This window comes from Esox lucius, chromosome 10 (assembly GCF_011004845.1).
Source record: "Esox lucius isolate fEsoLuc1 chromosome 10, fEsoLuc1.pri, whole genome shotgun sequence".
In the NCBI taxonomy this organism is placed as follows: Eukaryota; Metazoa; Chordata; class Actinopteri; order Esociformes; family Esocidae; genus Esox; species Esox lucius.
Genome location: NC_047578.1, coordinates 23244095 through 23388273, shown reverse-complemented (window position 1 = coordinate 23388273; position 144179 = coordinate 23244095). Strand labels below are relative to the sequence as shown.

At 41.7% G+C, this 144179-nt stretch overlaps 5 protein-coding genes across 20 annotated transcripts in view; 1 reads left to right on the top strand and 4 right to left on the bottom strand.

Moving 5' to 3' along the window:
- sdc2 (syndecan 2) overlaps nucleotides 1–18678 on the bottom strand; it is a 34315-nt gene extending 15637 nt beyond the window's left edge. Inside the window, 1 exon segment of the mRNA NM_001310863.1 lies at nucleotides 18527–18678. Within this exon segment, the coding sequence (NP_001297792.1) occupies nucleotides 18527–18586 (60 nt within the window). The 5' untranslated portion in view covers nucleotides 18587–18678.
- Nucleotides 18679–21325: 2647 nt separating this feature from the next.
- On the bottom strand, nucleotides 21326–29366 carry LOC105012763 (protein phosphatase 1 regulatory subunit 36). 4 transcript variants are annotated; one of them, XM_010873827.4, is made up of 11 exons: nucleotides 29247–29364; nucleotides 28954–29018; nucleotides 28657–28743; nucleotides 28350–28477; nucleotides 27131–27197; nucleotides 26831–26929; nucleotides 26568–26708; nucleotides 26295–26337; nucleotides 24877–25106; nucleotides 23154–23348; nucleotides 21326–21710 (listed from the first exon to the last, which is right to left on the bottom strand). In XM_010873827.4, exons 1-11 carry the CDS (start codon nucleotides 29268–29270, stop codon nucleotides 21455–21457), a joined length of 1335 nt encoding a protein of 444 aa, XP_010872129.2. In that variant the 5' UTR covers nucleotides 29271–29364; the 3' UTR covers nucleotides 21326–21454. The 4 variants fall into 4 exon arrangements, with proteins under 4 accessions (XP_010872129.2, XP_010872130.2, XP_034150513.1 ...); XM_010873828.4 differs by having other exon boundaries at nucleotides 21326–21680; nucleotides 29247–29361; XM_034294622.1 differs by having other exon boundaries at nucleotides 28954–29034; nucleotides 29247–29336.
- A 313-nt stretch (nucleotides 29367–29679) lies between these two features.
- Nucleotides 29680–44796, bottom strand: tpmt (thiopurine S-methyltransferase). Of its 5 annotated transcripts, none has more exons than XM_010873826.3 (9): nucleotides 44785–44796; nucleotides 40203–40396; nucleotides 38127–38219; nucleotides 37893–38025; nucleotides 37496–37548; nucleotides 37307–37381; nucleotides 30290–30375; nucleotides 30160–30204; nucleotides 29680–30034 (listed from the first exon to the last, which is right to left on the bottom strand). In XM_010873826.3, exons 2-9 carry the CDS (start codon nucleotides 40298–40300, stop codon nucleotides 29916–29918), a joined length of 702 nt encoding a protein of 233 aa, XP_010872128.1. In that variant the 5' UTR covers nucleotides 40301–40396; nucleotides 44785–44796; the 3' UTR covers nucleotides 29680–29915.
- Nucleotides 44797–54600: 9804 nt separating this feature from the next.
- On the top strand, nucleotides 54601–128078 carry ext1c (exostoses (multiple) 1c). Of its 9 annotated transcripts, XM_020050461.2 has the most exons (14): nucleotides 54602–54756; nucleotides 55546–55688; nucleotides 66033–66118; nucleotides 67862–69251; nucleotides 115284–115377; nucleotides 117653–117760; nucleotides 119048–119167; nucleotides 119601–119733; nucleotides 121416–121534; nucleotides 121741–121836; nucleotides 122121–122207; nucleotides 122492–122652; nucleotides 123662–123887; nucleotides 127447–128078. In XM_020050461.2, the coding sequence occupies exons 4-14, from the start codon at nucleotides 68305–68307 to the stop codon at nucleotides 127633–127635; spliced, it is 2280 nt and encodes a 759-aa protein (XP_019906020.1). In that variant the 5' UTR covers nucleotides 54602–54756; nucleotides 55546–55688; nucleotides 66033–66118; nucleotides 67862–68304; the 3' UTR covers nucleotides 127636–128078. The 9 variants fall into 9 exon arrangements, with proteins under 9 accessions (XP_019906023.1, XP_019906020.1, XP_012991128.1 ...); XM_013135674.3 differs by lacking the exon at nucleotides 55546–55688; XM_020050463.2 differs by lacking the exon at nucleotides 66033–66118 and having other exon boundaries at nucleotides 67867–69251.
- A 94-nt stretch (nucleotides 128079–128172) lies between these two features.
- zgc:114119 (uncharacterized protein LOC619273 homolog) lies at nucleotides 128173–134835 on the bottom strand. Its single transcript, XM_010864002.4, has 5 exons — nucleotides 134624–134835; nucleotides 133909–134146; nucleotides 133512–133670; nucleotides 129238–129327; nucleotides 128173–128952 (listed from the first exon to the last, which is right to left on the bottom strand). Exons 2-5 carry the CDS (start codon nucleotides 134137–134139, stop codon nucleotides 128857–128859), a joined length of 576 nt encoding a protein of 191 aa, XP_010862304.2. The 5' UTR covers nucleotides 134140–134146; nucleotides 134624–134835; the 3' UTR covers nucleotides 128173–128856.
- Nucleotides 134836–144179: the final 9344 nt, after the last annotated feature.

Genomic DNA, 144179 nt, shown 5'->3' with positions numbered 1-144179 from the left:
TCATTGCGGGGTCTCCCGATTGACTCAGGGGAGTTGATGAGGAGATGTGTCTTCTGAAACACATCTGATGAGTTTCTGGTTCTTATCATGCTGCTCGATCAAACAGGAAGTCTAGACCATAATCTTCGTTCAGCGGACGGAATGCACTCCCCGGCCATCTATTTCCATTGAGCGAGTAAGTAAGCACCCAAGCTGCCAGAAAGAATTACTGGAGCAAGAGTACATTTTGATGTTATCACAACATTTATTAGTAATACTGGCTAGATCAGCAATACATTTTGCTCAAGATGACAATAACAGGTATAGTTCAGTTTGTACTCTTGGCAAACCGATGTTTCAACTCAACTTGAAGTGCCAGCTGGTTTGAGAGGGCTATTTCTATGAGGAATTTCTCACAAAGACATCTTCTACCAAACAAAAACATTGATGTAGTATTGAGTACTACCAGGTCACTTGTTCCTCAATTAGTAGTTGGTTCAATATCCATAGGGAACCAGTATAGAAATGTATGTACTCGGTAATCTCTATGGATAACTGGTGATTGATGAAATACTAAAATTTAAATTACGTTTAATTTCTCAAGGATCAAATAATATTCTAACAAAATAAAATTTTAATAGGATCTGTTATTAAATACATCAATGGATTTCAGAAGAATATGAAACAGTGGGGGTAGAAAGTCTCTTTCTTGTGTGTTTTTTTTTTAGGTGGAATGACCCTGGGGCAACATTTGTTACAGTTTGACTGAAATAAGATCAGTCTCTTGAGTTTTGCAAAAATCTGTCTCTCAAAGGAGAACAGAGAGCTTGACTAATTCCCTCCTCACATACACTGGCTATGAATCTAGCTCAGACGGCATAAATATAACATGAGGCAAGAATCATGATAGAACCTGATAGTTCAGAGACCGACAAAATATGTACTTTTAACTAAATTATTTTGAGCAGGTGCCAAAAAATGTCATGTTTTTCCTTCCAGACGCCCAATAAGACACAACATACTCCAGTTATGACTTCCTCTTTTGCAATATTGCTTCCTGAGAGGAAGAAAATCGATTTCATGGTTTCCAACAAAAACAGACACAATAGTAGCCTGGCTGTGGTACAATAGAAATTGACTTGCTTGTACCCAACCTTCACAATCCTATTTAAAGAGTTCAGCAACACAAATAACATAATCAACATGTACTACAACAGTGTGAATGTAAAGCTGAATATGAACACAAATTGAAACAAGCCCTAAGTCATAATTTTTCCAATGTTGCAATGTCACAACATACAACATGTATGCCAGCTTCGTCGTGGTCTCTGTGTGAACACGAGCGCTCACACATGCGGCAACACGTTATGGCTAATTTACTTAATCTCAGATCATTAAATATTTTAACAGCATACCAATTACAGCCTGACTACGTGACTCATTCATTAAGCCCCCCCGATGAACCTAATGTAATGTTAATGTAAACCTTGAGCCAAAGACCCCCACAGCACCAATAAAAAAAAGAAGAAACAATGTGCTTTCAAGATGTCCGTTTTCTAACTCAGCCTGTAGACCGTGACAGAGTTCTTTCTGCACGAGGCACTCTACGGACTCCCAAGTCTACAGTTCAAAATACAGCCTGCCCTCGGCCTGGGAATTGGGAAATTCCTCATCCCAGTTAAACAGCTTTTGATAGGCACGGGAAACCCTAGATTCTTTGTCAGCTCAGAAACCCAATATGCTGGGAAATGGGCTTCAGCTGCTAGTCATTTTTTTGTGGAGAAACTGCGGGATTTGCTGCAGCACGGCAGGTTGCTTCCCTCCAGTCAAAGTGACAATAAGAGGTTATAGCAAAGGCAGGGCTGAACAGAAACAACCCCAGGCTTGTTTTAAGTACTTAGGCCTATGTAAAACCTGGCCTCATATTCTATAGCCCTAAGATCTCCAGCTCTAACAAAAGAAAAACAATTATAAAAGTATCAGTAAGAATTCCTGCATCCAGTAGCAATGTTCTTACTTGACTATCACATATCAAGTTCACTCTCCACACATATAACACGTGGCCAGTCCAAATGGTGCCCATGTAAACACGAATGGTAGGCCTTTGCCAGGGGGCAGCTATATATTGGGACTAGGTTGCTTGTTTAACAGGGTTGGGGATAGAGAGGAAGGGGCATAGAAAAGTTTCAAAACACAGCAAACCACTGACCCGCTAATTGAGATCGTCTGAAGTGGAAAAGTACCACGCGTTGTTCGCATATTCACAATTTGGCCAGTTATGACATGTCTGAATGTCGTTGGAGACGGCACTGTTCCTTTGTCCTGCCGTTGTACGGTTCTGCTTGGCTGTTGTTTCACACACCCCTGACTAACTCAGCAACCAACCTTTTGTCAGAAAGGAACTACTGGGTTAAGGTCGAACCGTCCTTACTTTCGCATTCCAGTTGGCCTGAAAAGAACACATTTCAGTTCCAGCCTTCTCAAGGCCACAATTCTGAGAAACAAAAAGCAAAGGAAAATAAAAGCAAACTTCTGAGTAAAAATGAGTACAAGGACAATAGAGGGAAGGTTATTGAGAAATGTAATCTACACACGTTATATACACTAAATTACTTCCCTAGTCAGTTAATTATTGGCCTTATTCATCGTAGCTCATATCACTTGAATAGAGTTTAAAGAGAGGGAGAGGGAGAGAGAAAGTAAAAGAAAGAAAAAGGTGAGAGCAAAAGACAGAGAAAACTGACATTTAAAATCATGAGGTGAGTGCAATTACTGCAGCTACCGTGCACGCAAACATAAATTTCCACCGGCGTCATCACTTTCCACTTTAATTAATCGCTGGACCAACCTGGCTCACGAGGTAACCTCTACTCAAGCACCTTTGGCCAGAGGCACATTAAAGCTAACCAAGGCTCTCTCAATGTTCACTCAATCATAGTGAGAAGGAGCAGGCCTGCCAATGGCTCCAGACAATCACGCTGAATAAAATAGCACTTTCCACTATTCACCAAGTCTCAGTGACCATACCGTGACTCATTGATCTTAATATAAAACAGATCAGACTTCTATTCCCATAGTAAATCACCTTGTGGCCACGCGGGGGGACATTTTGTAATTTGCCAACTGGCCTCAGTTGTGGATTCCCCATTTTGGACCTCACCTGCAATGCCTGCAGTAATCTGTTACTTCATTTTCAGTCATAAGTTGGAGAATTTCTTATTTATTTTTTCATAGTGGAAAAAGAAAATGAATACTTCTGCTCCCAGGCTTGCAGGTATTCTTGACTATTCACGAAGAGGCCTGTTACATTTGGGAGGGTATGCAGGCTGGATATTGCAGGAAGCAGGGCCTGGGTTCTGTTCAAAGCGTTCATCTCTTTGGCTTGATATGCAACACTCGAGTCGAGATTGGGCTCTTCCTGAATATGAGGCCAGCTCAGCTGGCCGGTGTGTGGTCCAGATACGGAGTGGCGGCGGTGCGCCGTGCCATTCCTCTGGGTGCTGTCATCGACTGAAAGGCATTCCTGCCTGATGAAAAGCTATGGGAGCAGGAATGCTGAGAGGACCTGCCAAGTCCCCTTCTTGGAGAGAGAACAGGCGGTCACGTTTTCTTCTCCATCTTAATATGAGCCAGAGGGAAGAAGGGAACAGATACTTTTCAGCAAAGATTTGTCTGATTGTTGCATTGTTTGAATAGAGTGTATCATTTCACTATGACATTAACAACGACTGAACAAAATCCTCCAAAGAGTTCTGTTTTATATTCCAAGGACATGTTTCCAAGTTTTTTGCATAAAAACAAGTTACATAACACCTGAACAAATACCTGGGCCACAGGGGAGACGTGCCTGGCAGACCTCTACAGAACACCGCCTAGATGCACAGACCCCCATGCATGCAGAGATGCGCAAACACATGAAGCGGCATGAGTTCTTACACGTACGCAGACACACACGCCCCCCTCCCCAATTACCCTGTGTCCCGTTGCTCTGTAGGGGATGAATGTCCTCTTTCAGGCCACAGCGTGTCCGCCATATACACTGTTCCTCCACAACACAGGTGGTAGCTAGCCACTGTGAATACAGGGTGTGGGGGGGTTGAGGGAGTCATCTCTTGGCTGAGGCCTACAGTATGTATGCACTCAGAAGACCATATGCTGGGACCCATGTTCTGCGCTGCTGACTGCACTTTTTGAAGTGTGGCCATGTGCTTTCATGTAAAGTGATTCATTGGGTAAATGATTCGTATGCATTCATGTCTGCTTGCCCAGTAGCATGGTTGTACAGAATATACCATTTATTTGTATGGCCTCTGCCTCTCCAAAAGGCATACAACATTTTTACATTTTAGATGAATAGAACGTCTACTCAAGACTGACCTATCTTTGTTGTTGGGCTAAATCCACATTGTGCCAATCCAACAATGGCATGCATAGAAAAAGATCAAGGCAGAAAGGCGACCAAAGAAGTCACCGGTCACCACGACTCATGTGCTTCAGCCTAAGCCCGCTATAGTAAACAGCTATGCTAGCTAGCTATACCTCTGATCTATGTCACAGTGTCACAAAGCACTTTTCATTCACACTTCAAACAGTCTACAATCTCCTTCAGTGCATCAGGATAAAGGTCTGGCTTCAATCAGCTTCGCTCAAAGCCTTTGTGTTTGGTTCCCCGGGCCCCTAAAAGAGCCATTGCATCCAGGAAGGGGGGCGTGATGGATTAATTAGCTACTGGTTCAAAGTTTAATTTAATCCAGATTCTAAGCCTTGGCCAAAGTGGTGAAAACAGTTGCTGGGTGCGCCTTTGTCCAGCTTCCACCCAGCCTTTTAACCCTTTTCTTAACGGGAACCTCATGAGTTCTTCAGATTTAGCTCATAAACCCCATGCAGCAAGGAAGGGCTGCGACATAAAAGAGCTTCTTGGAGCGGGAAGGAGTCAAAGGTGACCTGATCACATGTCATAATGTCTTCCTCAGAGCAGAAAAGTGTCTCTTTGGGGGATTTCTTTGTTGCTTGGTGGCTAAGGTGCCATGGAGATTGCATGTGACCTTTGAGGATTTGTTATAGTTTTTATTTGATAACTTATCACACTCTTTATGTAACAACTTTATTTTCCAAAACATTACATTATTTTGACTTTACTGTCATGCCATTGTTATCGCTTCAATTTGCCACATTCACTGTCTCAGTGCAGCAAATGGTACCTTATTAGAAGAGAAAAAAGCTATGTGTAAAGCAACAGTGGATGTGGGGGGGGCACAATTTCACTGCTTCAGTGGCTGATCTGCTTCAAACCTCACGGTGGGTCAACGGAATTCCCATCCAACTCTTCTGCCTTAAGAGGATTTGGGCTCCAGGGGAGTCAGGAAGGCAACCGCACAATGGGGGGGGGGGGGGGGCAGTCAGGAGAGGGTGGGAAGCAAGGGGTAGGGAGAAGAAGAAAAAAAGAGAAATTGGCCCAAAAGAAAATGAAAAAAGAATGAACGGGGGAGAGATAGTGAAAATAGGATTTCCACAGCGATGATGACGAAAAGCGCTTAGGAAACGAGGGTTGGGGGGGGGGGGGGGTTGTGGCTGACTATGATGTTGACTATGAAAAGGAAGAATTAGATAGGGAGTGACACGCACACGGCGCCGGCAGAGGGAGGAGCAGCGGTCGGAGGGGCGGAGTACTCGGGGCGAGAGCGGCAGGTGGTGATCTCTGATCCCATTATCCAGGGCTAATCCAGCAGAGTGCACAAACCAACGCTGGCACAGAAAATAACTAGAGCACCGAACAGGTCCCACAGCAGCCCACAGGGACTGTGATCCAGAAGAAGAAGGTTGGTGGTTCCCTGGTCAGAGACAGCCGCGCCCCAGCGCTAAAACGCTGAACCAGGCGCAGGTCAAGTTTCACTCCGAGGCATGAGGCCTCACCACAAGCAACAGACGTAGGAGTGAGGTAAGATGAAGAAAAGAAATCCAAAGGTGGTACTTGACGTGACAACATGTCAAGAGGCCACATGGACCTGGGAATCTAATTTGAAAAGCCATGAAACGGGACCTGATCGAATCAAGGACCGCAAAACTGGGATACTTCCTGGTGACAGACTATTCAACTTTGAAAGATATCAAAATGGCCACCCATTGATGAAAAACCTCCTCTACTAAGCAGAATGACCAACATCTTGACACAGCTTTGCATAGTGGTTTCCCGAATCGCCAACAAAACAGTCTGTGATTGGTCGAGGACAAGGGTTTTAATAGGCCAATGAACAAAATGTTTATGTACTTATATAGATCGAACAAGTTTTGATCATTCATCAGCTTGAAAACTTGGGTCTACGTAAAATTGCACTGCCTTCAAAATTAAGGACTGAAGAAAGATTTAGTTTTGAGGGATAACTATGAGGGACATCACACAATTCATAGAAAAAGAAAAGACCATGTTCTGTTTCTTTTAGAGATCCATTATGTCATTTGCAAAGTTAAGCATAACAACATTTACCATTAACCAGTTTCGGTTTCCAAAGTAATGAACAAACATCACTGTGGCAATTCATATTTTGCAGTACTGTCAATGAATGTGACACGTTTTACAACTCCCCTAAATATTCCTGATTATATTTGAAAAACCACTATACACTGAGATAACACATGTTTAATAAGATGTAAAGCCACATCCTTCTTCACTTTCTACAATCAATTTCACTGTGTATATAGGATGGAACCATGGCTTTAGAATGTATCAGTGGCCACCAAAATAGAGCTTGTTCGCCAAACAAATACACAACCCCGGCAGGCCGGCTGACTACTCCGTGTGCTTAGGGAAAATACTGCATAGTTGCTTCTTGCTGAGGTTACAATACAACGCAGTGGACAGATACCCTTCACACAATTACTGGGTGGATTATCCGTTTAGGAAGTCATCCGGGGTATAGACACGCATGCAGAAGATTAGCTGTATAGCTGGTATTCAGGGAGCGATTCAAGCCTTGTACACATCAAGAGATCAAACACTGGTCTACAGAGGAAGCCATTTGAGTGTGTGTGACGCTTGACAGGACACCACCGGTCCCCATCCGCTTCAGTTTCTGTGTTTGTTGAAACAAACCGCTCCACAACTGAAGGAAAAGAAAAATTTTCCACGTTATACATATGCACGCCAGCTGCCAGAGTGTAGTACATTCCTAGCTTATCAACGGAAAAAAACATGTAGCCGCAGTTAGCTGACAAACAGGCATAAACAATTGAAAGGTTCCAGCACATTACATTGACGACAACATTTGTAAACCAACTGTAGTAGGCCAACATTAACCAAATATTTTCTGTATTCAATAGTCACCAACAAGAGACACCTGTAGACCTATAAGCTACCTGCTGTATAGAAATATCTAGGCTCATACTAAAGGTTTATTTGGTTTCTTTTGAGCTTTTGTGTTACTGCTAAAAACAGCTCCAGCCCTGAGCTTGCATTTAAGAAAGGATGAGGTTTATTTGGTTTCTTTTGAGCTTTTGTGTTACTGCTAAAAACAGCTCCAGCCCTGAGCTCGCATTTAAGAAAGGATGAGGCAAAAATGCTCATTCATATTCCATTCTCTGTAAATAATTGAGCTGTGGCAACAGAAATAGCACCTGTACCATTGCCACAGCTTGGCAGCTTTCTCAATCTTTAATGATCGTGTGGCAGAAGGAGTACTGTCCCCCTGTGGACCATCTGACTGGAGAAGCCCATTTTATCAAGTATCACTTTTTGGCTGAGAAGCACACAGGCTCAAGCACAAATGCACACAAACACAAGCCCATACAGACACCTGCACAGCTAAGAACTTCCAAAACACACAGGTTTGTCATTTGACAGGAACCAATGACAGACATTGCTGATAAAACCATGCATGTAAAAACAGCCTTATTGTACTGGCCAAATCTCATCGTCACCTTCTGTCTCAGAAAGACCTGGCAAAACCTGCTGGGTCGAAGGAGAAGAAGCACTTTCATTGGTTCCAGGGACACGCTGAACATCTAGCTAGAGTTTTCATTGGTTACGGCACACTTCAAGCGTTCAGCTTTCAATAGGTCTCTGTAGCCAGTATGCAAAACCCTTTGAAAGCTGGAAACCTGAGCAGAAACAGAGTAGACGTACAGTGATTTTAGCTGGAGATTTTAGCTTTTGAAAGCTGGAGAGCAGAGATTGAGGTGGAAAGCACAAAAGTAAAGCCACAATTGTATCCTACGCAGCGGATTCTTTGAAGTATATGTAGCCTAGAGCCAAACAAAACCTGTCAAGATGCCATATGTAGTCGACAAGTCACATATAGAGATGTAAAGCCACACAAAATATACACAATGCTTCAAAAGGTACCATGACTCCAGAATGTTCTGAAAAGGTTCTGAAGACACTGTATGGAATATCTAGACACAGGCATTGGTTGTTATGGTGGGACGTTACTGGTATTTTACTAAGCCCTTGCATGGGTGATATGTTTTGGTAACAACCATGATGTCTGGAGTCAGGGCCGTGTTCCGGCATTCCAGGCAGCCACTGAATCACTTGATTAAACAAATTATCAAAGTCAAGCATCCCTTCTCCGTTACGCTAGACTAACCGCTTTAAGCATGAAAACGCCAAGATTAGAAAAGCAATGACCTTGGCAGAGTCTCTAAAAAACAGGTAGATGTTTTTCATCAGCAATATGACATACACACTATGAACTGTGACAGATTGGGAAAGTGCTTTCCCAATGGGGTCACGGGGGACCAGAATTCGCTCAACTGTGGAACACCGCCCACTCCACAGGCCGCTGACAATTTTTGTTTGTTTGGAGGTGGTCCTTAAAACGTTCCACCTATTAGGACTGTGAAGTCCCCCAGAAAGGACAGCGAGGAAATGAGCGTGTCAGTGACATTTGCATTAAAAATCTAAATGGATTCCATCTGACATGGTTCACTAAAGCCTCCCCCCATGGATGAATAACAGCACCCTCAGTCTCCCGGTAGAGCTACGGGACACTGGGCACGGTTCTCTGGCTGCGCCGGGTATAAACTTGTTATTTAGCACACAGATGGTGTTAACAGAATGCATTAGTCAAGATTAACTGGTCAGAGAATTAATGGGTCTGAGCATGTCAAAGACTAGTGGTTTATGTGTGTTTTGACCTACTGTGATTAAGGAAGTAGGGAATCTCGCTCCATCGTGTGTACACAGGCCTTCCATTTAATCTGTACCACGTTGTCCCACTTCATTGCCACGGTTGGTTTTCTCTTTTGTGGATGACGCACTGTCTGGCTTTGTTTGATTGTGGCCAACGTTTAGGGCTTTGGACAGTGTGTCTGCCACTGCTGCCCAGGAGAATCTGGAACAAAACTTTCAGTCATGACTTTGTGGTGGTTTTTTGGATCTAAAAGTGGAGATACAATAAACCTGCTTCTAAAAACAGCTTGGAATATGGTTTATCAAAGGTTTTTATAAAATACAACTGAACCAAATTGGAATTGAAGGCTATTGTCCTACATGCTATGCTGAGAGTCAAGAGTGTCAAAAATAGCTGTGCCTTGGTAGGCCAATTATTGGTTTGAAAAGTATTTCCATTTGGTAACCTGTTGAACCCAGACTGAGAACTTAAGTACTTCCTGTTTTTGTAAAACAGTTCCTATGACAACCACTACTCTTCGCTAAATATTCATGGGGTGTCCATTAGGGACTTTAAATTCAGTGCCATCGAGTAAAAAACAAAGGCTTAAACACAACCACAGCATTTGAATGAGTGGTGCTATTACCAAACTCTCTGCAACGAATTTCCAGCCATTTCATTACAGGCGTTCCACAAAACCCTCTGGAATCTGTACGATTTCTCATGAAAACAACATTAAATTACAAGATAATAAGGTATAATTTGTGGTCGCTAACACACCCTGCTTAGAGTGGATGATTTACACCCTGCAGCTGATTCAATGTAGCATTGAATCAAGTCAGGGAAAATAATGGAAGCACCAGACATTACAGTACATTTTCCTGCTTGGCGGAGCACAAGTACAGATTTCAGTGAGGTGGATTTTTTTTAGAAACCGATAAAACGTGCTCGTAAATATGAGCGAGCACATGTGTGTGAAGTTTGCCGTGACGTTTTTCCCGGGCAATATTGGGAGCGAGATGGAAAAAACTGACAACATGCCTTCTTATATTCACCCCCACCCGATGGAGCACATCCCCACTCAGATTGTCTATACAGGAGAACAGACTCTATAGGGAGATCCATGACTGTACAATTATTCCTTTTAGTAAATAAAGAATGGCATACCTAGAAGAGGTTTGAGCTAATAAGGAAAAACACGATGCCCACAAAATTTTCACATTTGAAATGATGTACAAAATTGGTTCTTGAACACGTGTGATTCTACATTGAAATTCATAAGTTGTAGTGAATACTATTCAACATTAAAATCACAAGATCACATGTTGGCATTTAATTCAAATAAAAACACATCATTAAATGAAAAAAGTCAGCAAAGGCTTTTTAATTTCTTTTTGATTTTTCAGTAACGGCTGCTACCTTGGGAATAGGTCTTATTTTCTGGTTTTATTTAAGTGAGCTCTAACAATTATAGGAGTCTAGTGTCAATTTACCCATATATTGATGGGGCAAACTCAAATAAACAAGCACACAGTCAATAATTGTCCACATTACCAGGTCCTTAAACAAAACATAATTCTATCGGTGATGCTTGGCGCTACAAGTCCCACTCCTTTTACTCATTGGTATTTACAAGCATTCAAACCCATGTAGGTTATTGAAAGATGACAAAAGTTAATAAGTTAATGAAAGAAGAAAATAAAAGAAAAGAGTCAATATTCAACAAAGAAAAAACTATGTATTTCAGGTACAAAACACCAAACAAGTGTTTTATCTGTAGGTCAAATTAGCCAGCAGCAGCAAGCAATCTAAACCTTCATGAATGTTTTATGCATGTTTAAAACCTGTCCCCAAATTAATATTGTTGATTCACATTTAGTTTGGGTATTAGATCTGCATCTGAGTCTTGTGGAGACAAAACCAACTTGTGCATGATAGTGCACTTGTGCCAGTTTATTCAAGGAAGTTATAAGACCAAAAACAAATATGCCCACACAACCTGCATCACATGCATTTCTGAACTAAATTGAAATGTCCACAACTCTGGTATACTTCAATGGTGATTTCATTCTGACACACAGACAATGTTGCAATCCTAGTTGGATCAAATTTGTCCTCGCATAGGCCTTAATGATATTTTTCAGCCTGATTTATATTTAATTGATGTTCTTATTTTAATGTTTAATAGCTAAAGACCACATAGAGATTTTCGATACAGTTGTGCATACCCTGGCAGAAATTCAGAAATGTTGGCATTTCTTTTGAAAATATGATTGATCATCCATTTATTTTATTCAAGGATTGTGATCATATGAAGCCATTTAATATCACATAGTTGTTTGGCTCCTTTTTAAATCATAATGATAACAGAAATCACCCAAATGGCCCTGAGCAAAAGTTTACATACTCCTGAATGTTTGGCCTTGTTACAGACACACAAGGTGACACAGCTGAAAAGGGCAATTAAAGGTGGATTTCCCACACCTGTTGATTTTTAAACTGCAATTAGTGTCTGTGTATAAATAGTCAATGAGTTTGTTAGCTCTCACGTGGATGCACTGAGCAGGCTAGATACTGACCCATGGGGAGCAGAAAAAAAACTGTCAAAAGACCTGCGTAACAGGGTAATGGAACTTTATAAAGATGGAAAAGAATATAAAAAGATATCCAAATCCTTGCAAATGCCAGTCAGTAATGTTCAATCACTTATTATTAAGAAGTGGAAAATTCAGGGATCTCTTGATACCAAGCCAAGGTCAGGTAGACCAAGAAAGATTTTAGCCAAAATTGCCAGAAGAATAGTTCAGGATACAAAGAAAAATCCACAGGTAATCCCAGGAGAAATATAGGCTGCTCTGGAACAAGACAGTGTGGTTGTTTCAAGGAGCACAATACGACAATACTTAAAAACCAAAATGAGCTGCATGGTCGAGTTGCTAGAAAGAAACCTTTACAGCACCAATGCCACAAAAAAGCCTGGGTACAATATGCCCGAAAACACCTTGACACGCCTCACAACTTCTGGCACACTAATTGGGAGGGCCGTGACCAAAGTAGAACTTTATGGTCACAACCATAAGCGCTATGTTTGGAGAGGGGTCAACAAGGCCTATAGTGAACAGAACACCATCCCCACTGTGAAGCATGATGGTGGCTCACTGATGTTTTGGGGGGGTGTAAGCTCTAAAGGCACAGGGAATCTTGAGAATTTATGGCAAGATGAATGCAGCATGCTATCAGAAAATACTGCCAGACAATTTGCATTCTTTGACAACAACCTTCACCTTTTCCTCCAGTTACAGCAGAAAAAGGTGAAGGTTCTGGATTGGCCATCACAGTTTCTTGACCTTTATATCATCAATATTTTTCTTTGTTGTCATGTTTTGTTTTATGATTGTGCCATTCTTTTATAACCTACGGTTGAATGAGAATCCCTTAAGAAACAAAAGACGTGTTTGCTTTACAAATGGTGCATATATTACCAATTCTCCAAGGGTATGCAAACTTTTAAGCACAACTGTATATACAGATCTGGAAAAAATTAAGAGACCACTGCATCTTTCTCTTTCCTTTACAAAAAAGTTGAAAAGGAAAGTTTTGAGTGAGGAACAGAAGGGTTCAATTTGCAGTGGTCCCTTAATTTTAACCCTTCTGTTCCTCACACAAAACCTTCCTTTCCTACTTTTTTGAAAAGGAAAGATAAAGGTACAGCGGTCTTTAGATTTTTTTCCGGAGCTGTATTTTCTTCATAACACTAAGCTAGAAAATAGCTCTCTCAAACACGTGACCATGAAGATGGATAGCTAAGCAGGACGGCACACACTGTCCACAATACATTGAAAGCTCTCAAATCCGAGTTCACCCTCTATCAATATTTAGGGACAGCTTGAATATACCAAGTCACGTGAGTAAATATTTTATTAAAGCATGTATTAATTGAAAATGTTGCTGTAATAATAGTACCCATTACTTAAATAACATAAAGATAACCCCCAGACACTAATGTACACCGAGATATACTTTTTTTTTTTAAGTAAACAGCCTTAATTTATTTGTGGCAACAGAAACTTTTAGCATAACGTAACAATTAAATGAATTGCATGGCAGTTCAGATAGCTTTTATAACGTCAATGTGATCATGCTATTGCATTAATGATAAGCAATAGCATCCATTCTTGGATCAGGATTTTTGTGTGAGCGAAAGCATTAATTGCATTTGACACAAAAATGCTATGCTGTTTTCAAATGAAAGAAAAATTCCTTGCAATAGTTGAAGCATTTTAGAATTGATTTGTTTGCAACATGTTTCCACATTTTTAAAAGGGGGATATCATTTTGCAGACATGTAGCACTGCAAAAACACCTAACTGTCCCCACTGTCCTAACTAGCCCAAACCAGTGCCATCCCGTTCGGCACAAGCCCTCCCCTCACCCCACCCCCCTCCCACACCCGTTCCCCAGCAGTGACGCACCAGACAGAGGCAGACCCGACTGACGCTCCTCCTTGAAATGATAGCCAGACTGAAGAAATGGTAGTAAAGGAAGCCGGGCTAAACACAGGGTCCTCTCCTCTTTGTCACAACCGCACAGCTCCAGACACAATGCTCTGAAGGAACTTTCCATTTGCTAACCTAATTAAGGGCGAGAAAGTGAGTGCGTGCGAGAGAGAATAAGAATGTGACAGAGACAGATGGGCCACTATAAAAAAAAGCCAAAGCTAATATGAGTTAATGTTATGAGCAACAACAAAAAACAATGACATCCACGTACGGAGGGGCGACAGGTCACTAGTTTTGATATTATTGCTCTGTACTGTCTATGTGCACGTGGAAAGGGCCAAAGTTAAAGTGCTGCGCACGTGCTGAGTCTTCTAATGTGTTCTTCCCATGCCTGGTACGCTGGACTGGCTGCCTTTCATAAACACAGACAAAAACGCCGCCCAAATGGTGGATGTAACTTCAGCTTCTTGAAAGAATCCCTTCCAACCAGTCAGGGGGCTCGTCTCAAACAAACACACACGTCCCGCAGATGTACATGACACAGACAGGAACAGTCACAGAGTGCCAGCAGAGGCAGAACGCAGTGTTGCATCTGTCTCTTTATGTTCTTCTTCTTTTAAAAGAAAAAAGTTATTCCATCCAGCTTTCTGAAAGGGAATAAAAATGCCACCGTTAACCGAACATGCTGCGGTAGCGGCAGGCAGTGTCTTTGCCTTGGGGGGGGTGTGGTCTGGAAGCAGAGCTGCATGGCTGATGACAAAACAAGAGCGCATTGGGAACGGACGCTTTTCTTCAGAGGCCCAGAGGAGCTGAGGCCCGTGAAGTCCATTAAAGATTATATAATGCGTGGCAGATAGGGAGCAAATGAATACACCACCGGAAGAGGCTTGAGGTAGATTCCACACAGACATCTATTCCCATGTGTGGTACATTTCCTTAAAAATACAGCAAACAAACATAGCATCGGTTTCTGGTTGTCTGTATTTGCCTAAAAGGCTGCACCTAGATAAAGAGCAGAACGTTCCAGATAGCACCCCCATCCCAGCGTAAGGAAAGTAAATATTATGTCTACTGCAGACACATTTTATTTATTCATCCTCTCTTCAATTAGAGATGATGCACTTGGATGGAAGAAGGATAAAGCTGTTTTTCTGCTTAGATTGAAAGAACATTTCGAGAACGTCTGGCTCTGAAACTGAAAAGAAAGGCCTGCAGAATGTTGTGAAAAGGGTTCTACAGGATTATCAACAAAGTGGGTTGAAAATTGGATACTGTAGTTAGAAGAATAGGAAATGAAAAGGCCTGGCAATTTGTGGTTCTGTGCCTGCTAGCAAAGGCAAGCGTTTTCATGTTGTTATTGTCTTCTCTAAAGCAGTAGCAAATGACTGCCTCAGGTGAGGCGCTGGCAGGAATGTGGGGTGATCCAGCAGTCAGGTGGCCTGTGCCACCCGGGTACAACATCCCATCAAAAACACGTGGCCAACCAATACCGCGCTGATATGCTACGTAGGGCTACAAACGGACATACCTCCCATAAAACAAATCCACCATGCTTATTTAAGGGCACAAGGACAGCAAGACTATATGACACATCCGTAAGGACACCATAAACATTGTGCCATAGCTAGATATGGATTAATGCAATTGTAGGAATACAATAAATGAAGGTAATCATGCCATCAAGATGTGCTCGGTGTGCTGTAAGCAGAATGATGGAACCAATCCATCATTGTTATATACAAAGCCCCTCAAAGTTCATTGACAGCACTACAGTTCCATTGAGGTTTCCACCACTCATTGTCCCTGAGTATCCAAGGATTCCATGACCACGGCCATTTTGAAAGTATCCCTTTGAGGTCTGTCCGCATCAGACACTGAGACAGAGCAACATTCACATAAATCACCCATATGAAAGGAGGCAAACACCCACGCTGCCCACCGAAACATGACACAAATTACAGGCTCCAACATCTGGTGACATGGTGGACACCCGTACGTATGTAGTTAGGGCCCAACCTCACCCACGTCCGGATTTCAGGAAAACAACCATGGCACAATTAAAAGTAAAAATTCCCCCAAAATGTTTCACAAAGGGGATTTGGCTCAGAACAATATGTATCAACCTTGACTATGTCTGAGTCCAGACAGGCACCCTATTCACTAGGGATGGTGCCATTCATTCTGAATATGGCCCATTAAACTGCATTTCACAGGGCAATAGGATGCAATCCCAATTTACCACCAGCCTATCACCATTTCACGCCGGAGCTGTGATCTGCCGATGAACTCTTATCTAAAGGCTATAATACTGACTGTGCTTGATGCTGTGGTAATTAACACATAGATTTTGCCTGGTGGTTATCAGAGAAATCACTTGATTGCCATGTCAACAGGGATGCTAAAATTGAGAATCAATGTCACATGTCGAGTTTCATTGCGGGGAGATAGAAGTCGCTTACTGCTGCAGGCTACACACTGATAGAGAAACGACAGAGAAGGATAGGGGTTTTTGATAGTTAACAGTACATTTACTTTAGTCCTTTAGCAAACACGCTTGTCCTGAGGGACTTAAAGTTAGTGCATTCCTCTTAAAGGGGTAATCCACTCAAAACCATACACTGCCATGATATATTTATGCCATGTACATGCATGACAATAATATACATTGTGAGATTTTTCTGCATTTCATAGTTAAAATAAATTAACCAATAACCTGTGAAACCTTGGTGGCTAAGTTGTTAGAAAACATTATCAACACAAAAATACAAAGCCAATATCAGATTGTAAAATGGAAAACAAACTGTGATTTCCATTTAGGAGTTAAAAACATCATGTTCAACTTCGTAAAGATTGAGTTGCAGTTCCATTTTTGTATCTGGTTGATGTGTCAACCAATGAACGAAACCCATATCACTCTTTCCAGGTAGACGTTTGACCAATTATGTTTAGGATGTGTTGCTGTGTCACACAGTTGCAAAGCTAATTGTCACAAAAATAAGCTTTGAGGAAAAGCAAATACTATCCATGATGCACCATGCGGCTCATTGACAACGTATTTATAACAAAATCAATGCATATTAATTGGATTCAACTGAGGCTTCACATTTCCCCCAAAGTCCCTTTGTCTGAAAGCAGGAAGACAATCAGGGAATCGCAAAGCGCGTTCCTTCATGGTAGTTGGACATAGGAAGTATATTAATCTGACTGCACTGCGTAGAGGAAATGTAAACAAAATATATATTTTTTCATGACGGATGGAAGTATGCCTATACCATCTACTGGCAAATTTGGCAATTTGGAGTGCAAGTAAGAGTATTATGATGCATTAATACACGATTTTCAGATTTCATAGATGAACCACTTAGAAGTGAAACTCTTAGAAGGTGAAAATCTTTAATGTGCCCACTAATAGAACATAGGCATTGACCAAATAGAAAGGAGTTTCACAAAATGTGTTTCTGGGGGTGGATAACCCATTTAATATTTATAGGTGGGACCGCAGCAATCGTGCAATGACACAGTTTGCGATTGATGAGGTGGACCTGTTGGGCTGTAAATAATAATCAGGATTTAAGGACAGCTTGGGAGGCTCTGTTCACAATGTTCCTATCACAATTCTTTTTGAAACAACACAAATTGCCACCATGTAAAGGACCTCTCAAATGTTTGTGATCTTTGAGGTTCTCCCAAATTCAATGATGGTTGACCTTCTGAGTCAAGCAGGGATGAGGGGTTTTGGTTCTGAAGCTCATCTATAAAAAGCATGCACTCTGGGGGTGTCTGACTCATTAAAACACTGGTGTCTGAATCAACTAATTGGACACTGAGGAATGGAGCCAAGTGACAAGTATGTAACCCATAAAGATAATAGCAGGCACTTGGAAAAAGTATTCAGTTACAGCATGAAAGACACAAAATGCTCAATGATATCTTACTAAGTTCATGCCAGCATTTGAATTTAGAAACAACCTAGCATATTAGTACGTTGGCATTTCTAACAAGAAAAAGATTGGTTTGCTCTCCTATTCAAACGGCTCTGAACCATTTGTTCACTACTCTTCCTCAGTTAGATATCTGTTAGACTCAAACGCACTCATTTAGCCATGGTTTTTTTAAACAACATTACATAATATATTGAGGTTGTCTGGAGTTGTATCGGGAAAAAAACGTAAAATGAGCTGAACAACGTAACATAACTATCATTGGCCACATGTCACTTTTCTGGCTGTTTCGAAATTGCATAGCCAAGTTTACCCAGTCAAAGGGCGTTTGGATAGACAAGCAACAGCCTTTATTGGCATTTCACAACGACAACCTCTGAATTGTCAATTAACGCTCAATGACAAAGCCTCATAAATGGCACACAGTGGAGATTTTTATTACCCCCAAAGGTGCAGCTTTTAAAATATATATAGGTTATAGGCTAAGCAGTGATTTGTGAAACTGATGCTCGTTGACATTGCAACTCATTTACGAAAGGGTTCCTCGTGTTTTTTGATCAGGCTGCCACATTCATATTCATTTGTGTGTATTTTGGCAGTACCTAAATATTTTTTTGTACTTGAGAATTTAAAAGACTGAAATCAAACTAGTCCAACTGCAAAATTACTATTTAGCCTATCTGTGCTAAGTAACGTTGAAATATTTTGCACACGAACCAAATGTACGGGCAAGTTGTTATTACCAGACTAACAAAAACATGATATTCGACATATCAAAGAGTGTTCAAGAAATATCTCTGTCTTAAATCTAAATCGCTATTCTCAAATTATGACATGACAGGCTAAAATGTTTCAAATTGTAGACGAGATTAGGCTTCCGTCACCATCGAGAGTTAGTTACACAGTAACAAACAAGAGTGAGTGGTCCCAGATTCGAAGTTGCTTAGCTTCTCCAGCAACCCTACCAAGCAAACCGATATTGTTCGTTTCTAAAACTTACCCTTTCACCTGAGAGAAAGGCCGTTATGCCGAGGGTCAAAATTATCCAAATGTTCCTCATTATTCCTTTAATAGTGTGTTGATATAGCCAAAATAACCACTCTTCCTCCTCTCCCTTTCCTCTTCTGTTTGCAACTTCCCCACTTCTTCTCCTGCACCCTCGCGTTTCTCTCACTCTAGAGTGGAATCCCACCGGATACGTGTTGCGTTTTGTTATTCCTCCGCGCACTTAAAAAAAGAAAAGAAATAATAATAATAGCCTAATAGTTTGCGTCAAATTGCTGCCGAGGACACTTGGTTGTCTCACAGTTGAACCATGAAATATTTTCGCTAATTCACATATAGAATATTAGAAACTCAAGTTAGATGGCCCTTTATAACGCGCTACGATTTGACCATGTCACGCGTAACACGACACACACACACACACACACACACACACACTGCTTTGATGCATGCAGAGCGAGCGAGTCCGGGGAAAAAAATACAGGTCAGATGTGGGAGAGAACTTGTGCAATGATTGACAGTTACCCCGACCATATGGATGCATCGTTCAAGCCAAGCGCTTTGCCTATCTGTATAGCGTGCATTAGAGATTTGAATTGCCATCATATATGCATTTACATTTATTATAAATCAATACATTTAATAGTTTTGGTATAATGTAATGGCATTAATATGAATATGACATTGTTTTATCTTGCAGAATAGCAGCTACCAGTGGTCAACTACAATAATAATAATTTATCTTAATTTTAGTACCCACCGAAAACTAAACTTTTCAATCAGTGCAAATATCTCGTCAGATCCTATATAGTTTAATAGTTACTAAATATTACTTTACCTAAAAAGGCTGTGCCAGCTGAAAATTGTAATTATGCATTGTTTTTCCTGAGGTCCTCTGTAGCCCAGTAGGTTATTATATTAATTAAAAGGTGTCTTTTTTTGGTTCATTTCCATGCAAAGTCTCCCCCTACTGGGTAGACTGATATTATATGGGACCCACTGTTAGTATGCCTTGCGTAAGAATCAGAAAGTCACATTGCTTATTGAATGTCAATAAATAAGTGTTTGAATCTTTAATTAATTTTATTTTGTTACATTTACATACTGTAAATGGCAAACTGCTTAGTTATCACTTACTAATAACCATGCATTCATACTTTTTATCAGGCTCTACGCTTTTATATTTCTCTACGCATTTCTTGCTCGACAAACACCATCGCACCTTTCCAGACTTCTCTGTCATGTCTTGTGTGATTATGACAAAGGACCTTATAGACATTTCATAGGACCTAACATTGTTTACATTAGTGAAAATGGGTAGTCAATATAGGTAAGACTGTATGACCCTTCCATTCATGAATGTTTGCCTAGCATCTTTCCTGATCACCAGCAGTGCTCTGGCACTGCTATTGGCTGTCTGCCTCAAACAGAAATCCTTTAACATCCCTGTCATTGTTGAATATGGATTGCAATTACAGGCATGGCTAGTTCTTTACAAGAGGTGACATGCTTCAAATGAAAACTGTTTCAGAGAGCCTAGGCATTAGGACCGCAACATTGTAAAGTGCAGGGCCGGGGCTTAATATCCAAAGAATAGAGAAGACTTGAGGTTTTGTGGGGAATTACTGAACTATTTTAGTAGGAACAGTTCAAGTGGTGGGTGTTGTTCTTGAATGCGGTTGTGCTTCCAAGATAGACATCCAACAATATATGTATTGGTTCAGGACAAGAACCAAAGCTAAGGCGAATGGTTAACTACGTCAGCAACTAACTCATTGGCCTACAAACTACCCTTTTTTTCTCAGGAAGTCTCTATAACCTTTGATAACCACATTACCCTCATACACAGATGTATGCCGTTTGAACTCGTTTCAAATGGACGTGTGAAATGAGTCACAAGTAATTAAACAAACAAATCTCAGTTCCACTGTATCTGTGTAACTTGGTGTGACCTCCTGTCATTCCGCCAACTGTGTCAATCTCCTTCCTCACGCTTAGCTCGGAGTCACGGTGTGACCTAGCCACTGGCAGGGATGGTGGAATTAAATCTGCTGGGTTTGCCCTCCTGGTCTGATCCTGTCAGTAGAAAGGAGCCGTGAAGGAATCACCCTCCAGTGGCTCCATACCTCCCTGCCCTCTGTGCCCTATCCCCCGGTCTACCGAAACAAGCTTAGCTCTCGCTTTGGCGTCCCAGATTACCCAGCCAATTAGGGTGAAGGCAAAGCCCCTTCTGCCACCGCGGCTCGTGCTGCTGCTGCATACTAATTAGCTATCTTCTGTAGGAGGCAAGGACACATGACTGTAAGACATGCAAGTCTCACTGGGGGGGGGTCATGGCAGCTGTCTCCTGTCAAAGAGGATATACATGTCACAGTGAAAGATGATGCTGGGATTACACACGGGCATAACGTTTGCTTATATTGACAATTTACGGATGACAGTGATGCATTGAATAATGACCATCCATGTCGTGTCATGAGATTTTTCTGATCATGTTACTCTATTATTATCCATGTTTGAAATAGCATTGCTTTGATGAAACTGAATAGATGTGCAATATATAATATTGATAGATGGATTGCACTGTCTCTTATTGACTACAGAAATTCCTTTTTCTTTATATCTCAGCCAACAGCACCACCTGGGGCCAAATAATGATAGTACCAAAGATTTTGCCAGGTTAGCCAAAATGATAAGTGCAACGATATTTCACATATGCATTTCATGATATTTCAGTCATAATTTCCCTGAGGAAAATGTCTAAAATTGCCGGGGGAAAAAAAATCCAATAAGAAATGTTTACACACTTTTTTAATAAACATAAAGCGGTGGCCGTAGTTCAAGACCACCACTGTGGATATTAGCATGCAGGCATTAACTCGGCCATTTGCCCACTCCCACGCTCCTTCAGTCACTCAGTCTGTCAGGACACTGCCCCTGCGGTGGCCCGTGAGGTGTTCGTGTCGGCACGATTAAGACTACCACGTTGATCCGGTGATGATGCCACAGGTCTCTGAGCCATGTAGGTGGTCTTATCACTCCTAACATGGATGTCTGCGTCTTCTTTGTCGTCGTCATGCTCATCCTCATTTTTGGGCATGAGGGCGGTGCAGCTAAACTGGCTGAAAGGCTTCCCCAGAATCCCAAAGCTAGTCAAAACAGAGTTCAAACACGACAGACTGAGTTGGAAAAAAACAGAATCATAAAGAGCAATGTGAATGTCACCCGGATGTACAACATTTTACATTTACTTTGTAAGCACCATGGTCCACCGAATGAGCTGTACAAGACATGTTGAGCCATTTTAACCTTTGTGTAATGTTAACATTTTGGTTACACTCTTTATGTTAGCGAGTCAAATTGACCCCGGATGTTAAATCACAACCCAATACTCACTATTAATATTTTAGCCCCCAACAAATGTGTTTGACATCCATAACCAACTCATTACTCATATAAATGATTACATTTACTAGTTTCCTTTTATTATATAGTCCATTTAGACAACATTTACTTTACTTTACTTTATTTACTTTCTTATCCCCAAAACAGAAATGGATCTCTATTTGCTATGATGGACAACATAAACCAATACTTTTTAATAATTAAGACAATGTTCTGCTTAATAATATGTGTAGATATTATGATCATAGTGACAACCTCTATGTTTTGGGTCCAAACATCTTACACACATATGGAAAGTTAGGGAATAAGATGGAGCAGGGCTGGTCATCTCTGCAAAATAAGCCATGATGTTCACAGAGGTTAAGTTACTGGGAAGGCTCTCACAACATGTGCTATTTGTCTCTCACATGACGCACTGGTCTTGTGTCACAGTTATTGAACTGAACTACTCTGGAGAATATATGAAATTGCTCAAGTGACATGTTCGCACGGAAAATATCTCTCCTTGACTTTGTTTCCCACAAGCTAGCCGCTGATTAGCTGCTGATTCATTTTTGGACTTGTAGTCTACATAATAACATATGGACAAGGTCCTTATCAAGCCCAATAAGTAATATCACCTTGGGAAAGTTATGAACAATACTTCCTGGATCCTCCCACCACTACACAACAAAGCCTTTCCCACAAGAAAAGTTACAATAATAAAGATAATAATAGCTTGTGTTTGTGAAAGGTGAGGGTGATCAGAATAACCCAAATAGTATTTCAGACATATCAAATTCTTAAAACTGGTCAATTTGACCCTAACATAACTTATGGGCTAAATACGCAACAGTAGTTAAATAGAAAATGTTCCTATTGTGTGTCCAAGGATGTCCAGCAGTCTAAGCTGCCACATGTACTGCAGCAGAGTTGGTCTGAATCCAGCCCACAGCACTTTTAGCAAAAATTCTCCTCTTTCTTCCTCTACATTCCTGTCCAAAAAAGCACAAAATGCCAAAAAGAAAATATATATATAAAAAAAATATTGAAAACTAAATATTTCCTTTAGTTTATTAATAGTCGGTTATAGATATCCTTTGTCCTTCCAATCAACTATCTGATTTAGCAAACATATGACTGTAGCCTGGTTCCAAACCTTTGCACTGTCTTGACAACTCATTTCGTCATTAACACACCAAATGTGGGTGTGCCAATGCACACGCCATTTTCACTACCTGAAAGTGGCCAGCTGGTCTTTGAGTTCTCCCATCAAGGACTCAAGGTCACTCAGTGTTTCCTGGCTCTGCTTCCTGGGTCTGCCACGGCCGAACAGGTGAGGAGCATCCTCACTCGGAAGTGGCAGTAAGGACACCATAAGCGGCGAGCGCTGGGTCATGATCTTACACAGAGCCGGACGCCGCTGGGACTTCCTGGGGTCAAATGTTAAAGGTCATAAAAAGCCAGTGCCCAATTCCAAACTGACTGGCAATATTGTAGTTTTGGAGAACTATATAAAACTTTTTCTAAGAGGATAATGTGGAGCTTTTCTCCACATTTTCTACTTTTCCCTAATTTCTTTTCAAATCAAGAGCTTATGAGTATTGGGTAACCCGTTCAACCACCAGTCCATTTTGTCTTGGGTATTTAACTACGGGGCAATTATACAGATGTTCAAAATCTTACCAGTTACACTATAGTTTCCTTAATCCCGTGGAAACTAAATAAAATGAATAACACAGCACTTCATTCTAATGCCCAATATATTTTTTAAATACCTATACATAGACTTTTAATCATTAATCGAATATGTTGTATATGGAAAACAGCACTGAAAGTATCAACAAGAGGCATTCCCCAGATATTTCAGTTGGTTGTACTTAGCAAGTGCAGTCTTCAAGACCAACTTGTGCTGTTTCAACCTGAACCTGACAGCATAATAGTAGCAGAACTCAAACCGTCAGTTGTCTGTCAGATGTGGGGTGTTGACATAAAACCGCATGTCACTCATATCTGACAAGACATGGATATGGCTTAGTCAATCCTATGGGCTGGAAGGTAGCTAGACATAATTCTATTAGATATGGCTTTCCAGAAATTGCTTTTTGGTTCTTTACAGCTACATAATGTCAGTCAGTTACCTAGATTCATAAAATACATATTGTGGACTGAAAAACACAAACAGACCTGGTTTAAAAAGTCATGGTTAAAAAGATGAAAACAACAAGCACTTACATTTTAGTGAAATAAAATGTATTGCCTAATTAACCTACAGTATACATACACACAATATATAAAGTTAGCTATTGGTGGAAAAAGTTGTCAGTCTTACTACTCGTGTTTTGCAGTCGTTCTCTAATGTCATCCCATACAAGGCTTAATTCACTAGAGTAAGACTTGACAGAAGAGAGACGGTTTGCTGAACAAGTGTACATATTTTCAGTTTGCATCATAGAACCATGAGCATGGCCCAGCGGTGTAGGCTTTGCTGTTGAGCAGATTCTAATTGCCACAGAGGATAAATAGCATGGCTTTGCTCAAAAACTGTGTCTGCAGTCAAGTCATGGACCTAATGCCATGGATTTATGTGCATTTTATGTAATTAAATAATAACAAAGGAGCTGATCACACTGAAAAGCTCTTTCCCAAAACCTCTAGTCCACTAACGTCGGAGAAAACCTATGTTGTCATGAAAATTGTTTTTGCATCGTTATCGTTCTTTCCGGATCTATTTAGACAATCATCTCATTTTGTCAACTGTCACAAATAAATAGGTGTTTATATTTGTCACTATTTTTGTTTATGAAATTAAACAAAAAGACACATACATTACGTACATGCATACAAAGACACGCTAACAGACAAACACACACACACACACACACATATGCGAAAGCACCCAAACCCCGCAAATCGGCCTCTATGTCCATTCCTTGTATCTCTCCCCAACACAATATATACCTTTGCTCTGTTGCGTTGTGGCTCTGTGAGTGCTCTTTAGAATCAGTCTGTCCCTCTTTGGAATAGGTGTCCTGTGCCAGCAGGGTGTCCTCTGTAGCATCGACCCTAGTCCTGAGGGCTGGGTTGAAGGTGTCAGAACGCAAAAGGCGCCCCACCTCCTCCTGGATGCCCCGCAGGTCATTCCTACTGAATGTCACCCATGCTACGTAGCAGAAGAAGCTGTACATACACTGGTGTAGACAGGACACATTTACCAAAGGACTAACAAATGAAAAACTGAGAAAATTTTCAGGTTGATCGACAGTAATAACCCAAACACACTACATCACCACCTCTTGTAAGACAATAATGACTCTGATACACTACATCAACACCTCTGGTTTGACCATAATGACACTGATACACTACATCACCACCTCTGGTTTGACAATAATGACACTGATACACTACATCACCACCTCTGGTTTGACAATAATGACACTGATACACTACATCACCACCTCTTGTTTGAGAATAATGACACTGATACACAACATCACCACCTCTGGTTAGATAATAATGACTTTGATACACTACATCACCACCTCTGGTTAGATAATAATGACTCTGATACACTACATCACCACCTCTGGTTAGATAATAATGACACTGATACACTACATCACCACCTCTGGTTAGATAATAATGACTCTGATACACTACATCACCACCTCTGGTTAGATAATAATAACCCTGATACACTACATCACCACCTCTGGTTAGACAATAATGACACTGATACACTACATCACCACCTCTGGTTAGACAATAATGACACTGATACACTACATCACCACCTCTGGTTTGACAATAATAACCCTGATACACTACATCACCACCTCTGGTTAGATAATAATGACTCTGATACACTACATCACCACCTCTGGTTAGATAATAATAACCCTGATACACTACATCACCACCTCTGGTTAGACAATAATGACACTGATACACTACATCACCACCTCTGGTTAGACAATAATGACACTGATACACTACATCACCACCTCTGGTTTGACAATAATAACCCTGATACACTACATCACCACCTCTGGTTAGACAATAATGACTCTGATACACTACATCACTACCTCTGGTTAGACAATAATGACACTGATACACTACATCACCACCTCTGGTTAGATAATAATGACTCTGATACACTACATCACCACCTCTGGTTAGATAATAATAACCCTGATACACTACATCACCACCTCTGGTTAGACAATAATGACACTGATACACTACATCACCACCTCTGGTTTGACAATAATAACCCGGATACACTACATCACCACCTCTGGTTAGACAGTAGAGACAGGATTCCTCTGAAATAAACAGTAACAAAGGTCCCTGCATCACAGTTTGGTACTAACCTCATACAATTGCCTGTCTTTGTAGGTTGATGACACATGGCTCCTGTAGAAACAAAGCTTCAAGTCTTAAAGTGTACAAAGCGACAGTTCACAGTGGCAGGTGGAATGTGTTTGTATGTGTGAAAAAGCACATGAAGGAAGTTTTGGCAATTCCACAGTGCTATTGCCAACTGCGTTTGATTGATTTCCGATACGGCCACATTATCATGTAAGATTCATTTCACTTTAACTGTAATGTCCTTTGATTAAAAAAAAGTTGGTCAGGTGACGAACCTGCCACGGGCCATGTGGTGTTGCTGGAACCGGCCCGGCCCCAGGACCAGGCTTGAGTAGCAGAGGGCCAGCTGTTTCTGAGCCAGCTCCACCTTGACAAGGGCCTCTGTCATCACCTGCATCTCTGAGGTACTCTGCTCACTGACAAATAAATATTTCACAAAGACAATATCTTATAATGAGCATCTCATTATAAGAGGTAATTCATTTGTCTATATAAAATGTTCATGTTAACACAAAATACAATGTGTAATAATACTGACGCCATAAGGGGAATGGGGTTCTTCTCCAGAGACTTCCTCTCAAAGTAACAGGAAAGGTAAAGGAGGAGGGCAGCTAGGAAGTCATTCAACTCTTTGCTCCTAAACACGCACAAAGAAATGTCTAAGTGCAATCACGGCCAGCAGCCCCAAATCACCCAATCACAGTGAAATGCTTAACCACGGTGCTGAGTTTTAAAATATAAAATATCTTGATGCTGAGATTTGGACAATTTTGCCAGTGAAAGTAACAGACAAAAGCCAATTAGGGAGAAAGAGAGTAGAAAGTGGGTGCCTCCTTACTTCAACACAGGCAAGAAGGATGGTGGAATGGAGAGTTCATTCTCCTGCAGCAAACTGAGTGCCACTTCTGCAACACAGACCGACCATTTACACATATACATACATATATACACTCACCTAAAGGATTATTAGGAACACCATACTAATACTGTGTTTGACCCCCTTTCGCCTTCAGAACTGCCTTAATTCTACGTGGCATTGATTCAACAAGGTGCTGAAAGCATTCTTTAGAAATGTTGGCCCATATTGATAGGATAGGATCTTGCAGTTGATGGAGATTTGTGGGATGCACATCCAGGGCACGAAGCTCCTGTTCCACCACATCCCAAAGATGCTCTTTTGGGTTGAGATCTGGTGACTGCGGGGGCCATTTGAAAACATCCCCCACACCATTACACCACCACCAACACCCTGCACAGTGGTAACAAGGCATGATGGATCCATGTTCTCATTCTGTTTATGCCAAATTCTGACTCTACCATCTGAATGTCTCAACAGAAATCGAGACTCATCAGACCAGGCAACATTCTTCCAGTCTTCAACTGTCCAATTTTGGTGAGCTCATGCAAATTGTAGCCTTTTTTTCCTATTTGTAGAGGAGATGAGTGGTACCCGGTGGGGTCTTCTGCTGTTGTAGCCCATCCGCCTCAAGGTTGTGCGTGTTGTGGCTTCACAAATGCTTTGCTGCATACCTCGGTTGTATCGAGTGGTTATTTCAGTAAAGTTGCTCTTCTATCAGCTTGAATCAGTCGGCCCATTCTCCTCTGACCTCTAGCATCAACAAGGCGTTTTCGCCCACAGGACTGCCGCATACTGGATACTTTTCCCTTTTCACACCATTCTTTGTAAACCCTAGAAATGGTTGTGCGTGAAAATCCCAGTAACTGAGCAGATTGTGAAATACTCAGACCGGCCCGTCTGGCACCAACAACCATGCCACGCTCAAAATTGCTTAAATCACTTTTCTTTCCCATTATGACATTCAGTTTGGAGTTCAGGAGATTGTCTTGACCAGGACCACACCCCTAAATGCATTGAAGCAACTGCCATGTGATTGGTTGATTAGATAATTGCATTAATGAGATATTGAACAGGTGTTCCTAATAATCCTTTAGGTGAGTGTATATGTATGTGTGTGTGTGTGTGTATATTTAACTCACCTGCTACAATGGATTTACAATAAAGTTATCAGTATTGTGTTTGACTGACCAACACCTACGTTTTACGTCTTCAATGGTCACATAGTCCCTTTGAATCGGTTTCGCTGAAGACTTGTAGGTATGTAAAGCAGGACCCACAGTCTTCTTGCTACTTTGTCCCCCCCTCTTGGCCAAAGTCTGCATTTGACTATAAGAATGAGCAAATATTGCTGAAAAAGGCTCCTTTAACAGTAATTTCATTGTGTCAGTTAAGAATGATCATCATGTGTAATATAATGAATGCTAGATTAATATAAATTGTTTTCCAGTAACAAAGAATGAAGAGTCGTGGATAAAAAAATGCCACAAGGTAAGGCAATAAACTACCCCTCAGGACGCTTGCTGGCAAGATCTTGAAAATTAACAGGTTTAGTGTTTATTCTCTTCTCATTGACCTCCACCACTTTATTAAATCTGAAAGTAACAGGGAGAGACATTTCTAAAAATACGTATAATAATGCATAAGTCATATTTGCGTTATCAAACTTTCTAAACTTAAGATATGTAATATATAACAATTTACTGTATACCCAAACAATTTCACTAAAACATTTACACAAAAATATAGGCACTACTACAGACACGCCTTTTGTTATTTGCTGTTAGCTATAAGTTCACCATTACCTGATAAATTCGAGGCTTTGAGTTTCATCATTCCAGTTCCAACGACCAGGAGTAGGTATGCGGATCTGTCATGTGAAACCACTGACATTACAAGGAATAATTTCACATTCACTGGTCAGCATCATTGTTGCACACGAGCACATGATGCATACTTCGTAAAATGTTTCCATCTACTGGAGCTCTTGGCAGCTGCTTTGTTTGTTTTTCGATAACACGTACATCGTACAATTTCTACTTTAACATTTACAGTAGACTCGCAACAACATGCTATCTTACACATTTTACAAACTTACCTTCTCCGTCTGTAGCTTCGGCATGTTTACTATGAAGAGGGTATGTTCATCTTCGTTGCTGATACACTAGATTTGTTGACGTAAATGTGGTCCTAGTATCTAGGCAACAGCCAATTCGTATACTAACTTCACAACACGTGAAGAGAGAGTTAGAAGTCTACAGCACGTATTTCATGACGGCAGAAAGTCGTTGCTATCACATCTATTCCACAGAAAACATATTTCCAGGTACCGAAAAGCAATGACACATCTAATTAGATTTTCCCCATGGATATAGAAAAATAACATTTCATTTTCTCTGCACTTTGTGTCAGTAATATATTAGTAATATGTAGTTGATAAAAAAAAAAGCCATCAATACCCCATAACAATGCAGAAAGAAAACTACGTTTTATACTTTTTTACAAATTTATATTAAAAAAAAAGACAAATGTACAAGAATTCAGACCGTTTATTCAGTACTTAGTAGAAATGCCATTCACAGCAATCAGAGCAATTTAAACCTAAAACTACTATAAACTGAACTGTGTATATAAAAATTAATGTACATCAAACATGATTTAGCTATAGTGAAATGGACTGAACCGGCTGTCTCAGTCCTGTTCACTACACATTAACTATTGATCCCATATATCGTAAGGGAAACAAAATATCTACAAGAGGTATTCCTCAATTTGTCTTTGGAGTGATGAGATGTAGATTTTCTATGAAGAAGTCCAGGCCCCAGGCTTTCTGCCTGTCTGTTAGGGCATCAATAGAATGCAGCAACTCTATATCACAGCTTTTACCTAGAAAAGAAACAATCTAATTACAAATCCAACCCCCATCTCACTTCTATCCTCTGTTAACACCTAAGTATACATCACCTCCAACATAATCATACAGAGTATTTCAAATCTCTAACAGGACTCACCAAACAGATTTTGGACGTGCTCATCAGGCACAAAAAAAGGAGGACCTAAAGAAATACATTGTTAGGTTCAACAGTCTTGTAAAATAGTGTATAGTATCTTTGACCAAAATATGAGCTCAGCAATTATTACCTTTGTATAATTCTGGATTGTACAGCAATGTGTCCAAGAGGTAACGACAGTCCTTGTCCATTAATGACGTGATCAGAGCAACATACCTGTGAAGAGATAGGGAGACACAGAGGGACACAGACAGACAGACACGCACGCACACACACACACAGAGAGAAAGACAGAGACACACAGAGAGAGAGAGAGAATGAATTGAATGAACTGAGAGACAAAGCATGCAGGGCTTCTACGCCATTAAAAAACTAATTCATTTTGAAATACCTATCACAATTCGGCAACAAGTTATTTAATTCCTATTCGAACCAATTGCCCTCTATGGCAGTGAGGTGTGGGGTCCACTTACGAAACTAGATTTAAGTAATTGGGACAAACACCCCATTGAAATCTTGCATGCAGAGATTCCCCTACATGGTCATGGGTCTTAGTTCACAGATCTGTTCTACTAACACACAGAAGCCTCAGGATAAGAACATACAAGCAATCAGAACTAACCCAATTACAAAACAGTTAAAACAAAACTACATTACCCATTGGGAAACACTAACACAAAGCAAAATGCAGTGCTATCTGGCCCAAAACCGACATTACACCATGGCAAACTATTGGTGGAGACTGATCAAAACCTCAGAAAAACCTTGACAGTACAGGCTCAGTGACCACAGCCAAGCCATTGAGAAGGGAAGGCACAGAAAAACATGACTCCCTGTAGAGGAGCACCAACCTGAGACAGAGATGCACTTCCTAACACGAGGTAAAAAAATATCAAACTATCACAAACAATCATTAGCCCCTTTTTAAAAGGGATCATTTAATGTTTTAGGGATCTCGCTGGTGAGGAAAGGCTGGGAGGCATGGAGAACTGTGTACCGACAGTGCAGTATGATGCCGCCTGACACAAATTTAGGGACTGTGTCAGACCAAGCACACCCCTGTCTCACGGTTTTCCCCCACTGTATGTTTAGTGATCTGTTGTTTTTTGTGCATATACATACATTCATACAAAAACACACACACATATCAGCCATAACATTATGACCACTGACAGGTGAAGTGAGTAACACTGATAATCTTGCCATCATGGCACCTGTCAGTGGGTGGGACATATTAGGCAGCAAGTGAACATTCGGTCCTCAAAGTGGATGTGTTGTTGATGTGTTAGAAGCAGGAAAAATGGATGGAAAAGCGGTGAACTGGGTGACAGGGTCATGGGCGGCCAAGGCTCATTGATGCACGTGGGGAGCAAAGCCTGGCCCGTGTGGTCCGATCCAACAGATGAGCTACTGTAGCTTAAATTGCTGAAAAAGTTAATGCTAGTATTGACAGAAAGGTGTCATCGTAGTTTGTCGCACATGGGGCTGCGTAGCCGCAGACCAGTCAGGGTGCCCATGCTAAAACCCTGTCCACTGCTGAAAGTGCAGCAGACATAACGTAATGTGTGTATTTGTATGTAAATGTACAGTATATAAACAGCTCTGGAAAAAATGTATAGACCACTCCTAATCTTTCTTAAATCAGCATCTTGTTAGATTCTGTCCTTTTTTGATCCATGAACACAATTAATGCAACCAGATGCCCATAATCTCTCAATCTCTACATGTATGGCAGCCATTCCATTTCAGTGTCTGTTAAATTCCAACACAGGCACACCTCATTTTCCTTAATGTGGTAATGATAACCTGAGTCAAATCTAATTTAAGTATAAAAACCACTGCTGTGGTCATCACTATCCTCTTGCAATAGGACCTGCTGGGTGAAAAAAACAGTGTAAGTAGTACCTGAAAGGTAATGTGAATAAAAAAATAACTATTCAGCATGACAAAAGAGTTTTGAGTGAGGAAAAGAAGGGTTAAATTCTGGCTTTACTGGCAGAGGGATACAGTGAGCGTCAGGTTGCTTCCATCCTGAAAATGTCAAAGACGGTGGTTCATAAGAACAAGGTTAAGCAACAGACATTGGGGACAACAAAGCTACAGACCGGCAGAAGGTGAAAACTGTCCACTGACCGCGATGACAGTCAACTCATTTGAATGTCAAGTGACCTACAGAAAGAATGGCAAACAGCAGCTGGGGTGAAGTGCACAGCGAGGACGGTTCGAAACAGGCTCCTAGGGGCAGGGCTGAAGTCGTGCAAAGCTAGAAAAAAGCCCTTCATCAATGAGAAGCAAAGAAGAGCCAGGCTGAAGTTTGCAAAAGACCATAAGGATTGGACCGTAGAGGAATAGAGTAAGGTCATCTTCTCTGACAAGTCACATTTTGAGCTTTGCCCGACACCTGGTTGTTTAATGGTTAGACGGAGACCTGGAGAGGCCTACAAGCCATAGTGTCTCGCACCCACTGTTAAATTTGGTGGAGGATCGGTGACGATCAGGGGATGCTTTAGCAAGGTTGGAATTGGGCAGATTTGTCTTTGTGAAGGACGCATTGAATCAAGCCAAGCACAAGGTTATCCTGGATGAACACCTGCTTCCTTCTGCTCTGACAATGATCCCCAACTCTGAGAATTGGTTTTTCCAGCAGTACAATGCTTCATGCGACACAGCCACATCAATCAAGGTGTGGATGGAGGACCACCAGATCAAGACCCTGTCATGGCCAGCCCAATCTCCAGACCTGAACCCCATTGAAAACCTCTGGAATTTGATCAAGAGGAAGATGGAGTGGCATAAAGTCACCCAACAGCAATGTGAGAGCATGCGAAGACGCATCAGGGTTATTCCACCAAATATTGATTTCTGAACTCTTCCTAAGTTAAAACAGTAGTATTTTGTTGTTGGACAATGAATCGGAATTTGTTTGAAAACAAAGCATATATTTTTGGTTATTTTGACCAGATGTTTTCTACAAATAAATACTCTAAATTATATTTGTATTTGGAATTTAGGAGTAATGCTGTCAGTAGTTTAAAGAATAAAACAACATTTTCATTTTACTCAAACACATACATATGAATAGTAAAACCAGAGAAACTGATAATTTTGCAGTTTTTTTCCCAGAGATGTATATACACCAATTTCCCGGTCAATCTACGTTCCTACTCTCACCTATGGTCATGAGCTTTGGGACAAGATCCCGGATACAGGCGGCCGAAATGAGCTTTCTCCGCAGGGTGGCTGGGCGATCCCTTAGAGATAGTGTGAAAAGCTCGGTCACCCGAGAGGGGTCAGCTGAGGTGGCTTGGGCATCTGTTTCGGATGCCTCCAGAGCGCCTTCCTGGGAAGGTGTTCCGGTCCCGTCCCACCGAGAGGAGACCCCGGGGAAGACCTAGGACATGCTGGAGGGACTATGTCTCCCGGCTGGCCTGGGAACGCCTCAGTGTCCCCCTGGAAAAGCTGGAGGATGTGTCTGGGGAGAGGGAAGTTTGGGCATCACTGCTTAGACTGCTGCCCCCGCGACCCGGCCCCGGATGAAGCGGAAGAAGATGTATGTATGTATATACACCAATCAGCCATAACATTATGACCACCTGCCTAATATTGTGTGGGCCCCCCTTTTACCGCCAAAACAGCCCTGACCCGTCGAGACATGGACTCCACTAGACCTCTGAAGGTGTGCTGTGGTATCTGGCACCAAGATGTTAGCAGTAAATCCTTTAGGTCCTGTAAGTTGCAAGGTGGGGCCTCCATTGATTGCACTTGTTTGTCCAGCACATCCCACAGATGCTCAATTGGATTCAGACATCCATGTGATGTAAAAGGAAACGTGAGCATCAGACCAAGCCACCCTCTTCCATTGCTCCGTGGTCCAGTTCTGATGCTCAATTTCTGGCAAGTACTGGCTGTGTGCTACATGTGACAACAATCTCCCATATTCTTCATATGAATGGGCTATGGGGTAGGGTGGCAAGACGGAAGCCTTTTCTTAAAAAGAAAAACATCCAAGCCCAGCTGAAGTTTGCAAAAACAAACATAAAGTCCCCCAAAAGCACGTGGGAAATGTGTTATGTTCTGATGAAACCAAGGTTGACCTTTTTGGCCATAATTCCAAAAGGTATGTTTGGTGCAAAAACAACACTGCACATCACCCAAAGAACACCATACCCACAGTAAAGCATGGTGGTGGCAGCATCATGCTTTGGTGCTGTTTTTCTTCAGCTGGAAATGGGGCCTTAGTCAGGGTGGAGGGAATTATGAACAGTTCCAAATACCAGGCAATTTTGACACAAAACCTTCAGGCATCCGTTAGAAAGCTAAAGATGAAGTTCACCTTTCAGCACGACAACAACCCAAAGCACACATCCAAATCCACAAAAGCATGGCTTTACCAGAAGAAGATAAACGTTTTGGAATGGCCCAGCCAGAGCCCAGACCTGAATCGAACTGAAAATCTGTGGGGTGATCTGATGAAGGCTGTGCAGAGGAGATGTCCTCGCAATCTGAAAGATTTGGAGTGCTTTTGCATGTACCATGCTAATAGACACCTAGCCAAAAAGACACAGTGCTGTAAGAAAAACAAAAGGTGCTTCAACAAAGTATTAGTTTAACGGTGTTCACACTTATGCAACCAGGAGTTTATTTTTTTTCCCTCAAAGATTTAAGTTTGTTTTTCAATTGAATTGTTCACTTTATAGGTCACATTAAAGGTGGAAATAGTTCTGACATGATTTATCTTTGTCTCATTCTTTTACATCACAAGAACTTGGCATTTTAACAGGGGTGTGTAGACTTTTTAATATCCACTGTATACATATATGCAATACTTGTAAATTCTTGTACATTTTGTGCCCTCCCCAATTTGCACTTCTGGTTAGATGCTACCTGCACTCCGTTGTACTGTACTTACACTGTTCAACGAAAATAAAGTTGAAACTAATCTAATATTAATGTTGTATGTAGTGAATTATCAAAAAAATATATGTTAACATTTTGATATATGGGAAAAAAGTTAGACATTCACTGAAGAAATGACACTTTGCTACAATGTAAAGTAGTGAGTGTACAGATTGTACACACAGCCATTAATGTCTAAACAAAAGTGAGTACACCCCTAAGTGAAAATGTCCAAATTGGGCCCAATGTGTGTCATGTTACTTGTTAGTGTTACAAGGTCTCAGGTGTGAATGGGGAGCAGGTGTGTTAAATTTGGTGTTATAGATCTCACACTCCCTCATACTAATCACTACAAGTTCAACATGACACCTCATGGCAAAAACCTCTCTGGGGATCTGAAAAAACGTTTTTGCTATACATAAAGATGGCCTAGACTATAAGAAGATTGCCAAGACCTTGAAATTGAGCTGCAGCACCGTGGCCAAGACCATACAGCGGTTTAACAGGACAGGTTCCACTCAGAACAGGCCTCGCCATGGTCAACCAAATAAGTTGAGTGCACATGCTCAGGGTCATATCCAGAGGTTGTCTTTGGGAAATAGACGTATGAGTGCTGCCAGCATTGCTACAGAGGTTGAAGGGTGGGGGGTCAGCCTGTTAGTGCTCAGACCATACGGCGCACACTGCATCAAATTGGGCTGCATGGCCGTCATCCCAGAAGGAAGCCTTTTCTAAAGATGATGCAAAAGAAAGCCCGCAAACAGTTCGCTGAAGACTAGTAGACTATGGACATGGATTACTGAAACCATGTCCTGTGGTCTGATGAGACCAAGATAAACTTATTTGGTTCAGATGGTGTCAAGTGTGTGTGGCGGCAACCAGGTGAGGAGTACAAAGACAAGTGTGTCTTGCCTACAGTCAAGCATCTTGGTGGGAGTGTCATGGTCTGGGGCTGCATGAGTCCTGCCGGCACTGGGGAGCTGCAGTTCATTGAGGGAAGCATGAATGCAAACATGTACTGTGACATACTGAAGCAGAGCATGATCCCCTCCCTTCGGAGCCGCAGGGCAGTATTCCAACATGATAACCACACCTCCAAGACGACGACTGCCTTGCTAAAGAAGCTGAGGGTAAAGGTGATGGCCAAGAATGTCTCTAGACCTAAACCCTACTGAGCATCTGTGGGACATCCTCAAACGGAAGGTGGAGGAGCGCAAGGTCTCTAACATCCACCAGCTCCGTGATGTCGTCGTGGAGGAGTGGAAGACGACTCTAGTGGCAACCTGTGAAGCTCTGGTGAACTCCATGCCCAAGAGGATTAAGGCAGTGTTGGAAAATAATGGTGGCCACACAAAATATTGACACTTTGGGCCCAATTTGGACATTATCACTTAGGGGTGTACTCACATTTGTTGACAGCGGTTTAGACATGAATGGCTGTGTGTTGTGTTATTTTAATTTACAGTGTTACACAAGCTGTAAACTCATTACTTTACATTGTAGCAAAGTGTCATTTCTTCAGTGTTGTCACATGAAAAGATATAATCAAATATTTGAAACAATGTGAGGTGTATTCCCTTTTGTGAGATACTGTATATATTCTCTTTTTTTTTTTCTTTATCTATTGATTATGCCCCCATTTTTGTTAATGATTTGTTCAGTGTGAATGGACTTTAGCAATATGTACACGTGCATCATGCCAATAAAGTGAATTTAATTGAGACACACACACACACACAGAGGGACATGCACACAAAGTGACACACACACACACAGAGGGACATGCACACAAAGTGACACACACATAAAGAGAAGAGATACGCGCACACACACACAGGGAAACACACAGCCAGAAGCGGTACACTTAATGTTCACCCGGCACAGCCAGAAGAGGACTGGTCACCCCTCTAAGCCTGGTTCCTCTCTAGGTTTCTTCCTACATTTCGGCCTTCTTAGGGAGTTTTCCACTGAAATTCAACACTTTGTTTGTTGTTGTTTGCTCCTTGGGGTTTCAGGCTGGGTGTTTTGTAAAAGCACTTTGTGACAACTGCTGATGTAAAAAGGGCTTAATAAATACATTTGATTGATTTAATTTGATTGACAGAGAGACACACATAGAGAGAGAAAGAGGCATGAAGAGGAAGAGGAAAACAAAATGAGACATAGCACGGAAGATTAAATTTGCAATCGGCCAAAGTCTTTATGTCCTACTTTCATGCTGAATCTCAGGGAATGGTTAATGTGTACTTACTTTTCTCTGTCCCGTGGGTTAATGGCCACCAAGGAGCCTCTGTCCCAAATCCCCCCAAACTGGCCCTCGATGGCACTGTAAATATATACATTTTGAAAAACATGAGGATGTTATAGACCTCCTTTGTCTAGTTTAAAAAAAGATGAAGTGAAGTAGAATGAAATGCATTGATATTTTGCAGACTTTCACCTGGAGAAGTTGTAAAGATCACATTGGTACAAGGAGATATTTCTCGCTGAGCTCTGAAAAGTAGGGGCAGATCATTAACTACTTCTAGCTACTACTCACAAAAACAAAGTTATTTTACTATCTTTCTCTGCCTGCTGGCAGCTACATTAATGAACACCATTCAAAAACAACAATTGTTACTCTTACTATCCTGGATCATTAGCCTGTATGAAATAAATTAACTGGTATGGAATTAACTATCCTGGACCATTAGCTGGGATGAATATATTAAAGGTTGTGGAACAACAATCAGAAATATGGAACACACCTTGACTTTGCAGTATTGAATTATTTAGATCCAACACATTGTAACATTTAATTATCTTTATACATAAATAGCAACTCTCTGATACAGTACCTTGTAAAGCTTAGCTCCAGGTAATGCAGGAACCATCTCTTCACTATAAGACAGGTTATTCTCCTCAAAGAACTGCTTGATGGCCTTCTCTGAAATCTCCACCCCTACAATAGAATGGCCCATATCGGCCAGCCTGGGACCACACTAGAAGGTCAAACGTCATGTATAGCTAAATGGTTGCTATAGCATGCAAGTTGATAAAAAAGTGTGTCATGTTTTGCTTGCATCACCTACCACTTCATGTCTAGTGCTTTCCCACATAGAGGGAAGAAGAACTTAACTTGGCTCCGTCCAGCGAGAACTTTCTCAATATTATTCTCCAGCATCCTATACATTTTAAAAGGACAATGTCACATTCTGCAGTGTATTATCAGAAAATAACCATTATATACAGTGCCTTGGAGAAGTATTCATACTCCATCTCCATATTTTGCTGTGTTACAGACTTTTTATTTTATTTATTACAGTTTTTATATTTGTCTCAATGTACATTGTTCCTTCCAGATCCTCTCAAGCTCTGTCAGATTGGATGGAGAGAATTGTTGTTCTGCGATCTTTAGGTCTCCCCACAGATATTCAATGGGGACAAGTCTGGACTCAAAGACATGGGTGTGTGCTTCGGATTGTTTTTGTGCTGTAACATTCATTTTCACCCCAGTCTGAGGTCATGTGAGCTCTGGATCAGTACTGCAAGAACTCTGTATTTTGCTGATTTCATACTTTATTCCTTACCAGTCTCCGAGTCCCTGCTGCTGACAAGCATCCCCATAGCATGATTCTCCCACCACCATACCTTCTTTTTGACAGATTTTGGTATCATCAGACCAGATAATCAATTTCCTCAAGGTCTCAGACTCCTTTAAGTGCCATTTGGCAAACTCCAGCCTGCATGCCAATCATGTTTTACTCAGGAGTGGACTGCTAGCCAAACTATCATAAAGGCCTGACTGATCAAGTGCATCTGAGATATTTGTCCTTCTGACAGGCTCTTGCATCTATGCAGATAATCTGAAGCTCTGTTTGAGTGGCCACTGGGTTCTTGGTCACCTCCCAGAACAAGGCATTTTATATCTGGTTACTTAGTTTGGTCAGACAGCTAGTTCTAAGAATAATGTTGGTTATTCCAAACTTTCATTTGACAGTGATGGAGCCTACTTTGCTCCTGGGAATTTCAATGCTATAGGATTTTGGTTTATAACCTATCCCAGATTTATGCCATGACCGAATTCTATCTCGTCTATGGAGATTTCTTTCATGCCTTGGTTTTTGCTCTGACATTCACTGTGAATTATACATACATGCCTTTCTAAATCACGTCCAATTAATTACATTTACCATAGGTGGACTCCAATCAAAATCTAGACATGTCAAGGATGATCAAAGGATACAGGACGCATCTGAGCTCAATTTGGATTGTCATTGCAAAAGGTCTGAATACTTACGCAGATAAGATATTAAGATTTTTTATTTTCAGTAAATGTGCAGGCATTTCTAAAAACACGGTATTGCTTTTTCACAATGGGATAGTGTGTAGATTGATACATAACACAACAACATTTGGAGAATGTGAAGGGATCTGAATACTTTCCAAAGCCAAGGTATCTGCCTGCAGTATTAGTGGAATGATAGAATTTCATAATATATATTTGCCATACTTGGAATGCATAGAAAGTGCATCCTAAAATGCTAAATTGCTATTATTGTCAAATGGAAAACCCACACTCTTCCATCCACTTCACTAAGAAACATTGAATCACCTCCTCAAGCCCATTGAATAACCAAAACAAATTGGGAAAATTAACTCCCTTAAAAATGTCCTAGTTGATCAATTCTACACAGGCAAATTACTTCCTGTTCTAGTAAGAAAATAAGCTATGAATCATTTAGGGAATCATTATCCCATCTAAATCTCTATGAACAGAAGAAATAAATGATAAGCATCTGTTTTTCAGATTTGTAGCAGAAAGGTAATAGTGGCACAAGTACAAGTTGCAAGTGCAAGTTAACTTTATAATGGCCGTTTGTGGATATTTGGTTTATATAGTCAGGAACTGAATACCCACAGCATGTCCATTATAAAAGTAACTTAACTTTGCTGGACTGGGTAGAGTTGGTTTCCATACAAAGAATACATTCCACTATTAGTCCTTTAAGTATAAACATGTCCACCTTACCATGTTTATCTGACAAGCTATCAATATACAGACTGAGATACTGTACACGTTAAATACATATTTTAAACATAAAAATACAGTATATTCACACTTAAGTCCACATAATTATAAGGTAAAGTAAAAGACACATTCTTACTTGTGGACCTGGGGTTGGTGCCAGCCTGTTCTGTCTTCCTGCCATCGTTCCTCCCACTCTCCCAGCGCCATCACTCTGTCTGCCTGGGCTGACAGCATTTTGTTTGTCTGACAGCAACTTTTAAAGGTCAATGAGGGGGAGAGGTGAAACGACAATCCTTTCCACACAACTGACTGGTTTAGACTGAGGGAGTTCTATACACAAGAGACACACACACACATACACGCAGTTAATCAGGTCTGTCCCAGGCTAATTGTATTTCATTTTGTCATGTCACAGTGACTTTACATTTGAAAGTTGTGCAGTGTGTACCACAACAGGAAAAACTACCAGTCTGACCACAACTGGATAACAAAAATAGGTCTATAGATATCAGCAAAACAAAACTTTACTGAGGGGTCAAATAACATTGTTGACATAAGTAGATAATGACTAATTTATCCGACACAGTGGTCAAAATATGATTGAGAGAAAAATGTACAGACAACTTAATTATGGAAATACAATTGGCATAGGTTTGGTAAGAGATCCTCCCCCTATGTGAATGAGATCAACTAGTAACCCATTATCACAAGATCAATTTGCCTACTGCCCAATCGTGCCAAACTATACAGATTCAGAAAATAATGAGTGTGCGTATACGATTGTGTTACATACATTCTGTAACAATAGGCCGATTTCGTAGGTCTGTAAATACAATAACTACAAACGTAATGTGTATTCTGCATTGGAAATAGTTTGTTGTGAGAAATGTACTAAATTTCTCAAAGTAAATTACATTGACACAACATCACGACATCTCGCAAAATATAGAACTGATGAACACGGCCGGTAATCGAAACTTACCCTATCAAAATATTTCGCTATGCTTCTTCATTGCCTAATCTTCTTTCACAAACACATACAACGAGTTAGACTTCCGGTGTGGGAGGAGCCTCTACGTGACTAAAAGCGTGTGTTCATTCAGACGTGCATATTGCGCTAGACTTTGTTCCTCGGAGTCTTATTCGATAGAGCAGAATACAAAAGTGGCACTAGTAGCTGCAATTTATTGGATAGTGGTTTATCTCTAATGAACGTAATTATTAAATGATAGTTAATGAAAAATTAAGCAATGGGCGTTTACAGAGGTAAGGCGAGGAAGAAGGGCAGATATTTACTTTCTACTTTCAAGATATTGCTATAGCCCCAAGGCTGTTGGCAGCCAAAGTAACCACTATTGCAGTTATTTAAAGGCCCATTCATGCATAACGGTGTTGGTTCCACATTATAGGCGGTTTTGAAAAAAAAAAAGAAATCTATATTTTTTGGCAGAATTAAATTTGGTACTAAGTGACTGATGCTGGATAAATCAGGCCCAACGTCAGGAGGCCTGATTCATCCAGTCATTGGTCTCTTAGTATCAAATTAAATTGTGACAAAAAAAACGTGTATTTTTTTCAAGATAGAATCGGTACACCCTCAGTTTTGTTTCCCCATAAATACTGCAAATGGTATATGAATTAGAAATGCCGCCTCATTTATATGAAATATCCCCTCAGCCAGGCCTGGGAAAAATGGCCTCTGGTCGGCATTATTCTTTCAGTCAATTAGGCTTGTGTAAGTAAATGTTAAAAGTAAAATAAACAGTGTGTTTTGCAAGAGTTTAGTAACTTAACAGGGAAATAACATATATACATACTTTTTTTGATATGTTCATTAAATGAACACACACAGTGATTTATTGTCCACAAAGTGATGATTTAAACATCCATAGTTTGCATGAAGTTGTTCAGTTACCAGTAAACGTATTTGCTTAAAATATTATGACTTTTATTTTAAACGGGGAGCACATTGTATTCATATTGTATAAATAATATGAAAGAAATAGAACTTGGAAACACAATTAAGCGATAACTAGGATAATGTGCCTCCCTGAGCACATGGTATATTGTAATGGCCTGCAATTAAAGGAGAATTTCACCATAACTGACACACTTTATGTACTAATTACTAGTGATGGGACACTGGAAAGGCAAGATTAATGTGGGATACAAATCATACTCTCTAATTATGCTTTGCAATGTGCACACCTAACCATTGTGCCAAAGTCTTATTGGATATTATGGAAAAATATATCAATATAAACAATAAACGTGATACTTATTCCTGACCGGTAGGTGTCACCACTGTGCAGTGAGTTCAAAAGCATTGTTTTTCAGCCTAATTTAATGAACCTCAAATGCTTCAGAAACTTTTGATTTCCCATCACTACCGATTAATAATGTTAGCAATGATACATTTGTGTGATAAAAAAATCTGCTCAGTATCTCTTCATCACAATCTAAATTTGAATTTTGCGATAGAATCAACTTCCTTGGTATTAGTCTGATCATAAAATAAATTCCAGCATTCACAGGGTAGAGGTCGCCTCCCTAACAAAATGGCAATCAGAGGTCAAAGTGATGAACCTTTGTAGAGCATGTTGCAGCTGGTCATCAGAGGCAGACAGTCTTCTACTGCGTTTTAAATGTTTTTAGAGAGACATTTATTGCCCTGATGAAGGTACTTAAATAATGCTCCAAAGTTTTGTCTAACTTTTGACTGGTACTGTAGATACTGTAGAAGATACATGGGATATAAAACTACAATCTTCTGCAAATTCCTTTCTCATTCAAACCAGCCAGAGGTCCCACTCCATCTTATAGTGGTACTAAAAACTCGTTATTACATCTTCAGATAAACCTAGATTTAAAAAACCTTAACTACCAAATTACTTTACAGGAGGAATAATGTGTTTAAGGATGGATTATTTCTTCAAGTCTGCATTGATAGAGAAATGCAGGATAGTAACTTGCATCCCCCTGCTTGTTTGCTGTTGAAGCTAAGCAGGGTCGAAGCTGATAGGCTTTGTTGGAGGGCTAGCAGGGTCATGGTGTATGGTGCCATCATTCAAGTTTGATATTAACTGACTCTCTGTGGGCAATGAACAACCCACTGATTGTAATAGTAGGGGTGTTAACCCTAGAGTCATGGCCAAATTGACAATCTGCCCCTATTTCCAACATGACTATCTACAATCAACCTCAGCTTCTAATTAGCTCCTCCCCCTGTAACTATTCCCCAGATTGTTGAACTTAATGAGAATGTGTTCATAATAAACTTGCCTTGTTAACTAAAGAATAACTCTGGTCCTGGATGAAATCCTCTACTGTACTTAAACTGTCACTACCAAACCCCAGCTTTGATTGAATTTAACAGTCATAATGCTTATTTCTGTGCCTTTCACCCTGCTTGACATTTATTTGTAGAATGACTTGAAAAAAAATCTTAGACACCATTTAAGATACCTAAGATAAAATGTTTGTGCTTGAGAACCTTTTTGAGAAAAATTGCTCTAATTGTACACTTAACATTTAGCACCTTAGAGTTGTGAGTGCATAGATTGTCATACTGGCCCCCCGTGAAAATCAAACTTACAGCCTTGCCATTAAAAGCATCATGTTCTTACCAATTGAGCTACAGGGGACCTAATTATCATGCTGCTGTGTTATTTAGCAATATGCACTATCCTCTGTAGCCTGGGTTAAAGTAAATTCATTTTCTGACTGGTTCGGTTAATTATGTGTGTTTGTGCGCTGCCATCCCTATTTACTTAGTATTATCTTTGTTGGTCTAGTAGGCATAATAAAGATTTGTCATATAACTTATGTTTTATTACCTTGCATAAACAAATGTTTTCATCTGATAAAAAAAATACTTGTGATGATTGTTCAGGGCAGGTCATCTGATGGAGCACACCATCACTCTCCTTCATGGTTAAATAGCCCTTGCACAGCCTGGATGTGTGTTTTGGGTCATTGTCTTGCTAAAAAACAAATGACAGTCCCACTATGTGCAAACCAAATGGTATGGCATATCGATTCAGAAGGCTGTGGGGGTCATGCTGGTTGAATGTGCCTTGATTTCGAATTTAGTCAGAGTCTCACCAGCAAAGCACACCCACACCATCACACCTCCTCCTTCATGCTTCATGATTGGAACCACACATGCAAAAATCATATGTTCACCCACTCTGTACTCACATCGACAGCGCAGTTGAAACCAAAAATATCAAATTTGGACTAATGCTGTAATATGAGGTGCAGTTAATTACTGACTTGAATGGCTGGTAACTCTAATGAACTTATCCTCTGCAGTAGAGGTCACTAATGGGTCTTCCTGTGGTGGTCCTCATGAGAGCCAGTTTCATCATAATGCTTGAGGGTTTTTGCGACTGCACTGAAATTAGTCTTAAAGTAATGACAGTCATTTCTCTTTGCTTATTTGAGCTGTTCTTGCCATAATATGGACTAATACAGTACGGACATAACAATAGTCTTCTGTATACCAACCCTACCTTGTCACAATACAAGTGATTTGGCTCAAATGCTTTAAGAAGGAAATAAATTACCCAAATTATGCATTCCAGGTGACTACCTAATGAAGCTGGTTGTGAGAATGCAAAGCATGTGCAAATCTGTCATCACCACAAAAGATGTGTGCTTTGAAGAATCTACCATATGAAAATAATTCATGAACACAACTGATAATCGAAACTTACCCTATCAAAATATTTCGATATGATTTAACACTTTTTTGGTTACTACATAATTCTATGCGTTGTTTAATTATTTTGATGTACCAGAACTTTCTTCAACCAAATGAAGATAAAACTGAAATAATTGCCTTTGGTTCCAAAGGAAAGACACTGAGAGTAAGTGATAACCTTGACACACTGTCCTTTAAGACTGAAAGCCATGTTAGAAATCTAATTATGGATTCTCTCAGTATGAACCCTCGAGAACCCTCAGGTGATCAGGGTCTGGTCTGCTAACCATTCCCAGAGTAAGGACAAAGATTGGTTATTTGTATTCTTTGTTTTGTATTCTTTGTTTTTAAATGTGTAGTTTTTTTTCCTTTGTCTTTTTCTAGTATGCCTGGTCTGTTTTTTTTTCCTTTTTTTGCCTAATAAGTTAAAGCACTTTGAATTGCCCCAGTTTATGAAATGTGTTTTACTAACAAACTTGCCTAGCTTTGCCTAGTCTTCAGAATTATTTAACAATGTGGAAAATAGTAAAAATAAAGAAATACCCATGAACGAGTAGATGAATGAGTAACTTTTGACTCTGTAGGTCTCCAGTTACTTTCACACAGTTATTATTTATTAAATGTTTCATAAAAAAGAATATGGTTTCCCATTATGTTTTAATTATTTGATAGATTAGTGTTCCCAAACAAACACATTCTTAAAGTGGTTTATTGTGGTTATTATGTGGCATTAATATAAATAGTGACGTCCCCTCAATATTAAGGACATGTTTGAACTGTTTGTCAATGGTCAGTCTGGAAGTTTGGCAGGCTGTTTGAGGTTCATAGGCACATCCCTTCTCGAATTATGTAGACTACCAGTAACTACATACTTAAATGTTTATAGTGCTAAGCTGGCTTGGAATTTCGTAATTTTAGGGGCACGGTAATTTGGCTTTCGGTATCACAAAACTTAGGGCACAAAGGTCATTGAGTGAAATAACTTGAATTGTTACTGAGTGAAAAAAACTTGCATGACATAAAAAAAATATACACTATTCACTTTTTAATATCATATTTTGAACAATAAATAATTATAACTGATATGTTTTTATAATTATGATGTTTCTATCATTTAAATTACATCTACTCCCCCCTCAAACTTTTTATAGATTCTGGAAACGGTATAATTTCAGACGTTTTAGTTGAGAGCATTCACGTCGACACCAAACAGGCTATTGACGGTTAAGTAACGTTAAGACTAGCTAGCCAGAAGGCTGACATTACCTCAGTTACCCAAAAGTAAACCGCTATAAGTATATTCTAACATCTCTAACGAGTACGACCTAAATAAACAAATATAGTGACTTATTTGTGCGCAGAGCAAGGAATTTTTGTTTTTTAATCTTTCACCACAAACGCTGCCATATCGAGTGATGTCAAATCCAACATTACAGTGCTTTTCGGAGCTCTCAAAAAGCGTTCAGATGTAATCTCCGGTATTCTCCCACTCGGAGGTCGGAACTTTCACACCTCTCATGTGCTCATGAACGAACCTTCCAAAACAGAGGTTTGATTCAGTTAAGCACTAAATAAGTCAGCTATCTAACGATAACAAGCTAGCCTGCTTACTTGCATGTAGTCCGTTCTTGTGGTTGTTCTCAGTTGCGAACTACAAACAAACTTATGAACAAACTGCTGACAGTGAGATTTTGACAGTAGCAGGGGAACAAAGGCCATGGTGGCCGTAGGCTATACAATGACTTTTGGGGCATCACAGCCAGAGCCAAGGGCAACATTGTGAAATTCCCACGCTGGTGCAAAGGTTTCCTCTCCAGTGTGAGACCAATATTCAGTGGGGAGAACAATGTATTTGATACACTGCCAATTTTGCAGGTCTCCTACTTACAAAGCATGTAGAGGTCTGTCATTTTGGTCATAGGTACACTTCAACTGTGAGAGACAAATCCAGAAAATCACATTGTATGATCTTTAAATAATTAATTTGCATTTTAAAGTATTTGATCACCTACCAACCAGTAAGAATTCTGGCTCTCACAGACCTGTTAGTTTTTCTTTAAGAAGCCCTCCTGTTCTCCACTCATTACCTGTATTAACTGCACCTGTTTGAACTTGTTACCTGTATAAAAGACACCCGTCCACACACTCAATCAAACAGACTCCAACCTCTCCACAATGGCCAAGACCAGAGAGCTGGGTAAGGACAGCAGGGATAAAATTGTAGACCTGCAAAAGGCTGGGATGGCCTACAGGACAATATGCAAGAAGCTTGGTGAGAAGGCAACAACTGTTGGCGCAATTATTAGAAAAAGGAAGAAGTTCAAGATGATGGTCAGTCTCCTTCGGTCTGGGGCTCCATGCAAGATCTCACCTCGTGGAGCATCAATAATCATGAGGAAGGTGAGGGATCAGCCCAGAACAACACGGCAGGACCTGGTCAATGACCTGAAGAGAGCTGTTATAAACCTAATTAATACATGATTAAATGCTTTTTTAAATATAATGGCAAAGTTATATTCCTCAAAATAAAGAAAATTTTTCCAATATAAATCTAATTTCAAATAAACAGGTACTTGCTGTGTTTACCGGCCAGTTTTGTTCACAATTGTATCAACCCATGCGTTCGTTCAGGAAGAGTAAGTGTATACACAGTAAACGAAAGTTACTAGTTCGCTAGGAAGCAAGTTACCTCCTTCATCTTTGATATTCACCTCAGGCGTTCAAATTTGTTTGGTTGAGAGCGGAAGGAAAAGAAATTAAAAAAAATTCTGACTCTGAATACAAGCAGAAAGAATGTTTTTCAGGGGATACAGCCTTACTTGTTCTAACCATAATACAAAGATGAGGAAGTGACCGAATAGAAGCTTGGACAGCAGCTAAAGGGGGGTGATAGTGAACATGTTAATCCCCAACCCTTGACCAGAATATCCAGAGGCAATGTGTACTTTGTGTATTATAACATAGCAATCAGAAGTATTACTTACTGTGGTATCTATCTTGTCTCCACGGGCTGTATTTGCCTTTAGTCCTCTAAAGAGGAACGTGGGTCACGATCCTCTTTATTAACCTCCTAAGACCTGAGCTTTCATAATGTATGCACTTTTACATTTCTCTTATCTATTTGGGATTAGTAGGACCTAATAAGTATAATATCTAAGCATGGCACAGACAACTATCCTCTAATAACGGCTATAAGTTTAAGTTAAGCAGAATGAAAGACATGGTGCAAGAAGCCTAAAACAACATCTCAAGAGGTTAAAATGTTTCTCACAAAAATTGTATGTCTCACTGCCAAAGTGTATACTTTGATTGTCCCACAATACAACTCGGGAGAGGCAGAGGTATTGTCCCAATTGCAGAGCGGGTAGAATTTAATTAACTCAAGGTCCATGAGCAGGCAGACGTCGACATTGATACGTACCAACAAAGGAAATCCAGAAGTTCAAAGTTTATTTATCAAATGCACTGAATAACATAGCTTCATCCTGCACAATGAAATTCTTGTGACATGGCACATGACATCTACGTTGTAAGAATTAAGAAATATATAAAGCAAAAAAATATAACAATAATATACATAAATGTAAACTAGCAGCTAGGCGAAGCAAACCTATCTTCACATAGCTTGTTGAGGTTAAAGTTCACGCTCACCTTGATTACATCACTCCCGAAGAACAGAAGCTGTGTATGTTGGCTATAGGAAATAGTTCGCTGGTGCCAGTTTGAATTCAGCCAATTCCATCGGCTGGTTCGTCAGTGTACAGTACAAAGAATTTATGCTACCGCAACTGATTACTGAATGTAGTTTGAAGTGTTTTGGAGTGGTTTTACGTTTGCAATGCAGCTTTGCAATAGCAGTAGAAAACGTTTCCATTCATGAATTTGGATGATGCTAATAATGCTAATTACAGACTGGGGCAGAGCTGGATAATGGATTGTGACTGTGGACAAATTATCCCTTTAATTTGTAACTTTAGCAGTGATCACAGTCCCATAGCATGATGCTTCTACCACCATGCTTCATCATAGGGATTGTATTAGCCAGGTGATGAGTGGTACATTAATTTCGTCAAGCATAACGCTTCCCAATCAGGCCAAATAGTTTAATTTTGATCTCAAGTTCAAGTTTCAAGTTTATTTATCAAATGTACAGAATAATACAGCGTCATCCTTCCCAATGACATTTTTGTGACATGGCACCCGACATCTACATAGTATTATACAATCTAAATATATTGCAATAAATAAAGCAGTAATATACACTCACCTAAAGGATTATTAGGAACACCATACTAATACTACCCCTTCAGAACTGCCTTAATTCTACGTGGCATTGATTCAACAAGGTGCTGAAAGCATTCTTTAGAAATGTTGGCCCATATTGATAGGATAGCATTTTGCAGTTGATGGAGATTTGTGGGTGCACATCCAGGGCACAAATGTTCCAGGATAGTAAGAGTAACGATTGTTGTTTTTGAATGGTGTTCATTAATGTAGCTGCCAGCAGGCAGAGAAAGATAGTAAAATAACTTTGTTTTTGTGAGTAGTAGCTAGAAGTAGTTAATGATCTGCCCCTACTTTTCAGAGCTCAGCGAGAAATATATCCTTGTACCAATGTGATCTTTACAACTTCTCCAGGTGAAAGTCTGCAAAATATCAATGCATTTCATTCTACTTCACTTCATCTTTTTTTAAACCAGACAAAGGAGGTCTATAACATCCTCATGTTTTTCAAGATGTATATATTTACAGTGCCATCGAGGGCCAGTTTGGAGGGATTTGGGACCGAGGCTCCTTGGTGGCCATTAACCCACGGGACAGAGAAAAGTATGTACACATTAACCATTCCCTGAGATTCAGCATGAAAGTAGGACATAAAGACTTTGGCCGATTGCAAATTTAATCTTCCGTGCTATGTCTTATTTTGTTTTCCTGTTCCTCTTCATGCCTCTTTCTCTCTCTATGTGTGTCTCACTGTCAATCAAATTCAATCAATCAAATGTATTTATTAAGCCCTTTTTACATCAGCAGTTGTCACAAAGTGCTTTTACAAAACACCCAGCCTGAAACCCCAAGGAGCAAACAACAACAAACAAAGTGTTGAATTTCAGTGGAAAACTCCCTGAGAAGGCCGAAATGTAGGAAGAAACCTAGAGAGGAACCATGTTCAGTGGGGTGACCTTTCCACTTCTGGCTGTGCCGGGTGAACATTTAGTGTACCGCTTCTGGCCGTGTGTTTCTCTGTGTGTGTCCCACTCTCTCTGTGTCTCTCTGCGTGTGTCTCTCTCTGTGTGTCTCAATTAAATTTACTTTATTGGCATGATGCACGTGTACATATTGCCAAAGTCCATTCACACTGAACAAAACATTAACAAAAAATAAATAAAAAATAGGGGGGCATAATCAATAGATAAAGAAAAAAAAGAGAGAATATATACAGTATCTCACAAAAGTGAATACACCTCACATTTTTTCAAATATTTGATTATACACTCACCTAAAGGATTATTAGGAACACCATACTAATAATACGCCTTCAGAACTGCCTTAATTCTACGTGGCATTGATTCAACAAGGTGCTGAAAGCATTCTTTAGAAATGTTGGCCCATATTGATAGGATAGCATCTTGCAGTTGATGGAGATTTGTAGGATGCACATCCAGGGCACGAAGCTCCCATTCCACCACATCCCAAAGATGCTCTATTGGGTTGAGATCTGGTGACTGTGGGGGCCATTTCAGTACAGTGAACTTATTGTCATGTTCAAGAAACCAATTTGAAATGATTCGAGCTTTGTGACATGGTGCATTATCCTGCTGGAAGTAGCCATCAGAGGATGGGTACATGGTGGTCATAAAGGGATGGACATGGTCAGAAACAATGCTCAGGTAGGCCGTGGCATTTAAACAATGCCCAATTGGCACTAAGGGGCCTAAAGTGTGCCAAGAAAACATGCCCCACACCATTACACCACCACCAGCAGCCTGCACAGTGGTAGCAAGGCATGATGGATCCATGTTCTCCTTCTGTTTACGCCAAATTCTGACTCTACCATCTGAATGTCTCAACAGAAATCGAGACTCATCAGACCAGGCAACATTCTTCCAGTCTTCAACTGTCCAATTTTGGTGAGCTTGTGCAAATTGGAGCCTCTTTTTCATATTTGTAGTGGAGATGAGTGGTACCCGGTGGGTTCTTCTGCTGTTGTAGCCCATCCGCCTCAAGGTTGTGCGTGTTGTGGCTTCACAAATGTTTTGCTGCATACCTCGGTTGTAATGAGTGGTTATTTCAGTCAAAGTTGCTCTTCTATCAGCTTGAATCAGTCGGCCCATTCTCCTCTGACCTCTAGCATCAACAAGGAATTTTCGCCCACAGGACTGCCGCATACTGGATGTTTTTCCCTTTTCACACCATTCTTTGTAAACCCTAGAAATGGTTGTGCGTGAAAATCCCAGTAACTGAGCAGATTGTGAAATACTCAGACCGGCCTGTCTGGCACCAACAACCATGCCGTGCTCAAAATTGCTTAAATCACCTTTCTTTCCCATTCTGACATTCAGTTTGGAGTTCAGGAGATTGTCTTGACCAGGACCACACCCCAAAATGCATTGAAGCGACTGCCATGTGATTGGTTGATTAGATAATTGCATTAATGAGAAATTGAACAGGTGTTCCTAATAACCCTTTAGGTGAGTATGTAAAACTAGCAGCAATTTAAAAAGAGTACTATAAACTAGCAGCAAATGGGTAGTAGTATTGAATATTGTAGATATGGCAAGTATGGCAATAATAAATATAACAAAGTAAACTAGCAACAATTAAGAAGGAGTAGGATTGGGAAATTGTACAATATGGGTAAACGTATTGAATATTATAGATACACAGTGTAATAGTGTAATATTCTTATGAATGACACATGAATGGGGAATATTTTAGTGTACATTGAAAGTACCTGAAAAGATATCAGAGCATCTGGAATGTTCATGTGTGATCAGTATAATCATGAATCAGTTGGTTGAGGAGCCTTATGGCCTGAGGGAAAAAGTGTGAGTCTGGAAGTGCGTGCCCCAATGCGTTGGTTGCAACTACCAGACGGCAGCAGTGTGAACAGACCAAAGCCTGGCTGTGGTCTTGATGATATTCTATGCTTTCCTCCGGCCTTGTGTATCATAGATGCCTTGCATGGAGGAGAGATGGCAGCCGATGACACGCTATACGGACATTACCACCCTCCGGAGGGACTTGCGTTCCGCAGCAGGGCTGCTGTCGTACCAGGCATTAATGCAGCCTGAGAAAATGCTTTCAATGGTGCACTTGTAGAAGTTGGTGAGAGTTTTTTGACCACACTTAGAAACTTGAATTTGGAGACTCTCCACTTCAGCTCCATCAATGTGTATGGGGGAATGTTTCCTGAAGTTCACGATCATCTCCTTAGTCTTGCAGACTTTGAAAGCATCACTGCGATTCCTCCTCCAACTTATCTCTGTAGTCTCTTTTTCCATCTCTGATAGCCTCCCGGCGGTCATATCTGGATCTCCTCAAAGCCTCCAGGTCCCCAGAGCTATAGGCAGAGGACCGTGCTCTGAGCTTAACACAGACATTACCATTAACCCAGGGCTTTTGGTTGGGGAAAGTTCTGACATTGACCCTTGGGACAACATAACTGATGCACTTGGAGATACATGCAGAAACAGAGTCTGTGTATTCTTCAGTGTTCCCATCAGCTGCATCACAGAACCTCCGCCAATCCGTTGTTTCATGAAGTCCTGTAAAGCAGTAATGGATCCCTCATTCGTTGAACAGTCGGAAAAAACGGTTTATCCTGTTTTAGGCATTTTCTGTAGGATGGGATGAGCAAAATCAATGACTGATCAGCCTTACCAAATCCGGGTTGGGGAGGGGTTTGTAGCCATTTCGTATTTGTGAAAAACAAAGAGTCTGATCTCCACGGGTAGGGAAGTTAATGTGCCGGTGGTATTTCAGCAAAACTTTCCTCATACTTGCCCTATTGAAATTGCCAACAACATTGAAAACTGCCTCAGGGTGAGTGTCCTCTAGACTATTTATTACTCTGTATAAGTCTTCCAGCGCGTGTGTTTTATCCGCCTGTGGGGGTGTGTAGACTGCAGTGATTATAGCGGGGTTGAATTCCCACGGGAGGTAGAAGGGACGTACCTTTACAGTCAGTAGCTCTGACTGTAAAGACCCCTCTGCCCTTACGTTTACCTGAGACCGAAGATCTGTCCTGCCGGTAGATAGAGAAACCAGCATGGGTGATGGCTGGGTCGGATATCGTGGTCTCTACAAATGCTCTACAAATAATAACACACAACAGTGCACAATGCCTCGTTGAAAATGTTGCAATGTCTCATCAGACCAGTAAAAAATTATTCTCATGCTTATAGTACTTCAGGTGGCCTGTCATTTGCTCAGGAGTGGCCTGTCATACTCAGGAGTGGCTACTTCCTAGCATGAAAGGCCTGAATAATGGACTGCAGCGGAGAGAATTGTCCTTCTGGCAGGTTCTCTCATCTCCATAGAGAAACTCTGAAGCTCTGTAAAAGTGGCTGTCCGGTTTTTGGTCACTTTCCTCACTAAGGCCCTTTTTCTCTGTTACTAAGTTTGGCTGGAAGGCCGGCTCTAGTGAGAGTCTTGGCATCATTTAACAGCATACATTTGAGATTGGTTTGTATTAACTGCAAGGGTTACCTGATTATCTTGTAATGTTTATTCAGTTAAGAATTATTTGTTAGTCATTTTCCTTTTAGGCACATTTAAATAAAGTTTGTTTATCTTGCAATTTATTTCTGGTAAATGGACATGCTGCACTTCTCCACGTGTAAACAAGCCATCTGCACTGGCAACATTTTTTGCAGGCCTGCCTTACTCCTCCATGTCTCTAGGCTAAGCGTCTGCTGTTTCACATCAACGAAGAACATTTGTGTTTTTTTACTTCCATTCTTACACTGACACTTATCTGATGTTGATATGGTTTCAGATAATCAATTATGGATCAAAGGAATTAAATCCATTATCATTAATATAATCGAAGTCCTTTATGCTTTCAACTAGAATATGTGTTGTGGAATAGGCTTGAAACTATAACCTGTACTAATTAAAGATGTTTATTATTATTTTAACAGTGCAAATTCACTTCAGGTTGTTTTCATTTATTGTTTTACAATATATTTTTTATTTTGATCTGATTTCATGTTCGTTGTGCGGAATAAGATGATGTCAGAGAATTTGGGACACGTCAAATCAAAACGTAGCCTACTTTGTTTCGATTCGGAGAGTTAGCATCCTGGAATCACATTTAAACTGTGGCAGATGCTGATTCTAATCCACAGGCTGTGCAGGGTTGCACAATGATCTCAGAGACAGCGGAGAAGATAGGAGATATGCTCCTAAGTAATGATAGGAGCAGCCGTTTTCGGGGGAGCAGGCGTGGAATAGCCACAATAAGACAGTAGCCTATGACTGTTTTTTGAACACATGGAGGCGCTGGGTGCATAGAAAAATTACCTGAATATTTGTATTTCACATAAACCCATTTATACAGTATTGTGTATATGACTACAGAAAAAGGTTAGCCCTGCAGAATTGTAATATGTAAATTATTTTTATTATTAGGTAAACCAATTAGCTAAATCAATTAAAATAAATAATTTCATGACGTTCTGTGTGCGTAATTCCGAGGTTCCACACCCTCCGTTTCCGCGGAACCGCTGGACAGATGTGCGTTATCTTTAAATACAGCTTTGCTTAACCGAGGTACCTTGGCGTTGAGAGAACCAATCACAAACGCCGGGGGCGGGTCGTCTTTGGAATGTTAAAAATTGACCATTTATTTCAGACATCCCAATACCGGCATCGAAGACAAACCTGTCTATGCATACGGAGGTGATTTTCAAATGCTTGGCCGAGGAGTGAAAAGGAAATCGCCTGAGAGTGGAACTGCTCTTTATTTTGCCCCTCGGTGAGGGTGAGTTCTCTGTCGGGAGACAGCAGGCGGGGGTCACTGGCGATGTAGCCCATAACCGGAGATCGAATAATACACGGTGCTCTGCTTTATGTCTGAGTGGCTGTTCAATAGCCTAGGTTATATCAATCATTTTACTCCGGAAGTAATCTACAGGATTATCTTCAATCCAATCATGTAGACAAATGTTTTTAAACTGATCAGTGATCATGCATGTGATATTGTGCTCAGTGTCCAAGGGCATTGCGCCTACTGTTCAATATTCATATTTCATAAGGGACCGAGCATAGCATAGTTTACGAGTCTGCATGCTCGGCTTAGTCCCTTCTGTCACTGTTGACATATTCTACCAGACGAGTATGAACCGAAAGCGCGTTTGAAAGATTTGGCTATTGTAGCCACCCCTATTGTTTGTTTCTCTTGTGCATTGTTTCCATATCTACAAATGAATTGCATTAACGCCCTCGATACACTCACGGTGGAATATACACGGGAGTGACAGACACTTGTCGTGACCCAGGGATAAACTAAAGCCTTTCTCAGGTAACCAACTGGAAATGGAGTGAGGGTGAATTAAATAGATATAGCGGTTGATCTGCGGAGAAAGCGTGCGGTTTCATGTTGCTCCTGGTAGTGCGTAGCCTGAACTAAAATTACGCCTTAGAGGGAAAGAAATCTGTGAAATTTTGAGCACAGACAGCAGCGCATGGAATCACCGCGGTGAGATTATTTTTATGGACGCGCCCGGTGCGTATGTTTGCGCGTGTCAGTGGTAACTCAATCATGTTATAGGGCTTGTAAATCGAGAGGACGGCCAGTGCGAAGTGCCTCAACTACAAACAGGCATCGGAGCTACCCTCGTGCGGCTAGAAAGGACGCTCAACTCTAGCTACGGAACAGAACTGGCTACTGTAAAGGAGCGAAAAGCGAACAAGGTATTCTATTTTAAGTCTATTGCAGACAACTCCGTAAGACAAAATACTTACCGGTAGTTTCGAAAGTGGATGAGACCGTTTTGCTAGTCGCAGGACCATTATGGAGGAAAACAATAGGTAGCTACAGGTACCAAAAACATATCAACCTGTATGCTCTTTGCATGTTTTCCCCGAGTGATTAGAAATATTGAGAAAAGTATTATGTTGACTTAATTTTGCCACAGATATAATCTAATATTGGTGTGATTTCCTTTTTGCGGTTGTGTTGTGACATTCGGACATTTGAAGACCATTATGCATGACCGCCTGTATATGTGTGTGTGTGTGTGTGTGTGTGTGTGTGTGTGTGTGTGTGTGTGTGTGTGTATGTATGTATGTATGTAGGTGTGTCTTGAAAATGCCCTTGACACAATTCATGTTGTGATGATGGATAACCCTTTTCTATGTGTGGATGAGAGATACGTTTTCTGCTATGCAGCTCAGCATCCCACATTACAAAAATGTGTCAGAACCAATTCAGTTGTGAAGCATTTCAGTGGAATATTAAATAGTGATATCCCCTGACAAGAAAACATTCATATATTGACTGATGCATGCAGCCGAGGACAGGCTCAAACATGCACCCAACAGATTTCCAGGAATAAACCAAAACTCTACCAGTGGAATTAAATAATAATAACATTTTGGACCGCATTAAGAACACTGTTAGCCTAATGATCGTTTTCCTAATCTTGGTACACCAGAACTAGTCTTTGATACTAAGGTACTGTTTTTTTTTACATGTTTGAGTGAGATACCATGTAATCTAGAGATGTTGAGCAATGATAGGTGATTCAAAGTGACTCATACCTGCTGCTCTGGCCAGGATGGCAAACTCATTGCATCATTGCACACTTTTATGTATTGGTTGGTTTCTGATAGGGAATGATGGGGTAAGAGGTAGAAATAATGGCTGGCTGCTTCTAGAATCATAGGAAGACATGTTTAAATTATGAAGGTGCTGGGCACTGCCATAACAAATCTTTGCACCCTCATAAAACACTAGCACCTCATAAGAAAGAAAAATTGTATCTCTGGCCTAAGTCACTGTTTTAAGGCACCCCAAAGAGTCTTTGCAAACGGATGTTGGGATAAAAGAGATCCCTTTAAATTGCTCCAAAGCCCTGATCCAAGGTCCATTTTACATTCATCCCCTTGTAGAAGTTTTACTATAATCTGATCCCAGATCTGAAAATGCGGGCATGTTTTTCCTTCCTTTCAGAGAGCTTGACACGTTGTGCCCTATATCCTGTGCATCTGAACGATTCAACTCCAGTCATAATGCTTCTCTTTTTCAGTCGTCTTCTTGTAGTCAGGGACTGATTCAAACCTGGAACACCAGGTGAGTGCAATTAAGTAGCAGGTAGTAACAAAAATAACTTGAATGATTCGGCCCTTCAGGACCTGAGTTCAACAGCCCTGCTGTACACACTCTGCTGTGTGAGCAGCACTCGTCGATGCCGAGCTTGCAGCCTTAAATGTTCCAGCCCATCTTGTTCATTTGCTTAATTAGCCCTCGTGGCGTCGCAGAGCAGCAGAATAATGTTGAGACATAATTAATCAAGCCAGGTTGTAATTATCGTTGAGTTTGGGAATGAAGGCGGTGGGGGTCTGTAGAACAGGGTTAGGCGCGGGCCATTGAGGCTAGAGGTAAACATCTTATTACAATGTCAGAGTATTTCGCACCAGGCAGGGCAACAGTTTTATTGGGGAGAGACGCACAGCTATCAAGAAAATGGACTTGTAAAAATACCAGGGCTTGATTAGGTTTATGGTCATTACAGTCTTTAGGGAATCTGTGTAATTGGTTAAATTCCATACTCTAACTCACTGCAGACAAAATGGCCTTGGATGAAACATTTATGTGTTTTTGTATGTGTTGGCTCAGTTGCACTAGGTAACAACTTTGATTTTGCTTGGTGAAAAGAGGGCAATAACAATGGAAAACGTTCCATAACAAATCATCTAGAAGCACTTAATGCCTGTGTTCTTTGGGCGTTGGTTTGACTCTTCCTGTTTTCCCAAAAGCACTTTCTTTGGGGCCACAGACTGATATGATAGTAGTCAGACCTCAACCACCTCATTCATTCCCAGTGAGGTCTTCCCCTCAAACACAAACATCTCCACAAGCACACATTGCATAGTACAATATGGCTAAAAGGACCTTTGAATTGCCTCTCCGGCCTCTAATGACAGTCCAGCATTTAATTTTAGTCAGGCTTCGTCTCTCACCTCACCACAAGATTTGTTTTCCTTCAAGAACAGTTCCTTTTACTGGACTGACATGTGTATCCAGGTTTATTAAAGTAAAACCCCATATGTTTGAACACATTCTTACACACACACACACAAAAGGAACATATGGCGCTAGTGTTTCCCAAACTAGGGGCCAAATCAAGTGATTTGAAAAGAAGTTGCAAGATAAATAATTGCTATTGTTCCATAGAACAGGGCTTCTATGATTAATCTTCAGGAGTTACAAAATATGCATGTAAACAGGGCAGTGTGTATTAATGTAGCGTGTTGGAGTATCATTTTCTCAAACATGACTTGGAAGCAGATCTGCCCTGAAATGAAATGTGATTGGTCTACTCAATGGGGGGAGTGGGCCCTGCATTTTGGAATTTAATAAATGCTCTTTTCCACTGCAAGTAGGCATTTGACCAAGGTTAGTGCCCTACCCTAAACTCTTAATCAAACCATTACCATAAACGTAACACTAAACCTTACCCTTACCACATCAAGTTTAATTATTGCCATCCCAACCATTTTGAAATTAAACTTTGATGGATTGATTTCAGTGTTGAAATATAGGTTCTGCCATCTTCAATGACTCATCCAATCCCATTAGTTTCTGCATTCAGGGCAGATCAGACTCTAGGACATGTTGGTGTAAGTAACCCTCCCAACAACACAAATTGGGCACTAACCCTTTAGTGCTACAACATGATATATAAGACCACCAGGAAGATGTGTAAGTTACTTCAGTACCTTAAAGCAGAGTGGAGAGGGTCTTGTTATAAATCAGACTGGTGGATTTATAACAAGACCCCTTGTTATAAATCAGACTGGTGGAGTCACAAACTTTTCACAGAAGATCATACACAATATTGCCTCAATTTCTTTGATTTCATTTAAAAGCATACATCAAGCTGAAATAGTATCAGGAATTAGGGCTTGAATGGTGTACCATGATGAAAAAAAGGAAGGAAGCAGCTGGAAGGAAGAAGCAGAGCGTAAATAAATGTAACAGGTGTACTATATACCAACCCGATTCCAAAAAAGTTGGGACACTGTACAATTGTGAATAAAAACAGAATGCAATGATGTGGAAGTTTCAAATTTCAATATTTTATTCAGAATACAACATACACTCACCTAAAGGATTATTAGGAACACCTGTTCAATTTCTCATTAATGCAATTATATAATCAACCAATCACATGGCAGTCGCTTCAATGCATTTTGGGGTGTGGTCCTGGTCAAGACAATCTCCTGAACTCCAAACTGAATGTCAGAATGGGAAAGAAAGATGATTTAAGCAATTTTGAGCGTGGCATGGTTGTTGGTGCCAGACGGGCCGGTCTGAGTATTTCACAATCTGCTCAGTTACTGGGATTTTCACGCAGAACCATTTCTAGGGTTTACAAAGAATGGTGTGAAAAGGGAAAAACATCCAGTATGCGGCAGTCCTGTGGGCGAAAATTCCTTGTTGATGCTAGAGGTCAGAGGAGAATGGGCCGACTGATTCAAGCTGATAGAAGAGCAACTTTGACTGAAATAACCACTCATTACAACCGAGGTATGCAGCAAAACATTTGTGAATGATGAGTCTCGATTTCTGTTGAGACATTCAGATGGTCATAAAACATCTCAGTTCCTCTAAGTATATCACAGTTTTTGTTTAATTCTTCATTTGGACCAGGTCCATTTAAGCAGCACATGTAGATGATGTGGTTAACACGTTAGCTTTTGCTAGGAGCAACAAACTAATTTAGTTTGTCTTCTCAGAATTCTTTCAAGTTTATTTTAATGATTTAGTTTTTTGTTTTCCTGCTAGTTCTATAATCAGTGTTTGTTATTGTCTTGAGATGTAGAGAATACATTTTATCAATAGCTACTGTACATCTGGGCAACATGGACATTGTATTTTCTGTTATAATTTGCTAAGCATTTTGAATGTCCATGTAGTTGCATTTGTTTGTGAATATTTCACTTGTGTGAGATGATGATGATAATAATAATAATACATTATTTAGTTTGTTTTCCCTTTTTAGTTCATGACACTGTCAACTAAATATGGTTTCTTTCAGGGATGAGATAAAACGTAGCTAGTTCGCATAGAAACTGTCTAGACTGTTGCTCTTCATTAGGCGTGCAATAAAGTTAAGCTAATTAAATAAAACAACATGAGCAAGGCATAGTATTGACGTAGCGCAATTTGCTTAGTATCTAGCCTTAGTATCTTGTTTTGTCAGTATAATGTCAGTTCTACTAGCTACAGTTAATCTAACAGGTTAGCTTGCCTACAGCCCATTTTTAATACAAATGTGCAATACAAGGTTTAAAAAAATTGTGTTGAGTAAGGTTTGTAGCTAATTATAGCTAACTCTGCTTTTGGGAAAAACATATTTGTTGTAACTTTGGATTAAGCCAACTGCTAGCTAAGCTACTTGGAACATATTAGCTGGTCTTCTAATATAACCCTGATTCCTAAAAAGTTGAGACGCTGCATACATTTTTAATAAAAACAGAGTGCAAATAATTTAAACCCTATATTCACTAGAAAATATTACATAGACAATATACCAAATGTTGACACTGAGACATTTTATTGTTTCTTGAAAAATATACACCCACTTAGAATTTGATACCAGCAACACATTTCCAAAATGTTGGGACAGAGGTAACAAAAGACTGGAAAAGTTGTGTAATGCTAAAAAACTAAACCTGGTGGAAAATCACACAACTAATTAGGTCAATTGGCAACAGGTCAGTAACCTGATTGGGTATTCAAATATTATCCCAGAGAGAATGGGTCTGTCAGAAGTAAGGATGGGGAGGGGTTCACCACTTAGAAAGACTGCGCAGGCAAATAGGGCAAACATTTAAGCATAACGTTTCCCAATGTAAAATTGCAAAGAGTATGGTGATCTTATCATCTACGGTACATTAAATCATTAAAAGATTCAGAGAATCCGCCGAAATCTCTGTATGCAAGGCTGATTACCAATATTGGATGCTCGGGATCTTGGGGCTATCAAGTGGCACTGCATTAGACACAGACATGATTCTGTAGTGGAAATCACTGCATGGTTTCAGGAACTCTTCCGAAAACCATTGTCTGTGAACACAGTACACAGTATATCACTCCATCCAATCAAGTTAAAACTCTACCATTTAAAGAAGGAACCATATATAAACAAGATCCAGGACCACCGCAGCCTTCTCTCGGTCCAAACTCCTTTAAGATGGACTGAGGCAGTGCAAACCTTTTCTTGTGGTCTGATGAACTATTTTTAGGAAACATGGACGCGTGTCCTCTGGACTAAATAGGTGAAGGACCATCCCGCTTCTTATCAGTGCACAGTTCTAAAGCTAGCATCCATGATGGTATGGGGGTGTATTAATGCATGGCATGGATTTCTTTCACATCTGTGAAGGCACCATTAATTCTGAACAATATATACAGGTTTTGGAACAACATATGCTACCATCAATACAGCATCTTTTTCAGGGAAGGCCTTGCTTATTTAAAGGAGACCCCCAACTGTTGAGTAGCTGAAACCCTATATCAGGCAAGAATAGGAATACATCAAAGCTTAAAATTCAGTGTAGTCGTGTCGCTTTTTAAGCGCAGTGGAAAAAGAGCAATAGCCTAATATGTACATACCTACATATATTTTGGAAGCTGATATTTGTTTGCTTAGGCTTGCTTAAATTTAAACTAGGCTACACTTTGTTGTAACAAGGTATTTTGTTAAAGTCAAACTCTATATTTTAACAAATGATAGAATTTAAACACATTATTTGGTTAATGCAGTACAAGTTTGTAAAGCTTAATGTGAAATATAATGTGAAACATTATTTAATTTCATGTTAATATTGTAATATTATTAAGTCATCATTTTCTTTGTTTATATTATGTTCCTGAACTCTCTTGACAATATTGACTGAAACTGTTCCGAACTGTGTGCTAAACATATCAGCTCTTGTCATAAAATATAAATAGTTTTTCTATGCTGGGGTCCAAACCAGTTTGGGAAACCCTGGCCTAACCCTAACCTTAACTCCAAACCACTTACTTTTAAACCTAAGTCCAACCCTAACAACAAACCATAAATCCAAAGATGTCCATCCCTATGCAATATGTTAAAGTTAGTTGGAGTTCAGAATTGTGTGTTTTTGAGTCTCTGGGATTTTCTCATGCAGATGATTATGACCCAGGGCCTGCCAAATCAAGTTTGGAAAGAATTGAGTTATTCTTTTTAAAATGAGATGCTGCTGATCTAGTGTCAGTTTATCGTCTGCTGAAGGTATATAAATACTCCAACATAATAAGGCTGCCTTCCCTTTCACACGGTAAATAACTAGTTCTGTCAGAATCAAATACAAGCACATTTTACTGTCTATCTGTGCCTTCATACATATTCCCCAACCGGCTGCCTCTTTGTAATATTCCATCTAAGTTGCAGTCAACAGTTCCTGTAAACACAATCCAATCTAGTTAAAAATATGATGATTCAATTCCATTGCCTTGCCCTCTATAGCCGAAGACAGAGTTTAGTTAGTCTTGTGGCAAAAGCAGGCAGATTTTGTGGGCAGACAGTCAGTCCTCGAGGTTTGAGAGAGGAGGAGGGATGAGCCTTAAGCAGGCCGCTAGTCCAGCTGTCACCCATGCTGACTGAAATGCATGTGCACCAAAAACCCAGAGATGCAGTGTAGGCATGGGGGTTGGGAGGTTAGGGTGTGCAGAGAATGTGGGAGAAATTTTTTATTGGTAGTAAAGGTTTCACATTCAAATTTTAGTGAAAAATGGTTAATTGAAAGGTTGTTCTGTTTGTTTTTTTAAAACACAAAGAGTCCAAATACATTTTTGTAAAGGGACGTTGGTTTTATGATGGGAAATATTTTTCAGACATTGCATATTCAACTCAAACAGATGTTTTTTTTGGTAGAACATCCTTTCGCTACAATGACAGCTTAAATCTTTTTGGGTAAGTATATACCAAGGCAAGGACTTTGACTGTGACACTATGACATTCTCTTTAAGTTCTTGAGCAACTCCAGTGTTGCTTTGGCCTTTTTATTTGGGATCACCAATGATCCTTCAGCAGTAGGGTTTTTATCCAAAGCATGTGACAACAACTTTCACATTCACAGTTAAGGGCCAGTGGGACGATACTTGTGTCCTTCTTAGTGCAATTTCTTCCACATGTGTAAACTGAGCATCCACAGAAAAAGGGTTCAATACTCATGCAAGATTTCTTTATTTCTTACAAATATTTAAAATAAAAATCACATCACAGTGTTTTAAAAATATCAAACAGAGCAAATTTCAATGAATGAATGTCCTTGTTACAGACACACAAGGTGACACACACAGGTGAGAATGGCAATTAAAGGTGAATTTCTCACACCTGTGGATTTTTAAATTGCAATTAGTATCTTTCATGTGGATGCACTGAGCAGGCTAGATACTAAGCCATGGGGAGCAGAAAATAACTGTCAAAAGACCTGTGTAACAAGGTAATGGAACTTTATAAAAAGTTATATATATATAAAGATATAAAAAGATATCCAAAGCCTTGCAAATGCCAGTCAGGTCTGTTCAATCGCTTATTAAGAAGTGGAAAATTCAGGGATCTCTTGATACCAAGCCACGGTCAGGTAGACCAAGAAAGATTTCAGCCAAAACTTTGCCAAGACGAATGGGCAGCTATACCACCTGCAAGAATTTGGGGCCTCATTGACAACTATTACAAAAGACTGCACGCTGTCATTGATTCTAAAGAGATCTCTTGATACCAAGCCAAGGTCAGGTAGACCAAGAAAGATTTCAGCCAAAACTGCCAGAAGAATTGTTCGGGATACAAAAGAAAACCACAGGTAACCCCAGGAGAAATACAGGCTGCTCTGGAAAATGACAGTGTGGTTGTTTCAAGGAGCATGATGATACTTGAACAGAAATGAGGCGCATGGTCATGTTGCCAGAAAGAAGCCTTTACTGCGCCAGTTCCATAAAAAAGCCTGGTACAATATGCCCGACAACACCTTGACATGCCTCACAGCTTCTGGCACACTGTAATTTGGAGTGATGAGACCAAAATAGAGCTTTATGGTCATAACCATAAGTGCTATGTTTGGAGAGGGGTCAACAAGACCTATAAGTGAATAGAATACCACCCCCACTGTGAAGAATGGTGGTGGCTCACTGATGTTTTGGGGGTGTGTGAGCTCTAAAGGCACGGGGAATCTTGTGAAAATGTATGGGAAGATGAATGCAGCATGGTATCAGATAATACTGCCAGACAATTTGAATTCTTCTGCACGAAATCTGTGCATGGGACACTCTTAGACATTCCATCACGACAATGACCCTAAGCACAAGGCCAAGTTGACCCTCCAGTGGAAACAGCTGCAAATGGTGAAGGTTCTGGAGTGGCCATCACAGTCTCCTGACCTTAATATCATCGAGCCACTCGGGGGAGATCACAAACGTGTGGTTCATGCAAGACGACCAAAGACTTTGTTTGACCTGGAAGCATTTTGCCAAGACGAATGGGCAGCTATACCACCTGCAAGAATTTGGGGCCTCATTGACAACTATTACAAAAGACTGCACGCTGTCATTGATGCTAAATGCCAAAATGCCAAAAACTAAGGGTATGCAGACTTTTGAACAGGGGTCAGTAAAAAAAAAATCTTTGTTGCCATGTTTTGTTTTATGATTGTACCATACAAAGATGTGTTTTTCCTGCTCACTCATGTTTTCTTTACAAGTGGTACATATATTACCAATCGCCAAGAGGATGCAAACGTTTGAGCACAACTGTATATACACAACAAACATTTTCTTAAAATGAGGGTAGTCTCTCAAGACATCTAGGTTAGCATCTATGTTCTGTACATGTTGAGTTTCAGTTAGACTGTCACTGTCTTCCTTATCAACACCTTGCCCTCATATCCAGATGCAAAAAAAAATAAGCTATTGAGATTGATATTGGTTGAGGTGATTATTGATGAGTGCATTTCTAATTTGCTAGTTTGCATCAACTGCCTTCACTCAAATTCTGGCATTCACCTGAAATCTTTGTATTCAAATTGTTCCAGAGATCTTTTAACCATTTATTAGAAAAGCTGAAACCTTTATTTAGATTGACAAAATGATCCTGTTTGACTTTGTAGTCAGTTTTGACACTAGAATACATGATTCTGTCTCATATCGATGCCACATAGTTCATTTTAAAGCATAAGACTTGATTTTCCAGTTCATACTGTAAGCATTTTAAAGGCAAGTTACAGTCACGTCAAGGCTGTATTCCCTACAGAGAGATGCCATACTTTTTCACATGTCTTTCTGTGTGACAAATAACAGATTTTTTTTTTTAGGTTGATTTGCCTGTATTTGTTTTAAGACAGAGCCCACAGTTCATTGACCCCATATTTCAAGGGAAAGCAGAAATACATCAAAGATACCTTCTCGATCTGATCTTGAGTCTAGCATTAACAGGAACTAGAAACAAATGCCAAACCCTTGTTTACCTCATGTGTCAAAGCTTTCCAATCCTGTCCAACCAGTAATCAGCAATACAAAAGAAAATAGGGAGAAAGAAAATAAGAGCAGGTTCTAAGAGCTTCCAGAACCCTAGCGTTTTGTCTCCATCTGAACTCTGTATATTCCCTCATGTTCCTGAACACTCCAAAATGTACACTCAGTGCTTAGTCCCAGCACACACTGTCAAAACAAGGCAAAAATATCCTCCCACCGATGTTTTGTCATCCTCCCACCAATGATGCAGTGCCCCCCTCATTTGAAATTAAATATTCAATAAAATGTCATAAATCCCTTTTTCAATCGGAAGTGCTTATAAAGATACATTGCCTAAAATTCCAAATAGCAAACAAAAAGATTCGAAAAATGTCAGCATCCTAGGATGAGACTTAGAAAGAAGCCAGATTCTGAGTGATTTGGTCATCTTCTGACTGTGCAGGATGGAGACAATTAAAGTACATGTTACCAATTTGATGCTTCATCGAGGGGATTTTACCTTGGTGTATCTTTGTTTCTTTTTCATATTTTAGGGCTATTTGGAGAAGAAACAGGGGGAATCCATCATTGTCATTACCACACCAATCATCATAACCATCACATTATTAGCATGACGATGGTAATTAACATAATCTCCATAATCTTTTTAGACAGATTGCCTTTTTTTTATTGGAGATATGTCTTTACAGTGTGAAACTATCTTGAGGTGGATTGAGTTTTACTTGAGCTGTAGAGTCAGGGGATATAAAGCAGTAAGAAATGCAGAAAGGAAAATCAATGTCTTAACTAAAGGAGCCGGTAAATTATTGATGAGGACTATGTAATGGGATCTCCAGTGTCTGTTTCCTTACAACTTCGTCTGCTTGCCATTCACTGTGCAGTGGAATACAAGCCTTGGCCTGCCAAAAACCAACACCCCTACATTTTTAGACTCTCATAGCTCAGTATCGGACACTACCTGATATGTGCTCACAAACAAGCATGGACCAACGGAAACATCGGACAGTGACATACAAATATTCACAAGAGACCTGCATATAGACATTATTCTACACTTACGTAGTCATAAGCAGCAGAAGACTCATTTGTATACCACCCACATGCATATACATCACCTAAAAAGCACAGGGAAATGCGGCTGCATACACACACCATTAATACTCATGAGTGTAGACATACACACAGCATTAATGCTCTTGAGTGTAGACATACACAACATTAATACTCATGAGTGTAGACATACACAACATTAATACTCATGAGTGTAGACATACACACCAAATTAATACTCATGAGTGTAGACATACACACAACATTTATACTCATGAATGTAGAAATAACACCATTAAAATACTTTTTTCTTTCCGCATCTATGGATCTGATATCCAGAGAAATAGGGAAGGGGGTTATCAATTCTTCATGGATGGTGAAGGTTGAAGAATGTGAGGTAGAGGAGGGAGTAAGGAGGTAGAGTGAAAGTGAGGGAGGGCAGGTGAGACCTGAAAGCTGCCTTTGTGTGGTGGCTGGCAGTAGGAACACTGCTTTGCTCTGTGAGGTGTTACACACACACACACACACACACACAGGAAAGTTATGGGGAGCGGATGCTTTGGCAAACATACCAAGTTGAAAACTGTTGCATGATGTTTTGAAATGTGACAAAAAAAGCCCCTCTCCCCCACCCAAGGTTAACGGTCATAAATTGGCCCAACTTTCCCTTCACAAAACTCAATTACAGTTGCTTAACAGCTCCCTATTTTACCCTCCACTGCATCTCTACTGTACCTGACGGTGTTCAGCTGGAGCTTGAAGTACACGATAAAATCTGTGTTGGCTGCTTCAAGTTTGGCATACTATAACCAAAATACCACACAGTTCCAGAAGTAGACATGGGCAGCATAACCAGACCAAACATTAAAACTACTGACATTAGAGATTGTGGTGGTATGTTTTAAGTCAATGTTTCTTTTTTCTACTCTCACTAGAGCTGCGTCTCCGAGCAAACTGTACTGAGTGAGCTCTGTGTTTGTGGAGACTGGCTTTAATCTTCAAGCAAGTTCTACATCAAGATTTTATCAGTTCAGATCTCAAAAGAGATTTATAGCCCAAAGCTTAGTCCAACTGCACTGTCATGTATATGAAATTACCCTTCGCTTTGCTAGTTTATTGCTGAGTTTGTACACACTTCACGCTGATAGAGAATGTTGTGGTTTACGCTATATTTACTTGTTGGTGTCTTGTGTGTGTTACATAATGGTGTGTCACTGAATCATTTGAGACAGTGTTCCTTGTACATAGTGATACTGTGCTGTGGAGTGCTTCTCGGGTACTGAGCTATGATCTCGTTTGTTTACATCCCCAGGACAGACCTGGGTGACTGCGGGCGCCATGAGGTGGCGAGGAGGGCTTGAGAGAGAGGAGACATCACCCTTCATCATCCTGAGCATCGGGCAACGCATGAAGTGCACACACGAGCCACAGAGACAGGCAAGAATGAGACAGGCTAAAGGCGCCCAGATCTGAGAGGGAGAGGACGGAGGAGCAAGTAAGGGGACGTTAACAGAGAGAGTGGGAAACGGAGGAGTGGATTCAACATCCATTTATTTATCCTCAAATGGGCTCAAACCTGACTGGACCCGACTTGGAAGTGAAAATGTCCAAGTTACCAGACTCTTCTATTTTGGACCCTCCTTGTTAGACCTTGAAAACAACTTGCCCACCCCTGTGAGGCGTAGAGCTGAGGGGCAGAGAGAGAGAGAGACAGAGAAAGAGAGAGCAATAGAGGAATAAAACATTCTGGACCCCATGCAGGCGCGCAAGAAATATGTCTTGCTGGGGCTATGTGCGTGCTGCTGGCTGCTGCTCTTCTATTGGGGTGGCGGGGTACAGCTCCGTCTTCTCAAGCTGCTGGGGAGGCAGCGAGGCGAGGTGGTGCGCCCATGGCCCGACTGGACAGACCGAGCCCTCCTGCCTGGCTATGCCCAGTTGGAGGAACTCCAGACAGGGCCGGGTTCCGCCGAGTCCCCCCGCCAGCGGCGCCAAGCCTGGACTAGCATCTATAAAGACAGTCGCTGCCGCATGGAAACCTGCTTTGACTTCACAAGATGCCGGCGTAGAGGCCGGGATGGATTCAGGGTCTACGTGTACCCATCTGAGAAGGGTGAGCGCGTGTCAGAGAGCTATCGTAAGATACTGACCTCTATAGGCGAGTCGAGGTATTCCACAACAGACCCCCGCGAAGCCTGTCTGTTTGTGTTGGGGATTGACACTCTTGACCGCGACCAGCTCTCGGGGCAGTTTGTGCCCAACCTAGACGATCGCATCAAGGGTTACCCGCTTTGGAATGAGGGGCGGAACCACCTCATCTTTAACCTGTATTCGGGAACCTGGCCCAACTATACAGAGGACCTGGGCTTCAACATCGGTCAGGCCATCTTGGCTAAAGCCAGCCTCAACACGGAACATTTTAGGCCTGGTTTCGATGTCTCCATCCCGCTATTCTCCAAGGAGCACCCCCAGAAGGGGGGCGAGAGGGGCTGGTTGGTGCGAAACACGGTGCCACCACGCAGGAAGTACTTGTTGATGTTCAAAGGAAAGCGGTATCTGACGGGCATCGGCTCAGACACCCGTAATGCACTGCATCATATCCATAATGGGAAGGACATTGTGTCCCTCACCACATGTCGTCACGGGAAGGACTGGGAGAAACATAAGGACGCCCGCTGTGACCATGACAACCTGGAGTACGAGAGGTGAGTCACGCCCTACCGGGCCGATCCCTAACATCCACCTTCTGGTTTTGCATCAGTGTTTGACAAAGTCATGGTCAGGATGGCAGGTGACTGTGTCATAAGATTTGTTCTGTTTTAATCGGGAATGCACTTGTAATTTTATTGCTTTGTTCTCACTCATGCTATGCAGTTATTGGATTTTTTTGGGATGGATTTTCTCTCCCATGTAAACTGAGGTCTCATCCTGGTGTACTTATTTTTCAATTTAAAGTCCAGTTATGATTGATGATTGGTTCTGTTGCACTTACAGTAGAGAGTGTGGCCCTGGCTCTGTAATGTCTTGGTGTGGAGTTTATGATCCATCCAAAAACCAAACGTTTGATGAAATATAGCACAAGAAAATTCTGGATAGGTTCTGAGACCTCCTGAGAAGAGGAGAGGTGGAGCATGTACGAGAACCGTCATGACGGAAAGTAGAATAAAGTGTGGAAACGTTAAAATGGAAACTGGAACAAGAAAAGCAGTAAATGGGATAAAAAAAAAGCAAGGATTTCAATTCAATGATGTGGCGTCCAGTGAAATACAGCAAAGAAAAGAAAAAATGGCCTCGGCTGGTCTAATGTCTCCAAAGGGAGGGAGGGCGTGGAGGGCCCAGTCTTACACAGCAATAACAGTTGTAATCCAGTCGGGGCATAGCTACCTTTCTCGGTTGTTTACATTGGGCCGGTGGGAAGGGGACAGAGCTGGGTCCCACTCAGCGTTGAATGAATGAGCTCATTTATTCCACACACAACCAACCGTCTGCGGAGACATCTGGGGGGGGGGGGGGGGGGGGGGGGGTCTTGTGGAGGTGTGTGTGTGAGGGATTTGTTTATATTGAGGGGTGCATGAATTGTTACAGTGTTGCTGAGCGTGGGTTTGGGGGTGGGTGCACAGGACAGCAGTGTGTAAGAAAATCACAAGAAGCGGTATTTTTTTCGACTTGCGTCGCTGTCTTTTTTTCTGTGGTTGTTTGTCAAGGGTTGGAAATGGGAAGGGGCAATGGGCCTTGGAGTGTGAGGTGTGAAGGTTGTGGGGGGGTGTTGCGTTGACCTTTCTTTGGCTCTCCCATCCTATGGGGTGTGATGGGGGACTTTCCGAAGACAACATCACAGCATGCTTGGAAATGGGACACGAATGAATAAAATGAAGTGTGGCGATACAAAAGCCATGTGAAGCTGAAGGTCGGTGAGAACGGCCACCACCATACCTGCCATCTTTTGCATCATGTCTCTCTACCTCTTTTTTCTCTGTCCATCTCTCCATCCTTCTATCCCACTCCATCCCCCTTTCCTCCCCTTCGTCCATCCCTCTGTCTTTCTCACACACACACACACACACTCCTTGGCTGTGGGCTCAGCCAGCCAGGCGGCAGGCTCTTAGCAGGTTGTTTCAGGTTAATGAGCCCATGCATCTGGTCCACCGACAGATTAACCCGGGAGGACTCGGACTAGACGTGTGGGGGGGGGTGGGGTGGTGGGTGGGGGGGTGGGGGGTGGGGGGGGGCGGTTGTAAATGGAGAAAGATTACAAGAGAAACGAGTGAGGGACAGGGACAAACGGGAGAACAGGACAGGCAAGATGCATGGGGTAAGTAGAGGGGGGCGAAGGGGGAGAGGAGAAGTAGAGAGACAGAGAGAGCAAGAGAGAAGGGAGGACTTCAGGCAGGGAAAGGGCAAGGGAAGAATGAGAGGCCACGAGAAAGGGTGACAGCTAAAGAGAGGAAGAGTGTGTGCGGAGGGGGGGGGGGGTACTTCAGGCGAGGGGGAGGCTTTACTGCAGCCTAATGGCCTGCTTTCTGTTCTTTCTGAATTTGGAGGATTCTCTGAGAAAGGAAATGGGAAAAACCTGCATTGTACAGTGAATGTAAATGAGGGACTGTGTGAAAAGATAGGAGTGGAACTAGGGCACGCTGTTTCAGGAGGCACACACACACACCGTGACAGACACAAGCAGAACACTTTGCGGGGTTTCTTTAGTCATACTGTGCATCGGGGGAGGGTAGGGGGGCAGTGGTAAGGGGGTGCGGGGGAGTAAGGGGAGGTGGGGTTGTAATGGCAAAATGCTGTACCTCTCAATTCAGCTTAACCGGTTGTTCCCATGGCTACGGCCTTGCCATGTGGAAGACCGTGTCAGAGCACAGGCCATTATTCATGACCCTGAAAGAACTCAAGGAGTGAGAAGAGTGGGATGAAAAGAGAAATAAAAAAGACCACTGTTCCCAACTTCATTGCAAAACATGCCATACTGCAGAGTACACAGTAGCCCTTGTCCACTGTGCAGCAGATGACCATATAGCAATCAACAAGGCAATACACACACTACTCAGCGTCAAAGATGAATATACAGCACAATATAATTATTACATGGATATGGATTTTATATGGGAAATTGTAGGGATTCATCTAAAAAGCAACTGAAGCTATGTTGCTACTGATCCTGATGCCGACATAATAACAGGACAGAATTGTAATGGCGTTATTATTATTTATTTTTTATTTGACCACGGGTGTGTGCTTGAACGCATACGTGTGTGTATGTTAGAGTGGGTGGATGCATGTGTGTGCATAGCTGTGGGTGTGTGTGTTGTGATGTTGGCAGGCCCAGTAAGAAATGCTACACCCTACTGTAATTAGGGACTGTGAAATTGTACCCCTGGAGTGCATGCCGTCTGTGAGGCTTGTGTTCCTGGCCAGAACAAAACTCCTCCGTTTGTGTCTCTGTTTAAAATGAGTGGAAATGAGAGGGACCCTTCAAGTTCTTAACCTCCGTCTCTTCTGTTGTATCTCTCTCCCTGTCTTCTGTTCTCTCTTTGTTTTTCTCTCATACACCCTTTTCTCACTCTTGGGTTCCTCTACTTGTCTTCGTCTTCAACTCTTTCTGTTCATCCATTCTGTCATCAGTCCACTCGCTCTTCGTAAGTTCTTTCTTAATCACCCCTCCCTCTCAACAACACTGAACGTATTTGACATCAGTGCTGAGAGCAATAAATATACTCATCACAGAGACACACACACAAACATACACACATTTCTGACCCATCCGACAGTCATATTTTACTCAAACCATGTCTGCATGGACACAAGTATGCACCAACCCCCCCCCCCCCCCCCCCCCCCCCCACACACACACACACACACACACACACACATACGCACACAATCTGGCAAAAGACATGGCAACTAAAGGTTATTGCAACTAAATAAGGTTGACCAGTGCCCTCTTCATACATTTGCTGCCCTCTATCTGTGAGATGACCTCATAGCACCCTGTAACTGTGCCAGGTGGTTATGTGTTATTATGTCTGGGTTCATCTCAGACATTTTGCCTGTCTTTTGACTGTTTTGCCTGGCTGCACTTTAGTGGTAAACACATTCTTTTGAAATGCTTAACAACATGTTGACAGTCCAACATTTGCATTTATTGCCAGACTTATTTTATCTGCTAAGTTGATTAAAAACGTAGTATCGCTCCTTGACCGATTGTGTATGTCTTTAGCAGACTCCCTCCACCCAAACACATACACCTCTTTTGCATTTAGCTATGCCTCCTCTTTGGACCGGTGTATATTGAGTGGGAGGGTCCGTTCTTGTCAGGTTGTCAGGTGCTTCTCAGGTTCCCGGTGGGGGAACTGTTTGGCCCCAGGGCCCACGCTGTCTTAACGCTGGCCTGTGCCAGGGCTTCTGGCTCTACTAGTGTGAATGTCCTTAATGGGGGTCCATTTACTGGCCTAATCGGGTCCTTTATCCAGCCCGGCCAGCACTGCAGTGATCATAGCAGGAAAAGCCCCTGGCGTCCTCGCTTGCTTTTGTCGGAGCCAACTGGAGCGGAAAGCCTTTGACAATATGGGGGAGACTAAAGTAGTGAGAGAGGAACTCCTGCCTTCTGCCGTTTAAGACTCACCTCCCACTTTTGTTCTCTCTGTTTTTTTCCCCCTGTTTACCCGTTTTGATAGCCTCCACTTGACCTTGTGAACCCTCACCCCCAATCCAGGGAATATGAATGTTAGGAATTTGGGAAAAAGTTGAATGTTTGGTAAAAGAATGATAGCACAAACTATCTAACAGTTTATTATGTTCTGCAATGTTCCTAAAATCCATTTGTTCTAGGACCATTGTCTGTGAAATTTTCATAAAGCACATGCTCTATTTATTGATTTAGTTTTCTATTTAGTTTTCCAGACACAATTAGTGAAGTTTACCTTTTGTATGTTATTGTCTTTTTGATCTGTCTGGAATACATGAATTACATAAACATTAAAAAGGCATGTATGATTACTTTAAATCATTGATGGAGTTAATTCTTTGATGTCCAAATGGATTGAATCTTTGCCAGCAGGGTAGGATCTTGATTCAGATGCTATTCCTCCATCGCTAATAAATTGTCTAGTATTAGGGTTAAATTGCTATTTGAAAGTGTTTCCTTATCATTAAAATTTTTATTTCTATAGTGTCTTCTCCATATAACATGAGCTAAGGAAGCCCTTGAGGATCAAAAGGAACAACCTAAAATCCACAAAAAACACTCCTATCTTATATTCTGTACTGTGCAGTACTACTCTGGGACAAATCCAGGCAGTCCACCTTGGCCATGATGAAGCCTAGATACTGCTATAGGCAAATGAGGAATGTACTGAATAAATCATAAGGTCTTCTGCTCTACTACTGTTTAATGATAGCCTGGGAGCTAGCCTTGGCTGGTTTGGCTTGAGCCATCTTTCTCCCTGCCACACACCTACGATGTATAGAACTCAGGCTGGCTGGTTCAGCCAGTTGGTTGCTCTTGAACTCTCTCTGGACTATTTAAATGATATACTCTTGGGTCGTCATTAGGATGCTTTTGGGCTCAAAATAGCACTTGTATTTTTTTATTCTTGACGTTGTCCTATTGAGGATAATGCGTTGCTGTGATTCAGCAACAACGCCCAAGGAGGTGTGGTATACGGACAGTTTATCATGGTTAAAGGTGATTCTTAGTCACGATGCCACACGTCACAAGACCCAGGATTGCCCTTTGCCATACTATATTGGCAATATAGCACAAACCCCTGAGATGCTTTATTGTTATTGTAGCTGGTTACCAACATATTCTTTTGTTCTTCCCATAGTTTCCTTTTCATTCCCATAGTATAGCCAATCAAAGTGTTTTCTGCCCTTTTTCCCTCTACTAAACAGGCAAAACTCAGTCAATATCCACGCTTTCCCACTGGCGCACTGCCTAGCCTATGTCAGTGTGCGTCTTCTACTTCTTCACGCTTCATAAGCCCTTCTCTCTGACTGTACACCCAACACTACATGCAGTCCACACCATCCACTTCCTAGCCAACTCCAATCATAGACTGTCATTCCTGGGACTAACCCCAGCTTGGCATCCACTACTAGAATTACAGTGACCACTACTGCTCTTTCACCCAATACCCATGTTTCCGGACACACACCCAACCCTTACATCCCACACTGACACCCGGCTCTGGTTACCCACTGCCAGGCCTGGTTGCCCATCCCTTATCCCCATGTTTCCAGCTGTCCTTGAGGTGGCACCCCTGTGTCCGTGGACCCGCAGGCCTTTCCAGTGTGGTTCAGTTGGTGTAATGAGCCTGGCAGGGCGTTCACGCTCCGTCTCTTGCCATATTCCAATGGCTTTCTGCCCTCTCTCTCGCTCTCGTTCTGACAGTCTTTCGCTCCCTCTCTCCCTTTTTTTCTCTCTCTCTGTTCCTCCATTTCTCTCCTACAACACTTTTTTTTCTGCCCCATCTTCCTCTCAGTTTCTCCTGTACTTCTCTCTCTCTCTCTCTCAGTCTCTTCATGGCTGTGATTTGATCAGGGGCCATGAGTGAGCCAGTAACTCCTCCAGTAACTGCATTAGGTCTGTCTTCTCTTCCCTAGCTTGCTAGCCTGGTCCAGTCCCACCAGTCAGGGCCTGGCAAAGCTACGGCGATGGACGGCTGGGTCACGAGGCCTGAGCCATTCCAGGAATGGACTTTGTTTCGCTTTACCAAACACACACACACACACACACTCATTGATTGGTAGATATGTGTGCACTTGCACACATCCCCCAACAAGGAAAATACACTGGAGGTAGTAACACATTCAAGCATGCCTGCGCACACACACACACACACACACATAAATGCATAATTGCATACATAGACACCCACACACACACACACACATACACACACACACACACACACATACATGCATGATTGCATACATAGACACGCACACACACACACACACACACACACACACATACATGCATGATTGCATACATAGACACGCACACACACACACACACACACACACACATACACACACACACTCCATCACTGCTCCTAATAGGGCGTAGGCTGACAGAAAGAGCCAGACTCCCACTGTCAGCAGCACAGTGAATCTATATTCATTCACTTGCTCCACCATGCCCTAGAGACAAATAAACTAGAGAGAATCTATAGATCCAATAAGCCCTATGATCTATTGAGAAAGCCATCTTTGGAATGGAATCTAGAAATCTTTACAGCCTGGATGCAATCCCAGCAGAATGACCGATAACCTGGTTCCTATGTTATCCTCATGTTATGGCTATTGGTTTACCACTGCTGCAGCAGTAAGCATTTAGTTTTTGTTATTTTCTTATCAGGAAATCACACATTCAATTAGCATGAAGCATTTAGCTTTAGAGGAAGTGCCTTTGTTTTCTGCAATGAGTTGTTTAATTTGAATGAATATATGTTTGTGAAATGCCACAGTTGAAATAGTGTTTGTTTATAACTCATACTGAACAGTGGCATCATACACATAAAATAGGCTGTTGGCTGTGTGGGAGCCTCCTAACTGAACTTAATTAACTCTAGGAGCATCTCTGTCCTCAGCAGGGACATGGAAGGGGCCGTGATTGGCTGGTGGCCTGCCGGCCTGTTCCTGTTATCTGGAACGCCACTGTCTGCCTGACAGAGCCGGAGAGACGAAGTGGAGAGATTCCATCGCAGAGGAACTGAGAGGGATAAGATGTGTGTGTGCGTGTGGTGGGGGTTTGGGTGGGGCTCAGAGAAAGAATGAAAGAGATAAGATGAGGAGAGAGAGAGAGAGAGAGACTACGTGACTGAGAGAAATGGAAAGAACGTAGTGTCTACCCGTCCTTTCTACTCCCCACTCCTCCTAACGGTAATGCAGCATTGATCCATGCTGGGAAAGATGCAGCTAATTCACTGATCTTTAAACCCAGCCTCTGCCTTGTGCCGATTGTAGTTGATCCATAAGTCTGCTGCTCCCTTAGCCTGAACGGAGACCCTGGTGAGAGACCTGTTTAACCCAAACCCCATGTCTCTGATTCAGGTCTGCAGAGCACCTGACTGGCTATCCAGGAACAAGTGATAGACAGGCTGTGGCCTGAATGTGGCCTGAATGTGGCCTGAATGTGGCCGGAATGTGGCCTGAATGTGGCCTGCACGTTATGTACTTCAACTTCTTCCAGGCGCTGTTTTAAAGGCGACAGGCAGCAGCAGTTGTGCGTTACCTTACAACAGTGTATTAATCATCATACTGCGTGATATTTATAGTGTACGGTTTCAGTAGAAAAACGAATGCTGGGAATATCGGCATACATGTCCTACTGAGAATGTGTCATCTAATGCGCAACTGCGTTTATTTCCTGTCATTCATTCGTTTTGGTACAGCGTGTCCTCTCAGCTGTTTATCAGCTGTTGTCAGACATGAGCTCGGAAAGATACTTTTCTTTTTCTTTAGTATGCTGTGAATTCAACAAAAACCCAAAATGAAACCTCAAAAGATCTTCTATTTCAAATGTATCTCTGCTTCTGGATATGTCTGTAGTCTTAAGGTTTGTGAACTACTGATCTAGGTGAAACTTGCAGTCTCCATTTCCTTTGATGTTACATTCACGCGCCATTTGTTGTTATGGGAAGCAATTTCCATGCAGTTCAAGAGAAGAAAGTGTTTTTTGTCAATGAAAGGTACTATGGTCGCTTGAATTAAATGGACTGCATTATAGTGCTTTAACTCCCGTAAGACTCTGTGTTCTGTGGTGGTGGTCGTCGGTAAAGGCTGTGTTTATTATGGTCTGGCCCTAGTTGAGGCGTGACATTTGGAAAATGCTACATTCAAATTGTCTCTGGGGTGACCTTCTCTTTGCCTAGCAGCAGCAGCTTTCAGACGGGGGCTGAATCAGAGTTGGCTCAAATAAAATAAATGTCTTTCTGGTCGTTCGCTTTTCTGGCTCTAACTCATCTGCAATAGCTCTGGGGAAGGGGGGGGTTGGCGTTTATAACTCCCATGTAGCTTTCACGGATTTAAGTTGTTGAGGGCTTTGCCTTAGACGGCTAGGCTGTATCCTGCCAAGTCAGGTTGGCCCGGTCTACAGTCAACACCTCAAATAAAATTCTAAATGTATTTGCATCACATGCTTTGTTAAACAGTGTGTGTGAAGTGTGTGTAAAAATGCTGTTGGTGTACGTGGGTTCATGTAATGTATGAATTAGTGTTTCTGTGTGTTTCTGTATTATTAAAACCCTTTTCAATTCCACTTTGCAGATTTGCAAGAATTGAAAGGCATAAGCATTAGTGAAGCATCAACCTAGCTTTACTTCTATCTAATACTTTCAGATCTGCAAAGATTGAAGGGGAAGGAAGCACTGGCCTAGCCAAATTCAGGTATTATGCACCCTGCAAGACTGCACTCTGATTGGCTCAGAGCCTGTTCTGTACATGCCATTCAAATTTCTGACTTATTAACTATTGACGTCTCATCTGTCGGATGTCTGTCTGAGAATGTTGGAGTATTTTTGTGCTTTGTTAAAAATCCTTTAGAGAACCATCCAACCCTAAACCAGTCTTGAGACATAAAAAAAATCAAACCTGAATTCTCAATAATCTTTGCCTTCTGTAAATGTCACCAGAGACAGGAAATTTGAAGTTGGGGAGAAAGATATGGTGTGGTAATTTTCACCAAAAGAAAAAGGGCTATGCTTGCTAGGAGGCAAATTGGAGCCAGAGCGTACAGTAGTACATCTCAGTAGTTAGGGGATACAACTCCCTTGTAGTGAAGAACAACTTCATGTCTTTGTTTTTATATATAATTTACCCCACTTTCCCTCAAAGTTGATGGTTTCGACTTTTACTTACAGCAACTCCAAATGGGCTCAGGAGAGTTGAAGATCAGGATATGTATCCTCCAAAATGCGTTGCCAGGCCATTCTGCTTCTTTTCCCACTGCTTGTTCAAATGAAATGTTCGAGGAAGCAGTGCATGAGAGGTCACACCCCTTTCACTAACAACCCTTGCAGGCTTCTGACCTAGTTACACACTAGGGTGTCAAACTAATTTCACAAAGGCCAAGTGTCTACCAGTTTTTGCTCTTACGTTATACTTAATTGATCAGTTAGGTCATTAATTGGTTTGGATTTCACTCACCTGGTTGTATAGGTCTTTATTGGGCCCCAGTTGAAAGGTAACAACAAAAACCAGCACACATTCGACCCGCTGTGGAATTTATGGTGGTTTAGACAGTAAACGTATATTTGTAGCTAGTCTTTATATGCAGTGGATATAAAAGTCTACAAACCCTGCTAAAATGCCAGGTTCTTCAATTTGACCTATAACATAAACAAACTGAAATCTTTGAGGGGGAAAAATAAAGAATAAAAAATTCACAATCGAAGATTTCAGTTTGTTTTTTAATTGAATTGTTTACATTATAGGTCACATTACAAGTGGGAAAAGTTCTGACATGATTTATCTTTGTCTCATTCTTTTACATCACAAAAACCTGCCATTTTAACAGGTGTGTGTAGACTTTTTATATCCACTGTAAGTTGTCTATCTCAGTCTAAAGACTATTAGTGAATTACCATATTGTTGGATCTAAGGTATCCCACAAGGTAAAGATGTATAATCTAGTTTTGCGTAAAAACAAGAAATGTCCCAAGTCATTATACTTGGTGGAATTGATGTGTAAAAGACAATGTCCTTACTTTGATGACTGTTTTTGCATATAATATTAGGTTCCCACATTGATTCAACGTCATCATCTTAAGTTTTGGGGATTTGTTGATGAAACTGAACGTTGATTCAACCCGTTTTTGCCCTGTGGGATGTTATTCATTTCTTTGACAGCAATACGCTTAGCAAGCAAGGTCCACTTGAAGCTGAGTCTTCTGTATTCATATTATTGGATAGAATATTTAATTGGGAATGTACTCAGTGCTGCAGCAGCACTGAGTACAAAGACGATGCCATTCTGCAAGACTACCATTCTTTAATTGTCAGATACCATTTCCCTCAGGGTTGCTCTCCCTCTCTGTTCTATCCATCCTCCTTTATCCACATCCCCTACATCCCTAACCCATTGTTTATTCTCTATCCTTTTCATACAACCCCGCCGTCTCTCTCGCTCTCTCGCTCTGTTACTTCCTTATCTTTTTCATCTCTCCCTTCTTATCCCGCTGTCCTTCGTTCCTCTATTTCATCCATCACGTCATCCCTGCATTTCCTTCGCTTCATTCCCCGTCTCCATCTCTCTGTCCCTTATTTCTTCCTGTAGCCCCCCCCCCCCCCCGTCTCACCTGTCCCTGTGCGTTATCCGATAGGGTTGTTCGTATGCCTGTGGCCCAATTACTTGTAAACAAACAGCCAAACCACCCCCTCCTGATCCTCTACTGCATCTCGCCCTCCCGCGCTGCTCCACACCTGAATCCATTTGAGTCTCTGCTCCTATCACCCGACCCTCTGATTAGAGAATGACAAAGTGTGTGTGTGCGCGTGTGTGTGTGTGTGAGAAGTAGGAAGAGAAAGAGATTCATCAGAAGAACAACACTGTTTCTTTAGCATCTGGCCAATGTGCTTTTTTTGAAGGTGTTTATCCTGCTCTACCGACTGTTTTAACAAGGCCTTTTGTTTTCATTGTGCTAGCCATTAGTGACTGTGTTTCTGTAAACGTGTGCATATACGCTTCTCTGTGTGGGTGAGTGTTTGTGTGCGTGTATGTTCGCTAACCTGAGCCAGGTCTGTTTGGGCACGCTGTCATAACTTATCGGCTCTTAATTCCCATTTTAACATCAAAGGAAACAGAGAAAGTGGAAAGCATTGAAGAGTAACATCTGTATACCCCAGCCACCAAGTTCTTAAGCAGCACTCCTGAATTCTAGGCATGGACCAGACCTGGGCCAGGTTTAGCAGAGTAAACAGAAGATGAAGGCTGACAAATACATTTGAATAATGGTGCTGTGTGGGGGAAGTAGTTTGAAGAGCCAATCGTCACGGTCTCACTCACCTTGTTCTAAGGAAAGACAGCTGGACCGAGGCTGAAGAACACTTGAGGGACAAGGAAAGGAAGGGAAGGTGGGGTGTTGTCTAGTTAGTATAATTTTGTGTGCATGTGTTCAATTGTGTGTGTGTGTGTGTGTGTCTGTCTGTCTGTCTGTCTGAGTAAAATAACACACCTGAGGAGATGTTTTTAGCTACGGAAACACTCTAAAAGCTGAAAGAGAGGTGCTTGTAGTATGTGTGTTGGTAAAAGTGAGAGATCAGTAGTTCATATGAAGATGTGTGTGTGTGTGGTCTTGAAGGTACTCTGAACAAAAATAGAAATTCAAATATTATCCCATGTCATATTAGCAGTTCACCAAGTAGGTTTTTTTTCTCTCAAATATTTGTATGTGCCTTTTAGTAAGCACATCTTCTTTGCCATGATAATTAATCCATGGCATATCAAGAAGCTTATTAAAAAGCGTTATTACTATGTAGGTGCACCTTGTGCTGGCGACAACAAAAGGCCACTACTGTACATGTTTCGAGGGAGTGAACTTGCAAACAACATGCTGACTGCAGAAATGTCCACCAATTGTAATGATAGAAAGTTCACTGTCAATATCTCAACCATAAGCTGCCTCCCAAGTCATTTTAGTGACATTTAGCAGTTTGTTCAACCATCCTCCAAGATCATGTGTAACCACACCAGCCCGGGACCTCCACATCCTAATTCTTCCCCTGTGGGATCATTTGAAACCAGCTTCAACTGAAGAATCTCTGTACAAACTGGCAGACATCACCTCAGGTAAACCCATCCGCATGCTTATTGTCTGTCCACCAGGTTCTTGACCAGTCAGACCTGCGTTGGGCAAATTTGCACATTCGGTGGTCACTGGCACGCTGGATAAGTGTGCTCTTTTCGGATGAAGCTGGGATTCAACAAGTACCGGGCAGGTGACAGTGTGCGTCGGCGAGCAGTTTGCTGATGTCATTGTTATCAACAGTGTGTCCATGCTGGCGGAAGGGTTGCAGTACATTAGCAACATTAATAGCACTGATAGAACTTGCAGGTCTGTGTCTCGTTTATGTGCACGTGCTGGCAGTTCATGGCCTCCAAACTATGGGCCAAACACAAAGCACTTGTCTAAGTACTGTAATGTTCTGATGTAGGCTGTCCTGGAGAAATATGCTTAAGTGCACATACAGACAAGAAGTGTTAAGAAATTTAGATCCTTCTTAAAAATGTACATTTGTTTTGTGGATCAAAATAAAGTATTTAAAGTGTGTGTTTGTTTGTGTGTTTGTTTGTGTGTTTGTGTGTATGTTTGAGTGGAATGTGGATGTGATGTGTTGATGTCAGTGCCTGTGCGCTCGATCATCACCCCTTGAGATGTTGTGGATGAGCACAACGCAGCAGGAGAGTTTTCTGTGTCTAATTAACTCTGCTATACTAATTACAGCACGATGCAAGGAGAGAATGTACGTGAATGTGTCAGTTTGTGTGTGTCTGTGTGTGTGTTTACTTGTGTAGCAGGAAGATACATGTTCCTGTCTGTTTGTGTAATATTTAGATAACGTGTGACTGTCAGAGACAAGCTGTCGGCCATCAGAGTAGGACAGATGTTTTTGTGGCTGTGGAGCAGAACAGATGTTCGTTCAGGACGTAACCATGGTGATAACTGGTGGGGGCACGGTTAATTGGCATGTGTGAGTCCTGTCGCTGTTGGTCTAATCTCAGTGTCACCTTTGGCCCCCTGAAGAGGCACTATTCAATCCAGTGTGTGAAGATGTTTGTGTGTGTCTCTGTATGGGACAGGGAGCAATATGAAAATCTGTAAATCGAACAAATAGATAGCTGTGCAGGATTACATACTCCACACAAGCGGACACACACGTACAAACAACATGTTATCACATCTCACTGTGGTGGTGGTGAGTCATTACATCTACAAATCTCCCTGTAGTGTCAGTGCAATGTGTGCCATTACTCATAAACCGCACTTCACAACAGCCACATATCTGTCTCACACCTCGTCTCAGTCAGCACCTGTCTCAGTACAGACAGAGGTCGTGCGAGTCACATAACAGCCGTCTGCAGTTTTTTGTAATTCTTTATTTAACCAGAGCTCTAGCCAAGAATGCGTCATACATAATAAAAGAATAAGCACTACTTAAAACATATCACCGAAAGCTACATAACTGCATGTGCTTAGGTGGGTTTGAAAAATGGGTTAGCATTTGAACCAACCGGATTTTAGGAAACTCTGACAGGAAGAGGTTTGGCAAACCCAAAGCCACAACAGAATCAGAAGACAGGTTTCTGAGTGTCAACAGCTTGGGTGATAGGCAGCACACAGGACAACAGCTTCAAGCACAGCATAACACTGGTTGAAGTCTTGGAGCAGCCAGTTTGACAGGTCAAGTGGCAGTTAGAAAGCCATTGCTAAGATGGCAAAATAAGAAAAAGAGGCTTGCCTAAGCACTTCCAGTGGACTACTAAAGACTGAAAGAAGGTCTTATGGACTGATTAATTACATTTTGAAATCTTGATTCACACAGTTTTGGTATGCCTTTGAGTAGACAAAATGAGGGTTCCTCAGTGTGTGACATCAACTGTCAAACATGGAGGAGGAAGTGTTATGTGCTGGGGCTCTTTTGGTGGACCCAGAGTCCTGCGACTTGCATAAAGTGAGTGACACCCTGAACCAAAATGTCTACCACAGCATTTTGCAGCACCATGCAATACCCTCTTGGTGTACACCTAGTTTACAGCGGTTCATCATACAACACGATAATGACCCAAAACATATCTCCTGGCTATGTCAGAACTACCGTAGAAGAAAGAACAAGACAGTAGGCTTCAAGTCATGGAACAGCCAGCACAGTCACCAGACTTGAACCTCATCAAGCTAGTTTTGGATGAACTGAGCAAAAGGGTGAAAGGAAATCAACCTACAAGTGCAACACATTTGTGGGAACTTGTGTTGAATGTTATGTCTGCAAAAGGTGGCTACTTTGGTAAGTCAAAAATGTAAATACAAAATACAAAACAAAATAATTCCAAAAATAAATTTTTTGTCCCCAATTGTATATTTGTTTTATACCAAACTGTCAGAAACAGACTCCATGAGGGCCAGGAGCTCACTAATGTTCTGATCCAGGTCTGGGATATCCCCCAGGACACCATCCGCCATCTCATCAGGAGCATGCCCAGACGGTGTCGGGAGTGCATACAGGCACGTGGGGGCCATACACACTACTGAGTCACATTATGAGTTGCCATGATGAAATTCACATTGGAACAGCCTGTGAATTTAAGTGTTTACTTAGATTTTCGTTGTGAGTTTGAATCCAGCCCTCAATCAGTTGGTGATTTTTGTTACCAATGACCGTTGTTACATCATTTTGTTCTCAACGAATTACACAATGTAAAGTAAACATTTTGATCTGTTCAAAAAAATATTTCCTTCATCAAGATCTGATATGCGATTTAAGTGTTCCCTTAATTTTTTTGGAACAGTGTATTTACATTGATGAGCCAAAAGAACATGACATTAGCAGCAGGTCCTTCAAGTCCTGTAAATTGCAAGGTGGAGCCACTGTGGATTGGTCCCACAATTCCCACAGATTCTCAATCGAATTGAGATCGGGGGAATTTGGAGGCCAGGGCAACACTTTATACTCTCCATCATATTTTGAACTCTTCCTCTAACCATTCCCAAACAATGTGTGCAGAATGGCAGGGCGCATTATCCTGCTGAAAAACGCCACTGACATCAGGGAATACTCCATCCACCGGCTTGTCATTTTCCCACAGTGCATCCTGGTGCGGTCATGTCCCCAGGTAAGCGTTGCACTCGTACAAGGCCGTCCACGTGATGTAAAAAAAAAAAGTGACTCATTGGACCAGGCGACCTTCTTCCACTCCTCCAAGGTCCAGTTCCGATGCTCGTGTGCCCATTGTAGGTGCTTTTAACATTTGACAGAGGTCATCATGGGCACTGACTGGTCTGTGGTTTCGGAGCCCCATACGCTTCAGGATGCAATGCATTGTCACATTGTCGCATTGACACATTCCTCCAAATTAACATTTTTAACATTAATTAACATTTTCTGTGATTTGTGCCATCAATGAGCCTTGGGTGCCCAACACCCCATCGCCGGTTTGTGGTCTGTCCCTCCTCAGACCACCGTCGGGACTTATTCACCACTGCTGACCGGGAACACTCCACTAGCCTTACCATGTCAGAGATGCTCTGACCCAGTCTTCTGAGCATAACAATTTGGCCCTTGTCAATGTCACTCAAGTCTTTACTCCTGCCCATTTCTCCTGCATCCAACATGTTGACGACAAGATCTGATTGTTGGCTTACCATCTAATCTACACAGACCTTGACGCGTGCCCTTGTTAGGAAACGATCAAAGTTATTCGCTTCACATGTGAGTGGTCATATTGTTTTGGCTCATCAATGTACACCGATCAGCCATAACATTATGACCACCTGCCTAATATTGTGTAGGTCTACCTTTTGCCGCCAAAACAGCCCTGACCCCTTGAGGCATGGAGTCCACTAGACCTCTGAAGGTGTGCTGTGGTATCTGGCACCAAGATGTTAGCAGCAGATAATAAGTCCTGTAAGTTGCGAGGTGGGGCCTCCATGGATCAAACCTGTTTGTCCAGCACATCCCACAGATGCTCGATTGGATTGAGATCTGGGGAATTTGGAGGCCAAGTCAAGACCTTGAACTCATTGTTGTGTTCCTCAAATTATTCCTGAACCATTTTTACTTTGTGGCAGGCTGCATTATCTTGCTGAAAGTGGCCAATGCCATCAGGGAATACTGTTGCCATGAGTCTGGTCTGGGTGCACATGGTCTGCAACAATGCTCAGGTACGTGGTACGTGTCAAAGTAACATCCACATGAATAGGAGGATCCAAGGTTTCCCAGTAGAACATTGCCCAAAGCATCACACTGCCTCTGCCGGCTTGCCTTCTTCCCGTAGAGCATCCTGGTGCCATGTGTTCTTTGGGTAAGCGATGCACCCGGCCATCCATGTAATGTAAAAGGTGATGTGATTCATCAGACCGGGCCACCTTCTTCCATTGCACTGTGGTCCAGTTCTGATGTTCACATGCCCATTATAGGAGCTTTTGACAGTGGACAGGGGTCAGCATGGTCACCCTGACTGGTCTGCGGTTACGCAGCCCCATACTCAACAAACTGTGATGCACTGTGTGTTCTGACACCTTTCTATCAGTACCAGCATTAACTTTATCAGCAATTTGAGCTACTGTAGCTCGTCTGTTGCATCAGAACAACACGGGCCAGCCTTCGCTCCCCACATGCATTAGTGAGCCTATGACCCTGGCAACGGTTCACCGCTTTTCCTAAATGGACCACTTTTGATACCACTTTTGGACCACTTTTGATAGGTACTGACCACTGCAGACCAGGAACACCCCACAAGGGCTGCAGTTTTGGAGATGTCGCTCAGATCCTTACGCTTACCCATTTTTCCTGATCAACTCTGAGGACAGAATGTTCACTTGCTGCCTAATATATCCCACCCAATGACAGGTACTGTGATGACGAGATTATCAGTGTTATTCACTTCACCTGTCAGTTATCATGTTATGTTAAGTTGTTTTGGCTGATCGGTTTATGCTATGGCCAATGTTGGGGCTAATCAGTATATGCTTATATTAGATTCTTAGTGTATCACCTTTCTATTTGATATACTCGTTCTCCCAATTATTTCTATTATTTGGTTGTGTATTGGTTTTCTGTGTGCCCTAGTGCACGCATCTCTGGGGGAGTGTGTTCAAAAAGTGCAGTAATTCATTAACATACTGGAAGAATGTAAGTGAATCACCTGCTAATAGGACATTTTTCATGTGCAACATCAAATTCCTCCTCAAAATGAAAGAGACGCTGCTGTCGCATTTCAATCGTGCAACATTTGATTGTATTGCAGGACACATTAAGTGGATCTTACAGAAAGCAGTTGTTTTCAGAAATGCAAATGTGTCTTGTTTTTCTTCAATGTTCTGTAGAAGGAAGTTTGGCAACACAAATGGCCCTTTGGGGATGATATTGTCTTTGTAATGTACTCTAAAGGTGATTGTGGCTTCTAAGGTATTAGCACTGTGTAGGGGTTGAACTAGGGATTGAGGAAATTGGTTCAGACAGGCAGTTATTTTCTGTATTAGTGTTTCAGTACAATGCAGTGTAATAGCAGGAGTCATCGGTGTGACATAGTAGTCCAAACACTAAGGAAGTTACTTTTTCCACAAGGTAGCATTGTGATTTTAACATTTTTTGTAAGCTTTTTGAATAGAACACCGTGGTTTCAGTGTAAGTAATTCCCAAAAAAGCTTTCTTTGTAAAATTGATGATGTATTTTTCAAATCCAAACTTCAGCAATGATTTCAGAGTTTATAACTTCAAGCATTGATGAAGTTGTACATTCGTGAACAACTGACTGAACTGCCTGAATTAACTAAATCGGTTCGTCTCCACTAGACTCTCAGCTGTGTGACACGTGTCATCAATTTCTAGACTAGGAATGTCCATATACCCTCAGGCACATAAATCACATAATTCTACATGGGCCTTTACAGATTGTTGCCATCCATTTGTGTGCTTTAGTGTATCATTGTTGTGTTAACGTTACTTAGGGTGGAGTTGGAGCAGTTCTTGTGTGCTTGGTGTGTTATTTTTGTATTCAAGTTATTTATGGTTTGGTTAGGACAGTTTTTGTGTGCTTTGTGTTTATTACTAGTCTTTGGGCCGGAGGAATGTTCTAGAGAGGCTCTGGAAGAGGGCCAGTTTAACCACACTGGGCATTTGTTTGTGTGTGCTGGAAAGGCCACAGAGAGGACAGTCGCTCAATAAGGCTGCAGGCTGGTATATGGTACTAACAATAAGGTGTGTGTTTACAGAGACAGCACTAAGTCAACATGCGACCATTCTAGCCCCATTCCCACAGTATCAGTTATTGGCCCTTAAAGGAATGGTTCATTAGTATTCCTAAGAGGGATGGTTTGTTTTTATGGAAATATATGTTATGGTCCAATGGCTGTAACTGGCCCTCAAAGACATGCTCCAGTCATATGAACAGTAACAAAAGTAGCCCTTCAAGGTTCAGTCTGATTATAGAGTACTACATTGTCTGAAGTTATGTAGCTGGCTTTTAACCTTCAAATAACCTAACTCAAAATTATGGGTATGGGTAAATCTATTTTTAGTGAATTGTAGGAGAATTCTTATTCTTTAGCATAATTATATTTGGGTTATAAGGGATGGCTAAAGTTACATAGAGACCAGGTGACCCAGGGGCGTCCTGGCTCTTAAAGGAATGGTCCATTAACATGGAACAGTTTACAGTTTTTCCTCTTGAAGGGTGGTAATTAATTTTGGGTCAGGTCAAACATGCTATAATGCTGGATAGGCACTATTCCAGGCTTTTCCAAAGGAGCATTAACCATTCAACGCGTTCCTGTTGGAAGTGCGTTCTGCGTGCTTGTTTGAACGTGTGCACGTGCTGGGCATTGGCGTATTTTATGGTGTTTGTTAACATTTTTATAGGTAACACGGAGTAACATGCATACCTTTGACCTGTGTGTGTGGACAGGACTCAGACAGGTCTCTCAGTGGCTCCCTGTATGGGAATGCGTGTTTATGTGCCTGAAGGGTGAAGGTTTTAAGTGTGTTTGGACGTAGCTGTTTAAGTGTTTTGGGGGAGCTGAAAGGACGTCACACAGACACACACACACACATAAATACACAGTCTGTGACACTGTTTTCTTTGTAATGACCTCTAGTCTTTTGCAATGTGTCTGTCTAATATTTTAGATAGTTATCACAAGCACACACACACACACACACACACATACACAAATAGCAGGTCATAGATATATTATAGATGATCCTACAGGACAGTGGTGTAGGGCAACCCTTACCTCAGGCAGATCTTAGCATTATCTACAGCCAGAACTGTATACTCCTTCATTGTACTCTGAAGTTCACGGATGATCAAAGTGACTTGCTCGATGTCCACATGTCATCCAGCAAGTCAACATGTCAAGTAGACATTTACATTCAACACAGGAAATTATTATATCATGTTGTCTCGTGTTTTGGTGTTTCAAATGAAGCGTTTGCCGGCCTGCACTTTCACACATTTCATTGACAACAGCCCATCTGCCATGTCAGTGTGAAATGACAAATTTTATGCTTTGGCCTTTCTTCTGGCTTGATTGATTTACTGAAAATATTTCAGAAAATGTTAGCAACTGGCTAGATGATTGATTATGCTTACCAGCAACCTTACAGCAAAGAAGCCTCAGGTTTGCAGAAAGTCTTAGAAAAACAATTTATTTTCCTTTAGGGGACAGTTGGTCGCCATTAAAAAAACAGCAATTTTCATTGCCCAGCAGCAAATTGACTGTGAGAGGTTACTCTTAAAGCAAGTGGGGTCGAGACCCTGCCTTTGAATTCCTGTGGTTTAGACCCTGTCATTTTGAAGGTTTCCAGAAATGTATTTAGCAACTTTGAGCTACACACTCAACCTTACTGCAGTGCTGTCTTGTGTAACGAAAGGAGAGATTACTAGACTCAAAGAGAGTCTAGCGCTGCAGTTGGAGAAATAGGACATGGTTGGGCTTACATGACAAAGAAAAATACCATCTGTCTCACATAAAAAATATTGCTTTTCTGGATGTTCTTATGTAGATTGCTTGCGTATTTTTAAGGATTTAATGAAGACCCACAAAGCATGCACATGCTGATCTATCTTCACGCATGAGCTCGGAGATTGAGGCACACACAAAGATCCATGAATCCCACCCCACCCCCGCCCCCCTACACATACACACAGACACACTACTTCCCAGTGAAGTGTCATAGCCCTAACTGATTAAAGCTTGCCAGTGGTATGCTCTGTCAGCCTCATAAAACACAAGCATTCGTGTGGATGACCTGCCACGCATTTCCCAGGTGATAGATTTCCTTACAAGTACATCTGCTGAGAACAGAATATATAATATATATTTTCTTCTTCCCTCCTCTCTTTCTCTCTCCTTTCTTTACCTAATGCAATCTATCATTTGCCCTCTCCTCTGGGTTTCTCTCTCTGCCTATCTTCCTCTGTCTCTCTCTCACAATCCACCTTTCTCCCTCCCAGTCTCTCACTTCCTCCCTCTCTTTCCTTTCTCCAATTGATCTTTCCTTCCCTCTCTCCGTCCTTTCTGTCTTTCTGTCCCTTCACCAATCAATCCCCCACTTCTCTCTCTCTCTTCTCTTTGCCTCTTCTTTTTTTGGGGGGGGGCGGGATCTCCTTCCTCAATCTCTCCCTATTTCTTTCCATCTTGCTTCTCTGTCCCCCCTCTTTCTTTCTGTATGTCTTTCTCAATTTCTCTTGCTCTGTCTCACTCTCACCCCTTTGCCCTCCATTGGTTCATCAAGTTGAATGTCTGATTTTGATGACCCCTACAAAAACAGCACATCTGCTTTGTGCTCATCGCACACCATATTTCCGTCTGTTCTTTTCCTTTTCTCTCATATTCCTGTCTGTGCCTTTCCCATGTCTGCACACGTTGGGTGTTTTTACAACGAGCTGAACCTAACATGCCTTAGCCCATTCAATATTATCTAGTGGCGAAAAGGCCAGTGAACAAAGACACTGATCCACTTTAAAACTGACATACTTTTGCCCATGCAATACTATACAGCAGAAATAAAACATATATTTGTCCAGTTTAAATTTATCTTTTGTCCCATTCAATCAACAAACATTACAGTCTAGATCTTGTATTGTCTGGACTTTTTTTTTCTTGTAAGTATAAAGTAACTGCTTCTGAAATAAGTATCTAGCTTCATAGTTAGATTAAAATGTATGTTGGCTTGTTGAGTTGTTGTTTATTACACAATGCTTTTTCTTTTACTAATATATTTATTTTATCCTTAGTTCAGTGGGAAAGAATGAGCCAAATCGGTGATTATTAAGCGGCACTGGTGGTGTGAGGGCCAGATTGACACCACAACTGTTACAATAAATGCAGTGGAATCTTTATGTCAGGATGCCGGTTTAATGTCCGATATAAAAAAAAGTGATTTCCAATCACTGCCCGGTTTTGCCCTAGGAACTAAGAAATAAGAACACAACCAGAAACGAAAGGGATCTTTCCTTTTCAGTAACTGAATTGTTATTGCAAAATCATGAGAACCAGTAAATAATGTTATTACAGGTTCCACCAATTATTTTTCCTGTCCTTGCCAACAAAGTGTCCAGGCGAAGCACTCCACCTGTCACTCACCCGATCGTGCTAGGCCTGTCAGCTGAAAATTATTGCCATTGTGGGTTTATCTGTGTATAAGCTACCTGCAACACCCTCCGAAAAATTACCCGTAGCCTGCTGACGCTAAGTGTCATTCAGAAGATTGGACCTGTCACAGATCAGCACTATTACTCATGCTTATGAGCACGGGGCTTGAGGTTGTGGAGGAGCTGAGTGATATGCATAAAGAGATCAAGAATCCCGACTGAATTCTGTCACATTAGAACCATAATCCTCTCTGAGAAACAACAGCTCATCAGGGGCGGACAACCAGAGATGATTCAAGCAGTGTGCTATGAAATGGGAGGAAAGGAGCCGGGGAGAGAGGGCTCTAGAAGGTTCTAAAATTCACAGATGTTACTGAAAGAAGAGAATTGGAATAAATATGAATATTAGCATTATCTTAAAGCTTCTATAAAAAGCAACTAGTTTATTTATTCAGAATCAGAAACAGTCTCACAACAAACAAAAAATTTGTTCTGGCTCGTTGGTGTAGCAATTTATACAAAAGGAATACAAGAAATAAAAACAAATAAGAACAGTGGACTGAGCATAAAAACAGTAGACTGAGCATTAATAAATTACAAAAAAATATGTAAGGTGCATGATTTGTCCAGTTTGTGTGTACACATTAAAAAGAGGTCTAGTCCAATTCAAGTCAAAAAGTGAATCTGTGTTCACGTTTTATTTTGGCTTCAACAGTTAGCACGCTTGACTTATGACAGATTTTATGTTTGGGAAAAATGTAGAAACCTTGTTATCAGTTATTACCCAATGGTATACATTTGTATATTTGTATACCTGGTGAAAAAGAATCACTACCTATGGAATGTCGACATGTCAAATCCTTGTGTACAACTTCAAAGCAGCAGCACTAAGTGACAGTGAGTCAGCTTTATTGTACCTACACCTGTGGATGTGCGTTCCATCTTCCGTCAATAACTATTGGTTCAGCTGCCTTTGTATTTTTTCTAAATGTGGCTTTATTTGAACAAGGCCTAACGAGCATTCTTTGAAGTTACAAGGATTATTGGCGACGTTCTGTTCATCTAGAAAATGATCTGTTATCCTCTGTTTGGTGTGAAGTGTATAGGTGGTCTGCTAATGACAACAGCCTTGTTGACGTTTCTATGGTTTGGTGTGATGCGGTTTCAGTGTGTTTTAGTGGTGAGTTTTTTTTATTGCTGTGTGTGTGTGTGTGGGAACGGTAGACAAGATGAGAGACTCAGGCTAACCACTAAAGAGTGTCTGGCTGTGTTTTTTTTTCATCAGAACATTGGACATGGATGCACACACAAGCACACACACACACACACACAGAAAGAAAGAGAAGCACATCTTTTTCTCACACTTACACTCATAAAGTATAAGGACACACACACACACTGGCCTGTGGGCTTGCAACACTTCTTATTTATTTGCGAGCTGTTGGAAAAAAATGAAAAAGGAGAAAAAACTGCCATTGATGTGTAAATTCACCATAAATTATTCAAAACCATTTCTTTCACTCAAAAGACGGCCGGACCGGCGTATGTTTTCTCAATTCCCTCTCTTCTTCAACCTCCCCATCCCCCCTCCTCCTAAAACAGAAAAACAAAGTTCAGACAGACTGCTTTTTCTTTTGTAGCCTCCAAGTCTGTGATGGACACGAGTGATAAAGCGTTGAAATCTAATGGAAAATGAAAGCAGAGAAGGAAAAGAAGCAGGCAGCACAGTAAATGGTACATTACACCTCCACGATGTGAAAGAGAGTCTTTTTTCTGGTTTCCTAGCCTCCTCTGTGTATTTCTAAACTGCTCAAACCAATTTCACATCAGTCACGGTACGACTTCTAATGGTCAATTACAACTGTCTCACGTGGCCTAACTGTGTTATTGGAAGTTATTTCCTTGCATGCATGTTTATGTTTATTTTATCGCAATTTTGATTTGCTAGTTAGTGTCTGCTAAGATGTTGTTTTGGATTTCCATTGAATTTTATGTATTTTCACAGGAAAGTGGACAGATAATCGCTTTTATCTATTTATACACACACATATATATATACATACAGGTGCTGGTCATAAAATTAGAATATCATAAAAAAGTTGATTTATTTCAGTAATTCCATTCAAAAAGTGAAACTTGTATAATATATACATTCATTACACACAGACTGATATATTTCAAATGTTTATTTCTTTTAATTTTTATGATTATAACTGACAACTAAGGAAAGTCCCAAATTCAGTATCTCCGAAAATTTGAATATTACTTAAGACCAATACAAAAAAATATTTTTAGAAATGTTGGCCAACAGAAAAGTATGAACATGAAAAGTATGAGCATGTACAGCACTCAATACTTAGTTGGGGCTCCTTTTGCCTGAATTACTGCAGCAATGCGGCGTGGCATGGAGTCGATCAGTCTGTGGCACTGCTCTGGTGTTGTGAGAGCCCAGGTTGCTCTGATAGTGGCCTTCAGCTCTTCTGCATTGTTGGGTCTGGCGTATCGCATCTTCTTCTTCAAAATACCCCATCGATTTTCTATAGGGTTAAGGTCAGGCGAGTTTGCTGGCCAATTAAGAACAGGGATACCATGGTCCTTAAACCAGGTACTGGTAGCTTTGGCACTATGTGCAGGTGCCAAGTCCTGTTGGAAAATGAAATCTGCATCTCCATAAAGTTGGTCAGCAGCAGGAAGCATGAAGTGCTCTAAAACTTCCTGGTAGACGGCGTTGACCTTGGACCTCAGAAAACACAGTGGACCAACACCAGCAGATGACATGGCACCCCAAACCATCACTGACTGTGGAAACTTTACACTGGACTTCAAGCAACGTGGATTCTGTGCCTCTCCTCTCTTCCTCCAGACTCTGGGACCTTGATTTCCAAAGGAAATGCAAAATGTACTTTCATCAGAGAACATAACTCAGCAACAGTCCAGTTCTTTTTGTCTTTAGCCCAGGCGAGATGCTTCTGACGCTGTGTCTTGTTCAAGAGTGGCTTGACACAAAGAATGAGACAGCTGAAACCCATGTCTTGCATATGTCTGTGCGTGGTGGTTCTTGAAGCACTGACTCCAGCTGCAGTCCACTCTTTGTGAATCTCCCCCACATTTTTGAATGGGTTTCGTTTCACAATCCTCTCCATGGTGCGGTTATCCCTATTGCTTGTACACTTTTTTCTACCACATCTTTTCCTTCCCTTCGCCTCTCTACTAATGTGCTTGGACACAGAGCTCTATGAACAGCCAGCCTCTTTAGCTATGACCTTTTGGGTTTTACCCTCCTTGTGCAAAGTGTCAATGGTCGTCTTTTGGACAGCTGTCAAGTCAGCAGTCTTCCCCATGATTGTGTAGCCTACAGAACTAAACTGAGAGGCCATTTAAAGGCCTTCGCAGGTGTTTTGGGTTAATTAGCTGATTAGTGTGTGGTACCTGGTGTCTTCAATATTGAACCTTTTCACAATATTCTAATTTTCTGAGATACTGAATTTTGGGTTTTCATTAGTTGTCAGTTATAATCATCAAAATTAAAAGAAATAAACATTTGAAATATATCAGTCTGTGTGGAATTAATGTATCCATTATACAAGTTTCACTTTTTGAATGGAATTACTGAAATAAATCAACTTTTTTATGATATTCTAATTTTATGACCAGCACCTGTATATGTGTGTATATAGCTCTGGAACAACTACAAAATGATCAGTTTCTCTGGTTTAACTATTCATAGGCATGTGTTTGATTAAAATACATAAAAGTGTTTAATTCTACTTAAATTGCTCCCAAATTCCAAATAATTATATTGTCATTTAGAGTATTTATTTGTAGAAAATAACAACTGTTCAAAATTACCAAAAAAATATGCATTGTTTTCAGACCTCAAATAATGCAAAGAAAACAAAATCGATTTTTCAACAACTAAATACTAATGTTTTGATTTAGGAAGATTTCAGAAATCTGGAATAACACAGATTTTTTATCACAGCTTCTTGACATGCTCTCCACCAGTCTGTCACATTGCTGTTGGGTGACTTTATGCCACTCATGGCACATAAATTCAAGTAGTTCGGCTTTGTTTGATGGCTTGTGACCATCCATCTTCCTCTTGATCAAATTCCTGAGGTTTTCAATGGGGTTCAGGTCTGGGGATTGGGCTGTCCTTGACAGGGTCATGATCTGGCGGTTCTCCATCCACACCTTGATTGATCCTGGCTGTGTGGCTTGTAGCATTGTCCTGCTGGAAAAAAACAATTCTTAGAGTTGGGGAACATTGTCAGAGCAGAAAGATGCAGGTGTTCTTCCAGGATAACCTTGTACTTGGCTTGATTCATGCATCTAAATCTGCCCGCATCCCCAGATCATCACCGATCCTCTACCAAATTTCACAGTGGGTGCGAGACAATGTGGCTTGTAGGCCTCTCCAGGTCTCCGTCTAACCATTAAACGAACAGGTGTTGGTCAAAGCTGAGAAGATGGCCTTGCTCCAGTCCTCTACGGTCCAATCCTTATGGTCTTTTGCAAACTTCATTCTTGCTCTTCTTTGCTTCTCATTGACTTCCCATTTGTAGGTCACTTGATGTCATCCTACGGTTGTTGAGTGACATTTGAATGAGTTGACGGTCATCTCGGGTAGTGGAGAGTCGTTTTCATCCTCTGTCAGTCTGTAGCTTTGTTGTCCTCAATATCTGTTGCTTGACCTTGTTCGTATGAATTTTCAGGATGGAAGCAACCTGACGCTCACTGTATCCCTCTGCCAGTGAAGCCAGAATTGAACCCTTCTTTTCCTCACTGAAAACTTTTCTTTTCTACTTGTTTGTCATGCTTAATAGTTATTTTTTTATTCAAATTACCTTTGAGGTACACTGTTTTTGCCATCCTGCCTGGTCCTATTGGATGAGGACAGTGATGACCAGAGTAGTGATTTTATACTTTTCCTCATTAAAGTTGGTTCAGGAAATCACCTAATCAGTACCTCATTAAGTAAAATGAGGTGTGCCTGTGTTGGAATTTAACAGACACTGGAATGTAATGGAGATGCTAATTTAAGAAATATTAGGAGTGGTCTCTTAAGTTTTTCATGAGCTGTATATATGCATACAGCTCTGGAAAAAATTAAGAGACCACTGCACCGTTTTCTTTCCTTTCCAAAATAGGGTTAAATTTAAGAGACCTCTGCAAATTGAATGCTCAATTTGCAGCGTTCAACTTGCAGTGGTCTCTTAATTTTAACTCTTCTGTTCCTCACTCAAAACCTTCCTTTTCAACTTTTTTGGAAAGGAAAGAAAAAGGTCCATTGGTCTCTTGTTTTTTTCCGGAGCTGTATATTTGAAAGAATAAATTATTGCAAGAAATTAAGTGACCCATTGCATTCCTTCTCATTCTTTCTGTGTGTACACCTCAAACATAGATGTGTCTGTCTATACCACTCTATTTCCAATCTTCCTCTGTCCAGTGTCTGTTCTTTTGCTGATCTTAATATTTTCTTTTTGTTAGCCAGTCTGAGATATGGCCAGCATCCCAGAGTCACCTCTTCCCTGTTGATGTTGAGACTGGTGTTTTTCAGGTACTGTTTTATGAAGCTGCCAGTTGAGGAACTGTGAGTCTGTTTCTTGAACCAGACAATGTAATGTATTATTTTTTCCTGTTGCTCAGTTGTGCACTCCTGTTTCTATTCTGGGTAGAGCCAGTTTGTGCTGTTCTGTGAAGGGAGTAGTTCACAGCATTGTACGAGATCTTCAGTTTCTTGGCAGCAATTTCTTGCATGGAATAGCCTTCATTTCTCAGATCAAAGAATAGACTGACATAGTCCAGAAGAAAGTTTTAGTTTTCTGGCCATTTAGAGTCTGTAATCGAACCCACAATTACTGATGCTCCAGATACTCAACTAGTCTGCAGAAGGCCAATTTTATTGCTTCTTTAATGAGCACACCAGTTTTTAGCTGTGGTAATATAATTGCAAAAGGGTTTTTAATGACCAATTAGCCTTTTAAAATGATAAACTTGGATTAGCAAATACAAAGTACCATTGGAAATCAGATGGTTGCTGATAATGGGCCTCTATTCACCTAAGTAGAAATTCCATAAGGAATCTGCCATTTCCATCTACGATAGTCATTTACAACATTAACAATGTCTACACTGTATTTCTGATCAATGTTATGTTATTTTAATAGAGGACATTTCTAAGTGACCCCAAACTTTTGAACGGTAGTGTGTGTAGTGTGTATATATACAGTTAGGTCCGGAAATATTTGGACAGTTGGCTCTTTACGCCACCACAATGGATTTGAAATGAATTTTCTGGGGCTAATATGTAATTGAGCAAATTAACACAATCATTGATAAAATGTTAATGTTTAATACTTTTTTGAGAATCCTTTGCAACCAATGATTGCTTGATGTCTGGAACGCATGAACATCCCCAAATGCTGGGTTTACTTCTTTGTGATGCTTTGCCAGGCCTTTACTGTAGCTGTCTTCAATGATTGTTTGTTCGTGGGTCTTGTTGCCTTAAGTTTTGTCTTCAGCAAGTGAAATGTATGCTTGATCAGGTTGAGATCAGGTGATTGACTTGACCATTGCAAAATATTCCACTAGTTAATGTGCCTTAAAAAAACCCTGGGTTGCTTTCGCAGTAAGTTTTGGGTCATTGTCCTGTCTGTCAAGTGAAGCGCCTTCCAAACAACTTCACTGAATTAGGCTGAATCTGAGCAGGCAGTATATCCCAATACACTTCAGAATTCATCCAGCTGCTTCTCTTCTTTTTCTGTCACATCATCAATAAACCTTAGTGACCCAGTGCCATTGGAAGCCATACAAAGCCATCACACTGCCTCCACCATGTTTTACAAATGATGTGGTTTGCTTCGGATCATGAGTTGTTCCATGCCGTCTCCAAACTTTTTGGTAGACTTGGATAATGATATGCTTACCTCCTGGAGAGTGTTCTTCACTTGGCTGGATGTTGTGAAGGGGTTTTTAATTACCATGGGAAGGATCCTACGATCATTCACCAATGTGTATGTCCAGGCCTTTTTGTATTGCAAAGCTCACCAGTGCGTTCTTTTTTTCTCCGAATGTACCAAGCTGTTGATTTGGCCACTCCTAATGTTCCTGCTATCTCTCTGATGGATTTTCTTTGCAACTTAAGGATGGCCTGTTTCACTTGCATTGAGAGCTCCTTTGAACACATGTTGGTTCACAGCAACAGCTTCCAAATGCGAATGCCACACCTGGAATCAACTCCAGACCTTTTACCTGCTTTATTGATGAAGAAATAATGCAGGAATAGCCCACACCTATCCATGAAACAGATTTTGAGTCAGTTGACCATTTACTTTTGGTGCCTTGAAAAAGAGGGGGCTACATATTAATGGGCTGTAATTCCTGAACCCTAAACTGTAGGAGAGGAGAGATACAGTTGTAACATAGTTGAGAATTGAACCCTGATCTCTGACAGGGAGCCAACAGGACTATGGCTCTGCACTTGGATTTATTTCAGAATGTAATACTGCAAAGAAAAATCACCTATTTTCTATCTCTCTCTCTCTCTCTGTCTAGCTCTCCTACCAATTCCTTGTATTTTCTCCTAATGGAGTGTATATTTATTTGGAATGTGGATATCAGTCTGAAATGAAAATGGATGACCCCCCTTCATTTGTGACCCTCCCTGAACAATAATAATATAAAACAATAGTGACCTTGTGCATTACTCTAAAGACTCAAGCTTGTTTTGTTAATTGGGAGGTGACTAAATATTAATTGCGTGTGACAAGGCTGGGTACCGGAACACAAAAAAAGTACAATGAGGCATTGAATGTATCATCGCATTTTGTAAATCACAGAGCAGCTTTGTGAATCACACACATTTTTGAATACTGCAGATTTCATCAAAATTATAGGTTAATTTGACAGACAAACAGATGATCTGAGAAAACCACATCTTGAATCCATCAATAACCTAGCCTGGGTGTGTGGAGGCACATATTTGAACTTGTGCCATGAGGAGAATATTCTGTATTATCCTTAAAAAGCTTTCCAGTTTAACTGACTCGCCTATGCCGCAGTCAGCAGATATGTCAAAAGCCCCTTTCTTGGTAATATTATTTTGTACCTTGCTTAATATACTTATATGAAAGGTAGCTGAACTGTCCATCACCTAGAGACAATTTAGAGTTATTTTTAGCAGCAGCCATTGGTTTCACACAATGTTTGTAAGTTACTAGTTTTCAGAGGTCCTATGTCTGTGGTAAATTTCCAGTACATGTCAGAGTTTGTATTTGGGTATATGCGCAATAGGTTTACTGTTAATGCAGTGATGTTACCTTTATGACTTGGATTTGCCCTGAGCTAACTCACCTAATTCAACAGGTAAGGGCTTGTTAATTAGTTCATAAGTTGATTCAGGTGTGCTAGTTCTGGGATACATCTAATAGATGAAATGGCTGGTCATCTCCAAACAAGGGCACGCGTCAAGGTCTGGGTGTATTAGATGGTAAGCGAACAATCAGTTCAAGTAGTCAACGTGTTGGATGCAGGAGAAATGGGCTGGAATAAAGAGCTGAGTGACTTTGACAAGGGCCACATTGTTACGACTGGGTCAGAGCATCTCTGACATGGCAAGGCTTGTGGGGTGCTCCCGGTCAGTGGTGGTGAGTACCTACTGACAGTGGTCTGATGAGGGACAAACCGGCGACTGGGCGTTGGGCACCCAAGGCTCATTGATGCATGAGGGCAACGAAGACTATCCCGTCTGGTCCGAACCAACCAAGGTCTTCTGTGGCACAAGTCACAGATAATTGTAATGATGGTTACAGGAGGAATGTGTCACAACACAGTGCATCGCACCCTGCTGTGTATGGGGCTGTGTAGCCTCAGACCGGTCAGAGTGGCCATGATGACCCTTGTCCACCGTCAAAAGGGCCTACGATGGGCAGGCGAGTGTCAGAACTGGAACTTCAAACAGTGAAAGAATGGCGCCTGGTCCGATGAGTCCAGCTGTCTTTAACATCACGTGGATGGCTTTGTACATGTGTGCCATTTACCTAGGGAAGTGATGGCTCCAGGGTGCACTGTGGGAAGACAGCAAGCCAGTGGATGGAGTGTGAGGCTCTGGGCAATGTGATGCTGGGAATCCCTGGGTCCGGGCATTGATGTGGATGTTACTTTGACACGTGCCACCTACCTAAACATTGTTACAGACCAGGTACACCTGTTCATGGCAATGGTATTCCCTGATGGGAATCAGCAGGATAATGCGCCCTGCCACACCAGACACATTGATTGGGAATGGTTTGAGGAACATGCCGAAGAGTTTAAGGTGTTGACCTGGCCTCCAAATTCCCAAGATCTCAATCCATTTGAGCATCTGTGGGATGTGCTGGACCAACAAGTCTGATCCATGCTGGCTCCACTTTGCAACTTACAGGGCTTGAAGGATCTGCTGCAAACATCTTGGTCCCAGATATCACAGGACACCTTCAGGGGTCTCGTAGAGTCCATGCCTTGGCGGGTCAGGGCTGTTTTGGCAGCAGGTGGAGGACCAACAGCATATTAGGCAGGTGGTCATGATGTTTTGGATCATCAGTGTGTACAGTAAGCTTTCATTGGATATTAATATATCTCGGGGATGGGCAAAGGGAGGTGCCTGTTTGGTAGGTTTGGTAATTCACATGGATGACTTATTGAAAGATGCAGTGTTTGTTTTGAGGATTTTGTTTGGGGAAGTTCATATGTAAATTAATAAACACATATCTTAATCTCTACCTCTCTGCCTCCTGCTGCGTATTTGGCCTTATGACTGTTAATATATCCCTATATTCCGTAGGCAATAAAAAAAGTAGGGGTGGTATTGATCTAAGTGTTTTGGATGGCTGGAGTGGTGTTAATTAAGCGTCATGGTATAAAACGAATGACAAACGGCACCTCATGGTAATTAGAGCAGTAGAGGCGCGTGTACTTCTCGCTCTCATCACAGCAATAGTGGCGTTCCGGTTAATTTTTCATGTCACGTGAGGTACCGGATCAAATGAGCGGTGACGGGCAGGATTTGGATCCAGAAATAATTATCTAGTCATTCTAAAGCACTAGGCAATATTGGAAATGTAATTCTTTTGAAATTACATGACCCTCCCCTGGATTAGATTCAAATATACAAACCTCCCCAAACATGATCCTGCCCCATTTTCCTTTCTGGGTTCCAACTGCTTACATTTCACTCCATAATTCAATTTGATTCATTTCCAACACACTCTATTAATGAATTAATAGTGAGGGGTTGACATTACCAAAACAGTTAATAATTAACCAATCTGTCAGTCCATTTTCTACTTTCTCTTAATCCATGCAGATGATGACATTCTATTTTTTTGTTTCCTTCTCCTTTGACTCCTCTACTGACTCCTTCTCCTTTGACTGCTCAACTGACTCCTGCATCTTTCCCCTGCAGTCTCCTTCAATCCTCCACCTCCTCCCTACCGAATCCTCCTCCTTTGACTCCTTCCATTTGATTCTGCGTTTGCGTAGACCTCTTCAAACCGTTGCTCCTAACACACTCATTCCTCTCTTCTCCATATTCTCTATGTTCATGTTCACTCTTCATCTCGGCCTAACTCAAACCCATTCAGTTTTTAAAAATTGCCATGGGAAACAAACTAACAATTTCAGAGCATGTCTGGTTAGATAAAATAAAAATAATTATTAGCATTACACTCACAAGAATTCTTAAAGGTTAGAGAAATGTCAAATTTCTATTATTGGCTATACAAATAACTTGATTGGAGTATAAAATGGAAAGTTGATATTGTACTTTAGATTGTATTTACACTTGTGTTTGTGCTACACTTGTTTCCAACTCCAACAGATAGGAAATCTGTGCTTCTGCAGTGTTTCCTAATAGATGTGGGAGTTTTTCAAGATTGTATTTTTTTGTCTGTGTAATTTGAGTGTCTAAAATGGTCATGATGGCAAGTGATTTGAAAGTGCATCTCTGTTTCCTTGTAAATGTGTGGGTTAGGGTTAATATTGGAATATATTCTCTCAAACTGATCCTGAATGCTCTGAATAGCCAAATATGCCTATAGTGGCCTCAACAGCAACGCTCACTAAGTCTGTACATGGTTAGAGCTTTTCTTCAGTTTTGGGTCCTAATCTCCCTTCTGCATGTCTCCACACTATATGTGTAAACAGCTGTGTTCTAATTTCTATATTTACCATCCCATGATAAACGTTCTCATACTCCCAGCTGTGTGTGTGTGTGTGTGGTTTTGTGTGTCCCCGTGTGGGCTGGGTTTAGGAGTTTTGTCTTGATGTGTGTTTCCGTGTCTGTGTGTATGTCCTTGCGTAGGTGTATCTGTGTAGCTGCATTCAAGAGTAAGTAATAGTGCCATGGGATCAGCCGGTGGTCGGGTCGTATCGGTCCAGATTATAGGGCTTAGTTGCTTTATCCTCAATGCAACGTAATTTACACAGAGAAACATGGGAGACCTACGGACGGAGGGAGATGGAAGGAGAGTGAGAGGTTGAGGAAAGGGATCATAAAAGCCCCCCCCCCCCCCCCCCCCACACACACACACATACACACACTCACAAGCCGTAAAGGATAGGCTGTGTGTAATGACAGCCTGTTCTAGCAGGATGGTGTTATATGTACAACTGGATAAATAACAGTGATAATATAATCTGGGCTGTGCGGTTTCTACCAGAGAGCAGCAGCGGAGCCCAAGCCATCTCTAACGTCATAATGGGTAGAAACACTGCATGGTCTTCCTACCATGTGGTTAGGTCATAGTTCGACAACTATAAATATACAGTGGGGAGAACAAGTATTTGATACACTGCCGATTTTGCGGGTTTTCCTACTTACAAAGCATGTAAAGGTCTGTAATTTTTATCATAGGTACACTTCAACAGTGAAATACAAATATCCAGAAAATCACATTGTATGATTTTTTAATAATTAATTTGCATTTTATTGCATGGCATAAGTATTTGATCTCCTACCAACCAGTAAGAATTCCGGCTCTCACAGACCTGTTAGTTTTTCTTTAAGAAGCCCTCCTCCACTCATTACCTGTATTAACTGCACCTATTTGAACTCGTTACCTGTATAAAAGTCACCTGTCCACACACTCAATCAAACAGACTCCAACCTCTCCACAATGGCCAAGACCAGAGAGCTATGTAAGGACATCAGGGATAAAATTGTAGACCTGCACAAGGCTGGGATGGGCTACAGGACAATAGGCAAGCAGCTTGGTGAGAAGGCAACAACTGTTGGCGCAATTATTAGAAAATGGAAGAGGTTCAAGATGACGGTCAATCTCCCTTGGTCTGGGGCTCCATGCAAGATCTCACCTCGTGGGGCATCAATGATCATGAGGAAGGTGAGGGATCAGCCCAGAACTACACGGCAGGACCTGGTCAATGACCTGAAGAGAGCTGGGACCATAGTCTCAAAGAAAACCATTAGTAACACACTACGCCGTCATGGATTAAAATCCTGCAGCGCACTCAAGGTCCCCCTACTGAAGCCAGTGCATGTCCAGGCCCATCTGAAGTTTGCCAATGACCATCTGGATGATCCAGAGGAGGAATGGGAGAAGGTCATGTGGTCTGATGAGACAAAAATAGAGCTTTTTGGTCTAAACTCCACTCGCCGTGTTTGGAGGAAGAAGAAGGATGAGTACAACCCCAAGAACACCATCCCAACCGTGAAGCATGAAGGTGGAAACATCATTCTTTGGGGATGCTTTTCTACAAAGGGGACAGCACGACTGCACTGTATTGAGGGGTGCATGGATGGGGCCATGTATCGCGAGATCTTGGCCAACAACCTCCTTCCCTCAGTAAGAGCATTGAAAATGGGTCGTGGCTGGGTCTTCCAGCATGACAACGACCCGAAACACACAGCCAGGGCAACTAAGGAGTGGCTCCGTAAGAAGCATCTCAAGGTCCTGGAGTGGCCTAGCCAGTCTCGAGACCTGAACCCAATAGAAAATCTTTGGAGGGAGCTGAAAGTCCATACTGCCCAGTGACAGCCCCGAAACCTGAAGGATCTGGAGAAGGTCTGTATGGAGGAGGGGGCCAAAATCCCTGCTGCAGTGTGTGCAAACCTGGTCAAGAACTACAGGAAATGTATGATCTCTGTAATTGCAAACAAAGGTTTCTGTACCAAATATTAAGTTCTGCTTTTCTGATGTATCAAATCCTTATGTCATGCAATAAAATGCAAATTAATAACTTAAAAATCATACAATGAGATTTTCTGGATTTTTGTTTTAGATTCCTTCACTCACAGTTGAGTACCTGTGATAGAAATTACATACTTCTACATGCTTTAAGTGGGAAAACCTGCAAAATCGGCAGTGTATCAAATACTTGTTCTCCCCACTGTGTATATATACACTCACCTAAAGGATTATTAGGAACACCATACTAATACTGTGTTTGACCCCCTTTCGCCTTCAAAACACGTAATTCTACGTGGCATTGATTCAACAAGGTGCTGAAAGCATTCTTTAGAAATGTTGGCCCATATTGATAGGATAGCATCTTGCAGTTGATGGAGATTTGTGGGATGCACATCCAGGGCACGAAGCTCCCGTTCCACCACATCCCAAAGATGCTCTATTGGGTTGAGATCTGGTGACTGTCGGGGCCATTTCAGTACAAAACCAGGCCATTTCAGTACAGTGAACTCATTGTCATGTTCAAGAAACCAATTTGAAATGATTCAAGCTTTGTGACATGGTGCATTATCCTAGTTTACTAGCCCTGGCAGGGAAGTTGGTCACATTTCTATTCTGTGCAAAAACAACGCTGAGAAAACATAGCAATTAGTGTAGCTCCTGCCTAGATGAAGGAATCAAACTGGAAAACCAGGCCATTTCAGTACAGTGAACTCATTGTCATGTTCAAGAAACCAATTTGAAATGATTCAAGCTTTGTGACATGGTGCATTATCCTGCTGGAAGTAGCCATCAGAGGATGGGTACATGGTGGTCATAAAGGGATGGACATGGTCAGAAACAATGCTCAGGTAGGCCGTGGCATTTAAATGATGCCCAATTGGCACTAAGAGGCCTAAAGTGTGCCAAGAAAACATCCCCCACACCATTACACCACCACCAGCAGCCTGCACAGTGGTAACAAGGCATGATGGATCCATGTTCTCATTCTGTTTACGCCAAATTCTGACTCTACCATCTGAATGTCTCAACAGAAATCGAGACTCATCAGACCAGGCAACATTCTTCCAGTCTTCAACTGTCCAATTTTGGTGAGCTTGTGCAAATTGGAGCCTCTTTTTCCTATTTGTAGTGGAGATTAGTTGTACCCGGTGGGGTCTTCTGCTGTTGTAGCCCATCCGCCTCAAGGTTGTGCATGTTGTGGCTTCAGAAATGCTTTGCTGCATACCTCGGTTGTAACGAGTGGTTATTTCAGTCAAAGTTGCTCTTCTATCAGCTTGAATCATTTGGTCCATTCTCCTCTGACCGCATACTGGATGTTTTTCCCTTTTCACACCATTCTTTGTAAACCCTAGAAATGGTTGTACGTGAAAATGTATATACACAGATCCAGAAAAAATGTATTCTTTCTTTTCCAAAAAATTAGTTTTTTGAGTGAGGAACAGAAGCCTTGAATTTGCAGTGGTCTCTTTATTTTAACCCTTCTGTTCCTCACTCAAAACCTTCCTTTTCAACTTTTTTGGAAAGGAAAAAAAAAGGTGCAGTGGACTCTTAATCTTCTTCCTGAGCTGTTTATTTGCAAGTCATACCTTTTAATTACTTCTTTGTGTCAAGTTTGGGCAATGCAAAGTAAAACATAGTCCAAAAATGCAGTGCGTTATGTGTGGAAACAAGTGAGTAGTTCACGCTGTATACGTCCAAACCTCAGCATTTACACGTTGATATCCACCGCGGTTGGGATATTGCATAATGTCTGCATGGATGCAATCCAATGTAAGTTTACTAGCCCTGGCAGGGAAGTTGGTCACATTTCTATTCTGTGCAAAAACAACGCTGAGAAAACATAGCAATTAGTGTAGCTCCTGCCTAGATGAAGGAATCAAACTGGAAAACCAGGCCTTATGAAAAAACAATACCAAAAGCTGGAAAAACATCAATAGCACATATCCCACTGACTAGACACTGAGTTTAGCCAATGCTGACGTGGTTGTGTTTGCGCTACTTCTTAGATGTTGAGCATTATCCCTGTTAAATAAATCATTAAAATTAAGTATATTCTTTTAGATTATACAAAAGGAAATGAAGTGAATAAATAAAGCAGATACTGTCTGTGTTGGGACTTTGATATTTTGGCTAGCTCTCGTTGTTCGCCTTCTCTCGGTCGGAGTGATGTATAAATAATATAGATGATGTATATGTGTCAAGGAAGGACTTGAAGAGAAGCTGGATGGAGGGGTGGGGGGGTTAGAGAACTGGAGGAACAGGCTTATCTGTCAGTCTGCTACAACTGTTGGACGTGTGTGTGTCTGTGTGTGTGTGTGATTGTGTGTGTGTGTCTGTGTGTGTTTGCGGGCGGGGGGGTCGGATTAAACATCTGCGTGCGCACGCACAGCAGGATGTACAACCATTTGCACATGAGGCAACCCATTTGATTTATTTTCTGTTCACAATGTAACGAGAGAGATTGGGAGGTGCAGGGGGCGGGATAGAAAGAGGGAGGGGGTACGGCGGGGCGGGGGGGGGTGGGTGTGGAAGAACGGGAGAGAGAGGGAGGGAAAGAACGGGAGAGAGAGGGAGGGAAAGAACAGGAGAGAGAGGGAGGGAAAGAACAGGAGAGAGGGGAGGGAAAGGATCTGATGGGCCACCACATACACACACGTTACAGTGACCTCTTCTCTCTTTCATTTGGAAGGAGGGAGGGAGGGAGAAAGAGAGAGAGGGTAGAGAGGATGCGATGAGAGGGAAACGGAGAGAAGAGAGAGGTGATGAAGGGCAAAAGAAGAGTTGCATAGTATGGATCGTGTTACGGCTAAAATAAGGCATTACTTAAACTGGGACCATCACGCACACACACACACACACACACGCTCCCTGTCTCTCTATCTCACTCTCTGTTTGTCTCTGTTGTTATAATGTAAGAGGATACATAGAGAGCTCATTCCTCCACACATTGAAACTTGAACTGCTTATTAAGCCTTCCAGTGTCAATCGTTCTCTCTCTCCCTGTCTCCCTGTCTCTGTCTGTCTCTGTCTCCCACCCCCTCTTTCTCTGTCCTCTCTTTCTTTTATTGGCATGACGTAACAGTGTATATTGCAGAAGCATTTGGAATCAAAGTGCTTCCTTCCTCCAACACACCTTCCTCCGACATAACATCCCTGAAATAATGAATGGATAATAATGGAGTTTGTCCAGCGGACGTTGGGAATGATTTGTAAAGCACCCTCTGTCTTAATAATAGAATAACCAGAATAATACAACAGCTATGCAGTAGACGATAAAAATAAGAGTGATGTAGAACATGTGCGCGGTTGGTCGGCCTGTCAGACACAATGTTCCCCATCTCATGGCACGCAGCAATGTAGCAAGACCAATCCACTTCTTCTCTCTGTCCTTCAATATTTTGGTGTCTCTTTTTCTCGGTTTTCCCTCCCTCCCTCACACAACTCTGATTCCCTGCCTCTCAGTATGCCTGAGTATTCCTTCTGGCACGTTCTGTGTTGGGTGGAACTCTGATCTGGATCTGTTGCCTGCAGACTGCTCCAAAATCTCTGCTTCCCTCTCATTCTGTTTCCTTCTTCCTTCTCCTTTTGCCCTCTTCCCTCTAGTTTTCCATCCCTCGGTCAGTCTCTTATGCCCATTCTTCTCTTCCGGGCCCTCTCTCTCTCTCACTCTTTTCTTCCCTATCCCCCTGGACTCTGTGTGTGGTTTTCCTTAGGGTCGTCCCAAAGGCATCAACAGCTGGCCACATCCTGTGCTTTCTTTTCTCCTCCGCCCTTCCCTCTTTCTCTTTTCTCTCTGTCTTCTTCCCCCTCTTTCTCTCACCGCCAGTGTACGAATGGAGCCGGCGCTGTGAGGCTATGCTGTGTGCGGGCAGAACAGATGTTACTTCGTAGAGTGTATCGTTGCTAACACGGACTGGCAGTGCTGCGTCTTGGCGGTGACAGTGTTATGACTGTTCTATATGTCTGAAGGTCAAAGGCCGTACGTGCTGTAGGATTGGAAGTGCTGTGTGGGGTGTCACGGCGTCGGTGTGTGTGTGTGTGTGTGTGCGTGCCCTGTCCGTTTCGTGCTCGCCACCGTGAACAGAGTGTTTACGTTATTGACTCTTGGCCAGTTAGTGCTATTTAGCTCGACAGCTAATCCATACCGCCTGTCAGACACGCGTACACGCGCGAGCACGCAGCGTCGACATCTGACCTTTTGCACGCTGCAAGTTGAAAACGGGGTGTGGGCTTATCTGACCAGCAGCAGCCGCCGTCAATCAAGTGGCCCCGCCCTCCATGTGTGTCCGCTCAATAGGGCTCACTCCTGCGCTTCATTAGCTTATCAATGTTTCATACGGGGGACCAGAGAGAAATAGGGAGGGGAGGGGGGATTGAAGGAGAAGAGAATCTTTAAAAGGGGTAATCCACTCCCGGAAACATAACCCTTAACAACGTTCAATTTGGTGACTGAAAGACTGTTCTGTCAGTGCTCTGTCAGTGATTTCACTTCTAAGTGGTCCATCTGTGAAATCGGGTAATCACATCATAGCTATATATTCTGATGGTGGATAACACACTATCACAATATATAATGGTTTAAAATAATTACCTGTAATTCAGATCAACAAATCAGCCAGTAGATGGGATGAGTTTACTCCAGAACATGTCCGTCCATCTATATCATCCTGAAAACTATACATTTCATTACGGGTTTTGTAGAGTGCTTGTGTCTTAACTGATTTCTTACCTACAGAATGTATTATAACTACAAAAATGTCACGGCTATTGTTGTCATTTATTTGCATTAATCAACAGTGTTTATGAAAGGGATGTCTGGTTTTGGGACAGTGAGAAGGACACAGGGTGAAAATACCGGACAAAGATACGAACCAGCGAAGAGGTAAATCTAGTTCATACATGCAAATGCACTCAACAAACACTCATTTATTTGTACACGAAACACAGACACACAGAATGAGTGAGCCACAGTGCTGCAGATCTTGTAAACATCATTTTGATGATAGCCGTACCACATTGAGCCCTGGGCCTCAGCCTTCAGACAGATGCTGCTGTGTGTGTGTGTGTGTGTGTGTATCTGATTGGGTGCGTGTTCATGAGAGCAAAAACTACAGACAGAATTTGGCTCCGCTGAAATGCGAAAAGTGTGTTCGTGTTTGTGTGTGCAGCCTGGAACGCTGTCCCAGCCGCCACGACTGCCCCATTAAATCCGTCTTCCCTACAAGGCGGATTTCCTCCACATTTCATGTTGAATATTCACGACTTCAGCTCATCAGGATGAGGGGGATTGGAAGAGCGTGTGGAAGGCATCTGAAGAACACCGTTCACTTTATTACAGCACACCACAGTGCATAGTTTCACACTCTGTTCAAAGGGTTTGTCTGTGTCACATCACTCAACTCCATGTACCTCACACTGATGAGAGAAAGAGAGACACACAGAGACACCGAGAGAGATAAACACAAACTGAGAGACTTAGAGAGAGAGAGACGTACCAAGGATTCACAGAATGGGATAAACACTCAATTAAGACTGTGCATCCAGGATTATACAAAGGTTCTCAGAATACAAACCCCAAATTACACATTCAGAGCTAAATTAGGACTATATCCACTAATTATCAGTATTCAAAAGCTGTCAAATTTCACACCCACCTTAAAGAATAGTGATATAGCAAATCCATAATCTACAGAGAGATTATTTTAGAGCAGAGCCTCCTAAGGAAGCTGGTTTACGTTTACCATTTGAGTAATTTCTTATCCAAAGCGAATTACACGAGCAAGTACATACATTTTTGCATGTATTTGAACTGGCCCCCACGGGACTCAAACCCACAACCCTGGAATAACGAGCGCTGTGCTCTTTCCAAGGCAGCAACAGCTGGCTTCAGGGCTCGTTTCACAAACACAAAGAGATCCGACAGAGTTTCAGGGATAGCAATGCCGTTCTAACCTTTATCAGGCAGAACTAGTGCTACATTAACATCTTGATAGCAGCTACTCATAACCTTTCAGACAAAGAAAAGATTGGTGACGCACCAATGTGACTGTACCCTGTCAGCTCCGGTGCAGAATGTTCAGCATTGTTTCCCTGGCAACTATAAACGCTGTGCTACCTGTTGTTTTGTTCCGTTTGTTAATGAGATCCATTTTATTTCTACTAACTTGCCAAGTCATTGTGAAAAATAAAAGTAGATATATACTTTTATTAATTAGTCCCGCATTAGATGCTGCATGATGATACGGCAGTGGTCCTTAACCAGGCTTTGTGTCTATATTTGAAAAGTTGCAGTTTGCCCTTACAGATGTACAACTATGCGGTAGCAGAAGCGCTTCTGAGGAGGCAAAGTCAACGAGTCTGGGTAAACAAAATGAGCAATCAAAAGAAAACCATTTGACACCCTGGAAATAATCAACTAGAAAACCTGGAACAAATTGGAAAGCTACCTTTTCCGACTGGCCCATGCTTGCTCCTTTAATTACGATATAACTATTATTCTTAATAATAACAGTTCTTATGCATTATGAAGTTATTGTTGTATAATGAAATTGCTTTACAAATGTATTAAATTACTGAGAGACGGACAGACAGACAGAGATAACATGTTAATTGGTTCTTGGAAACAAACCACTGTTTAATTATTTATTTGTTCCCTTATTTTAAATAAACCCTCTCATTAAAAACAGCAACTGACAAATCGGCATGACCCAGAGTGGTAGGAACCAGGTGGCTGGTAGCCAGCTCACCCCACTCCCACCACATGCTGGGAGTGCACGCTCTCTATCTAATGGATGAGTACATGCACATTATACACAGTCCCATGACAAATAACACAAACACACACACAGTACACAGGCAGACCACCACTTATCCACCACCGTTCATACACAACCTCCGATTTCAAAGGATTCAAGCTTGCACACAAACACACACATACACATGCACACACACAGACAAACACAGACACACACACACACACACTCACAGACAGACTGTGGTTTCAGCAGAACTGGCTAAGCTCCTCCAACAGGTGTAAAATCAACACAACATTGCAGTGTAGTGAGGGCAAACGGAAAACTACAGCCTTTCACTACCCATTACTATCTAAGTGTGTTTGTGTATGTACTGTATGTGTGTGCTTGCGTTTCTCTTCTCTAGCTCGCGTGTTTGTGTGTCGGGGTCTCTTCAATAGCTGGTGGATTGATGTAATGCTGTAGGTGTGTGTTTAAGTGTGGACGTTTTTATATGCGTGTGTGTGAATTTGCATTTGTATGTGGGTACTGTATGTATCTATACAACAGAGCCTCACAGTGGCACTCATTCAACAGCTCGCTCATGGAGAAACTCAAACGACACGTTCCCAAATCAATGCCAACATCAGCTATTTTCATTTTCCAAATCCTGGGCCTGTATCTCGTCCCTCCGAGAGTGGCAAATAAACGTGGGTCGCTACAGTCAAGACTCCAGATTAACGGCAGACATATTTTACCCTGATGCCTCCGCGGTGGGTAAACAAGACCGTTGCCAGCAGAGAGGAGAGGACACGGGAACTCTTTCATAAGAACCGTGTTTATTTGTACAGGAGGGCCGTGGAACTGCTCCGCTGGCTTGATAATGGCTTGCATTTACAAGGTTGTTTTCGCTGGGTTTTACATGTGGGGGGCGGGGAGGCGTGGGGGGGAGGGTCCCCTGAACTGCTTACCTCTGAACCGTGAAGGACCCACCTGGCTGATGTATGGCGGCTGTTTTGCACCAGAATGCTGTCCACACACTTGCCAGCTCGTCAGTTTGTTTGGAACACAGAAGTCATTCAGTAGCTTTTGGTTACTTTCTGAGGGGACTGTCTGAGCCTTGGTTTTCATTTATTTCCGCTCAGCTATGTTTACTCACATCGTATCATGAACAGCTCATTTTTACCCTTAATAACGGATTTTGGATCGGGTCTCTCCACCCACAACCGTCACTGTGCATAACATGACAGTTCCTTGCAAAGATACCCAGAATCCAAAGATCTTGAGTAAATTCTAAGCTTTACCATGTTGCTTGTCATCCTAAAGATCGACAGACATTATTTTACCAATGTAGGTAATGAATTCACATTTTCATTGCCACTCCCGGATTTGTCTCTGTTGAAGTGAGTTGAGTTTTGTAGTTTTGGAAAGATGTCCGTGACATTTTCTACTAATTTTGTGTCTGGTCTCATAATGTCATTGTGTCTTTAAGAAAAAAACTGCATCCGGTTCAATGCAAAGTAATTAGACCCATTCTGCTTTTATTTTATTAACGAAGAACAAACATCAACACCATCATTATTCAGCAGACAAATTGGCCTGGAGTTCTTTATATATAGGCCATCCTTATTAGGTTTGGGAATCAAAGTAATTACACCTTGCTTTAAGGAATCTGGTAACTCCCTTTGTATTGATTCTTGGAACACAGCCAGAACAAAAGGAACCGGTTGATTATTTGATGCCTTAAAGAATTTGCAGCTTAAACTATAATTTCCATGAGATCTGTTGCCCTTGAGGCTTTCGCTGCAACCCTTTATTTCAATTTCAGATGATTTATCATCACAAAGAACCCTGAAGTCCTTATCTATCTGCTTTATTTGCAACATGAAGAACCCATCCAAATTGGGAGTTGACTGGGATGAGTTGACTGTCTAGAGCCTGGTAAAACTGAGTAACATGTAAAACTAAGTAAGATTACATTTTTGTCGTCTTTATTGAGGTTATTAATCATTAATTTACATACTGATTTAATTTTGCCAGATATTTTTTTGTAAATAAAAGAAATACTTAGTTGTTTTTTGTTATCTCTGTCTTCCATCGGTTTTTATCTTGATCTTCCAAATGCTCCTCAGGCCTTTTCCTCATAAATACAATTTATCTGCATTTGCAATAATGATAGCTCCAGTAATTCATGATTAATTAAATCACTTTTTTTGTATAATTCATTATTCCCTTTATGATGTTATATTCATTTTCCCTCTTGGCACACGCAATTTCATTCCTCATTGAAATAGCCAAAAGCCTTATATCAAATTTCATCAGTTCTCAGTTACTTCCAAAGGTGTTCATATCACAGGCGCAGTTCCAATTTTTATCAATATTTCTTGCTACTTCCCTTTAAATACATTGCATTTCTCTTCAATTCTTGTTCAGTTTGCAGTGAATTTTACAAACGTTTGATGTTGACACCCTTTAAGTCACATCTTAAATCCAGAGCAAGATACATAAACACAAACAAAGAGTATAAAATAAATTACTAAGGCAATGAGCTTTATTGTAATAAAAAACAATTTACACTAGGGAAAATTATTTAACTTATTTTTAACGACACATAAAAAAAAATCTAAATTCAGATTGCTGTCAAAATGTTTGGCAAATGAATGTGATAGGGTTAGGGTGTTCCAGTGACCAGAATCTGCAAGTTTGAATCAAGCCTACAGCTCTATCATAATGGGTTTGAATCAAGCCTACAGCCCTATCATAATGTGTTTGAATCAAGCCTACAGCTCTATCATAATGGGTTTGAATCAAGCCTACAGCTCTATCATAATGTGTTTGAATCAAGCCTACAGCTCTATCAGAATGGGCTTGAATCAAGCCTACAGCTCTATCAGAATGGGCTTGAATCAAGCCTACAGCTCTATCAGAATGGGTTTGAATCAAGCCTACAGCTCAATCAGAATGTGTTTGAATCAAGCCTACAACTCTATCATAATGGGTTTGAATCAAGCCTACAGCTCTATCATAATGGGTTTGAATCAAGCCTACAGCTCTATCAGAATGGGCTTGAATCAAGCCTACAGCTCTATCAGAATGGGTTTGAATCAAGCCTACAGCTCAATCAGAATGTGTTTGAATCAAGCCTACAACTCTATCATAATGGGTTTGAATCAAGCCTACAGCTCTATCATAATGGGTTTGAATCAAGCCTACAGCTCTATCAGAATGGGCTTGAATCAAGCCTACAGCTCTATCATAATGGGTTTGAATCAAGCCTACAACTCTATCATAATGGGTTTGAATCAAGCCTACAGCTCTATCAGAATGGGTTTGAATCAAGCCTACAGCTCTATCATAATGGGTTTGAATCAAGCCTACAGCTCTATCAGAATGGGTTTGAATCAAGCCTACAGCTCCATCAGCAGAAAACAATTCTCTATCAATAAAACATGCTGCTGCCACAACAGGAAATATATTGACTACTGGAATGAAGCAACCTATTGTTGTTTTGAGATCATGATAAAGCACATCAAGCAAACTGTCATCGAATACATCCCAACACTACCCTCCACATCTGCCCACTTTTACTATAAACACAAACTAACCTTTACCTAAACCTTGTATCCTAAATTTGGCATTAACGGACCCCCCCCCCACCCCCCCCCCCACTGTAGTTAATAGACCAGTCTTGTTGCTGTTATTTTTGTCAAACATGGTTTCTACCAACAGTTCACCCAGCTTCATGAAGTCAAGCCCTGAGAGGAATGCTTACATAACATGGGTGTTATTCTGCAGTTACTGTTGGATTATGATAGAATGTTTTTAAATGTGACTAGTGTTGGTTACTATTGGAAACAAAACATACAGAAGTTGCCAATGAAGTTAACCCTGTCTGGTTTTAAGCCAGTGGTTCTCAAACCTCTCCTCGGGACCTTCAGCTGTTCCATGTAGATGTATTCCACAGCTAGCGCACCTGAATCATCTTCTCAACTAATTACTAGTGAAGGATTAATAGTTGACTAAATGAGCTAGTTCAGGGCTACAACGACATTCTGAGATGTGTATGTTCCCAAGGGTTCCCAGGGGAGGTTGGACAACCACTGATCTAACCACTATAAAATAAACTCAATTCTCACAAAGGTCATGTGATTCATGTGACAGTGTCAATGGAATGTTGTACCCAAGTCTTTCTCGATTGGTATCTTGAAAACACAATACAGAATTGTAATATCTAACCGTCAGAGTCATTTCAACCATATTAAGAGGGCTTGTGTCTCAACCCACAGTCGGAATCGTGCCCAGACACTGTTGAGTAGGCACCTTTCCAGAAGCATAATGTCAACTGGTCTCTCATGACTCCAACATAATAGCCTTTTGACAGTTCAACCGCTGTCTTCGTGGTTCGAAATGGAGCCTTTGTAAAAGTGAAGACTGTTCCCTGTGTAAAAGTGAAAGCCGAAACTTTGCCTGCAACACTAACACCAACCCTCCATCTCCTCTCAGGTTCGATTATCAGGAACTGCTCCACAACTCCACCTTCTGCCTGGTCCCTCGTGGGCGTCGTCTGGGCTCCTTCCGCTTCCTAGAGTCTCTGCAGGTAGATATGTTTGTGGCGTCTCGCCGACTCCTCTGACCAGCTCCCTTGACCGGGCCAACTCTCTGGCAGCATGATGCATTAACGTGTATTGTTTGTAGCCAAACTGTTGTCTGACGTTTCATGCGTGCTGTGTGTTCAATCTCAATGTACGGCGTAAGGCTTCACACCAGCGTTGACTGATTCACTGACAGAAAATGTAAGGGGTTTTACTCCCAAATCAAAAGCATGATCCTGGACAGACTGCTCTGGCATACCACCCGTGCCGGTGTTAGTTTGGGTTTCTACCTAGCACCTCCCTGGCCCCTTGTGTTCCCTGGCTATCTCTCAACTCACTTTCCTTCTCTCTCTATGTGAGCCTCTCAATGGTCCGGAAGCTTCCATAGGGGTGCCAGCCTGCCACACTGCTGATCTAAGCTGAATGGGCAAATCTACTGAACGAAGGCCTTGGCAGAGAACCCAGCTCTCACACGCTGCTCACCCACTCCTCCTCCTCCATACACACTCGACCACCCCCTGTTCTCTCCCTCCTCCTCCTTCTGTTTTCTGTTCGCTCTCTTCTTCCTCTATTTCTCCATTCAGGCCGGTCTGAGATTGGTAAGATCTGCCGTTTCTCTTCATGCCAGCTCAAGCCCACAAAAGAGCTGGCAATTACCAGCGTGCTTTGGAAACTTAGCAGCGTTTCGACTCTCGGTGCGTGCACTCCTGCTGGGGCACACACACAAACAGTGTGCCCACACACGCACGCACATATGCCCAATGGTACACACACACACACGCTTGTCCACACACATTCCCCGAAGCTTCTCAGTTCATCGCCCAATCCAAACAACCAAAAGACGACAACACACATACGCCCACAAATCTGAACAGCACATGGGAATACTTCCTAGTCGGTCCGCCTCAAAGCACATTGTCTCTGGGGAAGTGGCTGAGCCGAGCCCCGGGCTTGACGACAGCTCTGGAGGTCTCAACGTCTGCCTGGACCCTGTTACCTGGAGCGTAGCCTAGCGTTTCCTACTGTCGTCTGCATGGCTGCCTGGGCGTCTCTGTGAGGGCCGGTCTGTGGTTAGGAAGATAGGGGAGCTTCAAACGACCAGAAGGGGAATCGCAGTCGGAGTCGTTTGATCTCAGTCTGTGGCTGTTTGTGACTGCTCTCCGGTGATTGAATTAAAAAGCGAAATCAAACCGTCAACACCCAGGGAATAGGGGCAGAGCCAGAGGAGTGAGAGAAAAGGGAGAGAATCAGAGAGGGAGAGTTGGAATCAGAGACAGAGGGAGGGATTCAGAGAGGGAGAGTTGGAATCAGAGACAGAGGGAGGGATTCAGAGAGGGAGAGTTGGAATCAGAGACAGAGGGAGGGAATCAGAGAGGGAGAGTTGGAATCAGAGACAGAGGGAGGGAATCAGAGAGGGAGAGCGAGGGGGCAGAGACAGAGGGAGGGAATCAGAGAGGGAGAGCGAGGGGGCAGAGACAGAGGGAGGGAATCAGAGAGGGAGAGTTGGAATCAGAGACAGAGGGAGGGAATCAGAGAGGGAGAGTTGGAATCAGAGACAGAAGGAGGGAATCAGAGAGGGAGAGTTGGAATCAGAGACAGAGGGAGGGAATCAGAGAGGGAGAGTTGGAATCAGAGACAGAGGGAGGGAATCAGAGAGGGAGAGTTGGAATCAGAGACAGAGGGAGGGAATCAGAGAGGGAGAGCGAGGGGGCAGAATTAAGGAGGGAGCTGAAAATAGGAAAAGTGGAAGGACATCCAATAGAAGACCTGGCTGTCAGGAAACAAGAGGGTCACTGCAACTTCAAACTCTGCCTCCATAAAACATGATGTCTTGTCCTGTCCCTTCCTCTCACCCTCCTCCCTTTGTCCTGTGCTTAATTAGCAGACCAGGCTTCTGTTCAGTCTGTGTGTCTGTGTGACGCAGCAGAACAGTAGTGTCTTTCTGGCCCAGATGGGCCCCTGGGACCCAGATAGTAGCTGTGACTCGTGCAACCTCCCTACGAGAGTGACACACATACACAGCATCATCAATTTCATTTTCCGCTCAGAGTTCCTTCTCAAAGTAACAGATGTTTACGAGGCGGCGTCTGTCAGCGATGAGGACTAGAAATCTACACGGGATGATTCTACGGAGAAATGGCTGATTATCCATTTTAGACGACTGGAAGAGGGGTGGCTTTACCAATGGCCGTGTCCATTTGTCTTTCTTTGTCTGCTTGTTACACGCTCATTCTCGTTTTCCTTCTCTCTCTCTCTGTTCCGCTTGCTCGCTCCATCCAGGCGGCATGTATTCCAGTGTTGCTCAGTAACGGTTGGGAGCTGCCCTTCTCTGATGTCATCCAGTGGAACCAGGCTGTCATAGAGGGAGACGAGAGATTGCTACTGCAGGTAGCACACGCACCCACACGCACGCCCACTTGTGCGCCCTGCCACACACAGGCTTGAAAACACACACACTGACCCGTGAACAAGCGTCCCGTACGTTCCCAGCAGGCCTTGAATCAATTCTGTTTGAACCCAGACATTCAGCTAGCTAATGAATAAATGAGAGGGAAAAAATGCTTCGGAAAGGACAGACTTACACACATCGTCGACTCGCACTCTCTGAACACACACGCTTCAGTGTTAGGGATGTGGAAATGGAGTTTTGAGGGAATAAAGCTGGTGACGGGAGGTTGAATGGGGCCAAGCACATCAGAGAGACAGAGAGAGATCATGAAGAGGTGAATCTCTCTATCAGTTCTGGAGATGAGATGAGAGGAGTGGGGGAGCGAGAGTGAAAGAGAGAGTTGTTAAAGAAAGGGAGGGGAGAGATGAGGATGAGATAGGGATGGATGAGCCCTTTGCTTCACCCAGTCCCTATCATCAAAGAAGCTGTTAGTTGGTAACGTCTGGGTTCATTGTGATGTAGGAGACAGGACTTCCCTGCTAGACTAATTCGCTTAATATAATCCTAATTAAATCACATGGCCATTTAACAAATGCTTTCATTCGAAGTCACCTGCTTGTTGTACAGTCTAGGTGGGTTGAATGTATATGCTTCCTCCATCTATAGCTAGCTGATTCATATTGTTTCAGGAGAAGGTACAAGGTGGATTTGTGTTATTGTCAATGGTACCAATGGCGCGCCACACTTTAGTTCACACCAAGTAGGGCGTAGTGTCATCCTGTAATGTGCAATATTCGTTTCAGGAGCACCACTTGATGCACTTGAAGCCAGGTGAGCTAGGAATCCTTGGTAGAGATCTCCTTCAAGGAAAATTGTAGGAATAGTGTTGAATGTGGATTTATCACACTGTATCATTTCTTATTATTATTATGCTAATTTGGCTGGGGTGAAGAAAATGTGTAGCTAGTACCAGACCAGTTTCTGTTTCTGTCTCCATAGCGAGGCAATATTGACTGCTAGAAGGTGGTGTTGGTGAAGATGAATTGCTGAGGGCTGTTCAGGTGATTCAAAGGGTATACAGGCTTGTAGTTAACAGTGGAATATTATACAGGAACACGCTCTTCTTTTTTTACCCGGCAGCAGAGAGCCCGTGACCTTGGAGGAAATACACTGCAAACTGCGATCATGTAAACACTCCGAATACTTTGTCCTGTTCAAAATACGAGTGACCTTGCCTGCTGAGTTTTCTTTTCTTCTTCCCTCTCGGTCCCTCCCGCTTTCTCCAGGTCCCATCGACAGTACGGGCGGTGGGGAATGAACGTGTGATGGCTCTGAGGCAGCGGACACAGATGCTGTGGGAAGCCTACTTCTCCTCTGTGGACAAGATAGTCCTCACCACACTGGAGGTGGGTGATTAAATAGATTTGGGTCGTAGTTAATGAGCCCAAATGGGAGAAAATGTCCTGAAACGGTGAGGGGATATCAGGATCTTGTCCAATAAAAATGTGCTTGTTTTGATTTTCCATGGCAAAATATTTTGCTGCGATGTGGGCTGAAATGAACGTGACCCAGGGACTGGGATGGATTTTCCTTAGGTGTTTGCATTTAATTGGATATTTAATTCTTACTGACACCCTCTGGTCAGAGTGAGTAAGTGCATGAAGTGCAACAAATAACTTGAGTTTGCATTCTTGAGGCGATTTCCTTTACACACATATAGTTGTCCAGCCTATACAGGCATGAATAATTTATTTTTGAACATACGGGCACATCATTTTAGATATCAACCTGCGACAGCTTTCTCACCATCTCCTCTCTGTCTCTCTCTCTCCCTCTCAGATAATTAAGGACAGAGTGTTCTCCCACATCTCTAGGAATAAGTACATGTGGAACGCCCTACCAGGAGGCCTGCTGGTCCTGCCAGAGTACTCCACTCATTTGGCCCATTTCCCTTTCTACTACCTGAGCCTAGGTAGGGAACCCCACCAGGGGTAGACTGGCTTAGACTTCATGGGGTCCTGCGTTACTCAGTCAGTAGAGCATGGTGTTTGCCACGCCTGGATTTTCATGATCAAACCAAAAATGTTGGAAAGTGTTGCAAACCGCAAGCTCTACTGACTGAAGTACACAGGACCCTATAAAGCATTCAAAACATATAAACCGATCAGCCATAACATTATGACCACCTGCCTAATATTGTGTAGGTCCCCCTTTTGCCACCAAAACAGCCCTGACCCATCAAGGCATGGACTCCACTAGACCTCTGAAGGTGTGCTGTGTTATCTGCCTCCAAGACGTTAGCAGCATATCCTTTAAGTCCTGTAAGTTGCGAGGTGGGGCCTCCATGGATCGGACTTGTTTGTCCAGCACATCCCACAGATGCTCGATTGGATTAAGATCTGGGGAATTTGAAGGCCAAGTCAACACCTTGAACTCATTGTTGTGTTCCTCAAACCATTCCTGAACAATTTTTACTTTGTGGCAGGGTGCAATATCCTCCTTAAATAGGCCAATGCCATCAGGGAATACCGTTGCCATGAAAGGTGCACATGGTCTGCAACAATGCTCAGGTAGGTGGTACGTGTCAAAGTAACATCCACATGAATGGCAGGACCCAAGGTTTCCCAGCAGAACATTGCCCAAAGCATCACATTGCCTCTGCTGGGTTTCCCATAGTGCATCCTGGTGCCATGTGTTCTCCAGGTAAGCAACGCACACGCACCCGGCCATCCATGTGATGTAAATGAAAACGTGATTCATCAGACCAGGGCACCTTCTTCCATTGCTCTGTGGTCCAGTTCTGATGCTCACATACTCATTGTAGGCGCTATCAGCAAAGGACAGGGGTCAGCATGGGCATCCTGAATGGTCTGCAGCTACACAGCCCCATACCCAACAAACTGCAATGCACTGTGTGTTCTGACACCTTTCTATCAGTACCAGCATTAACTTTTTCAGCAATTTCAGCTACAGTAGCTCTTCTGTTGGGTTGGACCACACGGACCAGCCTTCGCTCCCCACGTGCATCAGTGAGATATGGCCACCCCGGACCCTGTCACTGGTTCACCGCTTTCCTTCGTTTTTATAGGTACTGACCACTGCAGACCAGGAACACCCCACAAGAGCTGCAGTTTTGGAGATGCCGTCGTCTAGCCATCGCAAATTGGCCCTTGTCAAAGTCGCTCAGATCCTTATGCTTACCAGTTTTCCCTTCTTCTATCACATCAACTTTGAGGACAGAATGTTAATTTGCTGCTTAATATATCTCACCCACTGGCAGGTGCCATGATAACGGGATTATCAGTGTTCTTCACTTCATTATGTCAGTGGACATAATGTTATGGCTAATTGGTGTATATTTACAGTACCAGTCAAAGGTGTATCCTTTTGACTGGTAGTATATATCATATATGTTTGTATGCTTTATAGATGGAAATATAAAGTAGCTAGTTTCCGGGGGTAGCACACGTTGCACCCACCAGAACAACCCACTGAGATTTTCTGTTTGAACTAATATTTATGATAGCACGCTGATTTGCATATCATTCTGATGATTTCAAGTAAACATACTACCACTGAGGCATACAATGATAATCACTTTTACCCCCTCGCCTCCCCATGTCTCCCCTCACCTCCCTTTGTTCTTTTTTAAAGGGGTCAGTCCAGGCCAAGAGTTCACAGCCATCATCCACGCCGTCTCTCCATTGGTCTCCCAGTCTCAGCCAATCATGAAGCTGCTTCAGGTGGTATCCAAGTCCAAATACTGCTCACAGGTGAGTGCCTTTTAGATTGCCTGTGAATAGGAGGTTCTGGGTAGCTAATAGACAGCAATATATTGATCCATTTACATTGCCTTTTCTCGTTATGCTTATGGCCCGACACATCCTTGTTCTATCAAGTCACACTATTTTCCTTCTCCTCGTGTGATTATCATCCCTCGTTGCTTATTGGGTAACACTCTATTGCTTCCCTTTTCCAGATTATAATCCTGTGGAATAGTGAGAAACCGCCTCCCTACAGGAGTAAGTGGCCCCCCATGCCGGTCCCACTCACCGTAACGGATGGTCGTAGGAAGGTGAGTAAGAATGACGAGTCACATGACCACCGTCGGCTAGCAGTGACTCAGTGTCATCTCTCTCGCTCTCTCGCGCTGTCCACCATCAACGGGAGTTAGAGCATAACTTTGTCACTGCCAGTCAGTCAGTCATCCTGTCTCCCCCTGGGCCACAGTGGAACAGACAGTATACCCTGTCATTCCTTCACACGCGCACGTGCACGCACGCATGCACCCAAGCAAATCACTGTCAAACTCAGTGAGGACTGAAAATAAACTCTCAGTCTCTTTCTTTCTCCATTCAGACGAGCAGTCGTTTCCTTCCCAACGTAGCCATAGAGACAGAGGCGGTGCTGAGCCTGGATGAGGACACAGTACTGTTAACCAGTGAGGTATGACCGCCCTGTACGACTACATGCTGTGATACCAAAAAATGGATGCCCTTAACCCTAATCCCGAAAACACTAGTCCTAACCCTAAAATCGAAACCTAACCTTAACTCATAACCCTAACTGTAACAACCTGGTCTAAAATAGCATTTTATGCATGTTACGCCACACCCTTTTCAGGTTTTTCTACACAAGGACTTTTTGTACTCTCAAGTACAGCGAAACAGGTGCACAGATGTAAACACCCTTCTGGTTTACCAGTCTAAGAGTAATCACTGACCCCGCAGGTGAACTTTGCCTTTTTGGTGTGGAGGAGTTTCCCTGAGCGCATCGTTGGCTACCCACCCAGGAGTCACTTCTGGGACCCAGTAAAGCAAGCCTGGGGATACACTTCTAAGTGGACTAATGAGTACTCCATCGTTCTGACGGGAGCAGCCTTCTACCACAGGTAGTGTCAAATCATGTATTAGGTCTACTGACACAATAGCATTTGGTAGTCGTTGACGCTGGTAATGATATGAGTCCATTTGATACCCAGAACCAACCCTATGTAAAATTTGTGCACTCGTGATTAAGTGGCTTCGAACGCAATGCCAGAATGTCTGCTATACAGTATAATATCGTCAACAACCAAAGAATGTTGAACAGATGGTCTATTTGTGAGCTGTCCTACATAAGCTGTCCTACATAATCTTTAACTCTGATGTTTTGCCCTTAAAAGAAAGTAATTCCAGGCTTAATGTACAGTCAACACCTCTATACATCATCTCTATATAATACATTGTCTTGGGGTGTGATATATGTTACGATTAAGGCACGAGGGAGTGTGGTATATGGTGTGGTAAATAGACAATATACCACAGCTAAGTGCTTTGGCCAGGACAATGTGCTTAGCCGTGGTATATTGGCAATATGTCACAAACCCCTGAGATAACTTATTGCTGTTATAAACCGGTTAGAGCATTCAAAAGTGAGTCTGACTAAATGTATTGGTTACCGGTTTATAATAGCAATAAGGCATTCCGGGGGTTTAAGATATATTGCCAATATACCAGCTGTGACAAGGTCATTCTGTGGTCTGTCGTGCCTTATAACAACTCTTGGCCATGTACCATAAGCCTTTTGCACTATTGCTTAATTGTACATTTTTATTGTATTTTTTACTGATCTAAAGTGCAATTATCTAAATCATTTTGATGATTTAGGCTAGGAACAAGCTGTAAAATGCCAGAGGACAAGACTCTTTGTCTCTGACATTCTGAAGCAGACCAATGAACTTCTAAAGCCCCCTAGTCAAAGATAACGGATTTTGCTTCGGAAGCAATTGTAGATTTAATAATGTTTTAAATATGAAAAGGGGGGCCCATGGGTAGAAAGGTTGGGAACTAAATCACCTATTCATTTTCCAATTCATGAATCCCTCTCACTTTTCCCCTTTTCCATGTTCTCTTCATCAGGTACTATCACTACCTGTTCTCTCATTACTTGCCCCCCTCCCTACGGGCGCTGGTGGACCGCACCTCCAACTGTGAGGATATCCTCATGAACTTCCTGGTGTCCTCTGTCACTCACCTGCCCCCGATCAAAGTGGCCCAGAGAAAACAGTACAAGGAGCTGCCCAGCCCACAGGTGAGGCCACACCCATCGATGGTGAATCTGACCAATGAGCTGCCCAGCCCACAGGTGAGGCTACACCCATCTGTCTTTCTTAATGTAGTCATGATTTATGAAGAAGCATACCAAAAAAAAAACTTGAGAAAATACATTGAACTGAAAGAAAAAAATATATTTTCAGCTTTATGTATTTCAGCTTAATGGTTCCTAACCCTGAAAATAGTCTACAGTTCAGGGGGAAACGGTAATCCCTGGTTCAGTTTTCTTTAAACAGCCATTGCAAACTGGAGATTTAGTATTTTTGTGAACATTCTACCTTTTAGCTAAGTAAATTTGCAGTGCCATATCTAGGCGTTTTTGAATGGGCCTTTGATCAAAACACTGCAAACATTTAGTTTAGATATTTAGTGCCAAAATGAGACCATTGTTTTACTGTAGTACTGTCAATGAACAAAATAGGTGGCACTGCCTGGCTGTTATGAAACACAATGGAATGTGTTACAGCTAATATGAACTTGATCTGATCAAAATCTACGTAGTTTGTTTCATAGTCTAGTAATAGACACGTCTATTTATAAACAACATTTTATGAATTTAATCTCCCCAGAAGTGGTCGTTTATGAATTCGGGGGCCCCTGCCCTTCTTAGGTTCAAACATCTCGGCAAAAGCAAATTACCAGAGCTAATGCCATCCAAAAAAGTGAAAAAACTAATCAATAAAAATACATTTTACCTGTGATACACCATGCATAAAAGGCTTTCTATGTTGTAGAAATGAAATATAATATAGTACGTAAACAATGAATTGGACAGAATATCCAGATGGTCGACAGATATATTTCATGCATACAATAGTTCATATGTGTAGGCCAAATAAAAACAAAGGATTAAGATAGAAAACAGACAGGAAAGTAGAAATTAATGAATGTGATGGAGATCAACTCTGTTAAGTACAAATGTGTTCCATTCCATTTAAGTAGAAGCACTAAATTACTCTAAAAGCACTAACAACAGACTTTTAGTGGTGCATTTCATTTAGTGCTTTAAAAGATTATAATCATTTAGTGTTGTTTGTTTTTTAATACCGGTTTTACAAAGAGTAATTCAGTGTTCTCAAATTTGACACCCATAAGAATATTGTTATAGCCCTGTTGTAATGGCTTTATGAAGAAATCTGAAACATGGATAGAAATGTCAAAATTGAAATTCTCCTTTAATATTAAGACAAACAAATACATGTAATCAAATTAACAGCTGCACTTTCGAGTGATATACATTATTATACAAATGCAAAGAGATTAATACTTTTCCATACAACCTTTTAATAATTTTTCTTACAATGGCTAGCCAGAACTATACCAGTTCAAATGACCTGACCTGTAAGTCAACCTGTTGACTTGTCTGTACACTCCTGTGTTATGACAATGACTGACGTAACATCTGTTTATGTAAATATCTTGCTCTGACCTATTAATGATAACAACATTGTCCTAGATAATGTATGTCAGACGTTACGTAACAGAATAAAGGTTATAAGAGCAACCCTATTAATGTCAGATGTTAGATCGAGTCTACTTAACCGTTTCAGTTCCCCATTTATTTTGGACACCCTGCACACAATCTCAGACATACACCTACCAGTTTGCAGATTAGATTGAGGCACCTAGACTGAAGCTCAAGTCCCCCGATATAAAAAGGACCACCTCTATGATTGTTCCACAACAGTTGTATTCTGAAAATGTCACAACCCACCTCTGACATGCACAGGGCCTGCTTTGGGCCCCGACCCATATTCCAGGAAATGCATCACCAGTCAAAAGTTTGGACACAATTACTCATTCAAGGGCATTTCTTTATTGTCACAATTTTCCACATTGTGAAATAATAATGAAGATATCAAAACTATGAAATAGCATACATGGATAATAAATGTTAAACAAATAAAAATACATTAATATTTGAGATTCTTTGAGAAAAATAGCCACCCTTTGCCTTGATAACAACTTTGCACACACTTGGCATTCTATCAACCAGTTTCATGTGATAGTCACCTGGAATGCTTTTTCGTCTTGGAGTTCCCACATATGCTAAGCACACTTTGTCTGCTTTTCCTTCACTCTGCGGTCCAACTCATCCCAAACCATCTCTATTAGGTTGAGGTCAGGTGATTGTGGAGGCCAGGTCATCTGATGCACCATCACTCTCCTTCTTGGTCAAATAGCACTGACACAGCCCGTAGGTTGTGTCAGGGTCACACGATACGCAAATTTGGATGGCATATCACTGCAGAATGAGGTGGTAGCCATGCTGGCTGTGTGTGCCTTGAATTCTAAATAAATGCCTCCTCCGAAACCTGTCAGATAAGCTGGTCTGGTTCTTTACACCCCCTCCCTGAACCAGGATGTCAATGTGAGCCGACACATTGAAGGAAACGTTCGCTCACATAGCCTTACGCATGGCACCCGCCCCGGCACAAGGAAATCCCCTATGCCGATGACCTCCCCCCTCCCTACAATGCCAGCCCAAAATGCGCCACCCTACTGGACCCACCCCCCGGCCACAATCATCAGTGGCATGACCGGGGTTTGAACCCACGGCCATAGCGACACAGTCACTTGACACAAGTGCATAGACCACTGCCTCAGAAATCAGGAAGCATAATTCCTGATTTCTGAGATTCTTTTGAACTTATCCTCTGTAGCAGAGGTAACTCATCAGAGCCAGTTTCATCATAGCGCTTCATGTTTTTTGCAACTGCAGTTGAACATTCAAAGTTCTTTCTTTATAAGCAACACGTCCCATATTGGCTGACCTTTGTGTGTTAAGTAACGAAGGACTGTTGTTTCTCTTTGCTTATTTGAGCTGTTCTTGCCGTAATGTGGTCTACTACCGTCCAGACATAATGATGGTCTTCTGTATACCAACCCTACTTTGTCACCCTCTGTAAACCCACTATTTGAGAAGGAAAGAAATTCCACAAACATGGCACACTTGAGTACCTCATGAAGCTGTCTGAGAGAATGCAAACCGTCTGCAAAGCTTTAATCAAGGCAAATGGTGGCTACGTTCAAGAATCTATAACATAAAAATAAATTGTATTATTTTATTTTTGGTTTCTATGTAATTCCATGTGTTATTACATTTATATTTGATAAAGGTTTGATGTCTTATTCTATTCTCATTATATATTATTCTACAATGTGGAAAATAGTTAAACTGAAGAAACACCCTTTGATGAATAGGTGTGTCAAACTGTTGACTGATACTGTAAATTCTCAAGACATATTGTACAGTGATATTGCCACAATTCTATGTATATCTGCCCTACGGGCCACATTAAGAAATCACACACAGGACTTAGATATTTAACAGCCCTTCTCTGATGTGTGCCAATAAGACTTTTAGTAGTCTTGGCCCAAGCCTGTGGTTGGCTGTTAAAGTGAATATTTTCTTTTTATATACATTTCCATATTTCTCAGGCTGAGAGGCCCATTAAGCACAGGGGGCCCTTGTTCTCAGCCGCCTCATTAACCAGGGCATGTCAGAGGAAGGATGTGAAATGATGCGTGATGACCTTGGTTTAAACAAACATATAAACACCCTTCTCTTTCCTGCCCCCTTCTCCTAGGGCACGAAGATAAGCGCTCCGTGGGCCAACCCGGAACACTTCTCCCAGAGACAGGAGTGCGTAAACAGCTTCGCCAGCTGGTTTGGCTACATGCCCCTGGTCCACTCCCAGTTTCGCCTGGACCCCGTGCTCTTCAAGGACCAGGTGTCTGTCCTCCGCAAAAAGTACAAAGACCTGGAGCGGGCCTAACAGACAAACTGACAGATTGCATATAAAGGCCTGGTCAGACAGACAGACCCTGGTGGACTGGTCTGAGAACAAGAAGGGGACCAGAAGGGAAAGCAAAGAGATGCCGAAGACTTTGCCCCCAGGGGTCTGAGACAACACGCTATTGGAGGAGGAAACATTTGAAAGAGGCCTTACGTCCCTCCGTGATTGGTTCTCCATTGAGAACGGATGGGTGTATGAACACTCAACACTTGTTGACAATGTCGATGACTCCCTTTGCTGATGGTGTGGAGGGGAAATGTATTTCATATGAATGGACAGAGCCAACTGGACATTTACAACTGCAATACACTCCGGCCGCTGTGTTTTCACAGTACACCTGGTTGTCGGAAAAGCTGCAAAGCGATTGGTTCATTTCACATTCTGTTGTAACTGTAAGAACAATAAAACATTTCCTAAGCGCAGACGGTGGTATTCAACTCACGGCAAATGTTGACGCCACAAGGCATACTTCAAATGCATTGATCTGAACCTAAACATTTTTCACAAAATCTGTGGTGGTTTTTTAACGCCATTTTATTATGTAGCAAAAGACTCCGTAAACTATCACTTGTGTACAAAAATACTATGGACTCACACGCTTCTTAACAGTCGGCATGCAATGTTCTCAAAATGTAAGGTTAACAGGCGTGTCGCCCAGCGCAGCTAGCACAGACATGGGCTAGTTAGACTCTGTTGTCTGGATCTCAGTTTCCAGGTGAAACCCACTTGTGTTGGTACACAAACAATACAGGCAGCTTCTCTGGTTTCCTCATAACGTCAGTATGCTAGGTTGTCAGCCGCCTGTGCACAGAGTACAATTCTGAACACCCGATTCAAGTTTATTTTGCTGGTGCTCAAGTCAGTGCTTGGGGTTAGAACAAAATCAAAAAACTCAGCACTCAATAAGAAGGCAGGAAAATCAACTGATACTTGGCAGGTTAAACATTAATATTAAAGTACAAAAATGAAAACAAAATATAGAATGTAAACAAGAAAAACCTCTGAGCTCTGTCCATTCGATGTCTCTGATAGCACCTTACTGTAAAAGTAAAATCACAGAACTTTTAGTGGTGCATCTCAAATGCAGAACAACAATGGTTTGAGGTACTTGGGCCTAGATTGAGGGAGGTAAAACTCATGGTCCTCGCATTGGAGGTCTTTGTGAAGTGCATTGGGGGAGGTTGTAAGTGACCTCTGATTTCATTTCCTGAGTGTCAGCATGGCGTTGATGTCCCATAGGAGGTTTCTCATCTGGTCCATCAGAACTTTCATCTCCTGATTCTTCAGTTTCACTTTCTGTGGGTGGGTCAAAGACACATAGGAGCCAATCAGAACCTAGGAAGTTGTACTATCAACCAACAGCATTTAAGGTGTCATCCTCTGGCACTCAAACCCAATTAGCGTCAAGGACATTCTGACTGTGGATAAATATGTTTTGCATGCCCTGGTTCCCACAGGCGGGTATCATTTGTATATTACAATTTTTATTGGTCCGTAAGTGAAATCTTTACCCACCTGCAGCACCCCAGGTCATGCAAAATTAACTTGACCCTGTGACAAAAAGAGAAAGCGGACACAAACCTCCAGTACTTCTTGTCTTTCCTGGTTTACAGCTACATTACAGGGCTCGACTCTCACAGGGGACATGTCATCTCCCACATATGGCACCAGCTGGGGAAGAGGTTGTGTTACCATCACATTGTTTACAACAGGGCGGGTTATGATGATTAAAGAAAGATTTTGTAGACATTTCTATTTAAATTATGATACACGAGATACTCATGTCTCCACCTTAAGAAACTTTAAAGGACATGGGAATATCAGTGGTCAATAAATGTCCAACCAAATCCACAGAGGGCTTTGTGTACGTTGGTTTTTGTTTCTTCCTTTAAATTGCTTCCCAATTCAGACCTAAAGCACCAGATGGGGGTAGACTTAACCAATTAGTGACCTAATAAATCAATCAAGTACATGGTGAGAGTGAAAACCTGCAGACACCCTGCCCTTGGTGGAACCGGTACGACATCTGTGCTCTAGGTGCTGTAAGTTGTACTATCAACCAACAGCATTTAAGCTGGCACTCAGTTGCAAAGCTAGTGATAGATTGTTGATACTTGTCCAATTGATTAATTAATGACATTTTTACAGGGACACTGCACATGAATCAACGTTTCAATAAAAGTACCGGTTTTAGCCAGACGGCTAATTTTCAACCACACTGATCCCTGTCCGAGCATGATCAGAATGCACCACGCTGTCTTTTGACAGTGACATCTGACATTTTAAGTATTTTCCCACTAAGTTGCAGAGGTGTCAGCATTAAACACCAGAAAGTCTGACCATGGTTGCTTGGCATCTTTACCACTGCGCATCACCTCTTCTTTTAACAACACTCAGCAAGCCTAGAAGAACTGAGGAGACCAACTGCAGTTGTGGAATGCTTGATATAGGATTGCAGCTGCTCAACTGTTCGGGATCTCCTTTGCAGTATGTCATTTCATAATGCACCAAATGTTTTCAAAAAGGACATGTCTGGACTGCAGGCAGGCCAGTTTAGCACCCAGACTCTTTTACTAAAGAGCCATGCTGTTGTGATACGTGCTGAATGTGGTTTAGCATTGTCTTGCCAAAATAATCAAGGCCTTCCCTGAAAAAGATGTTGTCTGTATGGCAGCATATGTTGCTCCAAATAATGTATATACTGTTCAGCATTTATGGGGCCTTCACAGAAGTGCAAGTCATCCTTTCCATGTGCAGTAATGCACCCCCATACCATCATGGATGCTGGCTTTTGAATTTTGCGTTGAAAACAATGGTCCCTCCCGGATGGTCCCTCTCCTCTTCAGCCCGGAGGACGTGACGTCCATTATTCCCGAAAATATTTTTTAAAATGTATTAGTCAGAACTCAGGACAGTTTTCCACTTCATCTCAGTCCATCTTAAATGAGCTTGGGCCCAGAGAAGGCAGGTTTCTGGATCTTGTTTATACAGTGGGGAGAACAATTTTGCGGGTTTCCCTACTTACAAAGCATGTAGTGGTCTGTCATTCTTATCATAGGTACACTTCAACTGTGAGAGACAAAAATCCAGAAAATCACATTGTAAGATTTTTAAATAATTAATTAGCATTTTATTGCATGACATAAGTATTTGATCACCTACCAACCAGTAAGAATTCCAGCTTTCACAGACCTGTTAGTTTTTCTTTAGGAAGCCACTATTTACCTGTATTAACTGCACCTGTTTGAACTCGTTACCTGTATAAAAGAAACCTGTCCACACACTCAATCAAACAGACTCCAACCTCTCCACAATGGCCAAGACCAGAGACTGTGTAAGGAAATCAGGAATAACATTTTAGACCTGCACAAGGCTGGGATGGGCTACAGGACAATTGGCAAGCAGCTTGGTGAGGAGTCAACAACTGTTGGCGCAATTATTAGAAAATGGAAGACGTTCAAGATGACGGTCAATCTCCCTCCGTCTTGGGCTCCATGCAAGATCTTACCTCGTGGGACATCAATGATCATGAGGAAGGTGAGGGATCAGCCCAGAACTACACGGCAGGACCTGGTCAATGACCTGAAGAGAGCTGGGACCACAGTCTCAAAGAAAACCATTAGTAACACATTATGCCGTCATGGATTAAAATCCTGCAGCGCACGCAAGGTCCCCCTGCTCAAGCCAGCGCATGTCCAGGCCTGTCTGAAGTTTGCCAATGACCATCTGGATGATCCAGAGGAGGAATGGGAGAAGGTCATGTGGTCTGACCATAGAGCTTTTTGGTCTAAACTCCACTCGCCGTGTTTGGAGGAAGAAGGATGAGTACAACCCCAACAACACCATCCCAACCGTGAAGCATGGAGGTGGAAACATCATTCTTTGGGGATGCTTTTCTGCAAAGGGGACAGCATGACTGCACCGTATTGAGGGGAGGATGGATGGGGCCATGTATCACGAGATCTTGGCCAACAACCTCCTTCCCTCAGTAAGAGCATTGAAGATGGGTCGTGGCTGGGTCTTCCAGCATGACAACGACCCGAAACACACAGCCAGGGCAACTAAGGAGTGGCTCCGTAAGAAGCATCTCAAGGTCCTGGAGTGGCCTAGCCAGTCTCCAGACCTGAACCCAATAGAAAATCTTTGGAGGGAGCTGAAAGTCTGTATTGCCCAGCAACAGCCCCGAAACCTGAAGGATCTGGAGAAGGTCTGTATGGAGGGGTGGGTCAAAATCCCTGCTGCAGTGTGTGCAAACCTGGTCAAGAACTACAGGAAACGTATGATCTCTGTAATTGCAAACAAAGGTTTCTTTACCAAATATTAAGTTCTGCTTTTCTGATGTATCAAATACTTATGTCATGCAATAAAATGCAAATGAATTACTTAAAAACCATACAATGTGATTTTCTGGATTTTTGTTTTAGGTTCCGTCACTCATAGTTGAAGAGTACCTATAATAAAAAAATGACAGACTTCTATATGCTTTGTAAGTGGGAAAACCTGCAGAATCGGCAGTGTATCAAATATTTGTTCTCCCCACTGTATATTGTTTCTTCTTTGCACGGTAGAGTTTTAACTTTCATTTGTGGGTGCTGCAACTTGCTGTGTTCATAGACAATGGTTTTCAGAAGTGTTCCTGAGCCCTTGCAGTGATGTCCACTACAGAATCATGATGCCATCTGATGTAGTTTTTCACTCTTGTCCCTTGCGTACAGAGATTTCTCCAGATTCTCTGAATCTTTTAATGATATTCTGTACTGTAGATGAGATCCCCAAACTCTTAGCAATTTTACGTTGTGATATGTTATTCTTCAATTGTGGCGCTATTTTCCCACGCAGTCTTTCACAGAGTGGTGAACCCCTCCCCATCCTCACTTCTGATAGACCCATCCTCGCTGGAATTATCTTTTAATCTCATGTTACTTGCCAGTTGACCTAATTAGTTGTGTGATATTCCATCAGGCTTAGTTTTTTTGCATTACACGTTTCAAATCTTTTGTTGCCTTTGTCCCAGCATTTTGTAAACGTGTTGCAAGACTCTAATTCAAATTGAGCATGTGTTATACAAGAAACAGTAACATTTCTCAGTTTCAACATTTGATATGATGTCTTGGTAAAACATTTTGGAAACTGGGTTGAACACAATGAGAAAAGGGCTTTGCCTAGTACTGGAGTAGATCATATAAAAAAGTATAATGGTTTAAAAATAGAGAAACATCGTACTACGTCAAGTAGTATATTAGTCGTACTTAATTAATGACTAATTAAGTATACTAGGCATATTATTACTTATAGTTAATGACTGTACATTAAAACGTTTAGTGTGTCCAATTATTTCTTCACTGAGGTTTAAGCCTCGGATGTGGTAAATCTTATATAGGCATCAATGTTTTACAATTTAGGCATCACAGTAGACTTGACTGAAGTACATGTTGTACATGAGTATAGTTCCATAAGGTATAGTCCAGAATAACCCAGTTGATTATTCTGTACTCTATCTGTACTATACTGTATTGAACTGACCTATTAACACTTTTGGTTGCTACAAGATTCCATGTGTTATTCCATAGTAATGATGTCATCACTATTATTTATTATTATTAATGAAGAAAATAGTAAAAATAAGAAAATAACTGTGAATGAATATTGGTGACCAAACTTTTGACTGGTACTGTATACGTATTAGGATATGTTTATGCTCTTGCAATAATGCAATATATTGTAAATAACGAGAAACAGTTCAAATATGTAGAATCTTTCATGCCCAAAAAAATTTGCGCTCGGTGATGGAGTGAGCTGCCGCTGTCGACAAAGTCAAGTTAGGTCTCTGGTTCTGCCTCTCCCTCTGGCCCTACCTCTGACGGTCCCTCCTCCAGATCGGCGGTCATCTCCACGCAGCGCTCGTACAGGAGGCGAAGCTTGCGGAAGAGGAGGGCCAGCTGGCGTAGGTGCTCTTGGAGCTTCCCGAAGCGGTCCTGGTACGCAGCCTGGCTCTGGGTCACCCCATTGGGTAGCTGATAAGACAGGAGAGGGGACACCACATAATTAAATTCCAGCTGTATGGGGAAATGACTAAGCCTAGGTACAGAATATTTTAAACCCCTTTTCAGCAATATTTAAGGTGTTTCCCAGAAAAACACATTCTAGAGAAAAATAGCTGCTGGCTATTTAAACGAGACACATGAATCCAACAAAGCGATGATGTATGATCTACATTATTTAGAAACGTCCTTAGGGAAACACTGGCATTACCTGTGTGGCTCGTGTGATCTGAAAGATCTCCATGGTACGTGTTACAATGTCCTGAACAGTCTCTTGTCCAATGCGACAGAGGAACACAGGGGAGATCTCTCTCAGGGCTCCCTGGGGGGGCATGGGGTTTTGGCCAGGGCTTGGGCCGCAGCCTGTGAGGAGGTGGGACTGCTGTTGCTGGAGGGACATACCAGCCAGACCAGGTCCCTTCTGAGGTAAGGGTGCTGCCATATGGGTCCTGGGGTTGCCAAGAGGGAAGGAATGGATGGATATTGAGGATAAATGCGAGAGGGGGTGTGGCACACGAGTTCAATCAAGTACAGTTATTTGCTATATATGATCAAAACATGTTCAGCACTTGTTTGGTAATGCAAGCGCAAAACGCTAAGCAGAATATGGCCATTGCATTCAGACATTAACTAGTTAGTTCCGTATTAACAACAGCACCCTTTGTTAGGTTAGCTGGCTTCCTTTAACGTGCGCTTACAGCCACACTAGCTACTGTAAACGGATAGCTAGCTGAAAACCAAAATAACTATAGAATTGTGCGTAGAGATCCTAACAAAATATACCAAGTTATTGAATGTTTGTTACGAATTATTGTAACGTTATCGGAAATTCGCTAATGTAACGCAAGCTTATACTAGAAAACCATCATGCTAATGAATGAATGAAACACTAAATAACAATGCTGAATAAAAATACTTCTACTTACGGTATATAGTGGTATCCCTTCGAAAATGACAACTAGCTAGTATTTATGGTGCGTGTTTTATATGTAAATATCTATTTTCCTCTGAACCTCAGTGGACAGAAAGGTAATGAGTTTGTAAATGAAGACAACCTCGTTAGCTTATCTAAAACGTCACTTCCTGCTTCTGGGGGCTAGCAATACAACATATTCCACGAGAGAGCACTGAATGCACATGGAGAGACGTTCCACATTTTTATGCCTGGTTACCAGCTGAAGTTTGAGTCAAAGCACAATTCTACACATTTGTCCCAAAAATTGTGTCATATCATAACATTAAACAATGGAAGACACTTATTTCATATATTTGAACACAAAACCACAAGTGAACCACACATGGATAAGAGAATAACAATATTATGCCTAGGAGAATGACAGAGAATATCTATTTCCATTCTCTTAAAATCACTAAAAACAAAATAGACAAAGAAGATTACAACATGAAAACTGAAAATGCAATACATCTCATTAATACTGAGGGCAAACAGTGAAATAAATTAAACTGATGAGGAATATTTACTTAATCCAATATTTTAAACCTAAAACATTTCTTAAACTATCATTAACAGTGGGTTTGGTTCCCCAGAAATAACTTTCACCCATTTGTAACCTGGGGCTTAGTGTGTAACTCTTCTCAGTTGGTTTGGACTGTTTGTTTGTCCTTCAGTATTTTGGTGAAGCCACAACCTTTGCAAACATACATGTATAGTCATTGAAGCACAGTTGCCAGGATCCTTAGCTACATCCAGGGAATTAGCTACAACAACCAGGAACGTAGTCCTGGAGTGAACCTTAAATGAATGACAGTCACATTCTTAGTCATGAGTTCACGTGTTTGTCCTGTAAAGTACAGTACGTTTGTCCTTCACCCTTACACTACACAAAGAAGTTGAAGAAAATTGTTTCCTGCTTTGGCTTTGGAACCGGACAAGCCTGTGTAGCTCACTTTGTTGTTTGTTTGAGACTGGTTTTGTATTTATGTTTTGAATTTAATTGCCCACACTTTTCTCAACCCTTTTTGTTCCCTGGGCACCAGAGGGCTTTGGTCTTTTTGACATAATTTGCAGTAGGCTACTGATGCTAATTTATCTTGATTCACACACAGTGTCACTCATTACATCAGATAACTGAACTCCCCCATCCCCCACAATCAGGTAACTCTAACTATGAGAGTGTGTGTGTGTGGGGGGGGGGGGGGCACTGCAGGCAACACACAGAAAATATGTCTATGTAGTCATGTTGTTGTGGGGGATTTCGCATTTTTGTAATATGTTGAAATAATAATATTCAAATACTTTTATTCAAATATAGTAAAAGTAAAAAAAATCTAATTTGGGCACCCCTATGGATAGGTGGCACCCCTAGCATTTGCCTTAACCTAACCCTTGGAATGAGAAGTTTGTGTTGAAAAGAATGCAAGAAACTGTAGGTGTGGTGGAAAACTGGTCGAAAACATGGGGTTTTAGGATGTCTGTGGTGAAGTCATGTTTCATGGTTTATTCTAGGCGGAAGGTAGGTGATGTTCGGCTGCAATTGTATGAACAGGTGTTGGGTAGGGTTTCAGAGTTCAAATATGGCTTATGGTTTGATGAGGGGGTTTCGTGGAGGAGAGTTGAGTATGTGGACCTGAAGTGTAGGAAGGTGTTGAATCTCATGAGGGCAGTGGCAGGGTATGACTGGGGGACAGATAGACAAACGCTTTTGTACATGTATCAGGCACGGATTTGGTCTTCAATAGATTATAGGTGTTTTATTTATGGATCGACTGCCAAAACAGTTTTCCAGCATCTAGATGGGGTGCAAGCATATGCCCTGACATTGTGTGTGGGTGCTACCAGGACTTCTCCGGTTGTGGCTTTGCAGGTGGATACGGTGGAACATCCACTGAGTTTGAGATGAGACAAATTAGTGTTGAAAGGGTGTTCAGAAAGATTGAAAGGGGGTGCAGAAAGATTGAAAGGGGGTGCAGAAAGATTGAAAGGGGGTGCCGAAAGTCACGCTGTAGTCTTAGCAACCAGGGATTGTTGGGTGAGAGACCTGGGTGGACCGAGGGCGTTTGGGTGGATGATTGGTCAGAAGGTGGTGGAGTATGGACTGGGGGGAGATAACGATTGGCCCCGGCATTAACGTTGGGGTCTATACCACTGTGGATTTTTCCAACGCGTAGTGTGGATTTGGGTATGATTGAGGATAGGAGGGACTGGGGCAAGGAGGTTTTGAGAATGCGTGTGGAGAGATGGATCAGTGAGCTGCAACATGAGGTGATGGTCGTGGATGAATGGCGCAACAATGGGCCTCAGGATCTCGTCACGGTATCTCTGTGCATTCAAAATCGAATGTGAGCATTTGCCCACTCAAGTCGGTTACGAAGACAAACTGCAGTCAGGTCAAGACCCTGATGAGGATGAAGAGCATGCAGATGAGTTTCGCTGAGATGGTTTCTGACAGTTTGTGCAGAAATTCTTTGGTTCTGCAAACCGATTGTTGCAGCAGCTGTCCGGGTGGCTGGTCTCAGATGATCTTGGAGGTGAAGATGCTGGATGTGGAGGTCCTGGGCTGGTGTGGTTACACGTGGTCTGTGGTTGTGAGGCCGGTTGGATGTACTGCCAAATTCTCTGAAACGCCTTTGGAGACAGCTTATGGTAGAGAAATGAAGATTCAATTCACGGGCAACAGCTCTGGTGGACATTCCTCCAGTGAGCACGCCAATTGCACGCTCCCTCAAAACTTGCGACATCTGTGGTATTGTGCTGTATGATGGAACTGCACATTTTAAAGTGGCCTTTTATTGTAGCCACCCTAAGGCACACGTGCAATTATCATGCTGTCTAATCAGCATGTTGATATGCCACACCTGTGAGGTGGATGGATTATCTCGGCAAAGGAGAAGTGCTCACTAACACAGATTTAGACAGATTTGTGAACAATATTTGAGAGAAATAAGCCTTTTGTGTACATAGAGAAAGTCTTAGATCTTTGAGTTCAGCTCCTGATAAATGGGGGCAAAAACAAAAGTGTTGCGTTTATAATTTTGTTCAGTGTATGTCATAGACTGACAGATCATGTGTCGGTTTATAAGGCGGAGATGGTGGCTGTGGTACTTGGTCTGAGGTGGGTGTAGGATGTGAGACCTGGGAGGGTGGTAATTTGTTCTGATTCAGCAGCGGTGTTGAATAGGGGGACAATTGGTAGGTCAGATAGAGAGGATTTTTTAGGTGAGCTGATGGGGATATTGTTGGACTTTTAGAGAATGGGGGTGTTGGTGAAATTTTGTTGGACTATATATATTCAAATAGTTCAATACATATTGTTCCATCGGGAGGCAAAAACTGCTGCGAGGAGGACAGAGATAGATGTCTTGGGTGCTGTTGGGGTGCAGGGAGGTAAAGTCATTGATACGGGCAGTTGGGATTGAGTTATGGGAGAGACAGTGGAGTGAAATTAGCAAAGGGAGACATTTCTATAATGTACATAGATCTGTGAGGGCAGAGGTGGGAAGTGTTGGGTGCAGGAGAGAGAAAGTGGTATGGACAAAGGTTTGAACGCCACAATGAGGATAATGGCAAAACATGACAAGGGATTGTGTGATGAGTGTTTGGTGACGGAAATAATGTAGCATGTACTGTTTTTCTGTGAAAGGTATGATGATGATAGGGAAAGATTGTCTGCCAAAGGTATTGGAGGCTAAGCGGGGATGGGACCTTGGTGGTGTTCTCGGGGTTTGGACAGGGAAGGAGGTAGTTAGGTGGCTGTATATGCACCTTCAGTTGGATGCGATCTGCCAACCAAATCAAACGAAGAAGATAAGTTTACATGATTTATAGAAATCTGTCAAATAAAGATGTTAGACATGAAAAGAAAACAGGTTGGCATCAAATAACGACTTTTGGACCAAAATTGTGTGGTGAATATGGATTCCATGAAGGAATCATGTCTGCAAATCTTTGGTCACACTAACAGGGCCTTATGAAAGATTTGTACTGTACACTACCATAAATACCATCATAAATGATCAGAAGGCATCTGCACTAGATGTTTTAAGTTAATGTTTAAAATATATTTTACAACAAAGTTGTTGTGAGTGGCTCAGATATTACACGCTTAAACTTTCTAGCCGGTCCAACTATATGTTTGTATTGACCTGTAATCTCCTCATACGCTTTACACAATCACACTACCATCCCCCACCCCAAAGCCACACCAGACTAGCTAATATGATATCAGCCACGTTCAATAAAAGGAAGGAGAAACAAGATGTTATTATTAAAATTCAGTCTTGTAAATGTTAAAGGCAGGATTCTACACAGGGCCCTGTTCATTTGGATATTCAATCTGTAGATACTGTCAACAAACAATCCGGTGATTAGCTGCTTGCTAGCGTTACTCGTTTTAGAGTAAGGTTTTTGAAAACGTGTTATGGCTAGGGTAAAAGTTAGGATAAGGGTTACAATTAAAACTTGGGAGAAGGTTTACAGTTGGTTGATAGTTTAAATGTTTCTGACAGATTGTAGAGCATCTACAGATCTCCAAAAAAAGTGTTGCCAAATGTTTTTACAGACATTTTGTCAGAAGAATTGCCGAACACTGTACCACTATTACATTTGAATTCTCTCACACAGTGGCGGTTTTAGCTATAGGCGACATGGGCAGCCGTCCAGGGGGGGGCACCCACACCCAAAAAAATCTGAATGCTGGAATTAGTCAAGTCGATCACACTTCGAAATGCTACCAAATAAACCTCAATTCACTCATAATACTGTGAAGATGTAGGGTCACACAGACATATTGTTTCAGTTTTTCCTGGTTTATACAAAACCATTAAGAATATAAAACCAGTCTGCACACCACCAAGGTGATTTGTTTTAGTCTTGATTCTTGGTTGACGGTGTAAGGGGTTGGGTTATGTGTTGAGTGCCAAATTGTCAGAAACGGATAAGCTGAAGTGGGGTTTCACCCAGGGAACCGTACAAGCTAGAAACGCCACTGTTCTCACACCTGTCACCTTGGAGTTAAATTGGTGCCAAACTTGGTCAGAAAGTATGGCTGTTGTAACATAAATACATAAATATATTCAAATAGTTCAATTCATATTGTGCCATTTAGAAAATTATTTCTATCAGCATCTATTGATCAGAATTATTTTCTCTTACATCAGAAAAATCACAAAAATGCTAAGGTATGAATATGACTTCAATCCTTTAGAACCCATTTAGAACCTTTAATCCCATGTCTAAAAAACAAATTATATTATAGTAAGTTACATAAGTGGGATGTTGTTATGGAAGAGTATGTGTTCTTTAAAATAAAGTAAACTTGTAATTGTAATTTAATATTTTTTTGCAATGCCTTTTTGCTTGAAGAGAGAATAATATTTCTTTTGACAATTCTGTCATCTGCTGCAGCATCACTAGAATTATATTGGGGTGTAAAGATTTACAGAAAGGTCTCTATAGTGTCTGTATACAACTGAAAAACATTGTGTCAGCAATGCAGAAATGGCCTGTTCAATGATTTATAAACAATTATCTTGTTAATCTACGTACAATATTAAGCCTTGCAAATCAGCACTTCAAAGCTGCATTTGAATTTGACGTCCTCCACACTTGCGATTACATTTTGTGGGAACTTGGGCATGCAAATGACATGAAATGTACAAAACGTTTCTTCAATGTTCTAAAATATAATGCTTTTTAATAATAACTCCTTTTGCGCATATTGTTGATGAAGTGAACCATATGTAATGTCTAAGACAAACCAAACAATCTACTTGACCATAATAAGTAACAAATACACACATTGCCTCATGACCTTTCCTCAAGGTTAGGTTGTGGTTATGGGAACAACACAACTCAGCATACCAATCCCTTCCTTCTTCAGTAACTTCTTAAGTAAGATTTTTGCTGCATTTCACTGCATCAGAGAAAATTGCAGAATCTTTTTCATTTTATTTTGATTGCTTCATTGACATGATAAAACATCAATTCCTCCACTTTAAAGTGTGCAGTGTGTTGGGCAGAGCATCCATTATATGAGATGCATACAGAAAATTGATGAGTTTCGATATGTTGAATTCACACAAATATTATAACAATTAAAATTTCCAATGAATGCCGTGATTTGAACAAACCCAGCAGTCTATTGTAGTAGCACCAGTAGCTATGCCACTACAATAATGGCGCAGTGGCTTATCTGCCTCATAAACATTAAAGTGGCCTATATCAGGAACTGTGTGTGGGATGATAAGGTAGGTGATAAGGCACCTACAAAGGATTTGCTTTGTCCAGCTGTGCCTTCAAACTTTGTGGCTGTACAAAATGTTACAGGAAAAAAAAGCCATTTCCCTATTTGACCCCTCTGTGTCCTTGGGGCTATAGTCTGTTCCAGTTCATGAACTGACAAAAGGAGAGTCATTTCCAAGTCGGTGGTGTGACTACTTGGACTTCAGCAAATCCCCATTAAATCTTTTAAATTGAAATGTTCAGTAACCACTATAAGTCCAAGATAATTGTGTTTTTTAAGACATACAGTTGTGCTCAAAAGTTAGCATACCCTTGGAGAATTGGTAATATATTTACCATTTGTAAAGAAAAACACGAGTGAGCAGGCACTCTTATTTCTTATGGGATTCACATTCAACTGTAGGTCATATCAGAATGGCACAATCATTAATAGAAAACATGGCAACAAAGAAAAAAATTAACTGATCCCTGTTCAAAGGTCTGCATACCCTTAGTTCTCAATACTGTGTATTGCCCTCTCTAGCATCAATGACAGCATGCATTCTTTTTTAATAGTTGTCTATGAGGCCCCAAATTCTTGCAGGTGGCATAGCTGCCCATTTGTCTTGGCAAAATGCCTCCAGGTCAGGCAAAGACTTTGATCGTCTTGCATGAACTCCCCAGAGTGGCTGGAAGATAATAAGGTCAGGAAACTGTGATGGCCACTTTTTTCTTTTCCTGCTGTAACCACTGGAGGTTAAACTTGGCCTTGTGCTTAGGGTCATTGTCGTGATGGAATGTCCAAGAACGTCCCATGCACAGCTTTCGTGCAGAAGAATGCAAATTGTCTGCCAGTATTTTCTGATAACATGCTGCATTCATCTTGCCATGCATTTTCACAATATTCCCCATGCCTTTAGAGCTCACACATCCCCAAAACATCAGTAAGCCACCACCATTCTTCACAGTGGGGATGGCATTCTGTTCACAATAGGTCTTGTTGACCCCTCACCAAACATAACGGCTATGGTTGTGACCATAAAGCTCAATTTTGATCTCGTCACTCCAAATTGCAGTGTGCCAGAACCTGTGAGGTGTGTCAAGTTGTTGTTGGGCATATTGTAACCAGGCTTTTTTGTGGCACTGGCACAGTTCTTTCTGGCAACTCGACCATGCAGATCTTTTTTTTTCAATTATCGTCGTATTGTGCTCCTTGAAACAACCCCACCGTCTCTTTCCAGATCAGCCTGTATTCCTCCTGAGGTTACCTGTAGGTTTTTCTTTGGATTCCAAACAATTCTTCTGGAAGTTTTGGCTGAAATCTTTCTTGCTCTACCTGACCTTGGCTAGGTATCAAGAGATCCCTGAATTTTCCACTTCTTAATAAGTGATTGAACAGTACTGACTGGCATTTGCAAGGCTTTGGATATCTTTTTATATCCTTTTCCATCTTTATAAAGTTCCATTACCTTTCCATTATCATTACCTACTTACGCAGGTCTTTCGACAGTTCTTTTCTGTTCCCCATGGCTCAGTATTTAGCCTGCTCATTGCATCCACGTCAGAGCTAACAAATTCATTGACTATTTAAACACAGATACTGATTGCAATTTAAAAAGTCACAGGTGTGGGAAATGCCCCTTTCACCTGTGTGTTTCACCTTGTGTTTCTGTAGCAAGGCCAAACATCCAAGGGTATGTAAACTTTTGATCATGGCCATGTGTGTTTTCTGTTATCATTATGATTTAAAAAGGAGCCAAACAACTGTGATAATATATTTTTTTTGCATGATCAGTTATATTTTCTAAATCAATGCCAAAATATCACTATTTCTGCCAGTACTAACTGTACCAATTTTTCTTTCCTATTATTTCCCCCTTGAAATGCTTAATGTAGTGTTTGATTTAAAAATGTTCCAGTATAAAGATGAGTGGCTGATCGGGTGGTCTGGAAGTCACCTTCTTACCCAAGGACATTGTTTTATTTTAATAAAATCAGCCTTGTGACATCATGCAGACCGAAAGTACCATCCAACCAAAACAGCCAGATTTAAATGGTTATTTTTTTTACAGTTTTATTTTATTGGTTGCATGGATTTCTAATTACTGTGATCACTCTTTCAAAAATCTTTACACAGTTCTCTTTACCAACTCTTTACGCAGCAAGGCACAACAGTTAATCTCAAATCCAAAATGCATGAAAATGACCCTAAAACTGTCCCAGAATTCACTAATTCTACCATAAAAAATGTTTCCCCCTCATAACACAACAACTGAAGAACACTAACAGCAGGTACAATTACATTCATGTACTGCTGGAAATGTTCCAGAAATGAATCAGAAATGTTGCAATTTCTGTTGCAAAAATGCTTCATTTTGCATTTGGTACAGAGTAAAATACACAAAATGAAATGTAAGTTATTCCAGTACTGTATTACAAAAGAATGTATACACTGTACATATACAGTACATAGCATATCTAACGATTGATACAGATATACTATATATAGCAATAATAGTCAAACATCTCTTCTACATTTGTCCACTGCCTTGGTTCTACCGTAGATATCAGAAAGATTACCAAATCTTTAGTAAAAGAATACAGGAATGATTGATAAAAGACAGCTATTTCCTCAGTGACCATCATGGATAAGAGAACTCTAATCAAACTACTGCATTATATACTACACTTCAGTTTATTCTTGACTGTTACAAAATATATTCATATGAAGTTTATGACCTTTTATAATATTCATACCTTTGCTTTTTATTTCAATCATTCCAAATTTCATAAATATAGGTTGAATGAGGGAAATAATTGTATTCACAAGTGCTTGGTTGTCTCAAAACTAGACAGGACAACCGGCTGGAGCATGGTGAACCGCCTGGAACATGGCCACTAGAAGATACAATTGTCAATAGAAAATGTTTTCAGTTTGTCATCTTTGTCTTCTCCTATTTGTAGATAAGTATCAGACAATTTTTAGATAACAGCTGGTTAAAGTATTTTGTAATAACCTTTGGCACATATTTATAAATTCTTATTTTGTAAACTGTTAGCTGCTAATACACGTCAAGTTGTGTATGTTTTGCAAAAACACTAATTATCTCAAGAATTGCATACAGCTGACATGGCATTTCAAAGCGAAAACAATGTTACTGTAGCTCGTAAAATAAGTAATATCTTATTCTGTTCAAGCAGTTGAGAACTGGGATATTTGAAACACTCTTGGTCATGGAAATGTAAACAGTAAATATTGCACTTACATCTTGAAGGAAAAAAGTGGTTGAGTCAGTTTTGTT

Bases quoted from the DNA above. Each gene is read 5' to 3' on its own strand.
- ext1c (XM_013135676.3), top strand. From the start codon at position 68,305: ATGCAGGCGCGCAAGAAATATGTCTTGCTGGGGCTATGTGCGTGCTGC. The intron at 115,378-117,652 runs GTAGATATGTTT...CGCTCCATCCAG, and splicing joins GCTTCCTAGAGTCTCTGCAG to GCGGCATGTATTCCAGTGTT. The intron at 119,168-119,600 runs GTGGGTGATTAA...TCTCCCTCTCAG, and splicing joins TAGTCCTCACCACACTGGAG to ATAATTAAGGACAGAGTGTT.
- LOC105012763 (XM_010873827.4), bottom strand. From the start codon at position 29,270: ATGCCGAAGCTACAGACGGAGAAG. The intron at 29,019-29,246 runs GTAAGTTTGTAA...TTCACATGACAG, and splicing joins CGAAGCTACAGACGGAGAAG to ATCCGCATACCTACTCCTGG. The intron at 26,930-27,130 runs GTAAGGAGGCAC...GTGCGTGTTTAG, and splicing joins TCCTTCTTGCCTGTGTTGAA to GAGCAAAGAGTTGAATGACT.
- zgc:114119 (XM_010864002.4), bottom strand. From the start codon at position 134,139: ATGGCAGCACCCTTACCTCAGAAGGGACCTGGTCTGGCTGGTATGTCC. The intron at 133,671-133,908 runs GTAATGCCAGTG...CTGTCTTATCAG, and splicing joins AGATCACACGAGCCACACAG to CTACCCAATGGGGTGACCCA. The intron at 128,953-129,237 runs GTTTGTGTCCGC...ACCCACCCACAG, and splicing joins AAAGACAAGAAGTACTGGAG to AAAGTGAAACTGAAGAATCA.
- tpmt (XM_010873826.3), bottom strand. From the start codon at position 40,300: ATGCTGTCAGCCCAGGCAGACAGAGTGATGGCGCTGGGAGAGTGGGAG. The intron at 38,026-38,126 runs GTAGGTGATGCA...GTGTGGTCCCAG, and splicing joins AAAGCACTAGACATGAAGTG to GCTGGCCGATATGGGCCATT. The intron at 30,376-37,306 runs GTAAGTACACAT...ATCTCTTCACAG, and splicing joins AACCCACGGGACAGAGAAAA to GTATGTTGCTCTGATCACGT.